At 40.7% G+C, this 139,192-nt stretch overlaps 1 protein-coding gene across 1 annotated transcript; it reads left to right on the top strand.

Moving 5' to 3' along the window:
• The first annotated feature begins 27,685 nt into the window (after positions 1–27,685).
• LOC127578364 (thyrotropin-releasing hormone-degrading ectoenzyme-like) lies at positions 27,686–115,405 on the top strand. Its single transcript, XM_052030306.1, is given in 24 exon segments — positions 27,686–27,819; positions 28,178–28,766; positions 28,768–28,942; positions 28,945–29,162; positions 29,164–29,215; positions 29,218–29,320; positions 47,608–47,881; positions 49,570–49,696; positions 77,779–77,933; positions 78,052–78,165; positions 78,991–79,128; positions 81,902–81,967; positions 90,409–90,474; positions 93,581–93,768; positions 94,923–95,011; positions 97,871–98,004; positions 98,113–98,168; positions 101,451–101,598; positions 102,337–102,434; positions 106,099–106,206; positions 110,874–111,041; positions 111,140–111,280; positions 111,421–111,502; positions 114,562–115,405. Coding segments are annotated over 23 exon segments (3,012 nt in total). The 5' UTR covers positions 27,686–27,819; positions 28,178–28,598; the 3' UTR covers positions 114,706–115,405.
• Positions 115,406–139,192: the final 23,787 nt, after the last annotated feature.

Below are 139,192 nucleotides of genomic sequence, written 5' to 3'. Positions count from 1 at the left end.
ATGGCACTTTTACCCAGTAAATAACTGTAACTGTACTTAGAAAGTCCTTAATTAGCTGCAAAGTGTTTTGAAATGATCTCAGGATATAAAAGTTGCCAGTGCAATGATTTTCACATGAGGAAAAACAGTTTTATATGCCTTCTGCATCTTCAGGATCACAAGCTACTTCTTAAAAGTACTTTTAAAGATGTACATTGAATGGTGGGAAGGATTTCCTAGAACAGGTGAGAGGTGTTGAACTGGAGAATGAGAACTGGAGATCTATCACTGGTAGTGTGAGATCCCTCTTAAATGTAAATCACCGAATACAGGTTCCTGACAAATTATTATACAGGCAGTGGTCCATGTATGTATTTTCTTTTTCTATGATTTCAGGAAAAAGAATAAGAAAGAGGTTGAAGTAAAGGTAGTTGCAAAAGTGATGTCCAGCTTCAAATGTGATCAAAATATATGAAACTCTCTCTTATATGTTCTGGGCAATTGATTTTTGTTTTGAAATTATCATAAATGCTGTTCTCCATTAATTGACCAAAGATATATTTAACAGAAATATTGATGAATTCCTTTTGCAATACTTGCTATCAAACCCACGTCCAATATCCTGCAAAGTTCTGGTATTGAACTAAAGGACGTAGAAAAATTTGAATGATGGCCAAAGTTGTAATTCAGCTTCAGACCCTCAGAATAGGAGGTGACTTCATTTGAACCATAAGGTTGCCCAATACATACGTAAACCTGATGAATTTGTTGAGCTGTGTATTCTCGCCACATCACTGAACAATATTAAACAATGGATGGGGTAGAAGGGGTTATATACAGTGAAACCATCATATTGAACCAAAAGTATTCCCACATTTATGATCAAATTAGGGAAGAAGTACGATGTGGGTTCTCGAATCGATATATTCTTTCTGATCATAGCATGGATAGATCACTTCACTGCCCACATAATTGTGTTGCACTGATGACACTGTCTGCTTCAAGCTATTTGCTCAATTGTGGCAAGCCACCGGCAGGATGTTCCTGTCTTTCTGTGATAATCAGCAGCTTTTTAAGCAACATGTTAGCATGTGGAGTATAACTTTAGCAGCTAAAAGTGCAAAATAAAACAAGCTATCATACCATGTTCATTTCCTTGTGGCAGTGGTCAATTTATTTTGCATTAAGAACTTTTCTCAGTGATGGTCTTTGCTAATTTACAGGGACACCATCGTCCATTAGTGATTATGGACTTTCTCCTTGTATTCCAGTGGAGATGCTCCTCAAAGGAGGAATGGGTCAAAGTACAAACAGGAGAAACTTATGGGCTTTTCTGTGCTGTTGCTTCACTTGGTCGGAATCGATCTGAGTCATTGAAACTTGCACAATGGTCGCTATCAGAATTAATGATACTCTTGGAAAATTGTGAAGGAGGAACCATGTTGGTAACTAATATGATGATTCTACATTCAAACATGATTATTGAGAAATCCAATATGCACAGGGAATACTATTGGAGGATTCTCTTGTATCTCTTCCATGTGATTTATTCCATTAGCAGTTTGGCCCGAAGAGGCAGCAGGGTCTGAGACAAGGTAATGACGTGATGTGCATGGAGCAAGCTTCACCCATCTTTGCTCTGTGGAATGGTTGGCAAAATCCAGGCCATCAATTATGCACATTACTGTGGGTCTGAGTCACATGTAAAACTCTAAAAGACTCTGGCAAAACATATGGGGTTTTAATGATATTTGCATAGTGTCAAGGTCACCATTATTATTAGTATATTGTTCCCAATATCCTTAAAGAATTCCATTTAAGTTCCCCATTTGAACCCAGTAATCAAGCCCCCGGGTTACTAATCTAATAACATCAGTACTGTGTATCGTGCCAGTGGTTTGGTGACTTAATACTAAAACAAACTAGGCATCATGTGCATGGCATATGCTGTGGTCAGGTGCAAGTCAAGTTCACAAAGTGAACTCCTAAAAGGTGTATGTTCCTCCCTGACCCCACTATACACCTATGAACAGGGACTCATGCTGGTTTCAGATATGAATGAACTCAGGGCAGTAAAGCTGGTGGGGAAGGGTGATAAATACTTGAAAGAGTACTGAGCTTTATTTTAAGGATATGGCCTGGTATGTCACAGGTATTGAAATTTTAACAAGTAACGTTGATCTACCTCATGAATACAGATGTCAAGATCAATTTGGCAGAATTGAAATATGGAGCAGTATTTCAGCCTAATGTTTGCTAAAAAGTCTAAAATAGTGGGAACTAAGGAGGTTAGAAGTATATAAAATTATGAGAGGCATAGATAGGGTAGATAATCAATCTTTTTCCCAGGGTCGAAATGTCAAATACTAGAGGGCACAGGTTTAAGTTAAGGGGGAAGGTTTAAAGGAGATTTACGAGGCAGTTTTTTTTTTAAAGACACACACACACACACACACACACACACACACACACACAGGAGTGGTAGGTGCCTGGAATGCACTGCCAGGGGAGCTGGTAGAAGCAGATATGATAGCAATGTTTAAAAGGCATTTAGACAGACACCTGAGCAGGCAGGCGATTGAGGGATGTAGGCCATGTGCAGCAGATGGGATTTGTTAGATTGGCATCATCGTTGGTGTAGACATGGTGGGTTGAAGGGCCTATTCCTGTTCTATCTTCTAAATAACTTTGCCATTCGCAGATACAGCTGAAATTGTGTGATCTGGACTCATAATTAACTCTCCGACTGGTGCTATTTTTATGCTAGAAAATTGGAACCAGGATATGCAACGTCATGGGAACTTGACACTGACTTGAACATCTCTGCTACAGATACTGAAATGACTGGCATGTATAAATAATCTTTATATGCTTCAACACAACTCACACTCAGCAACACCAATTTGCATTCAAAATTCTAACAGAAGTATGGCAAATGGAATGAAAGTTTGCATACATGGCTAACCAAAGAAGTCAGGAGAGTATTAGATTCAAAGATTAGTCAAATAACATTGCCAGAGAAAAATATTAAGCCCAAGTCTTGGGAGCCGTTTTGAATTCAGCAATAAAAAAAGTGATTGATTGAGAGAGAAAAGAGTGTGTGAAAAGGATTAGTGAAGACAAATGTATGTCACTTATAGTCAGAAATGAGAGAATTGATAATGGGAGACAAAATGGCAGATGCATTAAACAAATACTTTGGTTCTGTCATTGTGGAAGAGGGCACAAAGTCCCAGAAATACTAAGGAACCAAAATTTGAATGAAAAGGAAGAACTAAAGAAAATTTGTGCTAGTAAAATAAAATACTGGAGGAATTAATGGAACTGAAAGCTGACAGATCTAACATTTACCCTTCCCAGTGTTGGGCTATTCAGTCTGTAGTTTCCTGTTTCCTCTGTCTTTTTTTAAAGTAGCGGAATTACGTCTGCCACCTCCAGTCTGTAGGAACCATTGCATAAATATGGATCTTTAGAAAATGTAAAACGAGGAGAGACTGGATTGACCAAACCTATATTCAGAGTTTACAAAAATGAGAGATCTAATTGACACATACAATATTCTGACAGGGTGCAAAAGCCTGGATGCAAGGAGAGTATTTCCCCTGGCTAGTGGAGTCTAGAACCAGCGAACACAGTCTCAGGATATGGGGTAAAATACTAAGGACTGAGATGAGAAAAAATTTCTTCAGTCAGAAGATGGTGAACCTGTGGAATTCTCTACCACAGAGGACTGTCAAGGCCAAGTCATTGAATATATTTAACATGGTGATAGATTTCTAGACACAAAAGGCATCAAGGAGTGTGGAGAGAGAGTGGAAATATGGTATTGAGATAGAGATCAGCTATGACTGTACATTACAGGAATGGATTTGAGGGGCCCAGTTACCTACTCCTGCTTCTGTTTTTTCCATAAGTTTTCATGTTTCTAAGTGGAGTCTCCAAAACTTGACAGAATAGTGTGTTTAAGGGAGTTTGGTTAGAGGAGAGAGAGAGAGACAGAGAGATGAGAGGGTGGGAAATGCAGGGAGAAGGATCTGCTTTGCTGAGCTATTGCCATCAATGATCAGGATAAGTGTTATGTAGGGGGCAGGAAGGGCTAGTTGTCTCACAAGCAGTTGGAGTCAGAGAGATGGAGAATTAAAGGATGAGGCTACACAGGTGGGAGAGGATGAAGCAAAAATAGCTGGCAATGCTAAATTTGAGGCAGAACATATGGAGTCTTTATTGAGCAGCAGGATTGGATATGACAAATAAGTATAGGTGGGGATGAGACATAAGCAGCAGAGTTCTGGATGAGTTAATGGAATGCATGAAAAGCCAACCAGAACACCAATGGTCTATAAAACGGGCAATTTATAATGATAAATACCATTAGCTGAAATACCACTGAACAATTCCAAGATTCCTTGATCCCTAAGCACTGCCTAATAAATAGGAAGTGAGTGAGTGAGTTAGACTTGTATGAATTAGCATGTGGGCAGCAACATTTGCTGGATAAAGTCAACAGGGTTCAATGAGGAACACTAACCTGGAGTGTAATGGAATTGACAAGTGTATGGATAAATAAAAGACAGACATTGGAAGTTTAGTGGCAGATGAGCAGAGACATCAACAATGTTACTGAGGCAGGAACGGATGGATTAACAATTATGTGGCTTGTAGTCTGCAGCTCAGTTGGATCGAATTCAACACCAAATTGTAAAAAGCCTGGGGAATGGGGAGGGTGGCAACAATAGATTCTTGGGGACCCCAGCGGTAACAGTGCAAGCGAAGCAGGAGAAAGTATTGCAAGTGATTCTTTGGCAATGAACCACCCAGGAGACGGTAGAGAAGGGCTAAAGGATGATGTGGTCAGTTGTGTCAAGGTTAAAAAGAATAAAGAGAACAATCACGCAGGATGTCATCAGTGTCTCTGAAAAGATCTCACAATGTACAGATTTTAATCACAGTGACAAGTTAAAATGCCAGAGGTGTCATGGCTCAGCCACAAGGCCCAGGTAAGGCTGCACAAAGAGGCTCAGACACATTCAGTCACTTTCTGCTCCTGACAGAAGGCACAGAGGTGGCTCTCATTATTTAGCAAACTGGAATATCCTACTGAAGTATGGATGGCTGGTAGTGGGACCCACTGATACAGAGGGCAGCAGTTCCGGTTGGACATTGAGCTCCAAGGAAAGACCAGCTTTGCCGTGGAGGTGCCTGTTGGATGGAATCAAGGCTAGCCAGAAAGTGGGCATGTGGGCATCCAGATTGGTAAAATAAGCTGCCAGAAGTCACTACCATAATCGTCAGTGGTCTGCCACCCAATCATGCCTTTGTGTAAGATCAGCTCATTAACATAATAGATATCTTTATTAGTCACATATACATCGAAACACACAGTGAAATGCATCTTTTTGCGTAGTATTCTGCAGGCAGCCCACAAATGTCGCCATGCTTCTGGCTCCAACATAGCGTGCCCACAACTTCCTAACCCGTACGTCTTTGGAATGTGGGAGGAAACCGGAGCACCCGGAGGAAACCCACGCAGACATGGGGAGAACGTACAAACTCCTTACAGACAGTGGCCGGAATTGAACCTGGGTCGCTGGTGCTGTAAAGCGTTAGGCTAACTGCTACACTACCATTCCTCCTGGAAGAGGGTCCATTAATTGAGCAGTCTTGGTGACAAGTAAAGGCCTTGCAGCTGAAGGGGAAAACAGCTGGAGCAACTGCAGTATCAAAAAAAAAGTCATCGATTTGAGATGTACAGATGTCTCCCGCTGTTCTCTAGGTTTCCAAAGGGCTGGTAATTGAATTACGACCAGCTGTGCAGGGACGTCAAATGACAAAAAAAAAAAGAATTCTTTGTCCTCCAGGACACCAGAACATCCTTCGCTTTCTCTTTACCCCTCCTGCTATGAGCTGAACCCTGCACATACTCGGGACTGCTTCGGTAGGCAATCCATCAAGTATCCAGGTGAGCAATGACTTCTACTGAATGACCAGTTCACTCTTGCTGACTGCAGTAACTCTGGGCTGAGCAGGATTCATCTTTTGGTAAAACCTCATTGTAGAAACTGCAGCTTTCTCTTTGATCTGACACTAGGTTTTGCACCCCCTCTCCGCTCTTGCCTGAACAAACAATGCTTCAGCCCTCTTCCCTCTTTCCAACTGGTATCCAACTCAGTTGTTGGCTATAATTTTTAGTGTTATAAATCATAATGTTGAATTCCATTCCAGATGATTAGTAATTTACATTGGGGTTACCTCAATGATATTTCAGGTGTGACAACGTTTCAGTCGAGTTATGCTTTCACAGTTGGGTACAATTTAGATGAGGAAATTAAAACTTCTAGATTTCTCAGCACTTGCTTTCTACTGTTGAAGCAAGTCAAATTCTTGCCATATGTAAACAGGCATCTCCTATGTGCCAGTATTGTTAACAGCTTCTTAGGAAGAGACAGAAGAAGACCCTATTTTATGACAATATTGTGAATGTTACAACAGTGTGGCATATTAACCACAGGAGATCAGACCTATTCTTTCTCTCTCTCTCACTCTCTCCCACTCTGTCACACAGCTTCACAGCTTGTACTTCCACATAGTTTTTGCTTCTCTCAGATCACATTGGCACACTACACATTTAGCCGATTTCTGGGCACAACCTCTATTATTGTACATGCTGGCACAGCAGTTTAACTCCATTAATGTAGGTGCAGTGAGCCCTGCTTTCAGGACAGCATTTTCACAAGTGTGGTGAAAGATTTTTCTCTCAGATCATCATGAGCCTTGGAACTCTCTTTCTGAAAGGGCAGTGGAAGCAGAGGGTGAATATTTTTAAGACAGAGGTAAATAGATTCTTGATAGGTAAGGGGGTGAAAGGCATCTCTGGGTAGGTGGCAATGCTGATTTGAAATCAGATCAGCCATGATTTCATTGGATGGTAGACCAGGCTCATGGAGCCAAATGGTCTTCTCCTGCTTCTAATTCTTATGTTAGGAGTGTGTGGCACTAATCTCAAGGTACATTAATATGCTCCATTGTCTCTAAACATTGCTTTGCAGCTATTGAAACCAGATAAAAAGCAGCATCTACAGTATATTAATCTCCTGCTCGTTATCCAATCCTCTTTTACAAATCCTCATCCCTTCAAATAAGTTCCTCTTTACCCACATATCAGGCCAATGTGCTCACAGCTTACCTCTTCCTGTTTATTTTGTGCATTAATCTCTGTAATATTGATGCATACCTTGAAGTCATTCACCAGGGGGTCAAGAATGCAGCACTGTGCACCTGTTAGCTCTTCCTAGGGCAGGACTTGAATCTATACAGCAACGATTCCAAAATTGAGGTCTCGGAGGTTCTGAAGCACAGACAGTCCTTTCACCACAGACTATAACTCAACCACAAGTTCCTTGATGTGCAGATGTGCTGGTTCTTGAGCTGAAGTAGGCAGAGGACAAAAGAGACTTGCAGATACTGAGATCTGGGACAAAACAACAGAACGCTGGAAGAACACAGCTGGTCAATCAGCATCAGTGGAGACAAAGGTGTAAGTCAGCATTTCAAGTCAAGACCCTGAAATCAGGACTGAGAGGGAAGAGGAAAGTTTGCCAGTAGGGAACAGTATGAAGAGGGGTGGGATGGAGGCTGGTAGGTGATAGGTGGAACAAGATGAGTGGGGTTGATGGGCAGATGGAACCAGGTGGGGGAGAGGGAGGAAGGAGGAGATAGACCTAAATAAATGGATAGAATTGCACCATTAGTTGTTATTGCAAAGGGGTAGGAGTGCATTAGTAAGGTGCCTGCAAATTAGATCACACAGCACAACATTTATATGTGCTATGAAATTAACTTCAACGAAAAATAACACAATGGAAAATTGAGGACTTGCTGTAAGCTGCACGAAGTCCATGATTTTCCTTTGAGTTTCTCTGAGCATCTCACATACCGGTGTGTGGAGGAGGTGTTGTCCAACAGCATAGAACACAGACGTGGACATCACTTCCAGGACCTCAGTCCACACGTGTTTGGCCTGCGTTGTGCAAGGGCCACTCATACAGAAATAAGCACTCATGCTTCACTCTTACTTAATGGGGCCTTGCCCGAGCTGGTCCTAGCTTGGCATTAGGAACTTGCTTCAGAAAGGTACCTTTTATGTTATGAAGGTACCTCCTCTTTTGGACCCATATCCATAGTGACAGTGACTTCCACCAGCAAATCCAAGGTCACAAAACTCACCTGATCCTCTCTCACACACCAACCTGCCAACTCAGTCCGAGTGTTGTCTCGCCCACTGATTGGCTGACCTGACCTGATCCCTGACTGCTGACCAGCACTATTGACTATCAATGCCCCACTCCCAATTAACAACCCCACCGTTCTGATTACCCATCTCCCCTCCAACCCCAACAACCAATCACACCTTCTCAACCATCAATTTCTCTTGACTACCAACCATGCCCCTTCCAATCAGCAGTAGCTGTCTACTGTTTGACACTAGATTATCATACACAAGTATGTTCCTAATTTCAACAATCCAGTAGTTTGTGAAATAGAATCAAATGAAGTTGTCAACAAGTTCAGTTCAGAAAAAGGACCTACCAATCTTACCACGTCTGATCTACAGTCCCAGATGTCTGTTTGACTCTTAAAATGTCTTGAGGCAAGTTGGGAAGTGCTAAAACTACTGCATTGTCAGTTTTCTAACATCTCAAGGAAAATATAGAAATGACTGGCTGTGCAAAAAGATGTGACAAATCTTGTGATTTATATTAGCATTTTAATCTATAAATGACTGAGTGTTTGCTCATAATTTATGCCTCCCTCTGTTACTTTTACATTAATTTAGTTCCAGTACCAAAGATGAAAACAAAGAAATGTAATGAATATCAAGTGTGAAGTATTCTTGACCACATTGCCAATCTCATAATTCTTATTCAATGGGTAATATTTGCTTGTTAAGTCACTTCTTAATCAGTAAGTAGTATATGTATAAATGGTAGTATATACAAGTAGTATATGTATTATATAATGATCAGTCCTTCAGGGACAGGCACGGTAGTGCAGTGGTTAGCGTAACGCTATTACAGCGCCAGTGACGTGGGTTCAATTCACGCCGCTGTCTGTAAGGAGTTTGTATGTTCTCCCTGTGACTGTGTGGGTTTCCTGCGGGTGCTCTGGTTTCCTCCCACATTCCAAAGATGTACAGATTAGGAAGTTGTGGGCATGCTATGTTGGCGCCGGAAGCATGGCGATACTTGCTGGCTGCCCCCAGAACATTCTACGCAAAGAAGCATTTCGATGTACATGTGACTAATAAAGATCTTATCTTATAACTGTGCCACAGTTCAGTGACATGGAAGACTACTTTTTAAGCTGTCCCCTTGGATCAAGGATGAATTACTATGTCCAATTTTGTGGATTCTGAAACACAGAACTTGGAAAACACTTATTGTGGTAAGATGAAACGGGATTAGTGATTTCCCTGTTGCAATAGTTATTTAATGGCCAAATATGTCAACAAGTTGGCTGACTTAAGTTTCATTTTAGGCTGTGGTGACACAGATAGCGCTGTCTGAGAAATTTATTGGAAATCATGTGGTGGTTTCCAGTAAATGGCATACTGGTGGCCTTGCCTTTTATGAAGTTGTTATTCACTTGTAGGGGAGATAAAGGAGGCCCTGAACTGTATAATAATGTCTTTTCCAGGAATGTTTTGGAGCTTCTCCATGGGTAGGATCACAACCAGTGCCTGGCAACCTTGATGCCCCTTCATGTCTCAAATTGTTGGAGCTCCCCAGCGGCCAAAGACTGAGTGGTTAAGAATACACAAGCAGCGCTGCTCATTGTTCATTGCCGATAAGTATTACTATAAATTGCATGCAATATAGAACATTACAGCACAGTACAGGGCCGATGTTGTGTCGACATTTTATCCTACTCTAATATCTATCTAACCCTTCCCTCCTACGTGGCCCCCCATTTTTCTATCATCCATGTGGCTATCTAAGAGTCTCTTAAATGTCCCCAATGTATCTGTCTCCAGTGCGTTCCATGCACCCACCACTCTGTGTAAAAAAAAAACTTACCTCTGACATCCTCCCATACCTTCCTCCAATCACCTTAAAATTATGCCCCCTCACGTTAGCCATTTTCACCCTGGGAAAAAGTCTCTGATCTGTGCCTCTTATCATCTTGTACACCTCTATCAAGTCACCTCTCATCCTCCTTCTCTCCAAAGAGAAAAGCCCTAGCTCACTCAGCCTATCCTCATAAGACATGCTCTCCAATCTAGGCAACGTCCTGGTAAATCTCCTCAGCACTCTCTCCAAAGCTTCCACAGCCTTCCTATAATGAGGTGACCAGAACTGAACACAATACTCCAAGTGTGGTCTAACCAGAGTTCTACAGAGCTGCAACATTACCTGGCGGCTCTTAAACTCAGTACCCCGACTAATGAAGGCCAACACACCATATGCCTTCCTAACAACCCTATCAATCTGCATGGAAACCTTGCAGGATCTATGGATGTGGACCCTAAAATCGCCACACTGCAAAGAGTCCTGCCATTAACCTTGTATTCTGCCTTCAAATTTGATCTTCCAAAGTGCATCACTTCACACTTTTCCGGGTTGAACTCCATCTGCCACTTCTCAGCCCAGCTCCCAATCTCCTGCTGTAACCTACAGCAACCTTCTACACTATCCATAACACCACCAACCTCCATGTCATCTGCAAACTTACTAACCCACCCTTCCACATCTTCATCCAAGTCATTTATAAAAATGACAAAGAGCAGGAGTCCCAGAACAGATCCCTGCAGAATACCACTGGTCACAGATGGTAGATGGAGCATATTCTGCCTTACCTCCAGGCAGAATACGCTCCACCTACCACCACTCTGTCTTCTATGGGTGAGCCAATTCTGAATCCACACAGCCAGGTTACCCTGGATCCCATGCCTCCTGACTTTCTGAATGAGTCTTCCATGAGAAACCTTATCAAATGCCTTACTAAAATCCATGTACACCACATCCACTGCTCTACCTTCAATGTGCTTTGTCACATCCTTAAAGAATTCAATCAGGCTCGTAAGGCACAAACTGCCCCTCACAAAGCCATGCTGACTGTCCCTAATCAGCCAATGTTTCTCCAAATGCTCACAAATTCTGTCTCTAAGAATCTTCTCCAGTAATTTGCCCACCACTGAAGTAAGACTCACTGGTCTGTAATTCCCAGGGTTATCCCTACTCCCTTTCATGAACAAAGGAACAACATTTGCCATCCTCCAATCATCTGGCACTACTCCTGTGGCCAGTGAAGATACAATTATCATTGCCAAAGGTGCAGCAATCTCTTCCCTCACTTCCCATAATAACCTTGGATATATCCTGTCCGGCCCCAGTGACTTATCTATCCTAAAGTTTTTCAGAAGTTCCAGTACATCTTCTTTCTTCACATAGACATGCTCTAGCATATCAGCCTATTAAATGCTATCCTCACAAACGTCAAAGTCTCTCTCACTGGTGAATACTGAAGCAAAGTACTCATTAAGGATCTCCCCTACCTCTTCTGACTCCAGGTACATGTCTCCTCTTTAATCCCTGATCGGTTCTATCCTCACTCTAGACATCGTCCTATTCTTCACATATGTGTAGAACGCCTTGGGGTTTTCCTTAATCCTACTCGCTAAGGCCTTCTCATGCTCCCTTCTAGCTCTCCTAAGTCCACTCCTAAGCTCCCTCTTTGCTACAGAGTCCTGTTTGATTCTTGCTTTCTAAACCTTAGGTAAGCTTCTTTCTTCCTCTTGACAAGATATTCTCTGTCTCTTGTCAACCATGGTTCCTTCACTCTACCATCCTTACCCTGCCTCAATGGGACAAACCTATCCAGAACCCCATGCAAGTACTCCCTAAACAACCCCCACATTTCCATTGTGTACTTCCAAGAACATTTGTTCCCAATTTACGCTCCCAATTTCCTGCCTAATAACATCATAATTCCCCCTCCCGCAATTAAATACTTTCCCATATCGTCTGTTCCTATCTATCTCCAAAGCTATGGTAAAGGTCAAGGAGTTATGGTCACTGTCTCCAAAATGCTCTCCCACCGAGAGATCTGAAACCTGATCAGGCTCATTGCCTAGTACCTCTCCTCTAGTTGGCCTGTCCACATACTTTGTCAGGAATCCTTCCTGGACATTCCTAACAAACTCTGCCCCATCTATCCCCTTTACACTAAGGAGGTGTCAATCAATATTAGGGAAGTTGAAATCACCCATGACAACAACACTGTTAATTTTGCACCTTTCCAAAATCTGCCTCCCGATCTGCTCCTCAGTGTCTCTGTTGCTATTGGGAGGTCTGTAGAATACTCCCAATAGAGTGATCGCTCCCTTTCTGTTTCTGACTTACACCCACACTGACTCAGTAGATGATCCCTCCAGGACATCCTCCCTTTCTACAGCTGTGATACTGTCCCTGAACAGCAAAGCCACTCCCCCACCTCTTTTACCTCCGTCCCTGTCCCTTTTGAAACATCTAAACCCTGGAATATCCAGCAGCCATTCCTGCCCATGTGACAGCCAAGTCTCTGTAATGGCCACAATGTCATGGCTCCACGTATTTAAGTTCATCAGCCTTGTTCCAAGTTCATCAGCCTTGTTCCTGATACTGCTCGCATTAAAGTAGATACACTTCAGTCCATCCAACTGTCTGCAATCTTGCCCTTTCGAGTGCCTATCATTCCTCACAGTCTTTCTACATGCTGCATCTACTTGTACACTAAATGTACCAACCTCTAACCCATCGCTGGGGTTCCCATCCCACTGCCAAACTAGTTTAAATCCTCCCCAACAGCTCTAGCAAACTTGCCCACAAGAATATTGGTTCCCCTCCAGTTCAGGTATAACCCGTCCTTTTTGTACAGGTCATACCTTCCCCAGGAGAGATCCAAATGATCCACAAATCTGAAACTCTGCCCCCTGCACCAACTCCTCAGCCACACATTCATCTGTCAAATCAACCTATTCTTACCTTCACTGGCACATGGCACAGGCAGCAATCCAGAGATTACTACCCTTGCGGTCCTGCTTTTCAGCTTCCTACCTAGCTCCCTATATTCCCTCTTCAGGACCTCATGTCTTCTCCTACCTATGTCATCGGTACAAATATGTACCATGACTTCTGGCTGTTCACCCTCCCCCTTCAGAATGCTGTGGACCCGATCTGAGACGTCCCTGACCCTGGCACCCAGGAGGCATCATACCATCTGGGAGTCTCTTTCACATCCACAGAATCTCCCGTCTTCCCCCCCTTACTATGGAATCCCCTATCACTACCACCCTCCTCTTCTCCCCCCTTTCCTTCTGCACCACACAACCAGGCTCAGTGCCAGAGACCTGGCCACTGCAGCCTTCCCCTGCTAGGTCATCTCCCCAACGGTATCCAAAGCAGCATACCTGTTATTGAGGGGAACGGCCACAGGGGTACTCTGCATTACCAGCCTATTCTCTGTAGTTCTGACAGTCACCCAGCTAACTGCCTCCTGCAGCTTTGGAGTGACTGCCTCCCTGTAGATCTTATCTATGAACTCGTTCTCCCATAAGAGCCGAAGGCCATCCAGCTGCAGCTCCAGTTTCCTAACACAGTCTGTAAAGGGCTGCAGCTGGATGCATCTCATGCAGATGTAGCTATCAGAGAGACTGGAGGTCTCCCAGAACTCCCACATCTCACCAGATGAACACACCACTGACCCTGGAGCCATTCTCACTACACTGGTCTGGCACTAAAGGAAGAATCAAAGACAGAAACAAACTTACCAGAGACTTACCTTAGCATCTGCCTCCTCTCGCCGAAGCCTCCTGAGCCAAAGCCTTCGTCCCCCAACACTGGTCCACTCCAACAATGGCTGCTCCATTTGACCCTACCTTCGTCGTATTGGCTGCTGTTAATTAGCCAATCAACTATTAACAATTTTCAAATGTGCCTCTTTTAGACCCCTGCAAAGTGAAGCTCAGAAGCACAAGCACAGAGACTCGCCTCCATTCAAGACTCCCACTCCAAATCTCGCTCCAACTTCTGACCCTGCAAGGTGAAACTTTGAGCTTGATTTATCAGTGGAGAATCAAATAAAGAACTCTGATTTCTTTTGTTCTTTTAGTTGAGTTAGACTAGGTTTGCAGCTGTAGTTACAAGAAGTAAATTAGATCTGCAGTTAAGAATTAACCAAAATTACTTGAGTTACTAATTTCTTTGTTCTTTTAGTTAATAGCTGAATAAAGTTACTTAATCAATTTATTTGTGTAGTTGAGTCTTTCATTGCCTATTCGGTTGCTCGAGAGGAATCAAGAGAAACCGGAGCTCTGTTTCAAAACACTTATCAACTGGTATGGTGGTGATAAATGTACAGGCAGCATGAATTTGATCTACACAGTGGAATTCAAACCACACCCATGAGCTTTTCGAGACTGTATCCTTGAAACTACCGAGAAAATATCATTTCACTTTTTGTCAGCACAGCAAATAAAAAATGTGACTTTCATACAATGCCTAAATGTTCAATTGACTGAATTGTGCTGATATGTTAGAGCGAAGGTTCAAATGACACTCCTGTATTTTGGGAACTTTTCATGATGCCTTTCTCCCATTACATTAATCAGCTTAAGAGTATATTCTTCTGTATGAACTTATAGTTAACAAGTCATTTTTTATTTTAAACACAAACATTCTGAACATCAAGCAGGAGAAGCTCTTTCACCATTTTCTTCACCCTGTGGCCTCTCAGGCCTTCTCTACTATTCGATAAATTCAGAGCTGATCCTCTACTTCAGTCACTTTTCCACCTGATTCCCATATTCCCTGATTTCCTTAAATGTAAAAAAGGCCTTCCTCAGTGTTCAGTGTTTGACCATCCAGTCCTCTCTGAGAACCCAAAGATTTACAGTCCTCAGTGGAAAGAAATTTCCTCTTATGACCCTTTATCCTTAGACGACATCATCCTTGTTCTAAACTCTCTTTTCTGAGGCGCAGCCTCTCACTCCTACTCTATAGTGTGTCTTGTTCAATCTCTCCTCAAAGGATTGCTTCCTCATCCCAAGAATTAAAGTAGTGAATCAACTCTACACTGCTTCCTAGGCAGGTACAGAGACCAAATGCACATCACTGTAGTATAATTGCAGGGAGATTTCCTGATTTTTTTTTAACAATGCAGAGAAAGTCTTTTGTGTGTCCAGATACTAAATATTCGTGTAAAACAATTTCAAGATTTGTTAGAAAAATTAGGGCAAAATAATGCTGATGAAATTGAGTTTCATTCTCATAAATGTAATGTCATCAGCTGTACACGTCAATCATTCTTTAACTCTGAAACTTGGGTGGTGCCAAAGCCCTTGTATAGCACACCTTTATGAAACAATGAAGTGAAGTGTAGGGAAATCACTCCACTGCTGTTGTTACATCCAGCATAGAGGATGATGACAATATCCTCAGCCTTAGCACTTTGATCGACTACATCAGTGGTTTTACCTTCCATCAAAAGATCAGAAGTGAGGATGCTTGTTCATGCTTGCACAGTGTTCAGTTTCATTTTCCTCAAATAATGAAGCAGTCCTGCTTTGACTATTATAAGGCAAGGACATTCATGCCTTATACGGGCCAGGCAGTGACCATCTCCAGCAAAAGAAAATCCAATCACCTTCCTTCAGCATCCCATCAGCAAATTCTCCACCACTGACCAGAAACTTAATTGGATCAGCTGCATATATACATTACCTCCAAGAGCAGGGAGAAGTGATGGTGCTTCAGATAGTGCAGCTGTCTCACAGGTCCAGTAACAGTTCAATTCTGACATCTGGTACTGTATGTGTGGAGTTTTCATGTTCCCCCTGTGACCGTATGGGTTTCCCCTTGGAGCTCTGGTTTCCTCCCATGTTCCAAAGATGGGCTGGTTGGTAGATTAACTGGTCACTGTAAATTGTCCCTCTTGTAGGTGCATGGCAGAAGAATCCAGGGGAGTTGATGGGCATATGAGAGAGGATAGGTTATGGGGAAGTAAGTGAGGGAATGGGATTGATTGGATTGCTCAGAGCTAGCATAGATTCGACGGGCTGAATGGTCTCCTTTTGTGTCATGTGGAAATATGAAATAGATAGGCCAGAGGCTAGGTATGCCATGGCAAATGATATACCCTCTTAATTCCCCAAGTTGTTCCACCATCAACAGGGCACACTTTAGGAGTGCAATAGAATATCCTTCACTTACCTGCGGTTGTGCCACTCCAAGAACATTAAGTAAGCTTGTCACCATTCAGGACAAAGCTGTGCACCACCCACTGCCACACCATGGCTGGTGTGTTTACCATCTCCTGCTGAAACTCATTAATGGGTTCTTCAGTCCCGTGCCTTCTACTACTGAGAATGCCTGGGCCAGCAACCGTACAGAAACACCACCAGCTCAGGTCATACACTCTCCTAACTTGCAAATATATCTCTTAATCATTGCTGGGTCCACACTGTTGGAGTACCCTCAGCACTTGGACGCCAGTGGTTCAACATGACTGTCCATCACTTTCCCCACAAAGGCATTTATAATTAGGAAGCAGCCAAGAAAGGAAGAGATAAATCCTTCAATGGAGTTTTGTGTCTTAGAATCATATAATACAAAGGCGGCTTTGCTGCTACCTTAAAGAACCAGCTCAGACTTCAACCTGAAACTTTAACTCTGTTTCTCTTTCCACAGATGTCGCCTGACCTGCTGAGTGTTTCCAGCACTTTCTTTTTATATTTTAGAATTCCAACACCTATAGCTTTTCTCATATACATCCAATGGTGCTGATCATTCCCCAATGCCCAGCAGTTTTGCTTTTCAGGTTTGTATTCCATTGCTGATTTCTTCAGCTTACTAGCATGAAATATTTACCACTCTACATAATGCTGGAAAGTAACCTGAATCCCTTGGAGTGCCATTTTCTGAATGATATTTTATTTACCAACAGATAGGGTTGCCTATTTTAGTATTTAGTGTCCATTATATTGACGTTGCAACTCATCCCATGAACTACTTTGTTAGCTGAGAGGGATTTGGAACAGTAGAGGGGTGGGACGACTATGGTATTGGACATATTATTCTGTTTCTTATGCAAGTTGCAGGGTGGAAATCAGGGATTTACAGATGAGGAAAGCAAGAATTGTATGACAGCAAAAAAACATCAGCATTTGGCAACATTACATCATGGAACTGACAGCAATTCCCAGAAAATGTAGAAAGGTAATTAAATGGGAAATCCAGAAGCTGCAGTTGATGAGTTTTGATTCCTTCACAGCCAACGCTGCTTTGTATCCATCTCCAGAGTAAGCTTCAGAAATTATTGATGGACGGGATAGGCTTTTAAAAGTTGTTTGCCCTGTAAACCCAACCGTGCTCACCAAATTTGTTACTCGTTGTTGTATGGGACGTAATTGCGATTTTTGGGGAATGTCATGTCGTAGAAATCTCTCTCACCTGAAATACCAATAAATTGTCATTCCTTCAGCTAAAAATTTCAAACTGGAATGCCTGGAAATTGGTTGATAGCTCCAAAGGCACGATGCACAGTCGGTTCACAGGGAGCCCATGAGCGCTTTGTCTACGGACCTGCTGCTGAAACATTTACGAGACTCATGATGCTGCGATCTGCTGAATCATCCTTACACGAAGTCAGGCTTTTCCACCACACACTTCACCAATGTGGAGTGTACAAAGGCAATCAAGAAGTCTGTAGCCAGGGTGAGGTAGAGCTGGCTTTAGTCATTGGGGGGGTAGTCTTGATTGGATCACTCCGTTAGGGAAAAGCCTTGGTAATTGTGGGAAGAATAGACTTGGTGGTCATGGAAGGGGAAGGTTAGATAGTTATGATATAAGAGAAGGGGGGGAGCGGAGTGTCAGATGAGGAGACAGAGGGGGTGGGATTGTTTATTGGGATGGGGAAAACATAAGATAACATGAGATAGAAGTGGGAGTAGGCCATGTACCCCCTGATGTCTGCTCTGCATTATGACTGATATTTTATGCACATATCTCTTGATTCCCTTCATACTCAAGCATCTATCACTGTCTGTCTTAAACATAGTGACTGCGACCCCAAAGCTCTCTTGGGTGGAGAATGGCAAAGACTCACTGACCTTTGGATAGAGAAATTGCCTTTCATCTCAGAATGGCCAGCCTTGAATTTTGAGACTGTGAATGCAGTTGTAGACATCCAGCATCTACCCTTACAAACTGTGTGAGAATTTTATATGCTACCCCGAGATCACCTCTCATTTCTAAACTCCAGTAAGTATAAACTCAGACTGCTTAATCTCTCTTCGGTGGACAATCTGGTGAAGTTTCATTGCACTCCCTCAGTCACAGGTTTATCCTTCCGTAGTTGAGGAGACCAGACCTGTACACAATATTTTACATGTGGTCTCAGCAGAGGCATATCAGTTTCACTGGAACATTCTTGTTCTTGTACTCGGGTCCTCTTGCAATTAAGGCCAATATGATTTGCCTTCCCATTTGCTTGCTGCACGTTAGCTTTCAGAGATCCACATACAAGAACACCCAGGTCCTGCTGAACGCCAAGACTTTTCTGCCTCTAACTATTTTAAAAAATACTCAATTTTTTTCCATTTTATCAACTGAATGGATGATCACACTTTTCCACATTATATTTCATCTACTGTGTCCTTGCCCATTCACTTAACCTGTCTATTTCTCCTCTGCAACTTCCTCACAACTCACACTGCTACCCAACTATATTTCATCAGCAAACTTGGGTGTTGTACTTAGCCCCTTCCTCCAGATCTTTGTTACAGGTGTAAACAGCTGGGGCTTCTTCACTGATTCCTGCAACACCCCACTGGTCACAGCCTGGTACCTCAAGAAGGCAGAATCTATCATTAAGAACCCTCAGCGTCCGGGACATGCCATCTTCTCGTTACTACCACTGGGGAGGAGGTACAGGAGTTTGAAGACCCACACTCAACGATTCAGGAACAGCTTCTTCCCCTCTGCCATCAGATTTCTGAATGATCCATGAACCCATGAACACTACCTGATTATTCTTTTCTTTTGCTCTATTTATTTATTTTTGTAATTTATAGATGTTTATGTCTTTGTGCTGTACTGCTGCCGGAAAACAACAAATTTCATGTCATATGTCAGTGATAGTAAATCTGATTCTGAACCTGAAAATGACTTGTCTATTTCTACTTTCTGTTTTTCATTCATTAAGTAATCCTCTTCTTATGCCAGTACATTACCTGCAATCCCATGTGCTCTAATTTTATTTAATAACCTTTTGTGTGGGATCTTATTGATGACCTTCTGAAAATCCAAATACTGGTACGTCATTATCTGTTCTGTCAGCTGAAAACTCAAAGAGCTCAAGCAGGATTGTCCTACATGATTTCTCTTTCATACACCTATGTTGACTCTGCCCAATCCTGTCATTATTTTGTATGTACACTGTTACCACTTCCATTATAATAGATTCAAGGATTTCCCTTTTACCAATGTCTGAACTGTAGTTCCCTGTTTACCATTGCTCTCATTTCTTATAGTGGGAAACATTTGCTGTCTTCCAATCTGTGAGATCCGTTCTGGAATCTATGGAATTTTAGAAGGTGCCAACCAGCGCATCCATTATCTCTACTTCTTTCAAAACTTTGGGATGCTGATCATCAGGTCCTATGGAGTTATCTGCCCTCAGTCCCATGAACTTATCCAATTATTTTTTGCTAGTTAATTTCTAGGGTTCATGTTGTTGGTGGGAGGGTTGAGTTTGGTTGAGTTGGCTTGTCAGTTGCTGTCTGGAGGCATGGGACAGATAAGTGTAATGCATTTGGAAAAGGGACTAATAGGTCAATCTGCAGCAAACCTACCTTAAAGAGGATTTATGCGAGTCAGGTTTCCAGGGCCTTCCTGGGATCTGCTTGGTGAGGTTGCCTTTAAATCAATTAGAAACACGACACAGATGGCACAGACTAACATACACATTTGAAGTGATATTCAGCCATGTGCTGCATGTTTCCTTACACTCCAGTGCATGTGTGGGTCATGGTGCATCACTGCGTCAGATGCATGGAAGACCTGGAACAAAAATGATGCAATTCATGCAGCTTGCATGAATTCCTGAATTTTAGTAACATTTCATTATCATTGAAGTTGGAATGGTTTGCACACAAAATCACGGCACTGTACGATGCTGAGGATATTTGATAGAATGTTGTCAGGGTGAAAAACTTTAGCTGCAAGGAAAGATCAAATGGGCTTTGGTTGTTTTCTTTGGAACAGATGAAGCAGAGGGGAAACATTTGAGGTCAATGAGGGACCTAGATAGAGTAAGAAGGAAGGAACTATTTCCCTTAGCAGAGGGGTTTAAAGCAATGGGGCATAGATATAAAATAGAATGGTTAGATGGGAATTTTTTTCACCCAGAGGGTGGTGGGGGCCTGGAACTCACTGCCTGAAAGGGTGGTGGAGGGAGAAACCCCCTCATCACATTTAGGAAGTACTTGGATATGGATTTGGAGCCGTTGTCTGTCGGGGTAGAGGTCTAGTGCAAGAAGATGGGGTTAGGCTGGTGATCGCATTTTTGACTGGCATACGGATAAAACGGGCCAAATGGCATCCTTCATAATTTTTTTTATGATTCGATGATTTGATAGACAGAATATAAATTCTGTTTGTGTTTTCTCCTTGCCACTTCAGAATGACCTTTGAATATAAACAAAATAAATCATTTAAACTATGTTAAATATAATCTGATTGATCTGCTTGTAGAAGCTAGCTCCATGCTGATAGATAGAGTTCAGGGTCAGTTATAATTCCTCTGTCATCCAGTTCCAGCTGTGCATCCAGTTGTACCATCATTCAGAGTTCGGTACATTTATGCTACTTGACATATGTTGTCTAGCCAATAGAGCTGTTTATGTCCCTTGAGTGTATATAAAGAAGTTATTCTTGTGTTAACAATTATGTTCAGGGTCAGACCTCAATGTTTACTTACTCAGTCATGTGACAATTAAAGTCCGATACCTTAATGACCCCAACATCAACAGAATATGGCATGACATTAATTCTGTTCTAATTTATCTTAGCTCAGGTTACATAAATCAATTGGTGCACCTAATACACCTTTGCTCCAATGCCACTAAGTTATCTGTTCATTCACTGCCCCCGTTCCTGAGAAAGTAACATTGGCACCTCTGTTTGACATTAGGGAACGTATTAGGTAGTTGGGCTGTGATTAAGTGTATACATGTTTAGCATATAGCCATTTTGATATTTTCACCTTGAAATCGTATGGCGAAATCTACGAAGTGAGGTGAAAGCAGCCAAGTGAAGAAGTTAATCTATGCCACTTAATTAAGAGAAATTAATAGATCTGCCAGAATTATAAGAAATGTTACACATTAAAAACACTAAGAAAGAGAATGAGGCAATATTTGGTAATAAGGATAAGAAAGGAAAGCAGCAGCAGTTATTTTTAACAATTTTCAGTGTGCAGGCTATGATGCTGATCAAATTTTGATATTCCAGTTTACTGTGCAATTCCTTGCTTGGTTACATTCTGCCTTCACATTGTTAGCTCTGGAAATCTCTAAGGGTTGTTCCCTGGCTTTCCTGACTTTCCTCGTCCATATGTTGTCTGTGGAAACATCACTCTGAAGAAATATGTCTATTTCCATTGTGGGTTGTGAGACTACCAGTTCTTCCCCACCACCACCTTGCTTGACCACTATTCTCTCCATTTATATCCATACATTGTTGGACTATTGGTTTGACATCCTGTCTTGGATGAACCACATTTTCCTCCAGTTTAACACAGGAAAAATCAAAGCCTGTGTCTAGAGCAAAAAGCAAGCTGCTGGAGGAACTCAGTGGGTCAGGCAGCATCTGTGAGGGAGATGGACAGTTGATGTTTCAGGTCAAGATATCTGGCTGGTGTTTCTTTGCACTGTTATCTACTTGGTATGCATGCCATTGATTCCATTCACCTCTCCAGCCACTGTGTAGGATTGAACATTCAGCAACCTTCCTATCCTTTTCAAATATTACAAGAATAATTCACTTCAATACTCATAAAATCTGTTGTCAAAATCCTCAACCATCTCTCCGGATTCAATCATTCTAATACTCTGCTTTTTGGTCTACCACTTCCTCGCTCTGTGAACTTCAGCGGTCCAAAGGTTCAATGCGAAACGTGTCCTGTTCCACATCAACTCCCTTTCATGCTTCATTCCTGGTCTACATTGCCTCCAACTTAGAAGTTTCATCCTCACGTTTAAAACTCTTCACTTAGGATTTTCATCCTCATGTTTAAAACTCTTCACGGCCCCTCCTTCTGTCTGTAACTCCAATCTTTCAGAACATATCTTTTCCCAGATTCTTGTACTTCCCTCACCCATCTCCATCCTTTGCCTCAGCATTGGGGTCTTGGATTAATTTGCAAATCTCCATAACCTCAAATTCCTCCTTAAGCTTTTCCATTTTTATCGTCTTCTTAACATTCATCTCTTTGGCTAAATTTTATTCATCTCTCCATTACCACCTTATATGGCTAGATCTCATCTTTGGCCATAAGTCTACTAAGCACTTTTGGAACACTTTCTTTGTCATTGAATGTTCTGTATAAATAAATGTTGTTGTTAAACTAACAGAGCTCCTCATAGGGAACAGATTTATGATTGCAATTTAAATACAAACTGGTTCATTCAGAAAACTTCTGCTTGGTATCTTTTCTTTCCTATTTCCCTCTCCTAGTTTCATTGTTTTAACTTTGATTTTGTTTTATTTCTAATTGATGTATTTAATGTTTAATTTACATTTTCTGTAACATGGAAATTAGCCCCTGATCAGGCCAATTCTGCTGTAGAGATTTAGAAAACTGAAATGATTTCATATATGATATGACCACACCACCTGCTTAGACTTGATTTGTCAATAGAAAATAGTAATTGCCTTGTCTCTAGCTTTAACAAGATAGCTCATTGACAGCACCAAGGTTTAGTATTGTTCTCAGATTGCTTCACTTAGACTACATTGCTCATGTAAATGCATTCCTGGAAGCACACTTGCTTTATCGCTAACAACGTTTGAGTCAATAGAGAAGAAATAAAACTGCAGATGCTGGATTCGGAAACAAAACAGAAATGCTGGAAGAATTTGGTGAGTGAAATAGCATCTGTGGAAAGAGACACCAGTTAACATTTTGGGTCAGGGACTCTTCCACAGAACTGGGGGGGGAGAGTGAACGACTGTCAGTTTTCAAAGCAGAACTGAGGGCAGGAGGAGGTGTAAAACAAAAGAATAAATAGAGGGAGATTGGATGATCAGGAACACGACTACTGACTGTTAGTGAGGCAATATAAAGAAACAAGATGAGAAAGAGACACAAGCGTGATAAAGGGAAACGATGAAAGAGCATTGTCACTATAGCTGATTTAAAAACATACAAAATACTCTTGTAAAACACTATAAGCTGTGTTACCCTATTATAATGCAGAAAATGGGATGAGGTATAATGTGCTCATAAATCCAATTTCTGTTAAAAGTAAAAGAAAAATTTAAATTCGTATTGTGTTTAGACCTAACAGTGACAGTTCTGTGATTGTAAAATGCTAGATTTATCTTTAAGTAAGAGTTAAGCTAGTCATAGTTCATCATGGTTAATTCCTAAAACGATGTTCTTTTTGGCCAAATTGCAAGTGTTGCAAAATTTTAATATATATTTGGACAAGGTAAAGAGCCTTGATTCAAATACTACAATGACACACAAAATCTCTTCACGTCCACTCATCTGTTGAGGAATAGCTGACCATACCATGGTTAAATGCATATTTCTAATTTTGTCTAGTTTATTAAAAATATCCTGCATGACATACTCTGTACAAGCCTAATTTTCAATCTCTATTAAATTTAAAATAAAGATTCAATAAAATGCTTGAAAGCACCTCCTTCAAATTAGCTATTATGAACATACCATCAGTTCAATAGTAATGTAATTTAGCTTGTCTATTTTATTTTGATTGCAGAATGCAAAATAAAAATAGATAAGCTTTGCAAACTACTGCTGAATTAATAGGAAAATATTGGAAGTCACATTATATTTAGGAATTTTATCACAATTCAATACAAGGAATCAATCCTTGTCATCAAGAAAGCAAAGTATTATAATGTCCTCCCAAATAATATCCCTTCCTGATGAGGGCTTTACTGACAAGGCTGGCATTACATTATACAATATTGTACTAGACAATATTTTAAGAGTTGCTTATTGAAAGAGCTGTTTCCCAACATTTTATATATGTTTATTTTTTCTTCTAAGGGTGAGGACATCACCGACGAGCATTTTTACCATCCCTTATTACATTGTAAAGGTTAATATACAGTAACTGAGACACAGGCATTGGTACTTTAAAAAAAAGTAATTTACATGATGAGGGCATTGCTGGCACCGTGGGCATTAGTTGGTTGTCCTGAGGTGATGGACTTCTTTCAATCACTGCTGTCCATGTTCTAAAGCTTCTTCCATGGTGTTGTCAGGTAGGGTGTTCCAGAATTCTGATATTGGCAAGACTGGGAGTTATTTATAAGTTAGTTTGGTCCATGACTTGGACTTTGCAACTTGTTGTGTGCAACCAAGTATTGATATAACCATTAGAAATCTGTCCATGACCATTTCTGAACTAAACATGTTCCATAATTCAAAAGAATTTTGAAAGCAGAGAACAATGTGTTTCCATTGCCATTTTGCACGTTCAGGGCAAAAAATTAAGGATGAACTTTTACCCGGATAGTACTAAGCTTTTGCCGTACATGATTATTCTGCTTTTCCTCTGGTTGGAGATATGACTGCCTTCTCACCTTGTCTCAGTTCAACCTCTCTGCAGATGGTAAAAGAAAGCTCAATCTCCTCCCAGGCCTGTGGTCATACACATTTATAAAACGATTCATTCTGTTATGTCTCGAGCTTGTTTTTAACAAGAGCCTCAGAAATGAGATAGTTCCTGCTAAAGGCCTTGGTGAATTAGTGAATGCATCCTGTAATAGTACACAGTCCGGTCAGGGTATGTTGTTAGCAGATGTTTGGGGTGGTGGATGAAGTGCCAGTGAAGTGGATTAGTTTTTTAAGCTTCTTGAGAAATGTTCCAAACTGCATCGGTTCAGGCTTGTTGATCTAGAAGTTGAGAAGGTGACGACAACTTTACTAACACTATTTATGTGCCTAATCCAGTTGAGTTTTTGACCACCTTAGAATCTGATGGTGGGCGCTTGGGTGATGTAATGCTTAAAAGAGGAGATGAGAATGAAAATCTCATTACATTTGAAACATGTTTGTTTGTACTCTTCAAGTGTTGAAGCCTACAAACCTATGGACTCAGAAATGAGCGGGAAAAATAATTGAAATGTCTTTCTTGGCTGGCAAGGACACAATGGACCTCCTTTGTTTTACTGAGCCAAGGTAATGAGATTCCCTTTTGTGGGTGAAGATCAAAGTCTGCTTCTTGTATGGAGTGACTGCAATATAGTTCTGAGCAGATGTGAATATGGAAAATTTCTTGTAAAGAACTTTGAGTGCTGCCAACCAGTTTAGTAAACAACTCTGCTTCTCATCATTAATGCAGCAGCTGAAGTTTGTTACTGCCTTGAGAAACTCCCATATCCATGTCCTGGGGCATCAATAACCACCAAAAAGCCCTCTATTTTTCTATCATTAAGAGTCTCTTAAATGTCCCTAATGTATCTGCCCCCACAACATCTGCTGGCAGTGTGTTCCACGCACCCACCACTCTCTGTGTAAAAAAACTTACTCCTGACATCCCCCTTTTTCCTTCCTCCAATCACCTTAAAATTATGTCCACTTGTGTTAGCCATTGTCGCCCTGGGAAAAAGTCTCTGACTGTCCACTCGATCTATGCCTCTTATCATCTTGTACACCTCTATCAAGTCACCTCTCATCCTCCTTCTCTCCAAAGAGAAAAGCCCTAGCTCGCTCAACCTATCCTCATAAGACATGCTCTCCAGTCCAGGCAACATCCTGGTAAATCTCCTCTGCACCCTCTCTAAAGCTTCCACATCCATTCTATAATGAGGCGACCAGAACTGAACACAATCTCATGAGTTCAATGAGATCCAACCCATCATCTGAATGCTGGAAATGGCTACCTTTTTTACACAATGCAAAATAATAGGTGGGAGGAAGAAATATGTGAGATGCAAGCAACCAGTGTAGATTCTCACTTTCTTGCTTTGCTATTCAATTTAGAAATCTAAATTTAGTTCTATCTATAGTCAGTATTCTTGAGCAGATATGAACTCGAGGATGTAGCAATATCTTGTCAAATATCATTAACGTAGCAAGACAAAGCTAATTTCCCAGTTTGCTGATGCAGTCTCATAGATTGGTAGCCTTAATACAGTTTAGCATTCTGTGCATAGAGAAACAAAGGACTGCGGATGCTGGAATCTAGATGAAAATATTCCAGATGTTTTCATCTAGCACTCTGTGCATCATTGTACCTGAGCGGCTTTCATTTATCAGTGGACAGTTGGAACAAGGCTAGCTGGGGAGGGCCTCAGACCCCTGTAAGTGTCGCCAGGCGCCAGGACCATAGATCGGTGCAGAGCTCCCTCCCTGGGAGAACAGCGATCAGGAGCGCAGCAATGCTGCCCGTTGGCTCACACATAAGGTGCGCTATAATCCTACAGTCCCTGACTAAAACTTCACTCAATTGTCAACTCCAGTTTAAATGAGTCCCGGGCAGTGGTTCACTCACCGCTGTACATCTGCGCTTTTGAACGTTGCTGAAGAGGTTACACTGCGACAATCCCCCCCCCCCCCCCCCACCACCACCACCACCACCACCACCACCACCACCACAGATGCTGCTCGACTCGCCGAGTTCCTCCAGCAGATTTTTCTTTACATTTTGATTTGACATACTAGATCGAGTCATTTTGGATCCTTCTATCTCTCCAGCCGTCCACTTCTATAGATATAAACTGATATGCATGATTTTCTGATCTCGACAATTATGGGAGAAGTGCTAAGTAAACTACGAAGCGTTTGCAGCTTCATTTTGCAAGTTTTAAAACTCATTTAGGGGTTTATTAACGACACTAATTTCAGCGAGTGGGTGGCGTTTCTAACATCTAAAAATACTCAACTGCAGCAGAATTGTAATTGCTATAGGATTCCACGGGTGGCTAAGATTGGTGTGTGGGGTGGAGATGTCAGTTGCCCTCTACAGATGTTGATAGGGGTGGGTGGGGGTAGATCGCTGACGCAGAGACTGCGGGCGGATCAACAGAGCCGCTGCATCCACCTGTCAATCACCCCTGGTTTCCCCCCCCCCTCGAGCACAAGCGGTGCAGCGGGAACACGAAGCCAACTCCAGAGCAGGGCAGCGAGAGAGGGAGAGCACAACCTGTACCGCAAGCAATCAGGAACACACATCGCTTTTTATGTACCATCGATTTTGCAGAGCAACAATGGTGAACCGTTCCGTTTTAGACTTTTTAAAGTGCTTCTAATTATGTTCCCTGTGTGAATTGTGCGTATGTGCATGGAATTTGCTCATGCTTCTTTTAATGTTTTTTTAAAAGGTATTTGCAAAATGAATAGACAGTTAATGGGGGGATTTAATCTCCCATTGCTATGTTGCAAGAGAACCAGATGCATGTCAGTATCCAGACAGCGCAAACGCATTTATCCCTGGACAGTATCTCTTGCTTTGGTTTGATTGATTTCTCGTGACCCTTTCAAAAGGGTCAGCGGAACGAGCACCAGGTGCACTAGGGACCAAGGCCGGGAACAGCCGACGGGTCTTCGGTGATTTAATTGATATTATGATTAATTTTTATGCTGTGTTTTGATGGGCGTTGATGTTATTTTAGGAATGGTGTTACCTTTTGTGCACATTTGCAAGTCGTTGGTGTTGATGCAACTGTTTGTTCTTTTCCCCCCACAGTTTTTTCTTGAACGCTTGGGAATGGCGCTTTAACTTAAAATTGGAAATTAATGATTGACTATTACCTATTTTTTTTAAACCATAAATAGTGCAGATTTGAACCTGAAGCCAGATTGCATTCTGAAATAACAGTTATCCATACTGCTGCTGCGATCTCCACAGTCATTTGGGTCTTTCCCCAGATGTCTCAACTCAACTGAATCTCTTTTTCTATAACAGGTTGCAGACGGAAAGATGTGGCAGTTGTTACTTTGATGAATGGCACTGTTCTCTGGAGGGTTGTCCAGAAACATAGAGCACCGAGGAATCTTAATCGTTTAGCTCCGAATCTTTTTGGCAGTGGAAGCAGTGACTTGCCAATACAGCAGAAGTCTGATTTTCTTCTGAAAGAGTAAATAAAATGCAGAGCCGCAAATATCTGAAGTTTGCAGCGGAAACTGGCAAGTGAAATTTAACTCCCTTGGAACTGAGAGCACAGTCTCTAGTTATTGATTTGGAGGCCAGTGTTAAATGAATATAAACCAAATTAACATCAGAAGATTGGATTTACTTTCCCGACTGGAGCAAAGGTTCAGATCGTCTGAGTTAGACGGGCTCTCGTAACTTGCGCCGTTTGTAAAGAGTAGCACCAGGGAGTCTGATGGCTTCAGACGATAAGCGAGACAAAAGCATGTCTTTCACACAGATGGTAATAGAAGAGGACTCCATGAGGAATGGAAGAGGTCTGTCCGATCAGTGGGCCGATTCAGTGGTGGTTCGTCCCAGGACCACTGAAAAGCACATCACTGTGCACAAAAGACTCGTACTCGGTTTTTGCCATTTCCATCTTGGGTCTTATCATCGTCACAATCATAGCAGTGCTGCTGAGTGTTAAATTTGAGGAATGTGGCAATGAAAGCAGCAACAGAGTAGTGAAACACTACCATGTACAATGGGGCAAGTTTAATCAGACCAAGGAAAGTCCCAGTAAGCCCTATCGTACAGGCTACCCTGGGCACAGCTGAGGTTGCCCGCTTCTGTAAAACCCTCTCACTACAATCTGAACATAATTGTTTACATGGACAATTTTACCTTCTCTGGAGTAGTCCACATTCAGATGCACTGCGTGAACTCCACCAAGCACATAGTTCTGCATGCGGACAAACTGTCGGTTGAAGGGGTAGAGGTGACTGTTGCCAACAGCTTGGTCCCACTCGGATCAAAAGATATTCTTGTATAAGCAAACTCAAGTTTTAGTGATTATCCTGACCCAGGACCTAAGGCACATGAACACTACACCATAAAAATAAACTACAGTGCCAATATAGCAGATGAACTGCTTGGCTTCTTTCAGAGCTCGTTTGTGACAGCCGGGGTGAGGAGGTTAAGTTTCTAAAAGTTAAGTAGTTAACTACTACCTTGGCCTATTAGCAGACAGTAAGCGTGAAGAAAATGCAGAACAGTTTAGGTGTGATTTAGTTTGCATATACAAACAACCCCGCTGAGAGATGATTTACAAGATCACAGAAAACTACATAGCGCAGAATAACCATGTGAAATGTTGTATCATGGGAGTATAGATCTTTGGACTTGTGCAATCCACTAGTGAGGTTCTAGGTCGCTCAAGGATAGAAAGGAAATTATAGATTTATTGATTACCCTAAATAGCACTGAATAAGATTTCTAATCATTTTTAAACAATTTAAAAGTTATTTTAATTTTGAATTTCAATCGAAAATGTGATATAACTAGATGCTAGAGGTTTTCTGTTCCGTAGGTATCAAGGAACTATGTTAAAAACCTTCCAAAATCAATACTTCATTGTTGTTACACAAGGTATGTCATGTGTTGACTGTTGTGGACTAATTATAAAGATTGATTGCTTTTGGTTAACAGCTTCATTATTGTTGAATCACAATATTACCAGGCGAGTGGAAGGCAAACTATATATGTTGTTTTTCTCGTCTAGTGGTACCTACGTTTAGGCTGTTAGTATAGTGCCAGCAGGGGCTGCTGTTATCATAGCTGCTTATCTCGCAGTGGGAAAACCAAACTTCACAGACTCACATCTCTCTGACTACAAAGCTCACTGTCCTGGTAATATTTCTAAGAACAGAAAATAATTAAGTGGATAATCAAGTCTTCCAGGTATCAGAAAATAAATCAAAATATTTTTTACAAACAACTTCTACAAGTGATGAGATGTGTGTGCTCACACTGGACTGGACTGCTGCTTTTCCACCTGCTTGATACGATTTCTGAACAATAATCAGCAGTATTATTCTGCATGCTGGGCTTCACTGTAGGTGTGAAGGAACAGGTTACATTGGTGCAAAATAATTAGAAATTGCATAGTCACTTCTGGGACCCACTTACAACAGATCACTGAGTTAGAATGACATTGTCAGCAGAGAAAATGGTTAATTTCAGGGGATCAATTGCACAGATCTGCTCTTGCTGCATCGAAGAATTTATGCTGCAAACTGTAAGCACAGGGGATGTTATCAGGCTGCCTAAAAAGTGTTGAATTAACCATTCAAATGGTGTGAAAATTAATTGTTGTAAAGTTCCAACTTGTCACAGATACAAGTACAGAATAGCTACTCTGCAGATGTACGGGTTTCTGCAGCTAAATTAGCTGCCCATTTTGGAAAACATCATGTAATGGCATTCTGTCTAAGGGAAAGATAACTGGTGGAGTTTATATGGTGGTGCTAACTTCTTTCAGAATTGTCCTGTGTTTGATTCCTGCTCAGACTGACGCAGAGAGTCTCCTTATTCTGCTGGCAGAAAGGATTCTGTTTGAAATAAGCTTTGATTATCTCAATCCTCACGGGTGTGTAAATTGTCCAGAGTTTAAAGCTAATGAGTATTAAAAGTTTTGTGTTATACCACAACTGTTATGATATATTGAAGCATTTGTTTCAGTTTGGAAAAAGAAGTGATAACTGATAATTGCTTTCTCACTGATGCTAAAACACGGAAACTCACAGATTGATTTAATAAGCAGGCTGATCATAGCCTAGTGAATTGCTTTACAAGGTTTAATGCTTTTTATGAAGGAAATAGAATCAAGGGAGTTTTACTTAACATCTAATAATGGTTGATTTGATCTGGAGTGCACGTGGTATAATAGAATATGTCAAAACTTGAAGATGTTCCATGCCCTAATCATCAAGTTTCAGGTCCCGCTCTAATCCTGTAATGCATCTAAGGTAGTCATTTTCCTTTGGAGACAAAGTTTAAAGTTTCCTTCTGTGTTTGGGCCAAAATTAGTCCCTAATCCAATATTGCTAAAATAGATTAACCGGGCATTCATCTCCTTGTCTGCTTGTGTGATCTTACTGTGTGCTGTGAAATGCGTGGTTGCATTGCTTGTCATTACAGCAACCGTGAGTACAATGCTAAAAGAGAACCTTTAGACTGTGGAACACTTTTGCGATGCTCTGAAATTGCCCAAAGCTCTCTAGAATCAAGTGCAAAGGGTGGGGTCATTACTTGCTCCTTTTCACAAAATGAATATTGAGCCCTGTCATTTTAGCTGACAATTAAGAATTGTCCTAGTTTAGTGAAAACAAAACTCTCTTCTGATTTGTAGCATGTTTCCAAATTTGTAAGTGTTAAGAGAAGTGAGAAGCCAATGAGCGATGAACATTCATCTGCAATACTCTGGTGCTCATGCTCATAAAGCTGTTTAAAAGGTTAATTAGATAGCTTGGTGGTGTGGGTGTCTGAAATACATCAAATCTTGCTGAAGAATGTGTAAAATGCAAATTGAAGTTAGGACACCTATATGAGAAAGATTAAGTTATGAAGGATTTTTTTATTAAAAATTTTATTGTGCAGCTCAGAGTGACATAGAAGGGCTCTTTGTTCTGTCAAGTGCTTTTTTTATAGTGTGGTTACCGTTGGTGAAGTGGCAGCCAGTTTTACATATTGCTAGCTTGCATAATCAGCAATGTGATAATGACCTGATAATTTGTTTAGTGAATCTGATTGAGGGATAAGTATTGGGCCAGATGCCACAGATTGTTCCCCTGCTCTTTGTCAAGAGATATTTTAAATTCATGTGAGAATGCCATATTGAGCTTCTTGCACAGTTGAAGGAACACAGACGCAGACTGCACGTTATCCTGGGAGTGCTGAGCATCTTAGTCAGATCAAAGGGTTTGAGTTCTTGTGCTCAACAGTGAGGGCTAATGGCTGTTGCATTATCAGACCCACAGAAGCTGCCCATTGCATTAAACAAAAATTAGATCGACAGAAAGAACAAGCAGCACAGTAGTATTATATAACATTGACATATAAAGATATAGCAAGGAGCAGAAATTAAGATTTGCTATAAGAATACAAATATTGCAATGTTTACTAATGGGACTAACTGGGTTGCTGTACATAGAGTTCCATGAACGTAATGGGCCTAATTCCCTCTTTCTATACTCGAATAACTTTTATACTTGCACATGAATCAAAAAGTTAAATGGTGTACATTCTCAAATGAACCTTTCTCACAGGCTGCAAAAGCAGTGCATGCTGACATCCTTGCAATAACTTTGGAAGTTCAACCTTTGTGGATTTCAGCATTTCTCTTGCATGCCCTTTTAGAGGTCTGGGAGCAACATTTAATTTAGCTTTATTCATTTCACAACATTGCCTCATTTTGGGGAGCTTTGGAAGGAGGTACAGAAAGTAATTGACCTTAAAACTGCAGGGCAAGACATTTAGCTATTTTTTTATTGATGTTTCAATAGAACATCCAATGTTCTAATCAAAAGGAGGGGCAGGAAATAACTTTGTTAATCCTTTTTGTTAACAGATTTCAAATGTGTTGGGACATACAAACCAGATATTTGTTTCCCATTCCATGTTATATAATGTTCATTATACAGCAGCAGAACATTTTTTTATTCATATTACGATGTTAGACATCCCTGAAAAGCCATACACTTCATTATTCACAGAGGTGAAAACTAAATCCCGCAAGTCATACATTGTAAATGAAGTAGTATATTTGCTATTATAGAGAGCATTTTGAAACCCATTCGTAATCAAACCCAGAAGGAGAAGACATTTAGATCTTTTGTTTAATTTGGTTACTATTACCCAATGCAAAGGGAAAAGCACAATATCTGCATTATTTTGCATTATTGTGAAAGAGAAATTGTACAGGTTATAGCATGACAATATCCAGATATTAATTGGTTACGAAAAAAGATTCTTGTCTTATCATACCAAAAGGTTAAAGAAAAACATGTTCAAAAGATATGGATTTCCATACCATCAAGAGGCCTTTTGTTACATTATTGAGTCACACTTTTATTTAGGTAGATATTAGGTAGTGTAATTCACTCTAGTATGGGGTCTTTGTATAAGAGTGACAGATTCCACTAATCTAAAGAATATGTTTGCCACAATTCCCAATGTTGTAATAAATGCATATATGGATATTACTTGTATTTATAGCTCAAAGGAATAGATACAGGGTTCCATCAATACGTGCATAGAGTCAGTACAAATATGTGCACAAATGAAGTAAATAATTATTTGGTGCTATTGACAGTAAAGCAAAATAAAGGGACATGAGAAACATATTAGACCTCTCTAACTGGGTTGCCTATTGAGAAAACTAAATGCGCATTATTAACTCTATCAATAACAAAGTGACATTCACTTTAAGATTTCTCTAATCAACTGTCTGCATTCCTTTAGTTTAACAAGTGGAATAAAAAGGAATTAAGTTATTCTACTATTTTATCTACTTATTCTACACGTAAAACTAATTTCCATGTCCACATATTAGGGTTATAATACTTAATGTGTGGACATAGATTTTGCTTCTCATTGTTACTGATGGTGTAATTGGGTGCTGTGCTTGTGGTTCAATGGAGTGGTACAGAGATTCCATTAATATGTTCACAGGGTCAGAACTGTGTTGTGAAAGCAATGGCTGGATTTTTCTTGGATCCCTTGACAAAACTCTTGAATCCTTGGATTTCTTGGCACAACTTTCCCAGAAATGCAGCAATTGGCTTTTTTATGCACGTAAACACCGTTCCTGTTGAGCTCCTGGTGAAGGTCTGGCATTGAAGCTGAAGCCACTGAGGAAATTTCCCAGATTTACAATTGCCCAGCTTACTTTTCAAACTGTCTTCCCTGCTCTTTCATCTTGTAATATTATGATTGTTATGAGACAATTTTTAGTTCATAGCCAGAGCATAAAGCTGGCCAACTTAAATCAGCAGTTAGTATAATGGATCCCTTGACCATTATGCTGTTTTTATGCAGGCAGTCAAAATGCTGGTGGTAACTTGTAAATGAAGCAATATAACAAAAAAAATCTAAGTGTGGGAATCCTAAATGGTTAACATTACTGGAGCACAATGGGGACTGGTCATGAAAGAGGTTCATGTGTGTGAGGGGAGTTGCCTCAGAAATACAATGCAGCCTGCAATAGTAGTAAAAAAGTAAATGTAAAAAAATGTAAATGGATAAATATGAGAAAACTCATCATTTTTCCTCTTGATAAAGCAAAAACATTGCAGATTTTGAAATCTGTTGGATTATTTGGATCTCAGTATGAATTCTGTGCTAATGTACTTTATTGTAGCTGATAGTATGTCTCAGCTGGAAAATGATATGCAATTGGACAAGTTAGTTTTGCAACTGTTATAAGAATTATGGATGAGATGTGCTTTCTTTAATGGCTTGAAAGTAACCTCTGGGACTGAGAGCCATTGGTAGAACATTTGATATTGCTGCATTTTGTTATACAGTTGATGTTAACCAGTATTATAACAAGTATGGAGCAGTCCCTATAAGTTTTCAGATAAAATGTAATAAAAAACACAAGGGAAAAAAATAACTCTTATTGTAATGAGACACATATAAGCAATGAATACTTTACCATGTGCAATATAAATACTGAGAAAGGATAGAACTCGAGAATAAGGAAAATCATAAATTTGATAATTGAAAATTTCAGCACGTAAATTAGCAGTTTTCTTTATTAAGATTGAGAATTAAGTGAAAATACAAAGGAGTGCATTTAAATATTGTCACAGGATAGTTAATTATGTGAATCATTGAATAATATAATCTTATCATGAGCAGTTACAAAGGGAGTTTGTAAGTATCACTAGATGTCCCGTGAAGAGCATCAACAGCTGGTCTCATGGCATTGCTCAGAATCAGTTCGAAGCAATGTTGCTTTCCAGGAACCAGGCACACACGATACAAAACTTGATGCATTTGCTCCACTGCCGAAATGCAACTGTATGATCCTGGCATGAAGGCTGTGGGTTTCATGGGCTCAATTCAATTAGAACCTTATTGTTCGTAAGAGATAGGACATGGAAAGGTACAGAACAGGGCTGGTCGTGTCTGTGCCAACCCGTGATGCCAAATTAAACCAATCTCATCTGCCTGCACCTGGTCCATATCCCTCTATTCCATGACTGTTAGTATGTCTGTCGAAATGCCTCCTAAACATTGCTTTCCTATCTGCTTCTACCATCTCTCCTGGCAGTGCGATCCAGGAACCTTTCATTCTGTATGCAGGCACGGTAGCATAGTGGTTAGCATGATGCTGTTACAGCACCAGTGACTCAGGTCAATTCTGGCCACTGTCTGTAAGGAGTTTGTACGTTCTCCCCCTGTCTGTGTGGGTTTCCTCCAGGTGCTCTGGTTTCCTCCCACATTCTAAAGACTTACAGGTTAGGAAGTTGTGGGCACGCTATGTTGGCGCCAGAGCATGGCGACACTTCTGGGCTGCTCCCAGAACACTCTAAGCGAAAGATGCATTTCACTGTGTGTTTCGATGTACATGTGACTAATAAATATATCTACCTACATACCTATCTACCTAACTTGCCTTGCAAATCTCTTTTAGATATATGCCTCTCATCTTAAACCTATGCCATCTGGTATTTGATAATTCAATCTTGAGAAAAACACTCTGACCATCTACCCTATCAATGCCTCTCATAGTTTTATATATTTGTATCAGATCGCCAATCAACCTCTGCTCCAGCAAAAACAATCCAAGTTTGGCCAACCTCTCCTTATTGCTACTACTCTCCAATCCAGGCAACATCCTGGTGAACCTCTTCTGCACCCTCTCCAAAGCCTCCACAGCCTTCCTATTGTGTGACAATCGGAAGTGCAAACAATAATGATGTTCAAAGAGGGGTTGTTCTTGCTTTTTAATACACTTAAAGAGCATCAGAAAACATGCATGTGTGACAGCATGTTAGTTGGAAGGATGGGAGATAGACATATGCTAAGTTCTTGGATTCCCCATGTTGCTATTCACAATGAGCACAGATGAACACAAGAAAATAACAACAGGAGTAGGAGTAGGCCCCTCAAGTGGTGATCCGGCCATTCAAATGATCATGGCTGATCCACCCAGGCCTCAACTCCTCTTTGCCAGATCACCATAGCTTTCAATCCCCTGTTCTTGCAAAACTTTATCTACTTCCATTTAAAATACTTTCAATGAGCTACCCTCTGTGAGAAGAAATCCCTATGTTCTTTGGTTCTAAATGACCTGACCCTTGTCTTGAAACTATGCCCCCTAGTTTGAGACTTTTTCACTAGTGGCAAAATCTTTGACATCGACCCTCTTGCGTACCCACAGGATTTTCAATGTTTCAATAAGATCACCCCTCATTCTTGTAAACTCCAAAGAATACAGACCCAACATATTTAGCCTCTCCTGATTGGACAATCTTCCAAGCTAGTAATTAGCCTGGTGAATCTGCTTCCAATGCTACTATATCCTTTTTATTGGGAAGGGTCCAAAACTATGCACAATGCTTCAGCTGTTGCCTCATCAACATCCTGTAAAAATAAAACTAAACTTCCCTATTTCTAAAATTCAACCCTTTTGCAACAAAGGACAATATGCCAATTACGCTCCTAACCATGCCATACTTGTCTCCTAATGTTTTGTGATTCATGCACAAGAACATCTAGTTCCCTCTGTACTTCACTCATTTGCAGTCTTTTTTTTCCATTTAGGTAGTAATCTGTCTTTCCCCACATTAAACTCCATTTGTCAAGTTTTTGCCCACTCACTCAATCTATGTACATCACTTTACAGAGTCATAATATCTTCATTACAACTTGCCCTTTCATCTATTTTTTGCATCATCAAAAAATGAAGATATCTTACAGAGATACAAGAGACTGCAGATGCTGGGATCTGGAGCAAAATTCAAGCTGCTGGAGGCTAGGTATCTTGTGTTCTTCCCCCTCTTCCAGGTCACTAATATAAATAGTTATTAATTGAGGGCCAAGAACTGATCCCGGGGGAAACTCCACTAATTACATCAGTCTTTGTTATTTTCTACTACTAGATTGTTACACTGTGTGATGCAGTGAATATTATTTGGCCATTTTTGCTGTAGGAGGGCATTTAACAGATCACTTTGTTAGTTAACTTGATGACTAAGATGTTGGAAGTGCAATATGACACCAGGGCAGCAATGGAACCAGAGCATCTGGGATCGGAGCAAGCAGGGCAAACATTGAGATTGCTCCTTAACCATTTGGCTTGGAGGGGTGAGAAAAAAAGTGTGAATTGAAGTGAGTGAATTTAATGTCAAAGCAAGTTCAGAAAGACGAATAAAGAGGAAAAAGAAAGATTGGATCAAGAGAGAGAGATTCAGGAACAGAGAGTCATAGAGCTATACAACATGGAAACGGGCCCTTCTGCTTAGTCCTGTCATGTGGAGAAGCAGAAGGAATCCATAAAGCAGCAGAAAAATGAGGTTTGAAATTCAGCCTAGCCAGGTCAATGAATTGCCTAATATTTACCTAGCTCCTACACAGCTGATTCTGTTCATTGAAATGAATGGGCATGCTGTTTCTCTGCCAGGTCTAACCCGGTTGTAGGTGCCGGGGGCAGGTTCCCCCTCCCCCATAGTGCTGTAGATTTGGAGCTTCTCTATTTCCATGAGGAGTCCAACGTTGAAACGCAGTCATTGGAATCGCTGGCAAAGAGCAATCAAGAAGTTCAACACTTGTGCAGTCACACAGGAATCCCAAGGTTACATGGAGAAATGTCAGTAGTTTGGTGTGAACCTGCTGGCAATTTCCAGTAAATTCCATCTCAACGGCTCAGGTCAATAAGTTTTCACGCAAATATATTCTTTTTGATATGGCATGTGATATGTTTTCAACCCTGTAACTCGTGTCAGGTTTTAGTTGAGCTTTCCTTGTGGTTTCTGACTTTTCTTACCAAGATGTTTTCTGTGCAACTATTTCAGTCATGATTTAAAAAAAATATATTTTTGAGTGTTTTGCAGGCTGAACAGATTTGACCATCGTGAACTTCTAAACTGAGGTGCACCGCTCAAATCTGAATACAGTCTAACCAAGGCTCTGAGTGTCTGAAGCCTAACTTCTCGTCCATTGTATCCCAGTGCCCTATAGACAAAAGTCAATATTCCATTAGCTACTTTTCTTTCTTGTGTACCACTGCACCAGCCTCTGATGATTTGTATACTTTTATTTCCAATTCCTAACTCCTTGTAAGTAGACAACAATGCAGGAATGTTTTAATAACTCTTGGTCCAAAATTCCATTCTCATATGGAGAATGTACAGATAAACTTGTTATTTTGGAATCTCAACACACTTTCTGTCCTTAGAAATGTCCTCCTCCTTATTTCAGTCAATATTTATTTGCTTGTTTGTCTTTCTGTTTTTTATGTCCCTTTCTATCTCTGTTAAAATGGCAACATTGTGTTCTGAAACACTGTCAGAAAACAGGGATAACTTATGTCAAAATAGGACTTGTTAATGTTAGATCAGATTACTTGGTTATCTAAATCCAATGGGTGTGATTGATCATGTAATTTTTCTTCTTTCTTTCTTTGTTCGTTGGCTTGACCTGACCACTCATAACTGCTCTTGAGTCGAGAGGCAGTGAAATGTCAATCATGTGGGTCTGGTGTTCTATTTAGTCCAGAGTGGGTAAGGTTATCAGGTTTTCTTAATGAACCATATGGGCTTTTATCCACAGTCTGGTTTCATGTTCACTGTAACCAATGCTAGCTTTTCATTCCAAATTTATTGAAGTACTCAAATTAAAATTTCCCAGCTGTTGTGGTGGCATTTAAACTCGTGTCTCTGGATACCAGAAAGTTCATCATCACTCTGCAGTGTCCTTACATTCACCAATTTAAAAAATAATAGGGATAGATGTTTGTCAGGGAAATTACAGATTTCGCTCTTGAATGTCTTATTAATGAGAACTGCTAGGTGGTAATTCAGGAGTAACCCTGAGTGATTCAGCATCTTTCTTGATTTCCATTTCCATTGATTTCAGGCTATGCTTGGTGATAGTACCCTCATCTCCTGTGCTGCACTAGAGAGAATGTAGAGGAGGTTCACTAGGATGTTGCCTGAGATGAAGCGTTTCTGTTATAAGGAGAGACTGGAGAGGCTGGGTCTGTGTTCCTTGGAGCAGAGGAGGTTAAGAAGGGACATGATTGAGGTATATAAAATTGAGGGGTATAGATAGGGTAAGCTGCAGGAAACTAGTCTTTAAATCAGAAGTAGCTAAAACTAGAGGACATAGATTTGGGGTAAGTGGTAAGAGATTTGGAGGGGATCTGAGGGGGACCTTTTACACCCAGTGAGTAGTGAGTACCTGGAATACACTGCCTTAGAAGAGTGCTGGAAGCAGAGTTGTTGACAGCATTTAACAAGAGTCTAGATGAACACTTGAATCACCTGGGCACAGAAGGCGATGGGCTAAGTGTTGGAAGATGGGATTAATACAGATGGATGCCACTGTTCAGTGTGGACATGGTAGGCCAAATGACCTATTTCCATGATTGTATGACTCTGATACTATGACTCTATTCTGGGTTCATGTCCCACTTCAGAGACTTGCACATCTAATCTAGCCTGAAACCCCATTGTATTACTGAGGGAGCACTGCACTTATAGATAAGACATTAAACTAAGACTTTATCTACTCACCATATATTCCCATGGCATTATTGTTGTTAACTTTAATATTGTAACTCATTGGGGTGCGGTGTGAATTCTCCATCTTTAGTTTGCTAGTTTGATGTCACAGATATTGTACTCTAAACTAAACAAAGCTTGTCGATGCTTATTAAAATCTTGGTCTCTCTGCAACTGCTTTCCAAAGCGTTCCTTTAAAATATGAACAGTTCCAAGTTTACCTTTGATATCAGATTGTGTAAATTGCTAATCAGAGCCATCATGAGAGTGAAAAGTCAATTCTGTATGAAGTTAGAGACACAATTGGATGCACGACAGCTGTGGCAGGGTTTGCATGCCATTACTTCTGATAAGGCGAAACCTAACAGCATGAATAGCAGTGATGCTTCACTCCCTGATGAGCTCAATGCCTTTTATGCATGCTTTGAAGGGAGAATAACACTACACCTGTGCAAATCCCCACAGCATCTGGCGACCCTGTGATCTCTGTTTCGGAGGCCAACATCAGAACATCCTTCAAGAGGATGAACCCTCGCAAGGCATCAGGCCCCAACGGTGTACCTGGTAGGGTACTGAAAATCTGTTGCCCAACCAACTGGCTGGAGTGTTCAAGGACCATCTTCCACTTCTTGCTGTTGCGGTTGGAGGTTCCCACCTACTTCAAAAGGGCCAGCAATCATACTGGTGCCTAAGAAGAGGAGGATGAGCTGCCTCAACAACTATCGCCTGGTAGCACTCGCGTCTACTGTGATGAAGTGCTTTGAGAGGTTGGTCATGGCGAGAATTAACTCCTGCCTGAGCAAAGACCTAGACCCACTGCAATTTGCTTACCGCCACAACATGTCTACAGCGGATGCAATCTCACTAGCACTCCACTTAGCTTTGGAGCACCTAGGCCACAGCAAAACATATGTCAGGCCTCTGTTTATCGATTACAGCTCAGTGTTCAATACCATCATCTCCTCAGCACTATCAAAGGCTTCAAAACCTGAGCCTCTGTACCCCCCAATGCAACTGGATCCTTGACTTCCTTATTGGGAGACCACAGTCAGTGCAGATCGATAGTAACATCTCCTCCTCGCTGATAATCAACACAGGCCCACCTCAAGGATGCCTACTTAGCCCACTGCTCTACTCTCTCTACAGTCATGACTGTGTGGGTTGGCACAGCTCAAACACCATCTATAAATTCACTGATGACACCACTGTTGTTGGTAGAATCTCAAATGGTGATGAGGAGCTGTACAGGAACGAGATCAGCTGGTTGAGTAGTGCCGCAACAACAACCTTGGACTCAACGTCAGCAAGACCAAGGAATTAATTGTGGACTTCAGGAAGGGGAAGTTGGGAGAACACACACCAGTCTTCATTGGGGGAGTGGGGGGAGGTCAGCAGTAGAAAAAGTGAACAGCTTCAAGTTCCTGGGCATCAGCATCTCAGAGGATCTATCTTGGGCCCAACACATTGATGCAGTCATGAAGAAGGCACGCAAGCAGCTCTACTTTATTAGGAGTTTGAGGAGATTTGGTATGTAACCAAAGACTCTTGCAAATTTCTACAGATGTATGGTGGAGAGCATTCTGACTGGTTGCATCACTGCCTGGTATGGAGGCTCCAATGTACAGGATTGAAAGAGGCTGTAGAGGGTTGTAGACTCAGCCTGCTCCATCACGGGCACAACCCTCCCCGCCATCGAGGACATCTTTGAGAGGTGGTGCCTCAAGAAGGCAGCATCTATCATTAAGGACCCTCACCACCCGGGACATGCCCTCTTCTTGTTACTACGATCGGGGAGGAGGTACAGGAGCCTGAAGACCCACACTCAATGTTTCAGGAACAGCTTCTTCCCCTCTGCTATCAGATTTCTGAATGGTCCGTGAACCCATGAACACTACCTCATTATTCCTCTTTTGCACTATTTGTTTTTGTAACTTATAGTAATTTTTATGTCTTTTGTCTTGCACTGTATTGCTGCCGCAAAACAACAAATTTCACGACATATGTCAGTGATGATAAACCTGATTCTGATTCAGAGGTTTGACTGTAATACTTGATTCATACTGAGACACTTTGGGTGAAGGAGCTCTTGCAACCATTTTCAACGTGAAAGGTGAACAACATTTCAAATAAAAACATTGTTCATTGACTGTGGCATGGAAGTATAAGGAGTTTGTGAGTTGCCTCATTGTTGCTCAGAATCATCATTTATTTTGTGCAGAAATACTGAGGATGTCTTGGGCACGGGGATGGACATGTGCGAGGATCCAAATTTGCCAGCTTTTGGAGGGAAACATATGTAATCTTAAAGATATGGGGCAAATGTGTGCACATGCTCATTCGTAACCTCATGCTATGTTTAAATGATTGTTGTGGGGGGGTGGAGGAGGGAGGGAGGCGAGTCTTTATTTGCCTCCCAGCACCCTCCCCCCATCCCTACACCTCTTGTGCGGATGCAGAGACTGTAATGGCAGCATCAAGCATCCCATTGTAAAAGGTGGCAAAATCTTCAGTTATCTCAGTCCTGTTCTCTGGAAATCTAATCAATCCTGTAACTTTTCAACTCGTCATCAAGAAGTCTTCTTATGTTCCTTTAATTTTATTGCACCTTTCAGCTGTGCTCCTTTACATTTCTATGAACTCAAGAACATAAAAGTGCAAGCAGTAATGGCCATTTGGCCCCTCCAGCCTGCTGTGTTATCCCATAAGATCATGGCTGATCTTTTACCTCAGCACCACTTTCCAGCACCAACCCCATATTCTTTGGTTCCCTTAATAACTAAAAATGTATTAATATCTATCTTGAATACATTCAATACCTGGATGTCCACAGCCCTCTTAGGCAGTAAGTTCCAAAGATTCACTATGCTCTGGGTGAAGAAATTTCTTCTCAACTCTGACCAGAATGGCCAACCCTTAGGTTGAGGCAGACCACTAGTTCCAGGAACCTCAGGCTTAGGAATCATTATCCCTGCATCAATCTTGTCAAGCCCCTTAAGACATTCACTTCCCAGCAGCCAATCCCTTGCCGATTGCTATATTTCCTTCCTTTTGGCTCCCTTTGTAAAATACCACAAGATGTTAAGTACACTAGCTATTGACAGCATAGGCAGCTACGGTTGCCCTGAAATTCAAGCCTTGTTGTTAGCACCTACATATTCTGTTCAGTTTCCGAAATGCACTTTCATTGAACCCAGCATCAGAGCACCATGAATATCTTCTCCAACTCCCCAACTTGTCCTCCATTGGTAACGCTCCATCAGTTACAATATGGCCTACACAAGGGGATCACTGGCTTTGTGCATCCCTTACCTGCCTTTGACACATCCTAGGAGCTTGAGGACTACAGAGCTCTAACTGTGAATGAAACCCAGGTTTTAACACACAGTTCTCCAATTTAAACAGATGAGAAATGAATTGCATTAATAACATTATCATATAAATCTATAATCTAGTCAAGCTTAGCACTGCTGAAAAATAATTAAGTTTCAACATCTTGAAAAGGTGCATGCATACTCACACATTGGAAAAAGATGAAAGTTAAAGCTGTCGGTAAGTCAGAGTCCCTCTCCACTTTATAAAAATCTCTTTTCTAGCAATTATAGCTTTAAAATAGTACGCCATGTGTAACCATGCAGTTACTGGAGGACAAAAGACAGAGACCAAGGTAACACTTTTAGAGAACAGTGGCACTATCAGTCCAGAGAAAGTGCCCATTGATGCCACAGGAGTCCAGTGAGATTGAATTCACAAGTCTTTTCAAACTTCTAATGCCTAAACACTCAAATTCCCTGAAAACAGATCTTTTTTACATTAATTTTATGGGATGTGGGTATTGCTGGAAAGGCCAGAATTTATTCCCCATGCCAAATTGCCCTTGAAAAATAGTGGTGAGCTATCATCTTGAACCACCAGCACAAAACAAACTGCTGGGAAAAAAACTAGAGGGTTAGTCAGCATCTGTGGAGGCAAAAGGATGGTCAATGTTTCGGGTCCAGGGTCTCGACCCAGAGCTTCGACCACCCCTTTGCCTCCACAGATGCTGCTTGACCCGCTGAGTTTCCCCAGCAGTTTGTTATGTGCTCCAGTTTGTAGCATCTGCGGTCTCTTCATCTTGAACCACTGCAGTTCCTCTGGAGGAAATACTCCAATAGTACTGTTGGGAAGGGAGGATTTAGATCCAGTAACCCATGTTCTTAAAATGCAACCAAATATAATTCAGCAAAAGCCTTTGTCACGAACCAGCAACAAAAGAAACACACTGAGCATGATTCAGTGTTAAAAACTATTTTATTAATCACTACTTATGATAATATGTAAAATAAAAGTAAAAATGTTAGTATGTTAGAATTCAAAAATGTTAAACCTTGAACGTTAACCCCAAAACTAAACTCGTCGTGTGTGTGTGTGACAAAGTCCAAACTCCCAGTTCAGGAATGGTTCTTAAAGTTCAGTTCCGCAAGCCATAAGGTGAAACATGAGCAAGGGCTTCTTCAACACCACTGTTGTCTGAAGATAAGACGTAGACGTAGAGAACAGAGAGAGAGTACATACGAAATCCAAATGTTCCACGATGGAACCCAAATGACACTTCAGTGTTTACTCGGTAGTGACTTCCTCACCCCGAGAAGCATCCGAATCGTGGTCGTCCACACACAAATACCTGTTTCCTTCTACAGGTCAGCAACAAAGTGAACTCCACCGGATTACTTCCAACTTCCATACATGGATTTCAGTAGCAAACACAGTTATTGTTTCTCATCCATCGATAGAGAAAACTAGCAGCTCTCTCTCTCTCTCTCTCTCTCTCTCTCTCTCTCTCTCTCTCTCTCTCTCTCTCTCTCTCTCTCTCTCTCTCTCTCTCTCTCTCTCTCTCCCCCCCCCCCCCCCCGACCTCTTCAACAACGTCATTACGTCCTTTATCTTCTATCGACGTAAGCACACCCCACACACACACACTCTCTATCTTAAAGGGACTTTCACTGAGTCTGTAACACCTTACAAAGTTATCCTTAGTCCTTGTGAGTGTAGAGTCTTGTAGGTTGGTTAGGAGGTTGTCTAAATTGGCCCCCAAAATTTCCTTCGTAACCTGCTAATCAAAAGTTCTCAAAAAAGAACATGGATATCTTAGACATTTTTATTTAAATTGGAATAAATTTACATCTTGTCTGAGTACTACACATAAGATATGTTTGGTTAATGTTTTGCTTTCACGTGTTAATTAATGTGCAAATAAACCTAAGTAGATTTTGCTTACACCCATTGGTCTGATTGATTTTTTTTATTTTTCGATAGAACGGGAGAAGGCGCTGGCATTTTTTAGTAACCACGGTGATGTTGAGGGGAAGATTTGTTGAAGGAACTTGGTCTGGGTACACAAGCTGTTTTTCATTTGGGGAAACAACCGTGATTTCCAAATGGCATCATGGATGATAGAAGTGGAGGTTATAATGCAACATAATGAGGGCAATGGCTGAGATAAAAATGCCAGATTGATTTAGAATGGTTTGCTCTACACAGTGAAAGAGGGTGAAGCACTGCTTATACTCGTGAACAATTCGTTTGAAGTTCATAATTCCAGTAAACAGGTCTATAAAGTAAGATATAACTATTTTTCTGTTTGTAGACTGTGTTAGGAATCTGAGAATGATGAGGCCATGATCAGTTCCAAGGCTCTAGGGAGATCATTAGGCACTGTGGAATGTTACTGGTGTACTTTCAATTATATGATGAGAAACCTAGTCAGAACACAGTGGAAGTTATAGTAGAGGCGTTTGTGATAATTTACCAAAATTCTGTGGACTCTGGGCAGGTCCTGGTGGATTGGAAGACAGCAAATGTCACGCCACTGTTTAAAAAAGGATGTAGGCAAAAGGCAGGTAACTACAGGCCAGTTAGCTTAACGTCTGTAGTCTGAAAAACGCTTGAAGCTACCATTAGGGAAGAAATAGTGAGTCATCTGGATAGAAGTGGTTCCATCAGGCAGACACAGCATGGATTCAGGAAGGGCAGGTCCTGTTTGATGAACTTACTGGAGTTCTTTGAGGATATAACGAGCATAGTGGATAGAGGGGAACAGGTGGATGTTGTATACTTGGATTTCCAGAAGGCGCTTCATAAGGTGCCACATAAAAGACTTATCCATAAGATAAGGACGCACGGATTGGGGGTAATGTATTAGCATGGATAGAGGATTGGTTAAGCAATAGAAGACAGAGAGTTGAGATAAATGGGTGTTTCTCTGGTTGGCAATCAGTGGTGAGTGGGGTGCTGCTGGGGTCGGTGCTGGGCCCACAGATGTTCACGATATACATGAACGATTTGGAAGAGGGGACAGAGTGTAGCATATCTAAGTTTGCTGATGACACTAAATTGAGTGGAAAAGCAAATTGTGCAGAGGATGTGGAGAGTCTGCAGAGAGATATAGATAGGTTAAGTGAGTGGGCAAGGGTCTGGCAGATGGAGTACAATGCAGGTAAATGTGAGGTCATCCATTTTGGAAGGAAAACTAGAAGATGAGATTATCATTTAATTAGTGAGAGATTGCAGCATGCTGTTGTGCAGAGGGACTTGGGAGTGCTTGTGCATGAATCACAAAAGGTTGGTTTGCAGGTGCATCAGGTTATCAAGAAGGCAAATGGAACGTTGGCCTTCACTGCTGGAGGGATTGAATTTAAGAGCAGGGGGGTTATGCTACAACTGTACAGAGTACTGGTGAGGCCACACCTGGAGTACTGTGTGCAGTTCTGGTCTCCTTACTTAAGGAAGGATATACTGGCTTTAGAGGCAGTGCAGAGGAGGTTCACCAGGTTGATTCTGGAGATGAGGGAGTTAGCCTATGAGGAGGGATCGAGTCACCTGGGACTATGCTCGCTGGAATTCAGAAGAATGAGAGGGGATCTTATAGAAACATACAAAATTATGAAAGGGATAGATAAGAGAGGCAGGAAGGTTGTTTCCATTGGTAGGTGAGACTAGAACCAGGGGACAGAGCCTCAAGATTTGGGGGAATAGACTTAAGATGGAGATGAGGAGAAACTAATTTTTCCAGAGAGTAGTGAATATGGCCCGGGGAAGCAGTAGAGGCTACCTCATTAAATTTATTTAAGACACAGTTAGATAGATTTTTGTGTAGTAGGGGAATTAAGGGTTATGGGGGAAAAGGCAGGTAGGTGGATCTGAGTCCATGGCCAGATTGGCCATGGTCTCATTGAATGTTGGAGCAGGCTCGACGGGCCAGATTGCCTACTCCTGCTCCTATTCCTTATGTTCTTATGTTATAACAGGATTGAAAAGCAAACTGAATGTTCATTGAACTGTAGTTAAAGTAAATAGCACTGGGGAGAAAAAACTGACTTTCTTCAGCGAAAGTCAGGAAAATATATGATCCAGAAGTTCAAAGATTATTGAAATTTTCAGGTTTTGGAAACGATCCATTATTAATTACCTACTCAAAAAATATTGAGCTTTGGTGCACAATTAGCATTTTCAAACCTCTCTTCAAAGTTCTGCACAGAGTATTGTAGTGCACCTTTTGTTTCCTGACTTGTACATTGACCTTACCTCTGATTAAAATCAGAGCCTTTTGTTAGTCTCTGCAGTCGTTCTCCGACCTTATTGTTTTTCTCTGTGCAATAGTGTTTTTAAATGCCATGGAAGGTGCCTAATAAACTTTTTTCCATTTTCTTCCAGTTATCTTGCGGTGACACAGTTTTCTCCCGTGCATGCCCGTCGGACCTTTCCCTGTTTTGATGAGCCAGTCTACAAAGCAACGTTTAGAGTTGGCATTAAGCACCAAGACATTTACTTGGCGCTGTCAAACATGCCAGTTGCTACCACAATATACGAGGAAGGCGGGTGGGTCACTGAGCAGTTTGCAGAAACACCTCGAATGTCGACATACTATCTGGCCTGGGCAATCTGCAACTTCACCTATAAGGAGACAGTGACCGATCGTGGCATCACTGTAAGTTTGTGCTTGTATCTCAGCAGTGGTATTAAGATAGAATCAGTAACATTATAAAATGTCACAATATGTGATGGCATTTGGATATGTAAAGAAAAAAATGTCAATTGCTGAAAATATGCTATGATAAAAATATTCAGCATATCTGAGTGCATAGAGGGAAAAAAAAGCCAAGTTTCAATTTCAGGAGCTTCTTTCAAAGGCTTCTTCCAATTAGATTTATTTCTTGATCTGCTGCTGTAAAGTCTACCACATATTTCTATTTGTTCACCTTTCAGATAAGTTTATTACTCTTAATTAATTAACAGTTTTAGTTATTTTGGAAATAAAAATCCCCATTGCATTATAAACAAATAGACTGGCTTTTTTGTATTCCCTTACTCTTTTATATTGCTGGGCTGTAAGGAAATAAGGAGAGGGGAATGAGATTGATTTGCTGGGAGACAGCATGAATCTAAGGGGCAGAATGGCCTCCTTCTCTGTCATGAAGGCAGCATAGTGGCACAGCTTGCAGAGCTGCTGACTCACAGCACCAATGGCCCAGGTTCAATCCTGACCTCTGGTGCTGCCTGTGTGGAGTTTCTCCCTGTGACTGCCTGTGCATGTCCCCGCCCCCTCCTTCCCCCCCACCCCCCCCCCACCCCCTCCTCTCCTCCCGGTGCTCTGATTTCCTCCCACATCGAAAAGGTGTGCTGGTTTTTAAGTTAGTTGGCCACTGTAAATTGACAGTAGTGTATAGATGAGTGGTAGAATCTGGAAAGTTGGGAAGAGTAGGTTACAGGGAAAAAAAATCAGTGCAGGAATAAGATTGCTCAGTGAGCTGGCATAGGGTTGATAGGCCAAATGGCCTTCTATATTGGCATGGAATGATATAATAAGTAAGTAAATGGCAGGGCACCTTCACGTAAGGTGGTATTAGGGCAGATGACCAATGGCTTGCTAAAAGAACAGGTTCAGGAAATGTCTTAAAGGAGGAGAGAAAGTTGTGGATATGAAGAAATTTAGGGAAGAAACTCCACAACTTGGGCATTGGTAGTTGAAGGGCTGGCTTCCAAAGGTGGAGCAATCAAGAGGTCAGGTTTTGGGGAGTGCAGCTATCTTGGAGGGTTGTCGGGAAGGAGGAGATTATAGGCAGGAATCATGGATGGATGTGAATTTCGTTTGGGAGGCATTATAGATCAGTAAACTCAGGGTGATGGGTATATGGGACTTGGATAACCTCAGTTTTGTGGAAAGCAGAAAGAGGGAGGCCAGTCAGGACTGTGTTAGAGTAGTTATGGCTGGAATTATCAAAGATATGGATGGATGAGCTGCAGTAGGGTTAGAGGAAGGTGATGTCACAAAGATGGAGATGGGTGTTCTTAATAATGCTGTGAACTTGTGGTCAGGGGCCCATCACATAGCCAAGCATAGTATTAAGTTCATGAACAGTTGTTTCAGTTTTGTACGGTTAACAGGTATAGGAATGGAGTTGGGACCTGATGTTGATGGATTTGGGTAGAGTGTACCACATTGACAATATCGTTCACTTTTTCTCTGTAGTATTTACTTGCACCCATATTTGTCTATTTTTATCTGCATATATGCATGGGAAGATCAGAATTACACATGAATTGACATTCAGCTGGTTCAACTATTTGTGCTGCACTGTTCTGAATTGATTTACTGATGGATATTCTGTTGTCCAGGTGAGACTGTATGCTAGACCGGATGCTATTCAACAAGGATCTGGTGATTATGCTTTAAATATTGCAAAGAGGCTGCTGGAATTTTATGAAGATTACTTTAATATCAGCTATTCATTACCAAAATTAGGTAAGTTGCACAATTAAAGGTTTCTCATCTACGATGCTAGAATAATTGAAATATATTTGAAGGGCGGCGCAACATGGTGGGCCAAAGGGCCTGTATTGTGCTGTATTGTTCTATGGATCTATGGTTCTATATGTCATCAAGAATGCAAACAACCTTCAAGTAAAATCACTTGGGGAAATATTTTTCATCTCTTGTGCTGTTAATTTCATGACACAAATGCTACAACAACTCGTTTCTTCCCAAGTGCCCATGATGGTTTCTCTTTGATGGGAATTCAATCTATGAAAGAGTTTATGAATCTACAGATTGTTGACCTCGTTCTATAAATTTATCTTGGGAAATTCATTCATTTCTTTGTTGAAATTCTCTAATAATTTTATCTTATATGAAGTGTGAAATCTTTTTAACCAGTTTTTGTCTCTGGAAGTTAGGGGAAAATAGTTATGGCTTTTGGGTAATGCAGAATTATTCATTAATTCTTGGATGTTATGTTGCTACACTAATCCTTAGGCTGTCTACAAATACTACTGGGGAAAGGAAAGAGAGAACCCAAGGGCAGGAAAAGTTTAATTGAAGGAAAATGAGGGATGAAGAGGGAATACAAGAAATCAAAAGTGAAACACAAAATGAAGTAAGAGTGAGAATCAACAGAAGGCATTGTTTAGATAGAACATAAGATGAAGAGGCAGAATGAAGGTGTTCATTTGTAAGTCCTAATGGTTTAGAGAGAGAATAAAAGTGTTCAGATGAAGAGAGTTAGATGAAAATTTAAGCCTTTGAGTCTATAGCTGTGAACAATATATATGGAGCTGTTCCTCATTTATTGTTTCTTGTAAAGTCAGTAACAGTTCAGTTGTTCAGCTTAATTAATAGTTTGGGAAAGCTACACAGTCTAGAAGTGAATAAATCTAATATGCAGGCCATCCAACTATTGTCAGAGCATCGTTACTGAGTACCTATTTTGGACATACTACCTGTGGAACTGATAGGAACAAGTTGTTTCCCAGATGCCATCATATTGTCTGGGAATTTTGAACCTTTGGATGAAATGTATTTTGGAAATGTCTAACAGCACTTTGATATGTTGTGGCACAATTGCCTAAAAATGTAGTAGAAAATGAAATCATAAAATCAACAGGTAATGCCATCAACCTACATTAAGAAATGCCAGAATGCTGAATCGTCGTGTATCTGGGCCTATATTTTGAAATTCAGTCTATGATGCAAGTACGTAGCTTTTTTGCTGAAGTTTCACATCTCACAATTCATAAAATGCATTTTGAAGTTTCTTCTTGTCCACCACCTTATTTTGCTCAGTGGATAAAATTTTCTAATCCCCAGACAAAAAGAGCATAGAAGCTATATTTTGTATAAAACATTGAAAATGACTTATGAAATCATGAGTTCTTGAATCTTTTGCTACCATCTTTAAGAATTTGTCTTGAAGGTTTGAACCTTTTCTAAACGCTCGTGCTTGGTCTGAAAGAGATGTATATTTTTCCATTGTGCTGGACAGTAGAAGGGATTGCTGTATTTTTATAGGACTTTCCTAAAGACCCTGCCTAAAATGTGACTCTGGATCCTGCAATATCTGACCTTTACCACAACGGGCTGGATTGTCCGACCTTTCCTGCTTGCAGGGTCACTCTCTGCCCCCTCAGCCGTTCCAGAGGCTTGTTGACTTCCCACCAGATCCTAGAGCTGAGACTCTTCTGTTCCTGCAGCCAATCTCCAATTTGCACTGGGGGAGAAAAAGCAGTTACCAAGATAAAATGCTCCATAGTCACGATTTCACGGTATGCCTTAAACGTTTTTTTTAAGTAATTATTTAATTTAATAAGTTTCTCCTTGGAAACAAATATGGTGACTGATTTTGCAATCAAAACTAATGAAGGTAAATGTTATCAATGCAATTTTTCCTGCAATTCAGCTGGAATGTTTAAAGTTTATCCCACATTTTAGGTAGGATCTTGAGTGTGACTGATAGTTTATTGGATTGAATGCTGCAGGGAGTGAAGTGACAATGTGGTGGTCTTAGGATCCTGAGTTGTTGATGGACTGACTTCTGCGTCTCCACTAATGCTGCCTTAAGTTGTTCCAACGTTTTTTTGGTTTTCAGCTTCCATTATCTGGACCATTTTCCTCCTTGGGCTGGAAGAGGTGTAGGTTGGTTGTTGGATAGGGAAAGGAAGTAAAGATTAGTGAACAGGGTGGGAATGATTGAATGGATTAGCACAGGTTATTGAGGAGGGAAGATCTGAGAATGGAGCTGGCACATGCTTATAGCCCTACTCTCATTGCTGCATGGATGACTGTGTTTGCTGCATCAGTCCATTGAGCTCCTTACGAAATGAAATAAAAAGGCAGATTAACATAATAGAACAGAAGTACAAGGGAAGAGAAAAATGTGAGTCAGAGAGCTAAGCAACTATAGAAAAACCAGTAGCGATCTTTCTAAGAGGAACTATGTTCCCTGATTTACAATGTGCAACATCACAGGAGGCCAATAATTAAGCGACAATGTACTCCGAAATACATCTTCATTATTCTACAAATAAAATGAACCTTGATAAAAAGTGGTAGTTTTACCTCTAGTGGCAGCATGACACATTTTGTTTATTTTTAAAGCCCCATTTAGCACTAACAAAGCTTTGATCACTAATCTGCATTGCCTTGGTAACGAGAAGGATTTATCATTTGGTACTTATTTTCTTTATTCCTGGTGTTATGATTTGGGTAGAGCGCAGCTTTGATTATTACCCTCATGATGTAGATTAATGGGACCCTCATGTGCCTCAGGCACTTGTAAGCGACAGAGACTTGTTCCATTCTCAGTGCACTGTATGCTTCATGGGTTATTTTATGATGGCATGTTTACATTTTTAATAGCATTTTGGCTGTGGGTGAAACTACCATCTAGGGGAAAATGTACTTTCAAATTAAATTAATAAGCAAAAGCAAGGAGCATTATTACAGTGTTTGTGTTGCTGTTGCATTTCTATTAATTATTGAATATTTAGAACAGTAAGAAAATACAGGTTTGGAAAATAAAAGGATTATTATTGACTATATTAAGATGTAGGTTAAATCCATGTCAATATTTCTGCTCACAGTAATGATGAGAGAAAGCTATAGCTACCTGTAAATGAATGTGTGGTAAATTATATAATTGAAGACTTAACAGTAAGTGGCAAGTTATTAGAACATTTCTAATACACCTATTTGACTAAATATATTATAGTCTTACAGCATGGATACAGGCCCCTCGGCCCACCGAGTCTACACCAACCATCAAGCACCCATTTGCACTAATCTTACGCTAATCTTTTAATCTCCCTGCATGCTCATGATCTCTTCAGACACACCTGCACAATGGGAGCAATTTACAGTGGTCTATTAACCTATCAGTGTGCTTGGGATGTAGGAGGAAACTGGAGCACTGGGGGAATCGCATGCAAACACAGGGAGGACATGAAAACTCCACACAGACAGAACCCGAGTTCAGGTTTGAATCTGGGTCACTGGAGCTGTGAGATAGCAACACTATTAACTGAGCCACCCCGCTGCCCGTTATTGTGTCGGATCTCATCATGTCAACAATGAAACCACCAGTGTTTGCCATCATTTCTCTTTGAAACTGACAGCAACTTTGGGATTTCTGTACCTGCAATGTTTTATACGGAAATCCACAAGGTTCATTGATGCAGTCTGTGCTGTTTGTAACCTTCTCAAGTGCAACCAAAGCAAATCACTTGAATTGACATGAACTATTTATGACCTAGTCCTGCATATAAAAAGTTCTAATTTTTTTGCATAAGGTCCAAGTTAAATGGTGCACCTTCATAATTGCTGCTGAGCAAATTATCTGGCCCTAAAAACAACTAATTTTGCTAATGTGAATTGTAATTCCCATGGAAAAATATCTGAAAACAATGATGCATTTTAAAATAAAGGTTTGTTTGTGATATTTTTACTTTAAACATTTGTGTATGTTGCAATTGCTGTTCAATAATGTTCATAAGGGCATTAGAAATTTTGCTTCCAAGTTGGTAGCATTCTTTAATATGATTGGCTGCACAGCTTGATTATATTATAGCTGCTAAAATTATTCTAAAGTGTTTTGCTTGACATATTGGTTCATTTAAGGAGGCTTTAAGGAATAATGCCAATGATTCATTGTGTTCCATGCCCATGTAGTTCACTGAAACATTCGTCAAATAATTATTTCCAACAGTGGTTTCCCAGAAGCTGCTTTGGCTGCTGTCTGATTTTATTTTAAGATCATGATGTAAGTTGACATTTGGCCTTTAGTGGAAGTAACTCAACTCAAGGACACTGTAGAAATGTGAACAATGCCAGTTAAGCAATCAATTAGCAGTTGTTAAGTTAAATTCTTTTATACCAATGCTCATAGGAGTCAGAGTACAAATCTCCTGGGAGGTAATTTTACTGATCACTGGTTGTAAAATGTCACATTACTGCATCTTCCTTCAAAATGCCAGGAGTGCAGTTTGACCTTATGAAATCTGATACAGTTTCTGAACAGAATAATAAAGAATACACTTGCTTTTACACCTAGGTGCCTATGCTTGGTTTACGCTTAATTAATAATAAAACTGGGCAGAAAGATCTCTACTCTTTAGGACTGTGCAAGCAGTAATTGTTTTTCATTAAAAGCCCTGTAGCAAATGACCTGAATTGAAATACTAAAAGAGCATTTTCAACATCAGGACACCTAAGGCTATATCCCAATCTAGTGATTGAAACTTTCCACTTGACCTCTGCAGTGTTTGCTCTGTGGCAGGTTGCTCTCTTGTCTGAAAAGCAGGACTTCCATTCCTGCCTATTTCTACCCTTCCCTCCGCCTCTAGTCCATTCGCCAGGCTAGTTAGCTGTTTTTGGTCAGTTCTAGTGCCGAGTTTCAGTAATGTTTCTTTTCCCTGTTCCTCCTACAAGAGAAAGTAAGGGAATGAAGTTGTTCGGATTTATTGCAGCTTTGCACAGTATGGTGTAAATGGCCCAGTAATCATCCTGTTCCCTGAGACTCTGATAATTTCAATGACCTGGATTGGAAAGGGTCCAATTGGAGAAAAGTATTCAAAGCCCAGTTTGGTGCTTAGAGTATATTTTGTCCCTGAAGGATTAACAGTGAAGTGTTGCTCAAACACCAAGGGTACCACGCCTTCTTTGCCAGCCTAGAGAGGCTGTTTAATTTGTTGATTATTTCCCAAAGCAACCTCAGTCGACATATCACAGGAGTTATTTCGTAGGGTGGCAGTTCCACTGGGCTTACTTTGGGGCCTGAAATCAGTGCTGCTACGAACCATCTGCAGTCTCTTGTGTCTCCATTCTACTACTCCACTGAGAAAGATATGCCCCTCTTTGAAGAAGTTCTCCTCTCTTGGATGGGAGTTCTGTGAGTCCCTCTCTCACTATCCTCACTCTGTTTTGACTGCTCTTCTGCTTTTTGGACAGATGCAGGGTCTTGACCCAATACGTCAACAATCCCTTTGCCTCCACAGATGCTGCTTGACCCGCTGAGTTCTTCCAGCAGTTTTATTTTTTGCTCTGCTACAAACCTATTGGGCTGTGGCCTTATTAACATTGCCTGGGTGAAGTACTAACTCCTGGCCTAATCCAGAGATGGCTTATCCATTTTTTTTTAATGTATGGTACAGTAGAGCTGCCTCCTCATAGTGCCAATGACCTGGGTTCAGTTCTGACCTCCGGGTGCTGCCTATGGAATTTGAACCTTCTCCCTGTGACAATGTGGATTTCCTCCGGATGCTCCGGTTTCTTCCCACATCTCAAAGATGTGCAGGTTGGTTGGTTAAATGGCTATTGTAAGTTGCTCCTGGAATGCAGGTGAGTGCTGGAATCTGGGGGGACTTAATGGGGATATGGGTAGAATAGGTTACGGAGATGGGCTTGACAGGCTGAATGGCCTATCTCTATATCATAAAGAAATATGGGGATATGTAATGTCAGGCTGAAAAATTTAGAGGGCAGGTGCTCAAAAGGAATGGACAAGGAATGTTCGCCAATCAGTAATTGCTCTCGGGTAATATGGAGTCTGTTCTTCTTGACTCTAATCAAACAAATGAAATCTTCTCCCTCTGTGACAGCCAACTATCACACATGGAAAACATGAGGGGAAAATCTTGTTCCTCAGAGCAACCCAATTTCGATGAAGGATCCTAGACCCAGTGGTTCGGGACCTTGTTCTCAAATTTTAAGGGCCTGGATGTGTGTTTTAGGTGTTGAAGATGGACCCACTGTTGGCTTGGACACCTTTTCAGAATTGTTTGGATCATAGCATGCTAGTCACTGGAATTATCCATTTTGTAGCTCGTAGAGGTCCTTGAGACAATAAACACAGCAACCCCTTTTGCCAACTTATTCACAACCTTCACTTTATAACTGAGACCACTGGCTTCTTTTCCTCAAATTATCACCACTCAGCATTTGTCAAGAGCATCGTTGAAATGCCTGTGACTCTTCCAGCAATCCAAGTGCTCCTGTCCTTGGGTGACAAGCATCATCTTTGTTATGCAGAGGAGCTATGCTATGACTTTACTGCTTGGAGTGCACTCCATTGCTTCAAGCATTCTCTCTGGAAGTCGAACCATTAATTGTAAGACCTCCTGACACATCGAACAGAAAACTGTAGGACCAACCAATGTGAGAACCTGCTCCATGGGAAGCGGGTGTGTGATTTTTTCCAATCAGAAAAGAGGAATTTCCTTTTGAAGCATTGCCAGCATCTGAATCCAAAGGGGACAGTGATTTCCCCTCACTGAAGGCTGTTCCGTTTCACAGATGGAGTTGAGCTATCCTTACTGTAGCATCCTGCGGATTGTAACCAGGAGTGTAATATTTTCCCTGTAGTTCATTCATCAGCCTTGTACCCAGATGTGGCTGATGTGAAAGCCTTGTGAATGAGAGGACACCTTGCTGTGCTGTACAGGCTGAGCAGCATTTGTTTGAAGATATGCCATTGGTGCAACATTGCATTTTTTTAAAAATCATTTTATTAGGGTGTGTTGTGATTTTTCTGAGATGTTGCGGCAACTATGGAGGATTTATTTTACAGAAGTGTTTATTTGTTTCTAGAACATAGATCGACAAAGCACAGGAACAGGCCCTTCAGCCCACGATGTCTGTGCTGACCATGATGCCAAATTAAACTAATCCCATCTGCCTGCACATGATCTGTATCCTTCCATTCTCTGCATGTTCTGTATCTGTCTAAATGCCTCTTAAACTCCATTATCATTGTCTCCTTCCACCTCTGCCCCTGACATCGTGTTCCAGGCACCTACCACTCTCTGTGTAAAAAAAAACAACTTGCCCTGCACATCTCCTTTAAACTTTCCCTCTCTCACCTCAAAGCTATGCCCTCTAGTATTTGTTATTTCTATCCTGGGAAAAAAGTGACTGTCCATGCCTATCATAATTATATCTACCTGTATCAGATTTCTACCATATTTCCACTGGCATCTGTTTTTGAACATGTATGAAAAATTGGCTGAAAAAGAACTGAAAAGAAATATCCTAAAGTCACATTACCTGATGGAAATTGATTTTTTTTTGGTGCTCTGAGCCTCCAGAGAAAATCATGGAACATTACCAGCGTAGTTCTGGTCGCCTCATTATAGGAAGGATGTGGAAGCTTTAGAGAGGGTGCAGAGGAGATTTACCAGGATGCTGCCTGGATTGGAGAGCATGTCTTATGAGGATAGGTTGAGTGAGCTAGGGCTTTTCCCTTTGGAGGGAAGGAGGATGAGAGGTGACTTGATAGAGGTCTACGAGATGATAAGAGGCATAGATTGAGTGGACAGTCAGAGACTTTTTCCCAGGGTGTAATTGGCTAACATGAGGGGACGTCATTTTAAGGTGATTGGAGAAAGGTATAAGGGAGATGTCGGGTAAGTTATTTACACAGAGAGTGGTGGGTGCGTGGAACGCACTGCCTGCAGAGGCTGTGGGGGCAGATACATTAGGGACACTTAAGAGACTCTTAGACACATGAATGATAGAGAAATGGGGAGCTATGTAGGAGGTAAGGGTTAGATCAATCTTAGAGCAGGACAAAATGTCGGCACAACATTGTGGGCTGAAGGGCCTGTACTGTGCTGTAGTGTTCTATATTCTGTGTAAAAAGAGGAAATACTATATGTATTCAGCAGGTCAGACAGCATTTGTGAAAGAGTTAACATTTCAGATCAAAAACTTTTTGTCAAATCTTACATCATTATTGTTTAAAGTCATTATTGTTGTTTGCTGTTCCTGCCATTTACAGTGATGTCCACCCAGGCAAAGATGCTTAGTTCTTTGCATGTTATAAACACATAGTAAATAAGCTCGAGCCAGTCTAAACACCAGCATATTCAGCACATCGTATACATTCCAATGCACACAATTTACATCAGAATTCTCCAGGAATTCCCCAAAGACAGAAGGAGCACATCAACATATCAGCCTGCTAACTTATGTTTTTCCACTCACTGACTGATCATCAGGTGGGTATTTTCATCACAAAATAGATGTAAGGAAGGCAGGGTGATTTTGAGGGAGATCTGTTATTGGGCGCACCTTGCCTTGGTACAATGCACCTATTGATAAGTAATGCATCCACATTGCCAGCAGCCAACCCATTTGCTAGATCTGCAAGTAATGAACTGGAAGAAGAAGCAAATAGAGAAGTGTGGCTGGCAATTCTGCTGGGGGTTGTGTTGTGAGGAGGAAATGGAGAAGGCAGATTAGCTGTTTATCTGCAAGCTTCTTCCGTCATTGGGGAATTGATGGCCCATCCTGCTGAATTCTGATGCAAATGTTAGGGTTTTGGATATTAAGTAATGTGGGGTTAGAGCAGGAAAGTAGTGCTGAGCTAAAGCATCAGCCATGATCTTTTTGAACTGCGAAGAAAGCACAAGAAGCCAAATGGTCTTTTCTACTTCTGTTTCTTCTGTTCTCTGCCATTAGGAATAAGGAGTTCTGAGAAATATGCCCTCTATTCTACACATTATGTCCATGATGTTGTCATAAAGGTTAGTTGAACTCCATCTCTGAAATCTGACTTCAGTGAAATCAGCAGACCTGTATTTCACATGTAGAGGTGAACACACGTGCCTTACTGCATTCTGCAGTTAGTGCAACATGCAATGGACAAATTTCTACCCTTGCTAAGTTAGCCAACATTCATCCCCATCACCCCTTCATCTGATTTGTTTCTTTTGGGGGACTTATTTTTTTGTTTGCTCATTTTCTGGGATCTGGATGTTGGTACCTATTGCTCGTACCTATTTACCCTCAAAGGTGGTGGTGAGTCACATTGTTGAATTGCTGCAATCCTGCTAGTGGAGATACTTCCATCATGTTACTGGGGAGAGATTTAGACCCAGTAGTTTGAATGTCTGGCAGTATATTTTCAGATTGAGATGATGTGTGACTTGGAGGGGAACCTATGGGTGGTGGTGTTCCTGTGCATTTGGTGCTTCTGTTGGACTTGCTGATAGAGGTTGGGGGTTTGGAAGTTGCTGCTGGAGTAGCCTTGGTGAGTAACTGCAGTGCTTTTATTGTTTATACACACTACAGTTGCCATGTGCTGTTGGTGTAAAGGAGAATGTTCGGTGTATTGGATCTGGGACCAAGAAAAAATAGTGGCGTTGAGCATCCTGACAGTTGTTGGAGTATTCCAATATTGGAATATCGGAAAAAATTGACAGTGAAAATACTTGTGAAGTGTTGCCAGCACAAATCATCATTTGTATGTTTGGCACCAAAATTAAACTGACTACAAGTAACCTTTTCGAGAGGCTGGTCATGGCACGCATTAACTCCAGTCTCCCAGTCAACCTCAACCTACTGCAATTTGTCAATCGCTGAAACAGGTCTACAGTGGATGCTATCTCCCTGGCTTTACATTCATCTCTGGAGCATCTGGACAGTAAAGAAACCTACGTTAAAATTATTGTTTATTGACTACAGCTCCACCTTCAATACTATAATTCCAAGCAAACTCATCACCAAACTCAGAGACCTGGGACTGAACACCTCCCTTTGCAACTGGATCCTTGACTTCCTGACCAACAGACCACAATCAGTGAGGATAGGCAGCAACACCTCCAGCACAATTATTCTCAGCACTGGTACCCCACGAGGCTGCGTCCTCAGTCCCCTCCTCTACTCCCTATACACTCACGATTGCATGACCAGATTCTGCTCTAACTCCATCTACAAGTTTGCAGATGATACTACCATAGTGGGCCATGTCTCAAATAATTGTGAGTCGGAGCACAGAAAGGAGATACAGAGCTTAGTGACATGATGTCATGACAACAACTTTTCCCTCATTGTCAGTGAAACAAATAGAGCTGGTCATTGACTTTAGGAATGGGGGGTGGTGCACATGCTCCTGTGTACATCAACGGTGCTGAGGTCAAGAGGGTTGAGAGCTTCAAGTTCCTAGGAGTGAACATCACCAGAAGCCAGTTCTGGTCCAACCATGTAGACGCCACGGCCAAGAAAGCTCACTAGCACCTCTAATTTCTTAGGAGGCTGAAAAAATTTGATATGTCCCCATCGACCCTCACCAACTTTTTTTTCCAATCTTTTTATTAGTTTTCAAATTAATACAGATTAATATATCAATGTTTATACATGTAATACAAAGAGATCAGGAGAACAACCATGACGTGGATAATCATAACAATAGAGTATAAAAAAATCTGTAGATCCAATGATCTGTTAGTGAATGAATATAATATAAAAGAAAAAGATTTATTATAAAATATAAAAAAAAGAAAAAAAACCCAGAACAATAAGAAAAATTATAAACAATATATCAAACTGAACTAAGCTAAAGAAAAAAAAATTCAAAAAGAAAACGACTAAAATTTCTCAATAGAAACAGAACAATATTATGTCATCAACTCCGTTCCTCTAAATTGAAAGGTTATTATAAGGGGATCTATATCATGTGAAAATATTGAATAAATGGACTCCAAACTTCCTCAAATTTAAGCGAAGGATCAACAGTACCATTCCTAATTTTGTCCAAGTTTAAACATGATATAGTTTGAGATAACCATTGAAAAGTAGTAGGGGGTATTGGATCCTAACCCTCACCAACTTTTATCGATGCACCGTAGAAAGCATCCTATGTGGATGCATCATGGCTTGGTATGGCAACTGCTCTGCCCATGACCACAAGAAACTGCAGAGAGTTGTGGACACAGCTCAGTACATCACGGAAACCAGCCTCCCCTCCATAGACTCTGTCTATACTTCTCTCTGCCTTGGTAAAGCAGCCAGCATAATCAAAGACCCCACCCACCCCAGACATTCTTTCTTCTCCTCGCTCCCATCAGGTAGGAGATACAAAAGCCTGAAAGCACGTACCACCAGGCTCAAGGACAGCTTCTGTCCCGTTGTTATAAGACTATTGAATGGTTCCCTAGTATGATAAAATGGACTCTTGACCTCTCATTCTACCTCGTTATGACCTTGCACATTATTGTCTACCTGCACTGCACTTTTTCTGTAGCTGTTACATTTATTCTGCATTCTGTTACCGTTTTACCCTGTACTACCTCAAGGCACTGTGTAACGAATTGATCTGTATGAACAGTTATACAAGACAAATTTTTCACTGTACCTCATAACAAGTGACAATAACAAACCAATTCTTGATCTGTACTTGAAACCATTAGCATCTTATGGAAACCATTAGTATCTTATGGTAAGACAGTTTACTTTTATGCAGGCACAGGAGACTGCAGATGCTGGGATCTGGAGCAATAAACAATCTGCTGGAGGGTCTCACCGGGTGAAGCAGCATCTTTGGGAGGAAAGCAATTGTTGCGTTTTGGGTCGAACCCCTGCATCAGGACTGAGAGTGGAGAGGCGAGGTGGCCGGTATAATGATAAGGGGAGTGGCGAGAAAGGATTCTGAGGCGGTTGGTGGACTGGGGAGGGGTGGAAGATGATAGGCAGGTAGGGGAGGTGAGTGGGGGCAGAGTAGGAAGACTGTGGCAAGTGAATGGTAGATGGAGGCAGACAAAGAGAGAGAGGGGAAAAAAATCAACAGATGGAGCAAGGTGGGGAAAGGGGAGTGTGAAGATAGGAGACAACTGCTGGAGGGAGATAAGCAGGAACACACAGTGCTAGAACCTGCTAAGTAACGGAGGTGAGAATGGGAACCATTAGGGGAGAGGTGAACGGCAGTTGGAACCAGATTGGGGGAGGTGGGTGGGGAACCTTTGTGTGTGTGTGTGTGTGAAGTGGATGGATGGAGCCAGGAGGGAGAAGGGGTCAAAGATGGGTGTAGGGGGGCTGGGGGGAGGGTAGGAAAGGGGACCAAAATTGGAGGACTGGAGGAGAATCAGGAGGGGGGGGTGAGCAGGGTGGGGGAAATGCTTTTTTCCCCTTTGTCCTCTCTCTCTCTCTCTCTCTTTGTCTGCCTCCATCCATCGTTCACCTGCCACAGTCTTCCAACTCCACCCCCGCCCACCTCCTCTGCCTTGTCAAATCACACCCCTCCTCCGTAGGGTCCTCAATCACCTCGGAATCCTTTCTCACCGCTCCCCTTCTCATTATACCGGCCATCTCACCTCCCCACTCTCAGCCCTGACGCAGGGTTTCGAGCCGAAACGTCGACAATTCCTTTCCTCCCACAGATGCTGCTCGACCCACTGGGTTCTTCCAGCAGATTGTTTATTACTTTTATGCATATTTTTGCTGTGATCCATGTTGCTTCTAATCCGAATAACCTTCCATGTACAGCTTTAATTTGTCATACTCCACACGTGAAGGCTTTGAGAGTCTCAAGTCAATCTCTTCTAATGAACAGCATTTGCAGTAATTGAATGAGGTCACTTCAGATCTGGAAGGTTTGTGATGCTCCAACTAAGTAATAAACTTGCTTTTGATGTGGCACATCAGTGTAAAATAAGAATAGAATCTTATTCAATAAACATCATCAATACAAGCACAAGCAAAGGTCAGGCTTTAACTTTTCAGTTTTATCGCTGTTTTTATCTGACTACAGATGCACACGTAATCCGCTTGTGTTAATATTGATTACAGGGGTATAGAAGTTTGACATTTTATATCAGAGTGAGAAACAACTGATTCATCTGTAAGTAACATGATATTCATTAGAGTGATTTTATGTATTTTGTACTTAAAACATCAAGTTGGAATATTACTGGAGGATAGCAAAAGGGAGAAGGTAGAAAATCATAAACTAATAGTTGAAGTGAACATAATTGTGCTGTCGGTTCCAAGCTTAGAAAGGGAACATAGCAGGGTGTGGTGTTGATAACCAGGTACCAGGTTTAATTGTTTCTCTCTGGTGAGCTAACTGGGGGAGGTGGATTGGCAGGAGGGAGGGCAACACTACCTTTGGCATTTGTGACTCCTGTGCAAGTCCTGATTACTGCCATCAACCTCTGCTGAAAAATGTATGCTCGGACACTAAGCACAAAACTAGAAGCTTAATGCCCTCTCCCTGTATGCTGGCCACACTCACTGTCTATGGCTTGCATACTAGGAATAATCATTCAATTCTGGCTGCATATGTGAATCTGATTTTTGTTCCTTCTCCAATGGTGGCCATGCCTTCAGCTGCCAAGGTCTTAAGTTTTGGAAATCCATCCCTGTATCCCTTCACCTCTCTCCCCCTTTAGATTGTTCATACAGTACCTCATTGTCCAAGTTTTTGCTTATGTGTCTGCTTATGTGGCTCAAGATTGAATTTAGCTTAATAACTTCTGTGAAACTTGTGGGCTGTTTTATGGTGTAAATGATGCTATCTAAATCTAGTTTGTTGTTGATGTTCTCGAAAATAATTTTCCCTTTATATACGTGTACTGTGACTTAAGCCATTTAATTTTATGGGATGGGTGGAGGTAAAAGGAAAACGATGTGGATGACCATGTGAACCATTGGAAGAGAGCTGGATATGGAAATAAACAAATTTCAGGACCATGAGGAGAAAGCAGGGGATTGGGACTAATTGCATAGCAGGCACCATGGGCCAAATAGCCCCCTCCTGAAGTGGGAGATTTTATGATGGTCCTGCTTTCAATTTGATGGAAGTGGTTTCTGAGTTGCTGATTGTTCATATCTCAAAGTGTCAACGTCTCGGTGAAGTCATTAATGAAGTAGCTTTAGTTGCAATGGATGTGGACCTTTCTACAATGATTCAAAGAGAAGTGCAAGCAGTATGTGTATGTGGATAGTAACACGTTGTGCCTCTTGAATGGCTATGCAAACTGATGTACTGAACGTAATTGACAATGGCATTAGCAAAGACATCAGGAACACATTTTGCATCAGTTCCTGTGCACCCTTTGTGGATGGAAGCCTTATTATTAACAATAAACTCAATGCAAAATGCAGTTCAGCTTTACGGCCATTGGTAAACAAGGAACCCTACAAAAGCAAGGTAACATTGAAACTTCTATATCGCACACTAAGCCTTTCCAGTTTGTTACATGAGATTAAACTATTGGGAGGAACAGATTTTGAATCTGCTGCTTTGCAGTGGGAAATCAACAGCTGAATTAAAAGATCCATTAACACAATGAAAAACACTATGATGCTATCCAGATTTCCAACACCTGCAGCCCTTTGTTTCTCCATTAACCCAATGCCTGAATTCTTGATATTGTGAAAATAAACAGTGTACTACTTCAAAACAATAAAATTAATCTCATGGAAGTAGCAAATAGAATCAGAGCTGTGCTTCAGTCAAGGAGCCAGTGGCTGTTATGCATGAATGCTGTTACATTTGCTTTTCATAGTATACCTTCAGGCCATTTGCTTCAGTGACAAATCCTTGCCCTAACTTCACAGGCAAGCATTAGCACTTATACACATTGCAGCCACAGATTTCTACGCGGTTGCATTTTACTGGTAACTAATGACCTTTTCTGTTCATTTTCCAGTTGACATGGCAACTACTGCTTCATTCATTGATTCATCTATACTTAGCTGCCTGTTTATGAAAGGTTCTCTTGAAGCATTATGGATTTGTCACCCAAAGCACTGTTGTCAGAGATCAAAATCACAAACCAATTCATGTCTTCACACCATGGATATCCTCCATCATGTCGTGCAGCACTACAGTCAGGATAACCGAGGTAGATTCAGAACAGAGACACAGGAGACTGCAGATGCTGGAATCTGGAGCAAAAAACAAACTGCTAGAAGGACTCAGCAGGTCGTGCAGCATCTGTGGAGGCAAAGGGATGGTCAATATTTCAGGTCAAGGCCCCGCATCAGGACCTGGCAGTGGAGGAGGCCGAGGACAGACAGGTCATTGTGGCTCTGCCCAGGACCGCAAGAAACTGCAGAGAGTTGTGGACACAGCCCAGCATATCACGGAAACCAGCCTCCCGTCCATGGACTCTGTCTATACTTCTCGCTGCCTTGGTGAAGCAGCCAGCATAATCAAAGACCCCACCCACCTGCGTCATTCTCTCTTCTCCCTTCTCCCATCAGGCAGAAGATACAGGAGCTTGAGGGCACATACCACCAGGCTCAAGGACAGCTTCTATCCCACTGTTGAACAGTTCCCTTTTATGATGAGATGGACTCTTGACCTCACAATCTACCTTGTTATGACCTTGCACCTTATTGTCCAACTGCACTGCACTTCCCTGTAGCTGTGACACTTTACTCTGTATTCTGTTATTGCTTTTACCCTGTCCTACCTCAATGCATTGTGTAATGAATTGATCTGTACGAATGGTATGCAAGACAGGTTTTTCACTGTACCTCAGTACAAGTGACAATAATAAACTAATTCCAATACCAAATGCAAACTAGAAGACCAGCATCTCATATTCCGCCAGGGTAGTCTACAACCCGACAGCATGAACATTGAATTTTCCAATTTCAGGTAACCCATTCCCCCTCTGACTCTTTCTCTCTCCTTCTGATCTACCCAGGCCCTCTCACACACACCCTTCTTTCCAAACCAACCCTGCCCAGCCTCCCATCTCCCACTTTCCCCTCTCCCACACACGCCTCCCACTGGGTCCCCTCCCCCTACTGTTCCCACTATACCTCCTTCATTTGGTTCTTCTTCACTTTCCTTTCTTATCAGATTCTATAATCTGCTGCCCTCTGTTGCCTCCACCAATTACCTCCCAGCCTCTGTCGCTATCTCTGCCCTTCTCTCCCTCACCTGACTCCACCTACCAATCAACCCCTCCTCACCTGGATCCTCCTATCGCTTGACAGCTCTTGCTCCACCCCTCCCCCTCACATACTGGCTATCTCCCTGCTACTCTTTCAGACCTGATGAAGGGTCTCGACCTGAAATGTCGACTGTCCATTTCCTTCTACAGATACTGCCTGACCCACTGAGTTCCTACAGCAGCTCATTTTTTTGCTCCAGATTCTGGCATCTGCAGTCTCGTGTCATCATTTTCCATAGAACATAAGTGTTCTTACAGCACAGTACAGGCCCTTTGGCCCACAATGTTGTGCCAATATTTTATCCTGCTCTGAGATCTATCCAACCCTTCCCTCCCACATAACCCCCTATTTTTCTATCATTCATGTGTCTATCTAAGAGTCTCTTTAATGCCCCTAATGTATCTGCCTCCACAACCTCTGCAGGCAGTGCGTTCCATGCACCCACCACTCTCTGTGTAAAAAAAACTTACCCCTGACATCCCCTTTATACCTTCCTCCAATCACCTTAAAATTATGTCCCCTTGTGTTAGCCATTGTCACAGTGGGAAAAAGTCTCTGACTGTCCACTTGATCTATGCCTCTTATCATCTTGTACACCTCTATCAAGTCCCCTCTCATCCTCCTCCTCTCCAAAGAGAAAAGCCCTAGCTCGCTCAACCATGTTTCTATGTTCCTAATAACCTGATTACTGATGCTCAATTTGGAATTGCCAGGTCCATTCATCTCCAGTCCTCATCACAACCTGTTCCAAACATGGAGCAAAGAACTGAAATCCAGAAGTGAGTTGAGGGGGACATCGAGGAATCATTTGACTGTGACATCAAGGAGCCCCTGTAAATCTGAAGTCAGTGGGTTTCGAGGGAAAACACTGCGATGGTTGGAACCGTACTTCACACAAAGGAAAATGGGTGTGCCTGCTGGAAATCATTCATCCCGTCCCCAGGACATCACTGCAGCAGTTTCCTAGGGTCAGTCATCTTCAGCTGCTTCATTGGTGACTTGCTTTCTATCACAAGGCCAGAAGTGGGGATGTTTGCTGATGATTGCACAATATTCAATTCCATTTGCAACTCCACGGCAGCTGGAGTCCAAACCTGCATGCAGCATGATCCAGACAACATTCAGGCATGGGTTGATAATTGGCAAATCACATTCTTACCACATATGTGCCAGAAGGTGACCGTCTCCAACAAGAGAGAGTCCAACCATCTACCCTTGATAGTCTATGGGATTACTGTGCCTCAGATCCCATCATCAACATCATGGGGCTCACCACTGACCAAAAATTCAACTGGACCACCAAATAAATACCGTGACTGCAAGAGCAGATCAGAGGCAGTGCAGTGAGTTACTTACCTTCTGACTTAAAGCCTTTTCACCATCTGAGGCACAAGTCAGACTGAATACTCTGCCCTTGGCTGAATGAATGCATCTCCTACCAAACTCGAAGCTTGACACCATTCAGGACAAAGCAGCATTCTTGACTGGCACCCAGTCCACCACCATAAATATTCATTCCCTCCATCGCCACAAACAACGGCTGCAGTGTGTGCCATCTCCAAAATGCACAGTAGTTACTTGCCTAGCCTACTCTGAGAGCACCTCCCAAACCCTTGATCACTGCCGCCCAGAGGACTCTGCCATGGTGGGAGATTGTGGAGGCAAGCCCTTCATGCAATCTTCCCTGCACTGCACATGACATCCTGAGTTTCTGTGTGACAAAATATCATTGGCTGGGTGGCTCATGTAAAACCAACTACACAGTGCCTCTTTACATAAGATAAGATACCTTTATTAGTCACATGTACATCGAAACACACAGTGAAATGCATCTTTTGCGTTGAGTGTTCTGGGGCAGCCCGCAAGTGTCGTCACGCTTCCGGCGCCAATGTAGCATGACCACAGCTTCCTAACCCGTACGTCTTTGGAATGTGGGAGGAAACCGGAGCACCCAGAGGAAACCCACAAACACATGGGGAGAACATACAAGCTACAAACTCCTTACAGACAGTGGCCGGAATTGAACCTGGGTCGCTGGCGCTGTAATAACATTACACTAACCGCTACACTACGATACCACAAGGCTTAGAAATTGTAGTACACTTGAAGTACAATTTCTAGGTCTTGTGCTATATCCTACCATTATTTCTCACTAGTACTGATTGTTATACCACCATAAACGTGGCTAATTTCAGTCTGGAGTGTCTTGAGCCTTTATCTTGAACAGCAAAAGCAGTTGCCCTTTGTGCGACTGACCTTACTTTGGCTGCTAACCTTACTTGGAAGTCTGGTATGATGAAGTGGTGGGTGGCTGAGATGACGAAGCTGTCATATCGAGACCTGAACTTTCACTTGCCTTGGTGAAGCAACTGTCCGACTTTTTCAGTGCTAGTGAGTCCAGGCCCCTGTCTGATGTTTCATGACGCGTAGGCATGGGATACATTCCGCTGCAGAGATTTAGTGATACCTGTGCTGGGCAGAGGCTTGGGTGTCCTACCGGTCCCTTATAATTGAAGAGTGAATAGTCTCAATCGAGTAATAGAAGCTGGCACGTTAGCGTAGCAGTTAGCGTAATGCTATTACAGTGCCAGCGACCTGGGTTCAATTCCCGCTGCTGCTCGTAAGGAGTTTGTACGTTCTCCCCGTGTCTGCGTGGGTTTCCTCCGGGTGCTCTGGTTTCCTCCCACATTCCAAAGATGTACAGGTTAAGAGCTGTGGGTATGCTATGTTGGCGCCAGAAGAATGGCGACACTTGTGCGCTGCCCCCAGCACATTCTTAGCAACGCAAAAAGACGTATTTCACTGTGTGTTTCGATGTACGTGTGACTAAGAAATAAATATCTATCTATATCTGAAAGTATCTCTGCCAGCATTGGTAGCAATGTTTCCAGTTTCCTTGGATCTGTTTCTGCTGCCTTGATGCTATAGGAATCTACCAACCTATCAATATTTCCATGGTTTCTATGGATGATGGAAAATACTTCACAATGGATAGCAGAGGGGATTAGGGAATCAATCAGCCATTTGCACAGAAACATTTTCTAACACCTCTTCATTGGCTCCTGAGATTTGCTCCCTCACAGGTTCCTCATCTTCACTTTACCTGCCATCTCAGTCATAGATGTAGCATGGAAACCTGCCCTTTTGTGTAACACATCTGCGCTGAACAATAGCATTTGCATCTTGAAAAGCATTAAGGTGGATAAGTCCCCAGGGCCTGATGGGATCTATCCCAGGATACTGAGGGAAGCAAGGGAGGTGATTTCTCGGGCCTGAACACAGGTCTTCGTATTCTCTTCAGCCACAGGTGAAGTGCCAGAAGACGAGAACAACCAGTGTTGTTCCTTTGTTTAAGAAGGGCAACAGGGACAAACCTGGAAATTATAGGCTAGTGAGCCTTACGTGAGTGATGGGAAAATTATTGGAGAAGATTCTTAGGGACAGGATTTACTCACATTTGGAAAAGCACAGAATTATTAGGGATAGCATGGCTTTGTGAGGGGGAGATCCTGTCTCTCAAATTTGATTGAGTTTTTTTTTGAGGAAGTGACGAAGATGAAGCTAGGGCAGTGGAGTTGTCTACGTGGACTTTAGCAAAACATTTGGCCAAAGTCCATCAAGTTTATGAAGAGTAACTCACATGGGATCACAGTAAATTGGTAAATTGGATTGGTCATAGAAGACAGAGGGTAGTGGTGGAGGGGTGTTTATCTGACTGGAATTCTCCCTGTAAATGCATGGGTTTTCACCATGTGCTCTGGTTTCTTCTTGTATCCCAAAGGCATGTGGGTTGGTAGGTTAATTGGCCACTGTAAGTTGCCCCCAGTGTGTAGGTGGATGGTAGAATCTGGAGGAAACTCCACAGTGACAACACCTGAGGTCAGGATTGAACCCGGGCCTCTGGCACTGCAAGACAGCCACTCTACTAGCTACAACACTCTGCTGCCTGGCTTCTCCACTGACACCTGCCTGTACTGGTAAGATGCCATGATTAATTTAGTGGTGAATTGATTGTGGTGGAGCATATGTTCTTAGCAGCAGGTTCCTTGGTGATACAGACTGGACAGGCATTCTCCTGTGGAGATGCACAGTCAATGACATTCCTTGTCTTTTGAAGTCACAGCTGAATGTGAGTGCTTGGCAGTAATATAAAATGCACTACTATGATGTGCATTTACCCACCTCCTTTGCCAGACTGTGCTCTCCCATAGGTTCACCTGTATGCCAGCTGTCGTTTATGTCACTTCCTCTTCAAGTGACACTGGCTCTACTCCAATTTCTCCATTGGAAGAAATAATAGCATCCTCAGGATAAGCACGGTATCCCATGGTGATAAGAGCCAATAGTGCATTTCTATTCAGCAACACCCCCTCTGGCACGAGTTGAGTTGCAGGAGTAGTTTTAAGTAAAGAAGATGCCAATGTGCAGAAAAAGCATTTGGTCATCTGCCCATGTACCTCGTGTATGGCTTGGTAGCAGACTTCAATAACACTTCTGCGGAGCACTCTGGGATGTTTTGCTAGGTTAACTGTGCTGCATGTTAGTAGGTTGTTGTTGTTGTAGTTAAGAACTTACAGAGGTTGTCCTTTGCTGAAGTAATGCCCCTGACATCCAGATGTCATGAAAAGAAGAGTATGACAGCTCGGGATCTTTCTATAGTCCTGGCCAGTGTGGTACTGGGATGAGATTGTTGCTGTAGCATGGTGGCAAAGTACTTCACGATCGTCCTTATGAAATACCTTAGCATGTTTTGCTATTTGAATCCAAGCTTCTTCATTGTTATAGTGGCTGTGTTACTGGACAAATAATCCAAAGAACGTGTCCAAGGCCACCCATTTGACAAACTGCCTGAAGAACTCAGTGGGTCAGGCAGCATCTGTGGAGGGAAATGGACAGTCAATGTTTCAGGCCAAGACCCTTCAAATGCCGACTGTCCAATTCCCTCCACAGATGCTGCCTGACCTGCTGAGTTCCTCCAGCAGTTTGTTTTTTGCTCCAGGTTCCACCAGTCTCTTGTGTCTCTGCATGTCCATTTGACAACTTTAGATTAAAAAAGATCTGGAGTTAAAAGATATTCCCGAATTTCCAGGGTGTGGTAACCTGCTGAGAGCGTGATTTCATAAAATCAGCCCGTTACTATCCTTCAGTTGAGTCTTGTGTTAAAGCATTACTATGTTGATGATGCTTTTGATTTACATGACATCATTTATGAGAGCTAGTCTTCTGCATAATTAACTGATATGTTTTTTTAAATATATGCAGTGAGGCTGAGAATCTTTCTTAGTTCAGTCAGCAGAGTGGTTCATCTGTTTCCCCAAGCAATAAGCCCAGTGCACCTGGTATTAACCAGTGGTCTCCCAGCCAAGTACTGATCAGGCCTCAGTTTGTTTTTCTAGGTACTTAATGGGATCATATTAAGAACATGCAGCTTCTTTGAAGACCTCCTCATCCACTCAGCACCAGCCACTGTGAGGGAAAGGAATTTGCAAAGGCTTATTCCACATCACATCTCACCATCAATGAAAATAGAGAACATTATATTTATTTTGAAATCAAAGTAGGATAAAGAACATCCCACGCACAGCATTTCTCAGTACCTTGAAGGTTACATTTATGAGCAGGCCATTAAAGTAATGTGGGATCTCTCTCCCCTAAAGAAAACTGAGGCTGATATAACTATCAGGCAAGGGTATTAATGGTAATGGAGCCAAAGCAAGTTGATGGAGTTGAGATACAATCCAATCACGATCTAATAGAGCGTGGAGTGTGCTTGAGGGACTGAATGGCTCACTCCTGTTAACGTGTTTTAACAATTCCTCAACAACAGGTGAAATGGACAAATTAATTTTTATTTCTACTTAGCAATGTTTAAAAACGTTTTGATCACAGAATGCACAAACAGGAGGTCCCCGATGGAATTTGTGAGAAATTGCAGTATTAGTTGGTCTGTAGATGAGGAAAAGCTTATCTTTTCAAATGGTTTTCATGCATTATTTGGTGACATTTTAAGGATCTTAATGTAAACTGCATTTGAAAATTTATCTTTGACATCTACACTGAGGCATACAAGACCACTTTGGAGAGTGTGGGAGGATTAGTAAATTGATTACCCTCTACTTTAACAAATAGATCACTTACTGAAACAAAGTGCTTCTAGGAGACCACGCAACATATGCGTTTTAAATCCTTATTTTATATGTAAAAATATAGGCCTTGCCTGTATCCACATTACTCCCTGTTAATGAATTTAGAAGAGTATCTGGCTGTGAGGTTTATAATGTATAAGGTTTTATACCCATGAAATTATTAAAACAATGAATTGAGATTGCACAATATCAGTTTCTCATTATGCGCAAGGTATATTGCTATGTTGTTTTCAAATATCTGCAATATCTCTCCAGAGTGCTTTAGTGATATAAAATATAAGTTTATTGAAACTTCTGCAGTGCCTGGAATTCCTTTGCCATCAGTAAACGTTTATGTACAAGGATGTTTACAGATGTTTAAGCAATATACATTATCAAAACTTGCTCTAGGGCTGGATGGCAGTAGATGTTAGTGTACTGGCATTTATTCCCACATTTCATCACTAGTCAAGTTTCTTACCTCACTCATGCTGCTGTGAAGATGGAACATATCAGCACCAGTTTTCCCATGAAGGGGTTAAAACACTGGATCACGAAGAGACCTCCTCCCATAGAAACCCATGATACACCTTTCCTTTACCATCATACTCTCTGTTCCTTAAATGTCCAGTGTTTTCATAGTTTCCCCTGCTATAACCAAGAATCTAGTCCTGGCATTTATCATTTTCTCTGTGAGGAACTGTTTCCTGATCCTTCCTCTGCACTTGCCTGATACCAGTTTGTATCTCTGTCTATTTACAACATGGGGATAGGGAGACTCAGACTGATGCTGATAATTAGCTGTCTGTATTGAATTAGCGTCCCAAACACGTCCAAGAGGTCCATTCTTATTCAGCTCCCTCAAAGCTGAGAATATGTAAATGTGAGAAAATGAAGCAGGACTAGGTCTGTTGATTCCTCATGCCTGCTTGGATGTTCAATAAGGTTGTTACTTATGTTTAGTTCAGTGTCACTTTTCTGCACCTGACCTTAAAACCCTCTGTTCCCCTTATTATTCAAACATCTGTTGACCACTGTTTTGAATGTACTGTGACTGATTCTCCTCAACCCCCGGGAGCAGGGAATTTCAAAGACTCACTACCCTTCGGGTGAAGAAATTTCTTCTTATCTCTGTCCTAAAAGATTGACCTCTTATTTTGAGACTGTGACTCCTGGTTCTGGATGGCCAACAGGGAAATATCATCCCTACATCTATAAAGTCCTGTAAGAAATTTGTATGAGATCACCTGCCATTCTTCTGAACTCCATCTCAGTTAACTTAGTCTCTCCTCCGAAGAGAGAATAGTCAACAAAAGCATCAATCTGGTGAACATTTGTTGCAATCCCTCTATCACACATGATTGATAGAGAAATGGAGGGCTGTGTGGGAGGGAGGGGTTAGCTAGATCTTAGAGCAGGATAAAATGTCGGCTGTAATGTTCTATGTTCTATATCCTTCCCTGGCAGGGAGACCCGACCTGTACAATATTCCAGCTGCAGTCTCACAGGGCCCTATATAATTGCAGGAGTTGGAGGGAGATATTTTAACCAATCATGCTGGTATGCATAGTTACGGGATTGGTTGGATCACTGATTTTTAAACCAGCCCACTCACTTCCAGAGTGTACAATTAGTCTGAGCAAAGAACTTACATTGTACCCCATCCCATCAGCTTCCTGAGGGGTAGAATAGGTTAAAATTGCCTCTGATGTCCAAGAAATCAGAGTAACCCCCTAATAATGTTTGTGAACCTCCCAGTAAAATTTGTTCATTGTAAGGCCCAGAAGTGTGTAGACAATCTAGGGGTGAAGTTAAAAGGATAGGAAGCAAAGGGAACGCATGAATAAGTACTGGTGAATAAAATCAAAGAAAATCCAAAGGTATTTCATAATTTCAAAAAGAACATGAGAATAACCAAAAAAAGGGTAGGGCTGATTATGAACCATAAAAGTGGCCTGTGTGCAGTGGTGTAAGGTTCTTAATGACTACCTTGTGGCTCTCCTCACAAAGAAGGGGGTGTTATAGACTTTATAGTTGAGGAAGAGTGTGAAATATTGGATGAGGGAAATAATATGAGGAAATATTAAAAGGTTTAGCATTTTTCCCAGACCCTGATGGAATATAATCAAGGCTTTTAAAAGAAGCGGGGAAGGAAATTGTAAGAGCTCTGACCATCAGTTTTCATTTCTGCCCAGCCACCAGAGAATTGGAGGATTACTAATGTACCAAAGTTCAGTAAGGGAGGTGGGGATAAACCAAATAATTTCAAGTTAGTTGGTTTAACTTTGAGGAAATTTAGAATCTATCAACATGGATTTGTTAAGGGAAATTTCTGTCTGACTACCTGGATTAAATTTCAAAGGTAGCAAAGAGGGTCAATGAGGGCGGTGTGGTTGATGCAGCATACATGGTATTCAGCATGGCTCTTCACAAGGTCCCACATGACAGGCTGTCATGGGATCCAAGAAAGATTGCAAAATGGATCCAAGATTGGCTCATTGGCAGAAAGCAAAAGGATAATGTTTGACAGGGGTTTTTGCAACTAAATTCTGTCTCTAGTGAGGTTCACAAGGCTCAATACTCAGCCTCTCCCTGTCAAGATGTAGATTAATGATTTAGACAAAATAGGGGTGCAATACAGACATTTGCAGATGATATTAAAATTATTTGTGTGGTTTATGATGAGGAGGAACACTTGAAGTTGCAACGTTAGGTTCAGTTGTGCAAAGAAGTGGCAAGTGGTAATGAATCCAGAAAGATATCTTAAAAGATGTGGGAATCAAGAGGGTCCTTGAAATTTACATCCTCAGATCATTCAAAGTAGCAGGGAACAATGATAACCTGGTTAATAGGGCATATAGGATGCTTTCTAATATTAACAAGGATATAGAATATAAGACAAGGAATGTTATGCCAGAACTGTAGACAGCACTGGTTAAGCCACAGTTTGATGTTTGTGTACAGTTCTGGTTACCACATTACAGGAAAGATTGAATTTGAGAGGGTGTATTGGAGAGTTACTATAAAATTGAGTGGACCGAAAATTGTAGCTATGAGGATAGAATTATTTTTCTTGGAACAGAGAGGCTGAGCAGACAAAGAGTGTACAATATTGGGGTAATATACTGGCATGGATTGAAAACACAGAGTAGGAATAAACAGGACAGTTTTGGGTTGAGCAGCTGTAAGGTAGGGTCCTGCAGGGATTGGTGTTGGGGTCCCAGCTGTTCACTGTGTATAGCAGTGAGTTGATGAAAGGATCAAATAATATATCCAAGTTTACTGATGATACAAATCTAGGTGGCAATGTGGGCAGTGAGCAGAATGCAAAGACACTTCAGGTGTTTCTGGGCGGGTCAAGTAAATGGGTAAGAATGTGGTAGATGGAATATCATGTGAGGTTTTGTGAGGTCATCCACTTTGGTAGACAAAATAGAAAAAAAATAGTATTTTTAAATGGTGAGAGATGGAAAGATGCTAGTGTTCAGAGGGATCTGGGTACCTGTGTACACACATTACTGAAAGTTGATGTGCAGGCACAGTGAGCAGTTAGGAAGGCAAACAGTGTCTGGGCCTTTGTAGCAGGAGGATTTGAGTACAGGTGTAGAGATGCCTCCCCTCCTTGGACTCTGTCTTTACCTCTCACTGCTTTGGTGAAGCAGCCAGCATAATCAAAGACCCCCACCCACCTGGGTCATTCTCTCCTCTTCCATCAGGTAGAAGATACAGGAGCCTGAGGGCACATACCACCAGACTTAAGGACAGCTTCTGTCCCACTGTGATAAGACTATTGAACAGTTCCCTTATACGATGACATGAACTCTGATCTACCTTGTGACCTTGCATCTTATTGCCTACCTGCACTGCACTTTCTCTGTAGCTGTGACACTTTACTCTGTACTGTTATTGTTTTTACCTGTACTATGTCAATGCAGTCTGTACTAACCCAATGTAACTGCACTGTGTAATGAATTGATCTGTACGATCGGTATGCAAGACAAGTTTTTCACTGTACCTCAGTACAAGTGACAATAATAAACCAATACCAATTATATAGGGTCATGGTGAGATCCCATCTGGAAAATTGTATTCAGGGCTGGTCTCCCTATCACCTTGAGATGACTGTGGACTGAGTATATTCAAGATTTTTAGATATTGAGGGAATCAGGGAATATGGGGTTAGTGCAGAAAAGCAGAGCTGAGGTAAATGATCAGCCATGATCTTATTGAATGGTGGAGCTGCCATGAAGGGTCGAATTGCCATGTTTTTGTGTTCTTAACTGAGGTGCATAAAATTACGAGGGGCCTAGGAGGGAATGGGAAACACCTGGTTCCTTCTGCAGTGGTGAGGTGTTTTTTCATTCAGACAGGTAGGAGGTTGGAAGTCACTACCTGAAAAGGAGCTAAAAGCAAGGAGCAATATCACATTTAGAAACTGCCTGACTGTGTACACAGAGAGCCGTGCCCTGCAGAGCCACAGACCTACTGTCTGGAAGATGGAATTTGGCTTGGTGGCACTTTTTAAACTGGCATGAATGCCATGGTCTGCATGGCTTCCTTTTACTCTGAGTCTTTGAATAGTGTTGGTAAGTGCTTGGGAGTACTGTTACAGAGATGAGATGATTGAGTTGGACTTGCAAAGGAAAGAAAGAAATTGGAATACTCAAACCAAAACATTGTTGAGGACAGTGGGCACTGTTGTTTGAAAAGAAGGGTGAAAAATGACGATCAGGTCCCCCTTCTTAGCTCTCCTGATGTTGGCTGATGTGGATCACCCATTCTGACCACCTATCATGGTAGTTCCCAGGAGAAGCACTGATGTAAAGACTGATACTTTTGTTGTACACTTCTATGGTTCATATCAGTGCTAGATACCGGACATTGAAGTTGCTAAACTTGCTTAAGGTGCAAAGGTAGGTCGGAAAGTAGGTTGTGAAAAGGACATAGGCTACTCAGGGACAGCTTGAGTAAGTGAGTAGAGATCTGGCAAATAGAGTATAATGTGGGAAAATAATAGGGTCCATTTTAGCAGGAAAAATAGGAAGCACCATCTTATCTAAAAGGTGAGAATTTGCAGAACTTTAAGAAGGAGGGGACTCTGGGTGTCCTAGTGCATGATTCGCACAACACTTTTATTCAGGTACAGTAAGAAATTATAAAAGCCAAACAGAATGTTATTTATTGTGAGGAAAATTAAATACATAACTAGGGAGGTTATACTTCATTTATACAGGGCATTGGTGAGACCACATCAGGAATACTGTGTATAATTTAGTCTCCTTATTTGAGGAAGAAAGTTAATGCATTGGAAGCACTTCAGAGAAGGTTTACTGGACTAGCGCCTGGAATGGGTGGGTTGCCTTAAGAGAAAATGTTGGACAGGTTGGGTTTGTATCCACTGGAGTTTAGAAGGGGGATTTGTTTAAAACCTATAAGATCCTGAGGAGTCTTGACAAGATGGAAAAGATGGGATTCAAGAATCATCTTTGTCTTTCAGAGTGTCATGAGTCTTTGGAACTCTCTCAAATGGCAGTGGAGCAGAATCACTGAATCTTTTTAAGGCAGAGGTAGGTAGGTTTTTGATAGGCAAGGGGATGAAAGGTTATAGAGGGTAGGTGAGCATGGAGTGCTGAGATACAACCCGATCAGCCAACGCCTTATTGATGGCAGAGCAGGCTCGAGAGGCCAAGTGATTTTACTCCTGCTCCCAATTTATATGTTTATTTGTAATTTTTTTTGTTACAGATCTGTTAGCTGTGCCTAAATTCCCATATGCCGGTATGGAAAACTGGGGATTGAGTGTGTTTGTAGAAGAAAGGATTTTGCTGGATCCTGAAGTCTCGTCCATTTCCTATTTACTGGACATCACTATGGTTGTCGTACATGAAATCTGCCATCAGGTATAAAAACCAGAGGGGAATAAATACAGATCATCATTTGGTTATCACAACTTTTTAACTTTTAGAACATTTCTCGTTTTTCTGCTTTTGTATCTAAATGGCTTTTATTTATTCTCAGTGGTTTGGTGATCTCGTGACTCCTATTTGGTGGGAAGATGTATGGTTAAAGGAAGGATTTGCTCACTATTTTGAATATATTGGCACTGATTACCTTTACCCAAAATTTAATATGGTAAGTTTGTAGTATCTGCTTTTATGGACCATCTACTGTTCAGTAACAGCGAAATTTCCATCAAAATAGAAGGCATTCCCTTTATAACAATATTTCACATTATAATCCAGTATGCATGTAAGTGCTGGTGTCTGTTATACTATAATCAACTTCACCATCATGTGTTAGATTTGTTCGGAAAGACATCCCATTAACATGCTTCAGATAATGTTTAAAGGATACATGATCAAGTTTTTGATTCCCAAAGCAAAATGTCAGGATTACTCTTTATGAGGCCTATACTTATGGAATGCAGTTAAATATTTGATTGGATATGTTTAAAATTTCTGGCAGATCTTTCGATGTTGGCAATGTGGTCAATCTGTCCAGTATGGAAACTGCTTAATTTTCTTTTCCATTGAATTGGAGGTTCAGTCAATCGGCAATATATGTTGGCTTGTAGTAGCTTACATTTGAAATAAATTCACACACTTCTTTTAACATCACTGGAATATAATTTGGAATCCCCCCCCCCCATCAATGTTAAATAAGTGTTTCTGCTCATTAAAAGCATTTTTAAATTCCGCTTTTAGTATTCTAAGCAAACAGAAATCAGATTTTCATGTAAATCATGTTTATAAATGTTTTACTTTGTTGACATCAAGCTAACAAATTTATGTATTGGCGATTCATGATGAGCATTTGTCATCAGCATTTTAAACTCTGCTGTTTTTATTTCTGATTCTTTAAATAGTTTTGACAAGGACTTCAGTTTTAAATGCCAGTAAGGTCTATGTGATTGCAAAGCCAAGGAGAATTGATCCTAAATCTGTGTGAATATTTCAGGAGAAACAACAATTCCTGACTGACAACCTACATGAAGTGATGCTGCTTGATGGTCTGGCCAGTTCACATCCAATATCCCAGGAAGTCCTTCAAGCAACAGACATAGATACAGTTTTTGACTGGATTGCATACAAGAAGGTGCTGTGACTACTTGAGTGTGAGAAGAAGATTTCAATATCCCTCATATTGAGCTGAAATTGGTTAAACATATCCTTGCATTAACGTTACTCCTGAAACATATCCAGCAGCCCATAATAGAAATAGACAGGAAGCAGCCTTGAGAAAATATGTTCAGGAACAGAAGCAAACCTACTTCAAGCCCGCCTCACAGTTGAATAGTATCAGAAACAGAAAACGGGGTGCATCTGCAGCACTCGTTTAGCAAGAAAATAGAATGTTGTCCTTTATTGCAAGGGTGGGAGGAGGGAAGTATTAAAGTCTGGAAGTCTTGTTAGAACTGTACAGGGCTTCCTGGAATACTGTTTGGTCTTTATTTGAGGGATGATATACTTGGCTTGGAGACAATGCAGTGGAGGTTCACTTGATTGATTACTCAAATAAGGGTTTGTCCTATGAGGAAAGGCTGAGCAGAGTGGGCTGTTACTGTCTGGAGTCTAGAAGAATGAGAGATGATTGTGACATATAAGATTCCGAGGAGATTTGATGGGGTGGATGTTGTTTCCTTGGCTGAGGAGGTCTAAAACTGGGGGGCATAGTCTCAGAATATGAGATGGCTGAGATGGTGAGGAATTTCTTCTCTGAGGGGTTTGAATCTTTAAAGTCCTTTACTGTGGAAGGCTGGAGATTTTATGCCATTAAGTACTTACAAAGATTTTAGATTACAGAAGAATCAAGAGTATTGGGGATTGGGCAAGAAAGTAGAATAAAGGCCAAAGATCATATCAGCTTTGATTTATTTAATGTTGGAACAGGCTTGAGGGGCTACCCCTTCTGTTCCTCGTGTTATGGTCTTATAACATCATGGCTGATCTTCAGAGCATCCTCATCTCCATTTAGGTGGGTCTGAGGCTGATTTTATTTTGTCTTTATTGGTGCTTTATGGGCAGGTTTTTTTCTGTTTGGACTGTGAGATATTTTGGAAGAGAGAGTTTACTGAACTGTTTCTCGGTAGGTACACATTCCCTGTTGCTGAATGTTGCAGTGAGGCTGGGCTAATCCTCGACAGTCAGAAATCTAGAGCAAGTGTAGTTGCAAGGGAGCCAGCAGCAACAGAGGGTATACTACTGAGCAAAGGAGCTTTATAGCTGTGGGTCTTTAGAAAAGGAGCATTGCAGCTGAATTTCACTGTGCTCAAGGCTGCTGATCTTCAACAAGGCAATAGCCACTTACCCCCACTAACTGTAGGAGTGAGAATTGGAGTCTAGCATCAAGGCATGCACAGCAATATCTTTTTCAGTGCTTATCACCATGGCTCCAAAATTGTAAGCCTCTGACTCCTGCTCAGCTGCTTCTGTTGATATTAGGAGCATCGTGGTGTGGCAGATCACTGATGCATCATTTGTTGTGATGTCAGTAGCTCATGGAGGCCAATAAGCAAGAAGAAGGAGTACTGGAATTGAGGCCTTGTTGGATTCCCTCAGGGGTAGGATGATAAAAATTGTACTTGTATCTTAGAATTGTGGAAGCTGGCAGCACAGAAGAAGCCCATTCAACCCGGCCTGTCCATGCTACTGAATAAAGAGCGGTTCAGACCAATCCCACTTCCATATCTTTGTCTGGAGCGCATTAAGTGCTCATCCAGATAATTCTGAAATGTGATCTGCCTCACCATTCCCTTCAAGGAGTGAGTTCCAGACCACTGCTCTCTGGGTGAAAACATTTTTTCTCAATTTCCTGTACTCCTCCACCAATTACCTGCTATTGACTTCCCCATTAGGGAAATAACTCCTTTCTTTTCACCATGTCTTGGCTTTTGTAATTTATATCATTGATTAAATTTTCCCTCAGTCTCCTCTGGTCCAAGGGAAATGTGCCCAGCCCAGTTAATATCTCTTCATATCTAAACTTCTCTGGCAACACACTCATAACTCTCCAGTGCTATCACATCCTTTCTCCAGTATAGTGACCAGAACTCCACCCAGTGTTTATAACCTTGCACCATGACCTCTTCGCTCTTGTATTCTTCACTTTGGCCAATAAAGGAAGGTGCTCTGACTGCTTTCTTAACTGCCTTATCTATGTGTTTGGATAACTTCAGGGATCTGTGGATGTGCTCACTAAATCTCTCTGTTCCTCTGCACCTCTCAGTACCTTACCATTTACTGTGTAATCCCTTGCTTTGCCTTCCGTAAATGCACAATCTTGCATTTCGCCAGATTGAATTACATTTTGACCAGTTTCTGGAGTCCAGCTGTTTTTTGATGCACAGTCAACTCTAAGTATAAATCATTGATGGATGTCAGGGATCCAACACCCCGCCCATGGAGAACACACGAAGTGTGGCAACCTCATTCACCTTCCTTCTTACCTCCTCAAACAAATACAGTCAAGGTAGTCGGACATTGGTATTGGTTAACAAGTCCATGTAGAGCCTGTGCCTTTTTAAATTATAATTATGCTCTTCCGCGGAATTTTTACCAACGGTTTGTCCATCACTGATATTAGGCTGACTGCCCTGAAATTATTTGGTTTATGCTTGTATCTTGCTTTAAGAAAAGTACAACATTAGTGATCTTCTGGTCCATTGCACCTGTAGCCATGGTGGCTCAACACTTAGTCCTGAATCCGCAGAAGCCTCAGTGGGTGGTCCAAGAACAAATGCAACTCTGAACTAAAAGAAAAATATTAAATTGCATGAGACCAACTGCTGGTTTCTGTTAAGTGAGTTCAGGTGTATGAAAATACAATTGATAATATGTTCATAAAAATAATTTTTGATTTTAATTCCTAGGGTGCTGCATTGATTCGAATGGTGGCTAATTTTATGGGACAGAATGTATTTCAAAAGGGATTACAGGTGGGTGAATATTATGAAAAGGAACTAACTTTTACAGGGCTACATATGAACATTTTACAATGTTGTGCTCAGTTTTTAAACGTGGTTTTGCTCATTTTGACATGTTTCACAAGTACAGCAGGACCTCAAAATCCAAATACTTCAGTTTGGTGAGTATTTGCAATGAGCATAGTTTTAAGATTTTGTAATTTTTAAGGACTTGGTTTTAAAGAAGTGTATATTTTGGATGAAACTGACAGTATTTAGATTTGCTGCGCATAATTCAGTCCAATATGCTTTCAGTATTAGAGGGCAAATCCTGTCAAAAGATACATTTACTGACAGGAACAACAGCATGTTCCATCAAAGCACATGGATGCAGTTGACTTCCTGCTGTTCATGAACTTCATGTTGTATGATAAGATCTAACAGAACATGATGTGCTTTATATTCTAAACATGGAGATCTTTGTCTGGTTTCTCCTATCCTATGAAGATGTTGAAGCTTTGTACTTTTAGACTTCTGTCCTGTTGGACATTTCTTATGGAATCTTAATAATGCAGAAGGTAATGGGTGATTTTTTAAAAATGGTTATAATGCAGCACTCGGCAGCCACACTAACTGAACATTTATTCATTATTTTGGGAAAACAGCGAGAGTTTATAGAACTCGCAATGTGTGTTGGCATGCCAGTGTGTTCACACAGATCAAGGCGAACATTTGGGCATATTTTGACAACTTTTGGTTCTATTAGGAGTGGGAATATGTTACTTAAATTGTTAAATCCTTAGCTACTTACTGGATGTGGATCAGCGCTAATGATGGTTTGATGATATGGTGAAGCAGCATTTCCAGGTGTTTAGAATCTTGACTGATTGAATAAAATAACTTTAGGGTTGATCACAAGATATGTTGCCATATTCAATACAAAGGATAGCTGGGGAGGTGCTACATGTCTGGGTTTTCACGTCCTCCCGATGTTTGAACACAGTTCTCGCTGCCATCTTCTCCATTCGTCCTCCATTTTAAGTGGTCACAGCCCAGGAATTCCACAAGTCAGTGAGAATACCTTTTGAAGGAGCATCCTTCAAGCGTTTACTCTGCCCTCTTGATAATCTCTTCTTGTGACAGAGATAGGCATAGAGTGCCTGTTTCAGGAGTCTGATGCTGGCCGTGTGAAAAAAACATGATCTGCCAATTGGAGCCGGCTGAGTTTAGTTAGGAATTCAGTGCTGGGTATGTTGGCCAGGGAGAGGATGCTAACATTGGTTTGCATACCCTGCCAATGGATTTGAAGGATTTGTGCAGACATTGTTGGTGGCACTTCTCCACTCATTTGAAGGGCCTGCTGTATTGGGAGCATTGTACATCTGTTGAACTTGGTTCTGGGACCAGTGGGTTTGTGAGCCAGCCAGAAGGTTAATTTACTTCTAATCTCACATCACTTACAATTACTATATTTTCAGAGGCATTTGGACAGACACTTAAATAGGCAAGACAGAGAAAGGTACAGTCCTAATACAGGCAAATGGGATTATTGTAATGGGCAGAAAGGTCAGCATGGATGTGGTGGGCAGAAGGGCCCATTTCTGTACTGTATGACTGTATGACTATAACTTGATGTATGGAATCATCATAGGACAGCTCAACCATTAAGAAGAACCTCGATTATCAACCCATAAAATTTAGAATATCTGAGCAGGGTTTTGTAATGCATGATCTCCAGATAATGCCTTCTGGCATGAGTGGTTCTTACATGGTCATACCATTTCTTGATGATGTAATTCGTATTTTGAATTACATATTGAACCTAGATAGAAATGCAGGGCAGAACACTTTTATCTCCTCCACAGATTGTTTGAGCCCATTCCAGGATAATGAGATTCGAATAAGTCTTCAATCGTAAATCCTTGGCACAGAGTTTCACTAAACAAGCACGTTCCTTCAGGATAATTGGTGGGGGAAATTAATAAATTGTGCTTCAGAAAAGAGTTCTTTGGATGTTGGCAGTATTGTTTGTTGCTGATGTGAGGAAGGAAGGAATTTGTTTTGTGTTTAAATTCTAGCCCAAAAGATAATGGAAATGTAAAATGATCTTTCCCAATTTTTATTGCTCCTAATTTTGTGCTACCCACAGCCCACGTGGCAATTTTTCTCTATTATTTCGGTTTAATTAAGTTGGCCCTGCTTTATTTGATTTAGGTGATGATGAGCACCAAGATGGAAAAGCTGAGTATACTGCCGGTGTCTCAGATAAGGCAGTGTTGGACCACTTATTAAATGTGGCCTCGAAAGGTTAGACCAAGTATCACAGATCTGCGCTTTGAAATATTTTTCTTACTTAAATCAGTCTAGTGAGCTAAACCCATTTGTACTGTGCGCCAAGATCATTATTTCAAGTACATAAGTGTTATACAGATATTTGGGGTCAATAAATTACCTTACAATTGCAACTTAATGTTGCTTATAGTGCTGTATGTTTAATGTTACTCTGTCTAATTCGTTTTGAGCATAACTTGTGAATTGTTAATGTCTCCCTAATGTGCACTAATCAGCAGAACTAAATTTCTTTTCACCTGCAGTGTAATTATAATAAGGGAGAGCAATTTGTTTTTCTCCTGGCTCCACAGGGATTGTTTTAAGGTGTTTTTTTCAACACAATATGCATAAGTCAGCATAAGCCCAACACCCATGGAACAACTAAGTCGCTAATTAAAATGTATTAATGAATATATTATATACCTAATAGAGATAAGTGTCAACTAAAACGAAGAAATTGTGACAATGCATTGTTACAGCTTGGGCTTTCTCTGGACAGTTTTCTCGTGTTCAAGATAAACAGGAATTTCCACAAGCAGCCTGAGTCTTCTAGGAATGCGAATCTGTGTCCTTAAACCATCTGTGTCTAATGCAGCACAAGTTGGACCTTACACACGGTACCAGAGTTAGCTGGTGTTTTCTCTACTTAATTTAACAGTTGGGACCTCACACCTTCCCATATCCTTACGCCACATTATCAGACCAGAATATATAGGCTGAAACTTGGTGTTGGACTGAAGTACATATGGTACAATCAAGGAAGCATTTAGACCAAGATAATGAAAAAGCAGGTTATTAATCACTAAATGTAGATCCAGCCTAAAATATCTTTGTCAGATACACATAGAGATATGTAGACTAGATTTCTTACATAAAGACACAAACGACTGCAGATACTGGAATCTGGAGCAACACACAAAAAGCTGGAGGAACTCAGCAGGTCAGGCAGCATCTGTGGAAGGGAATGAACAGTCGATTGTTTACTTTTCTCCATTGATGCTGCCTGACCTGCTGAGTTCCTCCAACATTTTGTGTGTATATAAATTCAGGGTGGTTCTCTTTTTTTGTTCTTTACTTTTTTTTCCTTGGTCTCTTTAGTCAGGATTTACTAATGCTTCGGTTAATGCAACATAACTGACTGTGATTACATGACCTTTGCATCCTGATTAGCTCACAGATCAATTAAACCATTGTGGTCCTGTAGGCAATTCATTCCCAAGAAAATTAACTTCTATTTTGCATCTCTTTATTCCAGAACTGTAAGGCATATATACAAATCTTTCCATTGTTCAAATGCATCTTCAAGTCCTCCACCATCAATACGCTCGGTCAGAGACTGGTTGAGTGACTCACTTTCTGACAGCCTAAGGCGCTTCCAACATCTACAAGGCAGTAGTGTGATAGGTGAGCTTGACAAGTAGCCTAACTCCATCCTTGACACCAATGCAGCCTGCTTGATTGGCACCCCATCAAATACCCTAAACTTTTATTCCCTCCACTGGTACTCAGTGACTGCAGTGTGCATCATCTACACAACGATATACAGTTACTTGCCCAGGTTATTCTGACAGCACCTTCCAAGCCTGTGACTTCTACAAGGACAAAGACTGCAGACACATGGGAACACCACCATCTGCAGGTTCCTCTCTAAGTTGCACATGATAAATCGCTAGCCTTTCATGGTTGCTCAGTCTAAATCCTGAAACTTTCCACTCAACAGCACTTGGCATCCCTACACCAGCGGTTCAAGAAGGCAGCCATTCATCACCTTCTCAAGGGCAATTAGGCAGGGGCAATATATGCTGGGCTACCCAGTGAAGCTCAGATCTCAAAAATGAATAAATAAAAAAAACACAGCAGGAAAAGATGTCGTGGTCCATGTAGGGACCAATGATGTGGATAGGAAGGAGGAGGAGGTCCTGCAAAGAGAGTTTAGGGAATTAGGTTAGGTGCAAAGTTAAAGGACAGGACCTCCAAGGTTTCAAACTCAGGATTGCTACCAGTGCCACGTGCTAGTGAGGCTAGAAATAGGAGGATCGTGCAGCTAAATACATGGCTAAGGAGTTGGTGCAGGAGGGAGGGCTTCAGGTTTCTGGATAATTGGGCTTTGTTCCAGGGAAGGTGGGATCTGTTCTGAAGGGACGGTTTACACCTGAACTGGAAGGGGACTAACATACTTGCGGGTGGGTTTGCTAGTGCTGCTCCGGTGGGTTTAAACTAGATTTGCAGGGGGAGGGGAACCAGAGTGTTAGAGAAGAAAGTGAGGAGGAAAATGATCATGCGAGGTCTGCAGGTATGGACAGAAATCAAAGGTTTGTACATGATAGTAATGTTCTCAGGTTCATCTATTTCAATGCAAGGAGTATTGTAGGTAAGGCGGATGAGCTTAGGGCGTGGATTGGCACGTGGGATTACGATGTTGTTGCTATTAGTGAGACATGATTGCAGGAGGGGCAGGACTGACAGCTTAATGTTCCTGGCTTCTGTTTCAGACGTGATAGAGGGGGAAGGATGAAAGGGGGAGGAGTGGCATTACTGGTCAGGGAACAGATCACAGCTGTGCGTAGACAGGACAGCCCGGAGGGCTCATCTACAGAGGCCATATGGGTGGAGCTGAGGAACAGGACAGGTGTGGCCACACTAATAGGGTTGTATTATAGACCGCCCAATAGTCAGAGAGAATTGGAGGAACAAATCAGTAGTGAGATAGCAGACCGATGTAAGAAACAGAAAGTTGTAATAGTAGGGGATTTTAACTCTCCACATATTGACTGGGACTCCCACACTGCGAAAGGGTTGGATGGCTTGGAATTTGTCAAATGTGTTCAGGAAAGTTTTCTAAATCAATATATAGAGGTACCAACGAGAGAGAATGCAATACTTGATCTCCTATTAGGGAACCAGACAGGTCAGGTGACAGAAGTATGTGTAGGTGAGCATTTTGGGTCCAGTGACCATAATGCAATTAGTTTCAAGATAATTATGGATAAGGATAGGTCTGGTCCTCGAGTGGAGGTTCTAAATTGGGGAAAGGCCAATTTTGTGGAAATGAGAAAGGATCTAGGTAGGGTGGATTGGGATAAGTTATTTTCTGGCAAGGATGTGCTCAGTAAATGGAAAGCCTTCAAAGATGAAATTTTGAGAGTGCAGAGTTTGTATGTTCCTGTCAGGATTAAAGGCAAAGGTAACAAGCATAGGGAACCTTGGTTTTCAAGGGATATTGGTGAGCTGGTTAAGAAAAAGAGAGGTGTATAGCAGGTATAGGCAACTAGGAATGGATGAGGTACTTGAAGAGTATAGGAAATGTAAGAAAATACTAAAAAAGGAAATCAGGAAGGCAAAAAGAAGACATGAGGCTGCTTTGGCAGATAATGTGAAGGTAAACCCAAAGGGTTTCTACAGGTATATTAAGAGCAAAAGGATAGTAAGAGACAATTGGTCCCCTAGAAGATCTGAGTGGTCGTATATGCGTGGAGCCTCAGGAGATAGGGGAGGTCTTAAACAGTTTTTTTGCATTGGTATTTACTCAGGAAACTGGCATCGTGGATATGGAAGGAAGGGAAACAAGCACTAGTGTCATGGAACATATAGAGATTAAAAAGGAGGAGGTACTTGATGCTTTACAGCAAATAAAGGTAGATAAATCCCCAGGGCCTGACAAGATATTTCCTCGGACCTTGAGAGAGACTAGTGTAGAAATTGCAGGGGCCCTGGCAGATATATTTAAAATGTCCTTAGCCATGGGTGCAGTGCCAGAGGACTGGAGGATAACTCATGTTGTTCCATTGTTTAAGAAAGGCTCGAAGAGTAAACCAGGTAATTACAGGCCAGTGAGCCCGACATCAGTAGTGGGTAAATTATTGGAAGGTGTTCTGAGAGATAGGACATATAAGTATTTGGACAGCCAAGGGCTGATGAAGGATAGTCAGCATGCTTTGTACGTGGTAGATCGTGTTTAACGAATCCTGTGGAGTTTTTTGAGGAGGTCACTAAGAAAGTAGATGAAGGTAAGGCTGTGGATGTTGTCTACATGGACTTTAGTAAGGCCTTTGACAAGGTCCCACATGGGAGATTAGTTCAGAAGGTTCAGTCAATGGATATCCATGGAAAGGTTGTAAACTGGATTCAAAATTGGCTGAGTGGGAGAAGACAGAGAGTGGTTGTGGATGGTTGTTTCTTAGATTGGAGGCCTGTGACTAGTGGTGTGCCTCAGGGATCTGTGTTGGGGCCATTGTTGTTTGTTGTATATATCAATGATCTAGACGATAATGTGGTAAATTGGATTAGTAAGTTTGCGGATGACACTAAGATTGGAAGTGTAGTGGACAGTGAGGAAGGCTCTTAAAGCTTGCAGAGGGATCTGGACCAACTAGAAAAATGGTCCAGAAAATGGCAGATGGAATTTAATGCAGACAAATGTGAGGTGTTGCATTTTGGAAGGACAAATCAAGAGAGGACATACACAGTAAATGGTAGGGCACTGAGGGTTGCGGAAGAACAAAGGGATCTGGGAGTTCAGATACATAATTCCCTGAAAGTAGAGTCACAGGTAGACAGGGTTGTAAAAAAGGCTTTTGACATCATGGCATTTATAAATCAAAGTATTGAGTATAGGAGTTGGAATTTTGGTGAGGTTGTGTAAGTCATTGGTGAGACCAAATTTGGAATATTATGTGCAGTTCTGGTCGCCGAACTACAGGAAGGATGTCCGTAAGATTGAAAGAGTGCCGAGGAGATTTACTAGAATGTTGCCAGGTCTCCAGGAGTTGAGTTAGGGGAAAGCTTGAGCATGTTAGGTCTTTATTCCTTGGAGTGGAGAAGAATGAGGGGAGATTTGATAGCGGTTTACAAAATGATGAGGGGCATAGACAGAGTTAATGCAAGTAGGCTCTTTCCACCTAGATTAGGAGAGATAAGTACAAGAGGACATGGCTTTAGGGTGAAAGGGGAGAGGTTTAGGGGGAACATTAGAGGGAACTTCTTCACTCAAAGAGTGGTGGGAGTGTGGAATGGACTACTATCTGATGTGGTAAATGCGGGCTCACTCTTAACTTTTAAGAGTAAATTGGATAGACACATGGACGAGAGAGGTCTGGAGGGGTATGGGCTGGGGGCAGGGAAATGGGACTAGCAGAATAATGTTTCGGCACAGACTAGAAGGGCCGAATGTCCTGTTTTTCTGTGCTGTAGTTTTCTATGGTTCTATGGAAAAGAGAGCTTAAGAATCATGTTTGTGCTGGTTACACCATTATCATCTTTCCCCCACCTCTTCACCACTATCAAACCCCCACCTCTTTCTAGAATCAAGCCTTTTATCAAAATTAGCTGATGATATAATTTTACATTAATGGCAATCTGTTTAATATTGTTCACAAAGTAAACATCATGGCCATCAAGATGTTATTAGAGTTTGCAGCAATATCATCAACACCAATTATGAATTGATTTGCACTCTCTTGCATGTACTAGACAGAACAAAATAGATTTGCTGATTGCATTATTCCAATTTGCAGTTTGAGGTTGGTATATAAAGTCAGACCTATCTAATTAGGTGAAGTCCAGGTGATAAAATAGTTTAGGCCTGAGATTCATCCAGTTGTCCCCAAGTCCATCAGATCATCCAGTTAAAATTGGGGTTTGCTGGTCACTGGGCAAACTGGTGCCTTTCCTTTGTCCTGGTGACCACCATGGATATGGATATCACAATGGACTGCAGCATCAAATGAACCATGTAAAATCAAGCAAATCTTTCAGTGGAGCAAGTTATTTTCTTGGTTACATCAAATTTCCTCTTCAGAGTACTTTCTGTTTTTTGAAGTTGTTATCTGTTAATTAACCATGAAGATATGAGAGACATATGGTTGGCAGAGTTACAGATAAACCAGCACTGGACTGACCTTTAATATTAACTTTTGGGACAACATCGATAAATATTCCCCCCTGTGTGAGATTTTATGAGGAACAAGTATGGTCCTTCAGTGTCAAGAAGTATAATTAATTGAGTTAATTGACTTGATTTGTGGCCTTGAATAAAATCAAATGCCAGTGGTTTTGTGCTTATGCTAGTTTCATTGTGATGGAGTGAGTTACTTGCACAACTCTTGATTAGTTTTTTTCAATCCTGTTTTCTTCTACTAATCTAGGATTTTTTGACTGCTCACATGTATGGCAATGTGGGGAGAAATGACTTATGGAACAAACTTAAAGAGGTAAACATTTTTTTAAAAAGTTATGCTTTGTGTGACTAATCTGAGCTGTATTGTTACTATGCCAATGTTATAGTGAAATTTGAAGATGCTATAAATGCTACTTACATTAACATGGGAACAATGTTAATCACTAGAAGCTCCTGTGGCATCACTAATTTACTGGCAAACGTGCTACAGTGGAATAAATCAAAGGACTCAAGCACTTTGATCAACAGCATCTCAATTAGCCTTAGTATTGCCTGTAACTTTTATCATTCTGCACAGCTTGAGTTTGACAATTTAAAAATTTTTTTGTGGGTGATGGGGTTTGTGATGAGGAATGTTCTGCATTTGTAACACCTAATTTCAAATGTAGGACTGTCCGATCATAAAGGCACTTCCTTTTAAGGGAGAGTTGCATGTCAGAAAGAATTTAGATCTTAAGTGGTGAATATGGGTGGCATAATGTGCTGTATGTATATGTAAAGTTGATTGACATAATTTATTTTGCAAGAATCAGCACAATCCTAGGAGCAGCAGTAGTTTAGCCCTTCAAGCCCCCTCTCCTATTCAATGAGATCATATTGATAAGATCTCACTCCATCCACCTGTCTTTCTCCATAATACCTCTAACCAACAACAATCTACCAATTAGCCATCACTTGAATTAACCTCAACCTAATGTATTAACACATTAGTTCTGCTTTAAAATATCTTGAAAATGCCACAGTGTATTGCATGTGGTCTGTGAGTTTTTAATGGGATTTGAAGCCCTATTACTGCTTTGTAAACTAGCCCTAAAAAACTAATTTTATATGTGGGTGCTGAAATGAATTGAATTTTGAAATTAAAAAAAAATTAGGTTTCTTTATTATATTTCAGCTTCTACTTTAATCATGTTGATCAAAAAAATTAATTGAAGTGCTGTTTGCTCCTGATTTGTTGTCTGCAATTATTCATTGGTTGCTCCGCCTGTTTGATGACAGTTCAGCTGCTAAATGCCAGGGATCCATTTGAAATGATGTCTGACAGCCTCAGTTGTGAAGCAACACTTTTACCACAAAGGTTATTAGGGCTTTGAGAGGCAATTTTAAGCTTGATGGCAAATTGTGTTGCTTCACAAATTTTGAGTTATTGAACTAAAGACAATGTGGCTTGGTAAACATTATCTTTTCATTTAAAAAAAAGTGGGAATCTGAACTAAGGACAAAGAATGCTGGGAACACTCAGCATGTCAAGCAGCATCTGCAGAGAGAGTATACAGGTTAACCTTCCAGGTCAGTGACCTTCCAATGGAATAATGTTCATTGCCCCGAAATGGTAAACCTGCTTTTCTCTCCACAGATACTGCCTGACGTGCTGCTTATTTACAGCATTTTGTGTTTTATTTTTAAATCATTGCAATTTATGCCCTGTATTTTCCTAGCCGGTGATAAAGGTACAGCAATCACTGCGGTCCTTGAAGAAACTTGCCAACGAGGATTAAGCAGGCTCCAGGGTGTGATTTTCTCCATTTGTGATATGACTTGTAGCTGGGTGTTACCTTTAAGTTGCCCCTGTATCATTCATTAATGATGATTTCATCAAGCAGGCTGAGTAGCCAGTGAGACTGAAGAATTCTAATCCAGCAAATCAGGAGTTGAAAAACATCAGTTTTGTTTAACTTTTAACATATTTTACAGAAAGTGAGTTAGACATATCCATGGTATCAAGATAGAAGAAGAAGAAGAATCATAAACTTAACAAAACATTCCATTATAAGCAATACACAGATTTTAAATATAACTAGAGGGAACAACAGTTAGTAAATTATATTTTCAGGGCTGGCAGGGTTGACAACATAGCGCACATCTTAAAAATTCAGTTGCACCATAATAACAAAGTTTTAACATTTTAAGTGTTTTTTTATACGTTATGGCATAAAAAGTTGAAGTTTACATCAAATTACTGTTTCTGTGTTGATTGATTTTTGATGACCTCAATAATGTACTCACTGAAGGCGGAGGGTGTTGCTGAGAGCAGCCTCTGGATTTCATGTTTAACTGCGCACATGTGTATTCCAGAGCTTGTGGTTGGATTTAGATATGAGAAGCTAGCTTTGCCAACGTAACAACTGCAAATTCTGGGCCTACATTTTCTAATCTGATCTTTGATTAAGTTTACAATAAAGTTTCAAATTTAGGAATAATATGACATTTTAACAAATTACAATCTGGCCTTTCCTTGTGTTCCTTGTAATGGGATTTTACAGTAAAAATTGGAAGACCTTTTGGTAAAATATATTGAAACTTGAAAATAAATTTTGACCTTTCAAGGTTGAAAAATTATGGGACTTCAGATCTCAATTTTTCTACCTTTTTGGAAGTAAACTCAAATCATATGGGCATGTAGTTTCTTGGCCCACATCTGGGATGGCCCATTTGACAAATAACCCTTCAAGTTTATTTGCCAACAAGCATTGCAGTGAGATGTAAATAAAGCCAATCATTTAACTAGTCAATATTAATAATTTGCTTCCCATTGTACTGTGATCTTTCATCGTCTCATTTAGCATCTGCTGGTTAATCTTTGGATCTTCATAATTAATTACCACTTTTGCTTTCTCCTAACTTTCTTTAATTTTAATTTTCATTGAGCCTTGATCAAACGTATATGGGAAGGTTCATAGAATAATAAATATGAAGTCACACATATTGCACAGAGTTAACATTTGAACTTTATTTATGTAATTCATGCAACCAAAATCCACTGTAATATATTCAAATACAATCTAGTCACAATTTCTTAGCAATAATGGAAAATTTTCTGATTGAGCTTCAGTAACATTTGAGAGATACCTTATATCATAGTGAAAAATTTAGTGACTGCACAAACCAAACTATAGTGGGTATTGTTGATAATATTTTAAGGTGAAAGTTGGAGTACAGGAAATTGAATTTTACCAGTTTTGGAGGAGCACTTAAAACAAATGTATAGTATTCACATAGCCCCCTATATTTGTTCTTAATGAACTAATAATTAATGAAGGCCTTGAACCCCAGCCACCCTCAACCTCCATTTCCTTCCACTCTCTCCTGCTGAAGATATAAATGGTACTTCAGACTTTAATTTTGTTGCTTTTGCACAGACTTTGCAGAAAATTGGAGAAAATAGAAATATCAAAGAAGTCATGGACTGTTGGACATTACAGATGGGTTATCCTGTGGTCACCATTGTTAGGAATGAGAAGAGTGCTCATCTTTTAACAGTCAAGCAAGAACACTTCATCTATAGCCGGAACAGAAAATCAATGAATCTAACTTCATTAAATAACAGGTAATAAACAGCAATTTGTTTTATTTTGAGTATGTAGTGAATTGTAAAGTAAACAGGACATGCAAAATAGAAGCTGATACAGCTTATGCAAGACCCATTTGTTTTTGAAAGATGAGATAATGTGCATATTATGTAGCTGTTGCACTTAACACAAGTTGCGGGATGAATAAATATTTGTCAGTTCAATCACTAATTTGTCTTATTTTTGGATATTAGCTCTTCCACCATGTTGGAGATTTAGCTTTCTCGAAATTCATCTCCAGTCAGAACGTACTAGATAATAGCAACAGTCTATACTACTGGTTTCTGAAGTTCTGTTCCATATTTACTGTGGACCAAATTTTGGAAATAGGCATCAATGTATTTCTGCCACAATGTGTAGCACATCACCAGCCAGGATGACGTTCCAGTGAAGTGTTTTTAATTCACACCACAATGTGCAAAATCTTAACCTGTGGTAAAAGAAGTCATGAAGAAGAACCTTCATTAGCTTTGAACTCTATTTTATGTTTGGATAGAATTAAATAGTTCATGCAATCTACTTCAGCAAACTATTATCTGCACTCAAGATTCAGTTTTATGAGCTGATGGTACATTTTCAGTAATTGTGTTTTAGTACAGCTGTACAATCAACAGCAAGATTATAAATTACTTTGTGTTGTGACAGAATTGAAAATTTGATTGGAAATTTAAGACCTTTCACTATTTGAAATAGTGTTTAGATCCCCAGCAAGCAGCAAACACATGCTACCAACTGAACGCAAAAGCCAAGCATGCAAGCCATGTGTCTTGTTATTCCAAATTCATCCATGCTCCTGAAGGGAGTTTGTATTGGAAGGTAATATAAAGACACCAATACAAGGGCCACCAGAATTTTAAATATATGGGGATTTCCACCTGGGCTTATGTATTTTCAGTTGGCTTTGGATACCCAGATAACACTCAAGCACATTTGAAAGGTGTGATCACAATTTATCTGCTAGATATCTGAAAACGTCTCTCTGTTTGTTTCACACTCCATATTTATTTAACAAGTCTTGGGGTAGAAATTATTGCCTGTGATGGCACTGTGCAAACAAGATAATGACTCTTTATGTAGTGGAGAGATGATAGCGACTTATTTTTAACATTTACTTTGCTTTTGTGTATTCTAGCTATTTGTGGAAAATTCCTCTGACTGTCGCTGTAGGAAACTTAAGCCATATCTCAACAGAGCAGATGATATGGATTAACAATAAAACAGGTATTGTTGCATGTTATCAATATATTGTTTTAAGTATATAAATCTGGGTTTTGGCTCGCATTTTGGAGACAATATTTAAGGAATGTGTTTGCTGAAGTGATGTACTAATGTACAGTTCCTTTGGTGCAGATTTTGGTGTGGTTCTTTTTCTTATGAGGACACAAGGAACAGGAGCAAGAGTAGGTCAATTGGTCCCTTCAGCCAGCTCTGCCATTCAGTAGAAGTATGGTTAATCCACATTTGGTTTCAATGCTACTTTCCCCTCTTTTCCTATTCTGTTTGACTCTCTTGTGTTTCAAATGTATGTTAAACTCTACCTTGAATATGTTCAGTGATTCTGCCTCCACAGCTCTCTGAGGTGGAGAATTCCAGAAATTCACAGTCCACTGAGAGAAGAAATTTGTAATCATCTCCATCTTAAATCTGTGTCCTCTTATTCTGAAATTATTTCTAGATACCTTCACTAGGGGAAACAAGCTTTATAGCATCCATTCTGTTAATGCCCCTCAGAATTATCTACGTCTACTATTTTCTCTTTATCCACCCAGTTTGTTACAACTTCAAAAGTCTAGCGAATTTGTCAAACATGATTTCCCTGCCAGAAAACCCATGTTAACTTTGCTTGACTGTTTTGTGATTTTATCAGTATTCTGCTTTTACCTCCTTAATAATGGATTACAGCATTTTACCAATGACTGATGTTAAATTAACTGGCCCATATTTTCCTGCTTTCCGTCTCTCTTATTTCTGGAATAGCATCATTATTATTGTGATTTTCCAATCTTGGCGATCTCTCCAGAGTGCAGGATTTTGTTTTGTAGATCACAACTAATGCATCAGTTATTTGTGCAGCCACTTTCTGAGAGATCCTCCAACACAGACCATCAGATCCAAGGAATTTGTTGGTATTTAGTCCCAATAGTTTGCCCAGTACTCTCCCCTGGTGATGGAGATAGCTTTTAGTGCCTCCCTTGTTGTTTATTATTGGATAATGTTCGTGTCTTCTACTGTGAAGAACGATACAAAATAATTACTTAGAATCCCTTCTATTTCTCTTCACCCAACTCTGAGTGAGCTTCAAAGTTTTAAGTGGTTTATAACATGAATGTAACACTGGCAAAGAGTGACCTGTTTTGGTATTTTACACGTCTTTGAAATAGTTTCCAGGACACTTGTTAGCCAAACTGATTTACTTTATGTTGAAAGGTTCAAATAAAAATATTTGTTTAATACCACAAGTTAAGCTAACTACTGCTGATGAACTACTGTGGATAATTGTTAAATGTACTTGTTCCATAAATTACTTTGGGAAAGTCAGGATGAAGGAGGAGGTTTTAACCTTTCATTCACCGGAAATAGTGGGGTTTGGGTATTAAGATGTTGGAGGGAGTGGTGCAGCAATCTTGATCCATAGACAAGCCACCATTTTACCTGAGAGCAGGCAGGAGGACCTACTTTATATAAGATTCCCCCTCTTATCTCCATTATTGGGCTCCAAGGTCCATCACCAACTCTGACACGCTGGATAGTGTTCCATCAGGGGCTTATTCCTTGGGTTCCTAATCTGATTGTTGCCCCTCTCCCTCGACTCCTGACCTCATTGCTGATATTCAAGTAAGGCCCAGGAGTTACAATGACCAGCAGCTTCCCATTTTCACCCCAAACACCACCTTTATTAAAATCAACAATGTTGATTGCATGTAGTTGCAATTAATAACTACTTACAATAATAAGAAAAATAAAAGTAAAAATGTTAGAAGTGAAAAATGTTAAATCTTAAACATTAACCCCAAAAACTCTGAACTCGAAGTGTGTGTGTGGCAAATTCCCAAACTCCAAGTCCAAGAATGGTTCTTAAAGTTCAGTTCAGCAAGCCATAAGGTGAAACGTGAGCAAAGGCTTCTTCAACAACCACTGTTGACTGAAGACAAAACGTAAATGTAGAGAGTAATTATGAAATCCAAATGTTCCACGATGCTTTTCATCCATTGATAGAGACTAGCAGCTCTCCCCCATTATTACATCCTTTATCTTCTATTGTCATAACCATGCCACACACACCATGCTCTATCTTAAAGGGACATTCACCAATAGTAACCTAGTCCGTAACACACCTCCCACCTAAAAAGAATTTTTTTCAAAAAAAATTTATCCGCAGATACAGTTAGTAATGTGTTAATAACTATCGTTCTACACAATTACAGAATATCAGATTAGTAAAGATGCATGTCTCCCGTTTAACATTGGGAAAGTCATGGCTGATTGCCTTCCCTGTGACATATCACGTGTTCATACTTCCATTTTATCCCCTGTTTCCCTCTACAGGTTAACGACAAAGTGGACTCCATCGGATTACTCCAAAAATCGATACGTAGATTGTAGTGACAGGCACAGTTACTGTTTTTCATCCCTCGATAGAGACTAGCTGACTGCCCTCCCCTCTCTTCAAACGTGATTACGTCCTTTATCTTCTGTTGTCATAACAACGCCACACACACGCACACACACTATGCTCTATCTTAAAGGGACATTCACCAATAGTAACCTAGACCATAACAGTACCATATGATACTAACTCAACAAGGAGCTGAATTCTCCCTGGTGTTCTGGGCAGTACTTATCTCCCCACCAACATCAATAAAAGTAGATTATATGGTCATTGACATATTATTTGAAGGACTGTGATATTTTTGGAAATGAGCTGCACCATTGTCATGGTGAATAGACTTCAAGATCTTGTGCTTTCTTGCTTGCTTTTTCCTCATTGTGAGAAGTACCAGTGAAGCTGAAACCATTCCAAATCAACTAGGAGATATCCTAATGAATGAAGCAACATTCAGTTTCCTTTCTATCTTACAGAGCATCATCGAATCCGTACGTTGGATGAAAATAGTTGGTTTTTAGGAAACCTTAATCAGACTGGCTACTTTAGGGTTAACTATGATTTGAGGAACTGGCGGTTGTTAATCGAACAGCTCCTGACCAAACCGGAGGTAGGGAATGTGTTCTCTGGTGTAGGTCATACCACTTTGAAAACAAACATCTGTTGTATGTGTATGTTGTATCTTAGGTGCTAAATCATTTCCTTTTCTGGTTGACAGGTGATCTCAGTTGGGAACCGAGCAGGTCTGATCGATGATGCTTTTAACCTAGCCAGGTAAGTTTTGTGTTTAGTGTAAAATCAGCAATTCAATAAATCTCTGTAACTCTGGGCACCAGTTTAATACTACACTGCAGTAGGTAAAATTTGAGTCTGGTAATGGTGAAGGGTAAACAACCTTACCAATGTCACTTGCACTGATATACATGATGTGCTCCAGAACACAAGTAGCCAGGACTGTGATTTTAAAGAATTGTGTTAGAAGTCTTTGTTAAGAATTGTGTAATTCTTCCTATATTGTCTGTATATTAAATGCTGAGGTCACTTAAAGAGACAGACACCCTTGCTTTTCAGTCAGGGCAGCACAGCTGGTAGAGCTGCTGCCTCACAGTTCCAGCGATCTATGTTTGATCCTGACCTCTTGTGCTGTCCGTGGAGTTTGCATGTTCTCCCTGTGACTGTATGGATCTCCTCCAGTGCATCGGTTTCCTTTTACATCCCAAAAAAATGTGCATTGGTAGGTTAATTGGCCACTGAAAATTGCCCCAAATTGTAGCTGAATGATAGGACCTGTAGGGCATTAAGAGAAATGTGGGGAGAATAAGATGAGATTAGTGTAAATAGATGCTTGACAGTTGGAATGGATTCAGTGGGCTGAAGGCCCTGTTTGAATGCTGTATGATGCAATGATCCTATGACCATTTGACACACAATTTCAGATGTGTTTGTCCATCTTTGGGCTGATTATTCCACATTATAGACAATTGAACCTTAGCGACTAATTGGGTGAAAAATCCTAATTCTCTTCTTGGGGATAAGTCATTGCACTTGTGTAATGAAAGCTAACAAGAGTCAATTTCTGGAGTGCAACTTCTGCCCTAGGTTTATGTATTCCCTCATGAGAGTTGAATGCTTGGGCTGAAATTCATCCTTGGGATTGCAGCATATGGGGCATGTTGCTCCACTTCTGAATTTCGGCTCCATTTATATACGTGGTACTGAATTTGGTAAATGGAGTACGATGTGCGTGTGGCAGAGGTCACGTTGCCAAGTTTATCGTTTTAGATTTGCTGTTCTTCTCCATGCTAGGTAGGCAAAGGTTTGCCAGACTAATGTTTAGCTGGCTTTTAAGGCCCATCGAGTTTTTAGCAATTATCCTGGTCGCTGGAGACATGAGGCAGCAGCTTTACCAGCAGAGCCACTGTGCTGCCCACATAGGCAAGAGAAACAGTTAATACTGATGAAAGATTCAACCTGGAAGTTAACTCTGTTTTCCTCTCCCTGGCCATTGCGTAACAGTGGAGAATTGCCTGCATCTGCTGTTATTACATTGTATGAGGTAGTTGTTTCTGATCAGTTCCAAGTAGGTACAATATTGGCAGTGCTGGTACAAGTGCCTGCCACAATTTATGTTTCAGGGGGCTCTAAGCTGTTACAAGGTCCCCAGGTATTAGATAGAGACCACATCAGTATACTAGCTAGCCTCAATGTGCAGTGGTCTGTTAGGCAAAACATATAGAGAGAAAGTACATGCCAGTGGGGAAACTGGGCCAAGAGTTGCAGCTCCTGCTTCTGACCATTGGAAAATGTTATTATATAAGACCAGGTATGATGGAAAATTAAAAATAGACAAAAGAAGATGTTCACTACAAGCATCAGTGAACCCTGTTCTTGATAGTATACTAGAAGAGTTGCTCCAAGCAAACACAGACCTTTGAAATGCATTGTGCCTGGAACCATATAGATGTAACTGCTGCCAATAATCTGCTCTTGGACTCATGTCATCAGAAAGAAGTACACTGGGTACTACTTTTAACACTGGGTTCCTGGTGAGGAGCATTACCTACCCAGAGCAGGTCTCAAAAATCGCAGTGGCTTTGGTGAATTTCCTATTGCAACTTGTAGGAATATTGTGAACAAGAAATGACAACATTTCTAAACTGAACTCTTGATGGGAGACACTTCCTGTGGGGAAAATTCCTGCTTACATGGGTGCTATGAGGTAAAAAAAAGAGGGTGTACTGGAGAGCACAATGCACCATTTTCACTGAGAAGGATAAAGGTTTATTAGATTAAGTTTGGGCAGAGGCTTCTGTCCATCCTTTGCACAAAGGTAGTCATCAAAAACCTAGATTACTTGTCTGGTACTTGCTTGGTGTACACCAAGGCAATCAAGATTTTACAATCAAGGTCTACTTATCAGCTTGAGATAGTCACATTAAAGAAGAAAATCATGATGTGAAATGCACTGAGAGATCTCAACACGGTTGGCAATGTGGGTTAGAGACCCAGCTTTGATCCCGAGCATAGATGCTGACTGTGTGGAGTTTGCACGTTCTCCCACTGGGTGGTCCAGTTTTAACCTACCACCATCCCAAAGACATGGTGGTAGGTTAATTCCCCCTATAAATTTTCCCTAGTGCAGGTGTGGATGTTGTAGGGAGAGGGGGGGAGGAGGTAGTAGTTCATGGAGATGTGAGAAGTCAGATGGGATTTTCTATGACTGTATATAGTGCTGCTTTTTGGTTGCATTGCCTCCAGCCCCTTTCAGAACTTGAGCTGTTGGACGTTTCAAAGGGTCAAGCAACTGGGCATAGTTTGCACATTCTGTTGGTTCTTCAAGCCAACTGCAATCAGGATCTTAGAACAGGTGTAGGACCCCCACTTGCATATTTAAAGAGTCTCCTACCTGTTTTGGGCATGGTTGAAACTGCCTGCTTCAAGTCATAGAGTAACACTGCATGGAAACAGGCTCTTCTGTCCAACTCGTCCAGATGATCAGGATGCCCATCTAAGCTCGTCCATTTACAAGTCCTGTCTATTGATTTAGTTGGGAAATGAGGTTCTGACTAGACTTTTCTCTGCTGCCTTTTAGTTGAGAAACTAATTGTTAGATTTTTCTCTCTAATCATTGTTGCACCTTGTTCAGGCAGTAAAGATAAGCACAGAATCCAAGTATTAAACCATGAGAGGAGACTTTTCAGCTCATCAAGTCTTCAACAGCTGCTAGTGGATCAATTTTGTGTCCCATTCACCCACTCTTTTTCAATGATTGATCCTATTTGTAGCACCCTTGAAGGCAGCGAGTTCCAGATTATGATGGCCCATGGCGCAAAAAAAAACCTCATATCAGTATCTGATAGAAAAACTGAGATGGAATAAATGATAATACTGCAGTCTGAAATAATTATAGTCTAACAAACCCAATCACTTTTTTTTAGAATTTTGTTTCCCTACCCTTTCTGCATAGGAACTGTTTGAAACATAGTTATTTGATACAATCAGATTTTTACCATGCATGCATAATTGTCTTTAGCTCTCCTTCTCTCTGTGCTATAGAGTTGGCTATTTACCACAGAACATTCCTCTGGAGATTATAAAGTACCTTTATAAGGAGAAAGAGTTTCTTCCATGGCATGCTGCAAGTAACGTACTGCTTTACCTGGACCGGCTGGTGGATCGGAACAAGGAGTACAACATTTTTAGTGTAAGAGTTTAAATTTTAAGTAAGATTCATGTATTCAACAGAAAAATAATCACAACATAGTAGGAAATAATTGGGTAACAGATTGTCTTTGGTCACTGATACTGGAGTAATAGCTGTCCATTCCATTCCCCCTTCTGACAATTAATTCCATTGAAGTCAGGGGGATCAGTTGGTATTGGGAAGGTGAGTACAACAGGTGAACAATCCTCTTGCACCTCTTTAGTAACCAGCAATGAAATTTTACCTCTCAGAGTTTTGTGAGCACGAGTACTAAAATATGAAGCTACAGAGTGACAATAAGTGCTAGTTAGAATAAGTGCTAGTCAGACTGCATAATCAATTAACTAACTTAACTAAAGTTAACTTGAAGCTACACATATGATAGAATTTTTCTAAAGTAAAAAATGTGGAAAACGTTACCACAGATAGCAATTAAAGCTGCTAATCATGATATTAAAGAGAGAATGTTAAGTACTTGGAATAAAGGTCAGATGCTGGGGAGAAAGGAGATTAGTGCAGGTGGCTCTAATATGAACAATTTTAGTTTGTAGACATTGAATTTCTGATTGGTAGTTTTGTCAGGATATAGTCCAAAGAATAACTGAGCAATTATCAAATGTGATAAATGTGAAAAAACAGCATATGCATAGCTTAATACATGACTAACACCATTTTAATTGTGAAATTAGATTGATAAGAAAAATAACCTACCTTCTTATCCTTTCTCTCCTCCTTTAGCAATATATTCTGCAGCAAGTTGCACCAATGTACAACCTCCTGGGATGGCCAGAAGATGCAGCAAACAGTTCTGTTATTCAAGCATCATATCAGACTGAGTTAAAATCATTTACCTTTGTCAAGCTTTAGAAACTGTTTCTCAATAAATGCATGGGTATAAACTCATCCTTTGTTGTACAAACTGAATGTACAATGTAATGTTTCATTGAATGGAACTAAATTTCAGAAGTGGTGATCAAGATGCTTAAATCACTACATGTACACTTAACAGAGGATGAATTTCTAGCCCACTAGCTTTTCAACAGTTTAGCAAATATTGATCATGTTAACAAATGTGGGCTTATGGTGTCAAATCAGTAGCGCCACCCTGCAAAATCATTCTTCAGTGCTGTTGGTGGGAAATTTATTTACAAGGGTCACTGTTGATTCTTAACTGTTCCACATCTGAGGACTTTGGATTATCAGTGGTTGGAAAAGTGAAGTTAAATTACATAACTTAAATTTGATGTGTTGGCTGTTCATTGCTGATCACTTTCCAACTCTAGTTTTATCCTGGATTGAACCCAACAATGATGATCTTAGTATCAGTGTAAGTTTGTTAGTAAGATGCTACAGTGAACGTCTCCCTGGTATCACCACATATCAAGTTAAGTGACCCTTACCTAGAGCGATGAATCGTTAAGTTGTTTCACCACAGTAAGCCATTCAACCCATAAAGCCCATTATACAACGATATAATTGGTCTCAGCCCAGGCATTATGCCCATAGCCTTGCATATTATTTTCCCTCATATTATTCCAGTTCCCCTACTGAAGCTCTGAGTGACTGCTTCCACCACCCTTACAGGTCGTGAGTTCCAGATCATCATAATTCAGAGAGTGCTTTCCTCAATCCCGCTGTGACTTTTGTCTGGCATTTTGAATCTGTGTCCAATGGTCCCAGTGTTGATCCTTTGGGAACAATCCTGTCTATCATCTTCCAGTCTGAAAAGTAACCATATGTTATGACACTTTGCTTTCTGAACTTGAGCCAAATTTTATCCATACTGCCACTGACCCCTTTATTCCATGGCTCTCATTTTCACTAACAGGCCATTCATGTGGAATTTTGCTAAATGCCTTTTGAACGAGTATTCAAAGCAGTGGCACTTTCACATCCGTACCTTGCTGCTAGAAGGTGTGCATCACACTTGGTCTGAAATGAGTTTACTTGGACTAATTTCACTTTATCACTTGCTTTGGACACAGTTGTACTGCTAGACATGAACTCATTCCCACAACATTCCATGTTTCCTAACAGCTAAACTGCAAGTTGCATGAAGCGAAGGTAACTTTATCTCTCTGCTCCATAGTTATGACTTCACATGTGTAATACCTTAAAGAGGATGGAGAGAAAGATGTTATATGATTTCTGATAATTCTGTGTGATGAGCCATATCTACAAGGCTTGGGACCACGATTTGGAAGGGAGATCAATTTGGTGACCTTTGGGTTGAGTGGTCTCTTTCATTGCTGTACAAATCTATGATTCTGTGATTATCTGGGGACTTCAAACCCTGGGTTTCAAGATACAGATTATACAGTGTATCCAAAATGGACATCTTGATTGGTCAGGAAAATATAAAAATACAGGCTACTACTGGAGTATAGGGTGACTCCCTGAATCAGAGGCAGATTATCACTAGGCGCAAATCCCAATTTAAAGGAATATGTTTGTATTCTATGGTTGGCTGCCTTGTGGGGCCACATGACCTACCCCTGCTGCTGTTGCTTCCATGTACAATACTGCCACAGGTATGGAATGACTAAAGCAATGTCAGAGCTCTTTTCTAAGAGCGAAACCAGCTCTTGAATAAATGGTCACTCATCAATAACAATGTAATACATTTGCACTTAATAGTGTATTGGTATTGCACCATTATTAATATTTCCCAACAGTAACTTTTCTACCAGATAAGTACGTGAAAATTAAAATCAAGTACACATTGCAGCCACAGTGAACCACTGGTGGACTGATTGAATGTTATGGTGGTGGATGGGACGTTGATCAAACAGGCTGCTTTGTTTTGGATAATGTTGAGCTTCCTGAATGTTACTGGAGTGGCACTGATCCAGCAAGTGGAAAGTATTCCATCATACTTCTGGCTTGTGTTGTGTAGATGCTGGAAGGGCTTTGGGGAGTCGAGAGGTATATAAAAGTATGTTTGTAACAAAAAATGTATCTATATATGAGTCACTCAATGCCGTGTACTCAGCCTATGATCTGTTCTTGTCACCATTGTGTTTATAAAGCTGTTCCAATTGAAAGCTGGTCGATGATGATCCCAAGAATGATGATGGTGAGGGACTAGGGTATGGTAATGAAATTAAATGGCAAGAGAGTTGGCGGTTAGACTCTATCTAACTTGTTAACCTATAATAAAATACCTTGGTTAACTATTGATGGATACAACAGCATAGTTAACATTGGGGAGATTTTCAGTAGCACCTCACTAATGCTTCTTCAGGCCTCCAAGAGTCACTCCCTCTGACATCACACTTCCTTAAGTTAGCCGTTTGGTGCATGGGTGTGCTCTACAGTGAAGTTGCTGGATTGCTGGGATCTTTTGCTCTTTTGATCAGAGAATTGCCTCCCTTCCCTCTCTACACATCATTACGTGAAGCCCCACACTTGCATTCTCTTTAGCTTTTGTTAGCTGCTTGTTCTGAGTGCTCCGGAGTGTTGTACATGAGTGGAAGCAGTCAGTGGACGGTGGTGCATCACGACTCTCGCTCATTAGGCTGCCCGTTTTTAAAGAAAAACAGTAGAACGTGACATTGAAGCATGTGGCTCCAAAGTGAATCCAGCTTAGTCCAAAGATTATGCAGAATCTCATCCCTAGGAGAGTCAGTGTTGGGTTGCTTACAATGAGTTTGAGATGAGAAACCAGTTCATCCCATTTTTTGTGGTGAGGCACAAGTGTCTACTGCTCTCACTGCCACTGCTTGAAGGTGACGAGCTCATAAAGTGGTTGGTTTTGAATGGATTTCACTGGGTAATTGGGAGGTTGGGAGGAGGGTGTATGCAGGTTTGGTTAGGTTAGGAATTACCACATAAAACCTTGCTCATGGTCATTGGAACAGAGAGGAGAAGAAATGGGCCTTGGCTGATTTCACTTGATGAGTTGTGACATCAGCCACACCTTGTACTGCTTTCATATTTTACAATTCCATCAACTTCATTGAATATCAAGAGGGCAGATGATACCCAAATACTGTTAGGACTATTAACCAAAGGCAAGTTTCTACCTCAAAAGGTTCTGAGAGTCTATAGGTGCTACTGATTGAGTTGAACCAGAGGACTGTTAAGTTCTTAACTTGCAGCAAACTCAATATTGAAGGGTAATAAAAATTCTCTTAAAGTAGCATTATGACTTGCTTTTGCACATCTTGCATCATTGACTGTGTGATACCGAGCATTTCGTTCTTGGAAAGATACATTTCTGCATAGTTTGCAACTTGTTGAAAGGGAGCAAATGAGATTGCTGATACATTCATATTGCTTTTAAGCAGCCTTCTGATTTGGTAAGGTGATGACAGACAGAACTTGCATTAATAACATTGTTTGAATGTGGTTGGCAGCAGAAGTTGATGCCTCCATTTGTGAAACTTCAAGATCTGTTTGTAACATGAGACTCAGCTGTCATATGGCATCATCTTTCAAATCATCAGCACTTTACATCAGGTGGAAAACCTTTTCACCCACTGTTTTCTTTTCAAACAGGGAACTGCGCCGAAAAATTCTTATCCTGGCTTGTAAATTTGGAATTGTCCTCTGCCGTGAGAAGGCCATGTTGTTTCTTTCAGAATGGATGGAAACTGATCAAAACAGGTATATATATCTTAAAGATGAGATTAGAATTGTGCAGGAGGGGTTTCCAGACCATAGGTGTCCAATATGTCAGCTCTAGAACTAATAGAGAGTGTTTAAGTGAAAGTAAGATGATGGTGAGTCAATAAATATTCTCTTGTAAGGATTATAAAGAAATAACTGACGGGCTAGAAATTCTATCAAGCAATTCAATGTGTTACATAAGTGAATGTTATCTAAAATCCAATGGTGTGCATGCTATCCATGTATGTGATAACATATGCCTGAGGACTACTGAGCAAACACAGTGACAATGAATGATATGCAAGCATGTCTTGACATCGGTAGAACAAAATTCTTATGAGCACTCGGTCTGTGAACGGTATTCATTTAAGGCATGCCTTAAGGGAATCTGCTGCTCTGGAGTCCAAGGCTGCGTCAGTCAGCAGGTCAGTAGTTTTCATATTGTTCGACATGTTGCCAGTGTTCTTAGTGCCCCTGACTGTGTGTCCATCTGTCCCCAGCCCCATACCTCATGCAGCTCAGCTTTATCACCCATTTGCCTTTCTGTCTGACATCCCTTCTCTCCCTACCACCTTACTTGAGCAATGGACCACATATATCCAACCCAACTGCCATCCCCAATCCTTGATGCTCCCAACCACAATGGTTCTGACTCCTGATGCCACCAGGCTCAGTTCTCTCTATCTCACTTTGACTCTTTGGCTATCACCCTCCACCCCCCACCATCCCCCATCCCACTGATCTACAGTGATCTTCCTGCAACATCTCTTCAGTGGGATTAGCTACACTTATGAAGTCTGAGTATGCAGTAGCCATTATATTTATTTGTCTTGGTCCTTGAGCCTCATGGACAGCTGAAAATTGTTGTTGGGGTTATTTGCATACACTAGCACTGCAGCTGCACAGCATCAAGTTTTTTTTTCAATCTGTTGAATTTCTAGCTGCCCATGTTTATGCAGCATCTTAATCTGTGCTCAGGACCAGTGATTTGCTTTGTTATTGCACGGGTACATGGATAGGAAAGGCTTAGAGGGATATGTAGCTACTTGGTCAGTATGGACAGTTGGGCCGAAGGGCCTGTTTCCATGCTGTGTGACTCTAAGACTCAGGCAGAGATTAGATGGTTTTCTGGTGCATTGAAGATGTGACATTCTTTGCTTCAAATGTACGTTGTAAATCATTGCGAAGTTACAATATCAAAAAGCAGCAGCTGACGGCTGAGAACTCAACAGATTTCTGTCACCAAGTCTGTGTTTAATGTTGGAAGTTGTCAGCTGTGCCAGACCAAAGCTGGTGCCTTGATCTGCTCCTTAACTGAGAATGCCACAAGGGAAGGAAATAATTGGTGCTGAAAGCTCAATAAATGGTGATCACAGACGGCACATTCCTTTCAAAACTCAAACCTGACAAATAGTTACTCAGACATTTCTGAAGTACAGCAGAAAGCTTTGCATCTACAAATTGGCACATCAGCATCAAAGCCAACAGTTTTAGTTGGTAGAGTCAGATGAACCAACAAATAGAAAAAATAGATTTGGTTAAAGTAATTGATCTGCTACTTAAGTTTTGTTACCATTAAAAATGGTAATTTGTTCTCTTTTTGTATATTGCTAATAATTGTGCAACTTTGGAGGTAGTACATTGAAAATGTGAATTCCATGCAGAGTGAATTAATAGATATTTGACCAGTACAATTTCCAAAAGTATCGATATTTACTGTAAATATTTTGTCCTGCTGACCATCTTTATTCTAAATATGGTATGAGGTGTGCAGTGGTATAGGAGGGCTTGTACTTGATGAACTTGACCCTGCAAGCTCCCTGCATAGTGTGCCAACAGTTCTGACATATTTAAAAAAGACTCAGCTTTGGAAAGGGAAGTCGTTCCAAAAGTGATATAATACCACTAAGGCTGATCTCGCTATTGAGGTGTACATAGACAACATTATGCTACAACAAAAAAGATATGCTTTCCAGTTGTGTAAGTTAGAAAAACTGATGTGCACTGCAGATAAAGTTGCCACCATTAAAATAAATGGCTGTGAAATTATGGGCCGTGTGTGCCCTTATTTCTAATCGGGTGGCAGCTTCTCTATTGGCAGAGTGGATCTGCAACAATCTTAATCTCTTTACACTTTCAGAAATCAGCATGTTCACCTATGAATCTGAATGAGATGCAATGAAGAATGCACTAGCTGTATATGCCAGTTTTCAGTTCACTTTATATTAATTGTATTGAACTCTGTTGCTCTTGAGAGCTATTTGTTTTTTAATAAGTTTCTATTCTTTTCAACAGATCTGAATACATAAAAGCCTTCGGTTATAATCCTTTGGTAGGGTGTTTGCAGGCAGACTTTTGGCTCTGTTCAAAGTAGAAATACTTTTCCTACAAAGCAATGGGGAAGCAGTTCCTTATTGGGCTTTTATCTGTTTACTTTTGTCACCTGTGGTTCAGTTGATATTATTGTCACCTCTGGGTCAGAAGGCTTAGGGTTCAAGTTCCATTCTAGAGACTTGAGCACAAAAGTCTTGGGTGACTCTCCAATCCACTGCTGACAGGGTGCGACGCTGTCAGTGTTGCTTTTCAAATAAGACGCTAAATCAAGCTGACCGGGCTGCTATTTTGGATAGTATATGACATCTTTATTAGTCACATGTACATCGAAACACACAGTGAAGTACATCGAAACACACAGTGAAATACATCTTTTGCGTAGAGTGTTCTGGGGGCACCCTGCAAGTGTTGCCACACTTCTGGCGCCAATGTAGCATGCCCACAACTTCCTAACCCATATGTCTTTGGAATGTGGGAGGAAACTGGAGTACCTGAGGGAAACCCAAGCAGACACGGGGAGAATGTACAAACTCCTTACAGACAGTGGCCAGAATTGAACCTGGGTCACTAGCACTGTAATAGCGTTACACTAACTATTATAGCGTTACACTCTTAACTATTACTAAGCACAAATTAACTAGCATTGGTGTATGTGGGAGCTTACTGTGCATGTCACCTTTTTACATTGCAGTTGTGGCTAGACTTATAAAGTACTCCATTGGTTGCAAAGTGCTCTGTGATATTTGGAAAGGATTGTGGGAAATATATCAATGCATGTCTTTCTTGATTTCTGAGATTGTAGTGGTATGTTGTCTACTTTTTGCAATCTGTACAACTGCTGTCTGTTAGCTAGTATATACAGTCAGTAGCCATCAGCTATGCTGAATTTGTTCACAACCTGGTAAATCATAGAACAGTACAGCACAATACAGGCTCTTCGGCCCACAATGTTGTGCCGACCTTTAAACCTCGCCTAAGACTATCTAACCCCTTCCTCTCACACATCCCTATATTTTAAATTCCTCCATATGCCTATCTAGCAATCTCTTGAATTTGACCAATGTACCTGCCTCCACCACAGCCCCAGGCAGCGCATTCCATGCACTGACCACTCTCTAGGTAAAAAAAACCTTCCTCTGATATCTCCCTTGAACTTCCCACCCATTACTTTAAAGCCATGCCCTCTTCAATTGAGCACTGGTGCCCTGGGAAAGAGGCACTGGCTGTCTACTCTATCTATTCCTCTTAATATTTTGTACACCTCTATCATGTCTCCTCTCATCCTCCTCTCCAGAGTAAAGCCCTAGCTCCCTTAGTCTCTCCTCATAATGCATACTCTCTAAACCGCTCCCTAAAGTGGAAAATAAGCATGGACTGTAGATTTGTATTAAACAACTTTTGTTGGAAGTGTAGAGTGAGTAATCTTCAAGGGGCTGTGCCTCAAGAAGGTGCATCCATCACTAAGGACCCTCACCATCCGGGACATGCCCTCTTCTTGTTACTACCATTGAGGAGGAGGTACAGGAGCCTGAAAACCCACACTCAACAATTTAGGAACAGCTTCTTCCCCTCTGCTGTCAGATTTCTGTACAGTCCATGAACATTACTTTGTTATTCCTTTTTTGCACTTTTTATTTATTTTGTAATTTATAGTAATTTTTATGTCTTTGCACTGTACTGCTACCACAAAACAAGTTTCATGACATATAAGTCAGTAATAATAAACCTGAATCTGCTAAACAGAGCTATGTTGGGCTTGTGATGGACCTTGCCGTCAAATATACTGACACCATTCACATCCAGGCCAGGTGATTTGGAGGACAACAAGGAATCAGCGAAATCAGGAGAAGAACGGAGTTACTATCTTATAAAATAAAGTATTAATGCCAACTCTGGCAGCTAATAATTGGAGGCAGGGTGGGGAATACGTCTGTTCTCAGCAAATTATCAATTACAGAGCAAAAATCAATTGACTCAGGAAACGGGATTTATTTAAAGAGTGACAGCAATATTCTCTCAATAAAAGCAGGGTACTCTCTCAACAAAATATATGGTGAGTGGAAGATAGTTGCAAACAAATTATATGGATCAAGTTAACCTCAGTCTAATGACAGAAGAATTGCACAATCATCTCCCCTCTGCCTGTGAATAATGCTGTTGCTATCAAACCCTGTCCAGAAGAATAGTCACAGATCAAACAGCTTACAGACTGCAGCTTTCAACCCAGAACTAAAATCAAATTTGGTTTATTAAATGGATTAGATCTTAACACCAGCAGTGCATTGGACATGATTCTGTGCATGCTGATACTTTACATTGATATGTTTCAGGATACCACCAAATGTTCGAGACATTGTCTACTGCACTGGGATCTCACTCATGGATGACAATGTGTGGGAATTTATCTGGAGCAAATACCAATCCTCCACTGTGGTTCTGGAAAAGAAAATTCTACTGGAGTCTTTGGCATGCAGCAAGAATACCTTTTTGCTGAACAGGTTAATTGACTATTAAAGTATGCTAAACTGGAAAGTCTTTTATTTCTTTCCCAAAATGAAAATACTTAATGGACTGATACATCTGTTTTCTCTTTAAGGCTTCTTAACTTTTCATTAAGTTCCCAATTGGTTCCTGATCAGAATGTCATAGATGTTTTAATTCATGTGGCTAAACATCCAAATGGTCGAGATTTGGCCTGGAAATTTTTTCAGGATAAATGGGCCATACTTAATTCAAGGTAAAAAGAATTGGTATTATTCACTGGAATCATTCATTGGAATAAGATAAAATAGTTTTGTTTTGAAGACTCAGCCATATTAAAATGCATGGATTGGTACAGAACGTACTATGAATTAAATTTTATAATTTTTTCTACAGATTTGGAGAAGCTTTGTTTATTAACTCAAAGCTCATCAAAGGTGTGACAGAGTTTCGGAGTACAGAAATTGAACTTAATGAGGTAAATGTTTCTAACACATTAAGATTTTCTCTTAAAATGCTTCAAGTTAATACTATTGAGAATTATTGATCAGTTGTTGATCTCCACTGGGGAATGGTTATTAACTGAGCCACACAACAGCAGCTGTGTGATCTGCTCTGCATCTGGAACTTGATTGGAAGCAGCACAGAATTGCCAACTAGAAACTAATCTCCAGACACATTTTTAACAAGCTTTTATCAGATTAGCTCATAACAAAAACTCATTTATCTACTATTATTGATAATAAATTCTGTGCATGTTGCTTGTCTTGGAGTAATTGATATAAAACAACTGGAGGGGGAAAATCTCTAGACAAAGAAGGTGAGATTCAGATTCATTTAGGTCTATTTTGGGACCACCACAGGCAAGTTGATTTTTACTTTAAGCAAGTGAATATTGATGTAACTCAAGTGAAATATCAGGGTGCTTACATCATTGTGAGTGGTCTGAGGTAAATGTTGGCAATGGGGTAGACTGGTAATGGGAGCTGGAATTGGGGTACTAGGGAGATGGAGGAATGCTTTAGGTCCACAGCAGCAATATTAGAATTTAAAAAAAACCATTGAACTCTGGGGGATCCTTCGCAGAGCAAGTCAAGCGCCTTCTTTGTTCACTTCTGCCCATTTTCCTTAACGTGGTTGCTCAGCCCCTCATTTATCGATCTGTTGTTGATTGAGCCCTCAGCTGGCACTTCCACTCTCAAAGTCTTCACCCTTCTCCCAGAACACTGGCAGGGTTTCTCCCTGGGGTACCTTCCACCCACTGGCCTTTGCATTTGGGGACTTGGCTGCTTTCATTTCTGGCAACAACAGCATGAAGTCGCCAATAAACTCACATACTCCTTGCAAAATTCCCAACAAGACTTTTGTGACATCCTGGTTCACTCCTCGATCTCCAGCAACTCACTCTACCATTCCCTGACACCTCCTTGTGTAACCACAGGAGGTGCACCAGCTTTCTCTTTAAGCTTCTCTCTGTCCATCATCCTTGGTCCTAAACATTTCTTCCAAGCTAAACAACAATTTCTTGTTCTTCTTTCTATTTACTAAACTCTGTTCACTTCTCATGATGTGGTCTCATCTAGACAGGAGAAATCAAATGCAGAGTGGGTGACAACTTTGCAAAGCACCTCTGTGCAGTCTGTAAGTGTAACCCTGTGCTTCTGGTCGTCTATCACTTTAATTCTCCAGCTCCACACACTCCAATCTCTCAGTCCTTGGTCTCTTATGTTGCCCCAATGGGCTCAACATAAATAAGGAGTGGAATCTCATTTCTGGAATACACACATTACAGAGTCCTGGAATCAACATTGAATTCAGCAATTTTAGATAAATATTTTGCTGTTTTCATATACACCATCTGTAGATCTGTCTGTCTATCTATGCATCTATCTATCCATCCATCCATCTATCTATCCCATGACCACTTCCTTATTCCTTGCATTGTCACCTCTTTTGCCTTTTCCCTCCATAACAAGCCACCCTTTTATTCTGTTTCTCTCCCACCCTTCCCATCTTAACACTGTCCTGTTTTGAAGCAAGGTAATTGACCTGAAACTCTGTGTTTCCCTCTCCACAGATGCTACTTGACCTGCTGAATGTTTCAGCATCCTCTATTTTACTTTCAGACTTCCAGCAACTGCAGTTTTATGTTTATAGCATTTGTTGTTTTCAGGTTCAAGTAGTAAAGACTCACCTATGTGCACCATTTGTGTGAGGTGGTGAGTTGGCTACACGTTCTTTCATTAGTCATTAGATAAGTATTTATCCTGGGAGAGATGTTTTTTTACTCCTCCTGGTTCTACAAGAAATACAGCACTCTATTGTCAGAGTGTGTTCTGTCCTCTAAGAGAATGGTTGTCCCACACTGGTCTAAATTAGCATGGCTAAGTCCATAACCAACAAGCTAATGCCCACAATTGACCTACATTCAAACGTAACCAGAACCTGCTTTGAGATGCTTGGCAGTAGCTTCTGGTATGCAGCGGGGTTACTCCCGACAACTTCTCACCCAGTTCCTAACAATCCCCCCCAACACCTGTATATTTTATAGGCCATCATATTTCAGGTGGGTTCAGTTCAAACTAATTTCACAGAGGGATCTTGGGGTCCAAGTCCATAGCTCCCTGAAAGTGGCCACACAAATCAATAGGGCGATAAAGAAGATGTACGGCATGCTTGCTTTTATTAGTCAAGTCATTGAGTTCAAGAGCCAGGAAGTTATGTTGCCGCTTTATTAAACTCTGGTTAAGCCGCATCTGGAGTACTATGTTCAATTCTGGTTGCCCCATTATAGGAAGGATGTGGAGGCTATGGAGAGGGTGCAGAAGAGGTTTACCAGGATGCTGCATGGATTAGAGGGCATGTGCTACAAGGAGAGGTTGGGCAACCTTGGGTTGTTTTCTCTGGAGTGGCGGAGGCTGGGGGGAGACTTGACAGAACTTTTTCCCAGGGTTGCAATGTCTAAAGCTAGAGGGCATGCATTTAAGGTGAGGGGGGAAAATTCAAAAGAGATGGGCGGGGCAATTTTTTTACACAGAGAATGGTGGGTGCCTGGAATGCGCTGGCAGTGGTAGAGGCATTTAGGAGCGTCTTAGATAGGCGCATGAACATGCAGAAAATGGAGGGATATGGACCATGTGCAGACAGAAGGGACTAGGTGTCATTAGCTTAATTAGTTCGGCACAACATCATGGTCCAAAGGACCTTTACCTGTGCTTTAGTGTTCTATGTCATATGATAAATACTAAATGAAAGAATTGTAGGTACTTTTTATGTGATTATGTGAAAGACATTGAGGTCAAAATTTGTCCTTTGTTGTATGTGCCAAATGATCAATACAGTAATGTATGCACAATAAGCTTTGCTTCTGAAGTCCATGGAAGTGAATTTCAGAATGCAGTTCAATGCATATACATTTGTTACATCAGGTGTATAGCACATACAACAGAGTACAGGTTAGTACTTCAATATCTCAAGCTAGGCTTGTTTACCTCAGCAAATTTTTTGCAATTCAATGACAGGCTTCCAATTTTGCAGCTTAAGGGCTTTGTAAAGAACCTCAGAAAGGAAGATGATGTCTCATTCGCACAAGCCATTGAAATTGTGGAAGCAAACGCTCGATGGCACGACCAGTTAGAAGATGAGCTGTTCCAGTGGCTCAGGAAATCCCTGAACAGCTAATTTGTAACACTTCTAAATATTTATAGCATGAAGTGCTTTGATGCATTTGTACTATTTAAAATTCCTCTACTTTTGAGAGAAGGGGGATAAAGGACGTGCGACAGATTTTTCACTGATTATTTTTTTCTGCAGATTACAACTTTCCTTATGGTGAGAGAGGATAAAGCAAAGTCTGCATTAAAAATTAGTCACAGCTTCATGGGACAGAATGTTTTTACAGCTAGTGCATGTTATTAACGGTCAGTAGAGAAAGATATGAATTGAGATGTAATTTATGCATGATTGTTTTGTCCCATCTGTATTCCAGCATGCTAAGTTTCAAAATTATCAATTTTGTGTTCTTGCAATGTTCTTGTACCAAACCATGGTAATATTATGCAAATATTTAAAAGCACAATGACTGTTAAGGACAATCAGTATGGGGAAACTTGACAATGTGATCAATTAATGCACCCTATAGAAATAATGTGCTTCATACCCTGATAATTGGAAGTCAGACACAGTTTTTAAACACAAACTGTAGTGGAATTTGAGAAGCATTTTGTGGAATACAGGCAAAAATAAAAAGTAAACTTTAATTTAGCTCATTTCATGTTATTAATATTGGGGATTTTGCTAAATGAAAACCTATAGCATATGTATTTTAAACTGAAAACTATGAACTTTTAACTCTGTAATAAAATTTTGTACAGTAATCTATAATGTGTTGCTGTCTTAGTTTATTCACCCATCTGTTCAATGTGAATTTTTTAAAAAAATCCTTTAGCACCTGACTACCTTAAGAAGTTCTCCATGTTCCTAATTGCTTGAGATATGATTGAACCAATACTAGCCCAGCTTAATTGTGTTCTTGTCCCATGTGCAGAGTTATAAACTATCATCCACAATTATGTGATGGTAACAAGGGATGAGAAGGAAACAAAAACCCAAAGCTGCTGGAGATCTGAAGTGAAATGTCAATTAACATCTATAAAGGGAAAACACGGCATCCCTGAGTCCTCTCCCTGAACCCACTTGCAGCAGGCTGATCCCTGGGTGAAATCAGTTAACGCAGTAAATCCTATCAGAAGAGATCTGATGTAAAATGTGTGCAATGCTGGTAGATGTATTTGTAGTGACAACTCACTCGGACCTGTTCCCCATGTTCATTGTTAAATGTGTTATCCTGATATTTAGAGAATCAGCTCCACTTAGGAAGCTAAGATTTCTCTTAAAATTTATTTTGTTATATATTCAGCCACAGATTGTGGATGTAGCTGGCAATGTCAGCATTTGTTGTCCTTGTGCAGTTAGGAGGCAACCATATTGGTTGGGGCATGGAGTTACAAACAGACCAGGTCAGGTAAAGGTGGTGGATTTACTTCCCTGAAGGATGTTAGTAAAGCTGTAACAATTCAGTACGTTCATGGTTACCAAAGCAAATTTTGTTTATAAACTCCATATTATTTAAGTTCTCCAGATGCCATACTGGGATTTGAACTTTGTCCCTGAAATCCTGAGAGGATGCAGAGGAGATTTACCAGGATGTTGCCTGGATTGGAGAGCATGTCTTATGAGGATAGGTTGAGTGAGCTAGGGCTTTTCTCTTTGGAGCAAAGAAGGATGAGAGGTGACTTGATAGAGGTGTACAAGATGGTAAGAGGCAGATTGAGTGGACAGACTTTTTCCTAGGGCAAAAGTGGCTCACATAAGGGGGCATAATTTTAAGGTAATTGGAGGAAGGTACAGGGGGGATGTAAGAGCCGAGTTTTTTTACACAGTGGTGGGTGTGTGGAATGCACTGCTGGCAGAGGTGGTGGAGGCAGATACATTAGGGACATTTAAGAGACTTTCAGATAGCCCTTCATTTTTCTATCATTCATGTGGCTATGTGGGAGTGAAGGGTTAGATGGATCTTAGAGCAGGATAAAATGTTGGCACAACATTGTGGGCCAAAGGGCCTATACTGTGCTGTTCTAAGTCTCTGGATACTGGTCCATGAACTTAACCACTGTGTTATCATATCCACTCACTGTAACCACCTCCATTTCTGCAAGTTACCTGTTGCAGCTTCACTATGAGGTCTCACCTGCTACTGCTGGTGAAGGAAATGGCCCAAAGTTCAGCACTTTCAGTGTGTATATGGATGAACTAGGCCCTAGAAGATCAGGGTGAGGAAGATTATTCAATGTAATTTCAGCAGCTCACTAACAAAACCTCAGGGCCAAGTTCAAGGCAGCCGTGGGCTTTTCACTTGTCTGTGTAATACTGAGTCTGGGTCCCTATTAGAGACAAGCCAACTTGTATCCTTCACAAGTTCTGTGAAGGACATAATAAATATTGGAACAGTAAAGCACTGATTGGATTAGCTTGCAAATTAAGAAGCAATGCAATATTGTCAAATTTGATGTGTTTTCTGGCAGCAGGGAGCAGTAGAAAATAAGGAAGCTGTATTTCATTTGTAGTTATTGACATTATTCCAGTTCCACTCACTGATTTGAATGTGAGAAGATAAAATAATTAAACACCTGCTAGATAATTTAGCATGGAGTGGGAGTTATGTCAATTTATTTTGCTGCTATGCTTAAAGCAACTCTTCCCTGAGCTGAAGTAATGTGTTTCAGCTTCTTAGTATACAGAACAATCTGCATTTTCCTGTGTTTTATTCACTGATGTATATAATACATAAAATTAACTATAGTAATCCAGAAAAACAGACACTGGAAATTTTAAATAAAAACTGAAAATACTGAAAATAATGAAATCTTTGGACAAAGCAATGGAATGAATGTTCCACGTCGATGAAATTTGTGTTTCTCACTCCATAGATTCTGTTTGAACTGCTCAGTACTTTCAATAATTTCTGCTTTCATTAGCTACCTTAAAATCCATACTAATGTTAACTTAAGTAGCTTATTTGACGAAAGCTCTTCTGCCATTCAGTAGATAATGGCTACTCGTCATCAATGTAAGATTTGCTGCCACATGTTGAAATCTTGATTGATATCATACAAGGAATGGAATCAAAGTGCTGATTAATAACACGATCTAATTGTTGTCAAATGATTTTAATGGGTGTGTTGTGAATTCTCAGTATCATATCAATCTTCATCTATAATGTCACAGTTAACATTATGAATTGAAAGGTATTTTAATCAGTTACAAGTGTACAAATACAATTGAATACCAAATGTCTTATGAGAGTACTGACCCCTATGTAGCCTTCAGACTTACCTTGAAACATTTGCTAATAGCAGTAGAAAAACTTGTGTCTTGAAATATCTGTGTGTTGACACCAACTGAAAGGAAAATCAGGTGGGGTTTATAACAGCAGTGTGATCTGTTACTTTTACTTTGTGTCCAACAAGTGAATGTCACTATTTAAAGGTCAGAATGGGGAAATAAGAACTTACTGATGTACAGGTTTAAGAATTTTCAATGTAATTGCAGTGTAGGTGGTTCGGACACCGCACATATCATTGGCTCATACAGCACAGAAACAGGCCCTTTGGCCCACTGAGTCCGTGTTGACTATCAAGCACCCATTTACATGGATCCCATTGTATTATCCATACATTCCCACCAACTCCTCCCAGATTTTACCACTCACCTACACACTGCGGTAATTTACAGTGGGCAATTAACCTCCAACCCACATTCTTTTGGGATGTGGGAGGAAACTGGAGTACCCCGAGGAAACCCATGTGGTCACAGGGAGAATTGAACACCAGTCCCTGTGGAGCTGTGAGGCAGCAGTTCTACCAGCTGTGCACTGAGCTGCTCAAACAAGGACATGCAATCTCTTGTGGTGGTTACCCAGTGTGATGATAGGCTTTGGGGGGAGAGGTGGATAGAACTGAGACAAATTAAGCCATCGGATGAAGTGAAGTCAAAGGGGTGAACGCCACTCAGACCAGGGTTGATCATTGTATTTAGTCCCCATTCTTGTGTCATGTACTGAGCTTTAATATAATGCCCTATCTAGAATTGATCTGAAAGATGTGAAACAAGTTTGTTGTGATTGAAATTAACTTAGAAAGTAGAGCGGGCTGAATCTTTGGAATTTCTCAAACTTCAACCAAGCTTCCATTGTTGGAATACTTGAGAATGAGAGGAAACAGATTTAAGGTAGTTGGAAAAAAATTTACGTAGGGCATGAAAAAACCTTTCCACCCAGTGAGTGGTCATGACATGGAAGTGACTTGCCTGAAAGAATGGAGGAAGCTGATTCAATCCCTGCTGTCAAAAGGAAACTGGTGAGATAATTGAGAAGAAAAACTGCAGAGCTGAGGGGAAGGAGTGAGGGAGTGGGACAAAGTGGATTGTAGAGAGATAGCACGGGCTCAATGGTTCAAACTGTCTCCCTTCTGCTGTGATGAAGTCATAATTCTCTGAACTAATAGTGACGGAGCAGAAGACACAGAATTTAGGCAAAATTACTATCAGAGAAATTTGCAGTCAGCAACCATTATAAATGTTTGCGTAACAACTTACAATGGGAAAAGTTGTTATGGGAGTTCTTGCACAATTAGATATTCATTCTCAGTTAGTTGTGCTAAATATGTAATAAGTAACAGTATTGCATTGTGTCTTGCTACTAAAATTCAAAACAAATGTTGGAGGCAGAGTACAATGTGCAGCCATCATTATTTTATGTGTTTAATAAATTTCTAGATTGGTAAATTGGTTTATTATTGTCACATGTACTGAGGTACAGTGAAAAATTTGTCTTGCATGTCATCCATACAGAACAATTCATTACAAAAATACATTGAGGTAGTACAAGGTAAAGATAATAACAGAATGCAGAATAAAATGTAACAGCTATATAGAAGATGCAGTGCAGGTAGACAGTGAGGTGCAAGGTCACAGTGAGGTAGATTGTGAGAAGAGGCCATCTTATCGTACAAGGCAACCATTCAATAGTCCTATGTGTCCATGGTGGGGAGGCTGGTTTCTATGATGTTCTGAGCTGTGTCCACAACCCTCTACAGTTTTTCGCGGTTCTAGGCAGAGCAGTTGCCATACCAAGCCGTGATGCATCCAGATAGGATGCTTTCTATGGTGCTCGATAAAAGTTGGTGAGCGTCAAAGGGGACATGCCAAATTTCTTTAGGAAGTAGAGGCGCTGGTGAGCTTTCTTGATCGTGGCATCTACGTGGTTGGACCAGGACAGGCTACTGGTGATGTTCCATTGAACCATCAAATGAAGAGAGGTAGAAGGGAAGAGGGATAATTGGACCAAGATCCATTATTTAATTCAGTCCTCATTCTTGCATCTAGCACTGAGGGACCTAAAGATTGCAGCAATTCAAGAAGAGAGTTCACCAATATTTTCTCAAGGGATGCTTCCAAGTAAACTTCTGCAATTTCTGTTTTTAATAATTTTGGTAAAAATATCTGCGAACGCAGATGGAATTTCTGTTTTTATACTTGAAATAACTTTTACATTATGATAAATATTGTTGAATTTGGTTGCTATTTTTAAAGGATTTTCTCTGAATCCTGCCTCTGCACTGTTTAAAATTAGAACTGGTTTAAGGTAAGAAAGATCAAGGATTTATTTGAAGTTTGAAGAGTTTCTCTATAGCAAATATATGTCACTTTTGCTAGAGAATAACAAGCTTGACTATATATTCAAGAAAGAGACAGGAATTTATCAGACAACCATATTACTATTAAGCTTGCAAGGCTTTCATAAATTGCAGGGAAGTCACAAATTTACTTCATTCTAAAATGTCTCTGTTTTTCTAAAAGTGTTGCAACTATTGGCATTGCACTGATACATCCATCCTTATGTAGTAAGGAGCATAAGTATGGTGGTCAGACATGGTTTTAGATAATTGCCAATATGGATTACAATACAGGAATTTTTGGTTTCATGAAAAATATCAGCACTGTGTATGAATATTAAGTCCTTCCGGCACCATATAACATATTGACTTACAATATATTCTTTTACATTCTATTTTTATGTAGAGATAAATCTAATAAAATACTGAAAAGTAGAACACATGCCTTTGCTAGTGTGAAAGTATACTCTTAAAGCAGACCAAATGGCAATTGCCTTTGGATCCCAATGCTTTAACCCAAATTGTTTGAAACTCTGGGCATAAAATGAAAGCAAAAAAATATGTAATTGATGAAACATCATAAATAATGTAATATCTCTGTTTCTGAGCATGTAGTAGCATCAGTGGTAATCATTTAACAGTGTGATATTGATGAAATTGTGGAAATCCAGTCTGTGAGTGAGTGAGTGAGTAGGGAGATTATGCATGGGCCCATTTAGTTTCTGCCTTGGGACTCATCATGCCCAATGCCAGACCTGACTAACTGTCCCACATTAGTATAGTGTTTTCTATTTCCATATTCTGATGCCATCTTTGAGAGTACCTATTTGGAGAGCATTAGTGGTAATTTTGTGCTGTGGGCCTAGTAGAAAATAATAGTCAGACTGAATTAAACTTACTGGGTTTGCTAATTGCCAACAAGCACAAAAGCCTTTCACATTTGGGCAGAATACAAATCCAAGTACCAGAAATAAAGTATCACACCACAAGATCCAGAAGTGAAGTGTGCTTATATTGAGGCGACATACTGGTTTGTCACAGAATGTGGCCTTGTTTTTCACAGTAAAGCTGTATCTTTACGCCCACATATACAAACTTGCTATGTAATGTCCACTTAATACCACTGGGATAGTTCCAAATAGAACAGAAATGTTGGCAGACCACCTGAGATGGTATGGTTCACTAAGTGAACTCCATCTGTTTCAAGCTGGAACAAGCTTACAGTGACAGATTTTGTTTTATATTTTTAACCAGCCTCTTGGCAAAGTAGGTCTGTTTTTGGCCTTTGAATAAATTGAAATCAGTAGGCATAGGAATGTAAAATAGAAGAAAATAAAATATGAGGCACTTCAACAAAAACATTTAATTGTGACTGCTAACACCATTGGGGAAAAAGTCATTTTCATTGGTAGGAAGAATTGCTAGAGGTTTGATCATGTGATCTGACCACATGATCCCTGGCAATGTTACAGCTGGTAATATGCGCTCTTCAATATTTTCTTTATTAGCCTATAAAAGTTTGTTGATCTTTGTTGGATCATCATTGATCATAGCTATATGCCCATACCTGTTGTAGACATCCTGAGAAACAGATCACCTTTGTAAACCGGTGAGCAGGGGGAAACAAGGGCCAGAAAAGATTCACAGAGGGAATATCTCAGAATGCACAAGTGACTAATAACTCCATGAAATTGCACCTGTTCTTCCCTCATAACCAATGGTGAGTGACAAAATGACTCACTGATAATTGACAGTAATAGATTCTGCACCTTGATGTGTTGTCTGTCATTGCTGAAACTCAGTCTGAAACCACAGAAAGAATATCCCTATGCCAGACATTGTGTGGGCAGGCTCCCTGCCCTACCACTATTTTAACAGATCCTCATCTGTCCCCCATTTTCATTTAGACTCTGATTTGGGCTTCAGTTCTGTATGAAGATGTCAACTGGAATGGGATTCTCAGATCTCATGCAATGTGTGCCTTGATGGGGTATAATCAGAGGCAGGAAAGGACTCTACACAGCAGAGCTGCTGCAATTGACAACTGGCTTTATCTGGAGTGAAAAGGGAAGACTACCATTTCTGGATAGTTTCACATAACTTTGGAAATTTGGAGTGATTCACTCTTCTGTGACTGAGACAACTTCTGTGTCCTGAATGTTGCTTCTAGACTTGACTATTCCAATGCACCCCTGGTCAGTCTCCTGCCCTCTGCTGTTTGTAAACTCTGCTGTTCATGTTCTAACATGCACTAAATATTGAGAACACATCATACTTGTCCTTGCTGACTGGCACAGGCAGTCTTTTAAGCAGCACATTATTTTTAAAAAAATTAACTCTCCTTTCCAAATTCCTCCATGGTCTCTCCCCTTCCTACCTCCCTCATCCCTCTAACTTTTCAATGATCCTGCACTCTTCTAATGGAATACAGCATAGCGTGCCCATTTGACTATCAGAAAACTTTGTTGTTACACACTCTAATTATTAAAACACTGGTTCAATTTAATTTCTCCATTCTTGATGGCTATGTCTTTAGCTGCCAAGATCTTACACTTTGCAGTTCTCTCCCAGAACCACTCTGGCTCTGTACTCTTTCCTCCTTTAAGGCGTTTATTAAAGCCCCCCTCTATACTTAGAGAAGAAACATGAACTTATTGCAGGTAACCACATTGTACTTATTAGAAAAAGAGTTACTTAAAGAGAAAGGTGAGGAGGGATAATGTAATAATTTGTACAAATATTATAGATTGTAAATTTCAAAGTAGAAGCAATTTCCTGAGAACACAGAATTCCTTTCTTATTTCTGTATATAATTTTATTCTTGTTTTAATGATCGCTGTGTGTAATGGCGTAAACTTTTCTGATTGTCAAATGGGCACCCTACGCTACAATTACTGTTAGAGATAAGGCAGATTAAGGCTTCAAGTAAAGGCACCATGACATCTTCTCTATTTTAACTTGTTTATTTTTAGTGAATTAACAGCATCTTTAAAAGAGGATTTCATTCACTTGAAAAGAAAATATACATTCAAAGACACAAAATTCTATTGATGGAAAGATGGGTGTTGAGTTTCAACAATAAAATTCCATAACAATGTGAGCACTTATAGATAAAGCCATAAAGATGGAAGTGCTTGTCCAAAACAAGCAGAAACATCAAGTACAAGAGCATAAATAAACCTGAACAGTTGTTAGGCTACTGTTAGAGCAATGTGTGTAGTTTTGGGTGCTCTCCTATATCTAATGCAGTTGGGTATTGTCTTAAATCAAAATAGATTTGTAACTGAATGCTTTGATGTGTTTTACTTTAAAAACCACCTTGATTTGCATGCCTTGCCAGCTTTTGGTCAGATTTTGCTAATGCTTTAGATTATCTTTCCTAAATATTATAATATTACCAATCTATTGAGACCATTGCAAATGTTGTACAGCATATAACTAATTAAACCTCTTTTCAGTGTTGATCATTCCTGCTGAATAATTTATCATACTTTTATTCCAATGTGGTTAACCATCTCTTTTGATGTAATAATCAGAATTAAGTTAATTGTGAGTAGTTGACTAAGCAATGCAAATATACTGGCACACAGCCAGCCCTATCAAAGAGAATTCTTTCATCAAATGTGATAGTTTTGAAATTTTGTTATAATAGAATTGGCTTCAAGAAGGAATATAAATTTTGCCGTGAAGTACCTAAATGTTTTGGATAAGGTTCTTCTCATCAGCAATGGATAAATTGCCTTCAGTTCAGCTAATTAATTTGTTTTAATCTGTTTTTTTTTCCATTGCCTCAATGTTGAAATCTCACTTAGATTTCCTTGCAGCATATCAAGAGAAATTGTGTAAATCTGCTTTGGATTTCAAACATGGCAATGTTATTAGAAAAATCAAGGCAATTATTAGTGTTTGGCTTTCTTACAATTAAAATTCATGTGGGCATTTACAAAGTGCAAATTAAAAATTCTATCAACCAAAGACATAAATGTTAAGTGAATCAACTTATTTGTGTCCATGTAGGATTACGTTTATTTGATATTTCTGGCTGTAAAAAATCTTCCACATCCTACGAATATCTAAAAGCATCTCACAGCTGATTAAGTGTTTTCATGTGTATCACCTTAACAATATGGGAATCTTTTATAAACAGGCCAACGGACCACACTTTACCTTCTCTCTTCTCCCCTCTCCCATCGGGCAGAAGATACAAAAGCCTGAAAGCACGTAATACCAGGTTCAAGGACAGCTTCCATCCCACTGTTATGAGAATATTGAACTATTCCCTAGTATGATAAGATGGACTCTTGCCCTCACAATCTACCTTGTTATGACTTTGCACCCTATTGTCTACCTGCACTGCATTTTCTCTGTGGCCGTTACACTTTATTCTGCATTCTGTATTGTTTTATCTTGTACTACTTCAATGCACTGTGCAATGAATTAATCTGTATGAACCGGTATGCAAGACATGCTTTTCACTGTATCTCGGCAAAAGTGACAATAATAAACCAATTCCAAATTCCAGTGCTTAATCTAATTGTCTATTTCAACACCTTCTTGTGAGTCTTTGTGATGTTTATCAAAAAAATCTGTTTGTACTGAAAATAATGCCAGAGTTTTTTCTTAGTGAGCCGAGTGCTGTAAGTTCAGATGGGGGTTGGTTTGAGTGAGTGAAAGGACTGGAAAAATAAAGGAAGTCAATGTCCTGTCAGCCGTTAGCAATGAACAAGTCAAAAGGAGCATGTCCCAGTAGGCCAGATCATACAATATTCCACAATTTATATTAATAACATAAGCAAGGAAGCTTAATCTAATGTTAACTGTCTCTTGAAGACAAAAGAGAGTGCAGATGCTGGAATCTGGAACAGTAAACAGAACGCTGGAAGAACTCAGTGGGTCAAGCAGCATCTGTGGAGGCAAAAGATGTAAGCCGACATTTTGGGTTGAGAACCTGCATCAGGACTGAGAGAGAAGAGGGAAGATTGCCAGTATTTATCAGTTTGAGGGGGGTGGGATAGAGGTTGGTAGCTGATAACTGGAACCAGATGGGGAGGGGTTGATGGGCAGATGAAACCTGGTGGGGAAAGGGGCAAGGGAGAGGTGAACAAAGGGAGAAGTAGATGGAGGGGTAAGTGTGTGCGGGAGGAGAACATTAGAAATGTGGGTCACCTGAAATTGGAAAATTCAAATTTCACACCAATAGCTTGTAAGCTACCCAAATGGAATATAGGATGTTATTCTTTCAATTTACGTTTGTCATCACCACAACAATGGAGAAGGCTGAGGACAGACATGTCGGTGTGGGAGTGGGAAGGAGAATTAAAGTGACATGCAACTGGAAGCTCAAGATGGCCGTTGTGGACAGATCACAGGTACTCCACAGAACAGTTGGTTAGTCTGCACTTGGTTTCACCAATGTAGGGGAGGCTACATCATGAGCACTGAATGCAGTAGACCAGTTGGAAGAGGTACAGGTGAACTTCAGCCTCACCTGGAAGGGCCAGGATGGCGGTGAGGGAGGAGGTGAGAGGACAGGTGTGACACCTGCTACGGTTGAAGGGAAGTGCCAGGGGATGGAGAGGGGTGGGTGTGGAGGGATGTGTTGCTTAGGGAGTCCTTAGGTGAGTGGTTTCTTCAGCAAGCAGAACAGAGAGGAGGGAAAGATGTGACTGTTGGTGGGATCACTTTGGAGCTGGCTGAAATGGTGGAGGATGATGTGTTGGATGCAGTGGCTGGTGAGGTGAAAGGTGAGGACCAAGGGAACCATGTTGCTGTTATGTCTGGGGAGGGGGTGAGAGCAGACATGTGGGAAATGGAGGAAATGCATGAGGGTTCCATCAACTACAGCAGAGGGGAAGCCACGCTTTTGGAAGAAGGAAGATATTTCAGAAGCTCTAGAGCAGAAGGACCCATCTTGAGAACAGATGTGTCAGAGAAGGAGAAATTTAAAAAAAGCATGCATCCTTGTAGGAGGCAGGATGGGAAGAGGTATAGTCAAGGTAGCTGTGGGAGTTGGTGCATTTATAAAAGTCAGTGGCAAGTGTCAGAGATAGTCTGGGTGAATTTGAGGGCAGGGTGAAAGTTAGTGGCAAAGGTGATGAAATCAAGAGTTCTGCATGAGTGCAGGAAGCAGCACTGATGCAGTCACTGATGTAGCAGAGAGAGAGCTGGGAGAGGTTGTGCTGGAATAGGCTTGGAACAAGGACTATTTCACGAAGCCAATGTAAAGGCAGGTGTATCAGGTGCCCATGGCTACCTCTTTGATCTGCAGAAAGTGGGAGGAATTGAAAGGGATGTTGCTGAGGGTAAGGTCAAGTTCTGCCAAATGGGTGAGAGTGTCGGAGGAGGGAAACTGGTTGGGTATTCGTTTGGGAAAGAAACAAAGGGCCGTAACACCTTCCTGATGAGGAATGGAACTGTAGAGAGACTGGATGTCCATGGTAAAGGTGAGCTGCTTGGGACCAGGGAATTGGAAGTTGTTGCAATATTGGAGAGCATGAGAGGTGTCCCAGATATAAGTGGGAAGGCACTAGACAAGGGGAGACAGGATAGAGTCTAGGTATAAAGAAATGAGTTCAGTGGGCAAGACTAAACTAACTGTCTCTTAGCTGACACATTATTTCACCCTATCAGAGGAATTCCTTCCATTCATCCCCTTTCCCTGTCTTCTCTGCGACCTGGACTAATACATTTCTCTATTTCTCAGTCCTGATGAAGGGTCCTGGATTTGAAACCTTAATTGTTTCTCTTTCCATAGATGCTGCCTGACCTGCTGAGTGTTTCCAGCATTTCCTGTTTTTATTTCAGATTTTCAGCATCTGCAGTTTTTTTAAAATCATTAATAGACTGTGGTGTGTGCAAGACTTTCAATTAGCTTGGTTTGGGAGTGTTACACATGCATGTTCTTAATGTTATGGGATGAATGTGTGCACATTGGATACATTTTCTTGGGTGATTATCGATGAATGGTCTGTGTCCCTGTGTTCCTGCTTGCCTCCTCTCTCTACCCTGTAGATCCCTCTGTTCACAAAGGAAAAGATGTTTCAATTAAGTAAAAAAAGGTATGATAACACTTTGGTATCTCCAACCCTTTGCACATTTTTCCAGATAGGAAGCAAAATAATTGATCCAATATTTCATAGCTTATATCCACATGAAAATGACAAAATTTAAGTTATTCTTAGCAAGTTAAAAGCAATATTAAAAGGCAGAAAGAAAAGTATTAAAATCTCTGCAGTTTTTAGACCCTGCAAGCTGCAGTTAAATTCTGATTTTCTTATGCAGGATGTAGACATAGCCATTGGCATTTGTAGTTGTACAAGTACAGAGACCCATAATTGTAAGTGAGTACATTTTACTTTACAAGCATAATACTTGCTTTTTATATAACAGTATAAGCCATCATTACAAAATGCAAAATACAGCATTTGGCCCCTATTATCTCATTATTGATGAGCAAACAATGGGCCTCCTGAAACTGTAGTTTGGATGCTTGAATAGGACCGGGGGGGTCTCACTCTGATGCATCCCACTGAAGGTATCACATATCGTGGTTGCATATTGCACAACTTCACAAGACAAAAAAGCACATCATCATCTTATGGTGAAAGAAAGATAGGAGCAGGGTGTCAATGATCATCCAGCAATTGTTGGCAAAGTAACAATGCAGACTTGTATGGTGCAGTGAGTTCATACTGCAGACAGAAGTGTCAAAACTGAAGAGTCTAATCTTTGAATGTAACTTCGATACATTCAAAGGGAGGCTACACGAACAGAGGAAGGAGACTGTAATTGAGGCTGATGGTAATAATTTAAATGACAAAAGATGGGAAGGGATTCAAGTGGAATATAAACAACGGCAAGGGCTGGTTAGGCCAATGGTGTGTTTTCATGTGCCACGTCCTTTGTAATAAGATGACTGCACTGAACTAATTTGAAGTGATAACATTAAGTGCTGTATCTTCAGCACAAGGTGCTCCCTAATTGTGGCAGACTCCTGTTGCTCAAGTGAGGACCATTGAATTGCTGCTTTTGCTGGCAGGTGACATCTGGGAGCTGGACCCTGCTTGGAGCAACAGCAGACTGGAGCACACTCTCTGTTGTCACCAAACTCAACTGGTTGACTTTCTGATGGTGATCTATTTGATGAGATCAGTGACACCATTACAGTCTCCATCAATATGGACCACCAGTCTCTTCAAGGTTGAAAACAGATTGAAACCAAAGGTCTAGCTGGCAGCATTTTGAACAGTGAAAAGCTGGTGATGCTGACTCCATCCATGGAGGGTCTCACACAAGTTACAGAGGACTGTAGTGCATCAATGGTCTGTGAAAGGCTCTCACACAAATCAGGTCCCCAGATATGGTTCAGCAACTCCTTGTCAAAGTACTCAATACATCATACATTGGGCTGAAAGGAGATTTCTTGAGAAGGTTGTGGCCACTTCTCCTGTAGCAGAGCTCCAAGCCCAGCTTTCCCTTAAGTGAGCCCATTACTAGGCCCTGCTATGGCTCACTTGAACTGTGCATAGCATGCAGTAGAGACTCTATCAACTCACAACTTCTGTGCTGGTGTATGAGAGAGTTGGATTGCATGACAATGAACCTTCCAGGTGATCGCTCTCCTCCCATTCCTCCCCAACAGGACCTTAGTACTGAGGAAAAACCCAGAGAAAGAAAGAAGTGTTAGCCTGGTACTACTAAGTGAGACAGTAACAGAAGTCAGATTTCATTGCATGGCTGATTCTCTGGCTGGTTGAATGTTTGATTGCTTGTGGTTAATGAAAGGAGACAAGTAAAAGGCAGACACCCTGCTTCATTATGCTTCCAGCCCCATTTTTTCTGGAGCTTTGCACTATCCTCAGACCAACGATGTCCAAATCCGCCCTGTCCATTTTGATCATATCCTAATTCCTATGTGATTTCCCCTCTGATCTTACTTGTGCATCCTGTTTCCTTCTATAGGTAGAGTGGAAGAAAGAGAAAACTCGTAAGTGGTCATTGAAAAAGATTATGCCCACCTACCATGTCTTTACAAACTGAAAGTGAAAAGGGACAAGCTGTAAACACGTTTGGAAGATATCACCCTCAAAATAAACAGTTAGACCCATGTACACTAATCGTCATACTGTATGTTCCCAGCTATATTTTACAAGATTGAATACTTATCCACAAGGTTGTCAAATACTTGTCCACAAAATTAATGTATGCATAATTAAAATAGCTATATTCTTTCTACAGCAACTATTTGAGAGTGCACTTATTGCACAAACCTATTTTGTTTCACACCATTATTGTAGTTATAGGATAACAGAAACCTAAATCCAACACAAGGGTGAAAGTGATTGAAATAAAAAAAAGCAGGTACTAGAAATCTGAAATAAAAACAGAAAATGCTGGAAACATTCAACAGTTCAGGCCGAACCTGTGGAAAGAGAAACTAAATTAACGTTTCAGGCCAATTACCTTTCACTAGAACTAGAAAAGGTTAGAAAGTGATCTCATTTTAATTTGTAGAGAACATAGAATGGAAAACATGTTTGGTTTCAAAGAAGCAACCATTTTAGTCTGGTATACTGCATGTGGTGCTCACAGTGAAGTCTCCTCCACACTGGAGAATCCAAACATATACAGGGTGACCTTTTTTTTCACTCTGCAAGTTGCCTGTCACTTTAATTCTCCATCCCATTCTAACCTCTCTATCTTTGCCCTCATACACTTTTCCAACAAAACCCACCATGAGCTCAAGGAACATTAACACATCTTCCACAGGCATGTTTTTCCCTGAATCAAGATGTCTAATACTAGAGGGCATGCATTCAAGGTGAGGTGGGGGGGGGAGGAAGTTCAAAGGAGTTGTGCAGGGCAGGTTTTTTATACAGAGAATGGTAGGTGCCTGGAATGCACTGCCAGGGGCAGTGGTGGAGGCAGAACGAAAGAGGTGCCTAAGAGGCTCTTTGACTGGCAAATGAATATGCAAAGAATGAAGGGATATAAACCATGTGCAGGCAGAAGGGATTAGGCGTCATTAGTTTAATTAGTTCAGCACAACATTGTGGGCTGAAGGGCCTGTTCCTGTGCTGTACTGTTCTATGTTCTATATAGGCATATTAAAGCCCTTGAGACACAACAATGAATTCAACAGTTTTAGCCTTTCCAGTTTGTTTTGGAACTGATCATCAATCTGCAACATTAACTCAGTTTTTCTTTCTCCACAGATGCTGCTGGATTTGGGGGCATTTCCAGCATTTTCATTCATTTCAAATTTCTAACAACTGCAATGTTTATATATTTTCCTGTTTCACATGAATCAGAAGGAGGCTGTTCAGCCTGTCAAGTCTATGCCAGCTCCCATCATCAATCCCATTCCGATTATTGCCCACTAACCTGTTCTCTCTAATCTGCCCATCAATACCTGCCTGACTCGCCTGCCATCCATGTACATTAGGGATAGTTTACAGTAGCCAATCAAGCTACCAAGCATCACATCTTTTGGATGTGGGAGAAAACCAGAGTACCTGGGAGGGGTGGGGGGAACACATGCAAACACAGGGAGAATGTGCAAATTCTACACAGAAAACATTTAAGGTCAGGATTAAACCCAGGTCACTGTGAGGCAGCAGCACTACCTACTGCAGCACCATGCCATGTTCTATATCTCACAGTTCCACCACTGTTTTTTTTGTCTCCTCTGCTCCATTTCATCTTCTATTTGCATTTTCTCCAGACAGTTCACAGGCAATTAACAAGCCTTTGTCACACTCTTTCAGCTGATACCACCCCCGTATGCATCATTCTCTTAATGTCTACCTTATTACATACATTCCCTTTCTTCTATTCACCGCTCATCCTCTTTGCAACTTAAACCCTGCTTGTTTTCTAATTTTTTTCCTAATTCTAACAAAAGGTCATTGACTTGAAATATGCAGGCATGGATATTGCTTTTTCTTTTGAATATTTCCAGCAGTTTCTGTTTTAAATTCAGAGTGGAAGTGTTTCACTTGCCTGCATCCTGCGCTCCCTGCATAATGAAATAAAAACAGAAAATGCTGGAAACGCTTAACAGGTCAGGTGGCATCTGTGGAAGGAGAAATAGTTAATGTTTCAGGTCAAAGACCCTTCATCAGAGCTCCCTGCATCATGTTCATTTTAAACAAACAAGCCTTTTTGGTGTCAATCAATAGATTCCTAGGTCCATGGTAAATCTCAAAATACATTTAGGGATCAAAATGAATGAACTTTAATGAATAAGGAAATATAGCAGAAATCTAATCTAACAAAAATGGGAACATAGAAATTGAAGTGCTGTTTGCATTCTGACTTCATTTCTGTATTATTATGACAAACATCCAGAAAAATACTAAATACATAATTACAGTAAAATGTATTTTTTAATTTACTCATTTTTAAATATACAAATGACTTCCTCATCCTTTCCTTCATTTCTGTTGAACCAGATCAAACAATCAGAATGTTGAATGTTGTTTGATTCTGTTAGGCTTTTATAGATGTCAGGATGATTTAAAGATTACTGCAGATGTATGCATGTAGGATATGGTTGTCTGATTTACTTGAGACCTAATTTTAGATGAACTGCTGTAGGCAAATATTGAATGAAATGTTCAAATATGAAATCAGGACAAAAAGAAATCATTTAGTTTTTGGTGATCAAGGTCCTTATATTTGATCATGCTTGAAACAAAATAGCCTTTATTAACGGCAAATGTAAAATGCGTTTCATTTTACTATTTGCTTAAGGCATTTTGTGTATTTTTTATACATGAAAACCCTTCTTCATAATATGCATGGTATACAAAAGGCTGTTAGTTCATTACAAGCTTTGCCAAAAGCTGTTCACTCTTCATCACTGAATTTTTAAACATTATTTAATGTTGAACCTTGTGACGAGACACATTCCTGATTGATTTTAAAACAGTTTTGGAAGAGTACATTCACTTGTCTAGCTTAGTTAAATGTCATGTTACAGTCTACATATACTGTATGTAAAAAAATCAGGGTCAAAGGGAGGTATCACTTTCTTACAGATGTACCCATTAGACAATTCAGGGAATTGCAAACTCCAGTTGAGTTCTCCAATCCTTATAGCAATAATGCTGTACAGCTTCTGTAGGGGCTTTTTAATTAGGAATAGAAGAAGATGGGACAGTGGTCAAACCCACCTGATATCATCAGTGTGAAGTCCAGTTGTTATTGACACCCAGGGTATCATTTGCTTCTGATCTGTAGCTGGAGGGGGCACAACACTGACTTGCAGGGTGGAGTTTTGAGTGGGCTTCAAGCAGAGTGACGCATGAATGCAGCTAATAATGGAAGGTTGTATTGTTTCCGGCACAGTTGTTTTATATATTGTGGCAACGAAGGAAATGGGAGGTTGTTGCTATTTTTCTCCAAATCCCCCTCTCAAGGTGCTAATGGAAGAGGTGAGAGCACGAGGAACATTCCCTCTCACATGAAAGAGAAGGAACTTCCAACAGGGAACGTACTGCAGACCCAGCAAAGGTGGCCAGCCTCAGGAATATCATATTCGGGATCTGGACTTTGCAAGTAAAGGTTCAGTGACCTGAGTGAGAAGCAAGGGTGAAAACAGCTCTTCTTTTCCTTCTCCCAGAACTCTGTGCCCTTCCCCCTGCGTCCATTAAACACAAGAGCACATTGTAACACCACTCATTTCTTACTCCAAGCACATGCTTGCCTTCTGCATGTTTCTTTACAAAAGCCAAGAACAGCAATTCTGTTCTCACAAGGCAGCAAATGTAAATCAAAAAGCCTTTTTAATGATTCCTTCCTCACTTCACACCACAGCCACTTACTTTAACTTGAACATGGTTCCATCCTGTTTACTCTTCATTTATTTTCACTCTTGATTGATGCATTACAGAGACTCCAGGAAGGAAGCTCTTCTCAAAAACTGCTTTTAACTTTGCATCTTGCTTTCTGTACGCAGGAGAAAGCAGCTCGAGGCAGAGGAGAAAGAGTAGAAGTTCTCCTGCTCCGGTCCTTGGTCAAAGTGGACTAGACAGGGTTGGATACCATCGACAGAGCAAAGTCTAAAGTTCCAGAAATAGTGAGGCTGGGGATTTAATGGAAGTGAGTATCTCCTCTTACTTGTATTTCATTGACTTCAGTCATTTAAGAATAAGATGTTGCCCATTTAAGACAACATTTTTTTCCTCTCTGAGGTGCCTTTGGAACTCATCCTCAAAGGGCAGTGGAAGCAAGGTCTATGAATATTTTTAAAGCAGAGAAGATAGATTCGTTGCAAGCAATGGAGTACAAGATTGCTCTGGGTAGAAGGGAATGTGGAGTCAAGGGTACCATCAGATCAGCCATGATCTTATTAAATGGCAGAGCAGGCTGGAGTGGTGTGTGGTCTACTCTTGCTTCTAATCTGTATGTTCATGCATACAACCAGCTAGTGAATCAGTAACATACACTGAAATCTGACATCTAGCCTATTGGTTGCAGGCAAAGCCTTTTCCTAGAATTTCTCAATACAGAACTTCTGCCATTCTCTAAGTTTCTTATTGGTGATAGAATATAACAGCAACCATGTCAATCATACATTGCACTCTGATGCTGTGTGCCCAGCTTCCTCTGTAGGTGAATGTATCCTGTACACAGAGGACTGTGTCCAACTTTACCAATACAATAAAGGGGTGAGGTAGCTTAGTGGTAAGATGCTGGTCTAGCAGCCTGAATTCTGCATAATTGATACAGAGACATGAGTTTGAATTTAAGTAATTAATTAGAAGAGAGGTTCACTTCAGTGGCAGTAATCTTGGAAATGGATGTTGGACAAATCCAACTGGGTTGCTAATAGCCTTCTGGGAAGTTAATCTTCCATGTTTAACTGGGCTGGGATAGACAATAAGTGCTGGCATTGCCAGTAATATTCACACTCCCATGAATACGTAAAAATGCATGATCGTTTTCAACAATTGAGTTTTGGCTACATGTCTTTTTCTGGTGCATAAGTAGATTTTGCTGTGTCATAGAATTTATGACCTCTGACTGTTGTCGCTTATGCTGTTTTATATGAAGTAGATTGTATTATTCCATTATGATGGTGGATCTATATGGCTTTAAGACTACAAAGATAAATTGCTCTGATTGAAGACATCATTATGAAAATCATAGCTGCTGTTTCCAGTAAAATTTCTAAATTGAGGAAGGATTTGCTGCCTTTTGTGCTTTTTACTACTTACTATACATTTTCTCTTTCTCTTATTCACCACGTATGCTTCAAGAGGATAAAGAATTGCAATATTTTGAGCAAGCCCGTCAGCTATTTAGAATTCATTTCTGTTAACACTTGCCACACAACATGGAATAAAGAGATAGCTTTCAACATTTATAGGTATAAAGAGTAAATGCATTGTTTTGTTTTAATTGCAGACAGCAGTGCGAATGCCTGATCACAAAATACATCTGGAATAGATTAATAATTTTCCCTTTTATAAGTATTTCTGGGGGACGATATTTGCTCTGGAATATAATGTGTACAATTTATCTGTTATACAAAGTTTGTATATTCTGTCATTTATATCAATTTTCTGAGCTCTGAAGCCCAAAGGCCATTCAGTTAATCCTCAGACAGAGAAAATAGATGGATGTTGAAATCTACTTCAAATCTGTTATGGATTGACATAATCTAAGTACAATGATTAAAGAAAACGTAAGCCGCATTTTCATGTGTTTCTTTTTATGGTTTCTCAAAATCTGGAAAGAAAACAACATTTTATAGTATTCTGAATCTCCAATTGCAAGCAAAGTTATAATTACCCATGAAATTCAACTTTTTTTTTAATGCTTTTGTGTTTACACATGTTGATTTTTCATCAATTATAATGAGGATACCAAGTGATTAAAAACACAAATCAAATTTGTAATTTAAAAGAATTTAATTTGTATTATTGAGTTCTTGAATCACCCTTTTTTACCCCCCAGAGTGAATCCTAAGTCACTTAATGTCCACCATGGATAAACAAATTGTCTTTATTTCTGTTGGATATGATTCCTTTGCCTTGGGATATTCTAAATTCTTTACAAACGTGAAATAAATAATAAGTGTGTTATTATAGTAATGTGGGAAGTTTACTTACCAGTTTACACACGGCAAGGTCTCATAAAGAGCAATGAAATAAATGGACAGATTATCTTTGTTTCCCTGATTATCTCTCTGCACAGCCAGACCTGCGGAGAATTTTCAGTGTTACTGTTTTTTATTTCATACTTTCAGAATCTACGGTTCTCTGCTTTAGTTGTTGATAAAATGCTGAAGTATGGCCTATTTATCTGTTTGAAACTGACCATTTATCTAATTTTTTTGTCAGATTTTCCCATGTAGAAAGACACTATTAACTTTAACAGCAAGAAATTGAGGCTGCGGATATGCTGTCTCCTTTCCATGACAATAACATTGCTACACTTGCACTGCAGCGCAAATTTACATGATTCTTATTAGCATATTTCAAGGAAGTTATGATTTCTCATCGATCCATTTTCAGTGTCATTCAGAACATTGAATTGGAACAGATGAAATATTTGAATTTAAAAGTGATTTGTCCTTTGTTGATAAGAGGGCCCTCATCCAAAGCATTTAGCCGCTCTTTGACAATTCTTTCTTTGTGAATGCTTCATTCTCAGGGGCAGTCCATTACTGCAAAATTTCACAACTATTACAATTGTTGAAGAGTTTCTCTGTAGTAAGTGGTGAATCACAGCATCACAGAAAGATTGCCTCACAGGAGGAGATATTTGACCCACTGAGTCTAAGCAAGAACAATTTAGCCGGAACCTCTGCTCAGTCTCATCCCTCTGACTGTTCTCTTGAATGCCACGAATCTGCCTTCACTTCTCTTCTGATAGTGCCCTCCAGGGCCCAACCACCTACTGTGTAAAAACATTCTTCCTTGTGTTGGTTTGGTTCTGCAGTTAGTTATCATCATTCTAGGTTCTCTGATTCTTGACCGTTGATTAGGGAAACAGTTTCACTCAGCCTAATTCTTTGAAATTCCTGATTTTAAATACCTCTATCGGATACCCGCTCATAAACAATGAAGAAAATGCTGAAAGCGCTCAGCAGGTCAAACAGCATCCAACAGTAGAGAAACGGGGTCAACGTTTCAGGTCAAGCGATTATCTATGCATGTGTAACCCGAAAGTCTCTCAATCCTGGAACAAGTTTAGTAAATCTCAGTTGCACCCTCTCTACAGCCTTTATAGTACCATAGAACACTACAGCACAGAAAACAGGCCATTCAGCCCTTCTAGTCTGTGCCGAAACTTTATTCTGCTAGTCCCATTGACCTGCACTCGGTCCAGACCTCTCCCCTCCATATATCTATCCAATTTATTCCAAAAACTTAAGACTGAGTCGGCATTTACCACGCCAGATGACAGCTCGTTCCACACTCCCACCACTCTCTGAGTGAAGAAGTTCCCCCTAATGTTCCCCCTAATCCTTTCCACTTTCACCCTAAAGCCATGTCCTCTCGTACTTAGCTCTCCTAATCTAGGTGGAAGGAGCCTACTCACATTTACTCTGTCTATACCCCTCATAATTTTGTAAACCTCTATCAAATCTCCCCTCATTCTTCTATGATCCAAGGAATAAAGTCCTAACCTGTTCAATCTTTCCCTGTAACTTAACTCCTGAAGACCCGGCAACATTCTAGCAAATCTTCTCTGCACTCTTTCAATCTTACTGATATCCTTCCTATAGTTAGGTGACCAGAACTGCACACAATGCTCCAAATTTGGCCTCACCAATGTCTCATACAACCTTACCATAACATCCCAAATCCTATACTCAATACTTTGATTTATGAATGCCAGGATGCCAAAAGCCTTCTTTATAACCCTGTCTACCTGTGACACCACTTTCAGGGAATTATGTATCTGAACTCCCAGATCCCTTTGTTCCTCCGCACTCCTCAGTGTCCTACCGTTTACTGTGTATGTCCTACCTTGATTTGTCCTTTACATCCTCCTTGGAGCCCAGAACTGGATACAATGCTCCAGTTGCAGCCGAGGCACTTTTTTTAAATAAAGATTCTTTCAATATCAGCATATTTTCATTGCATAGTCAGTGGCTAATAATTAAATAGATTCTGGTTCCTTCTTTAAACATATTGGCAGCATTGAGACATACAAATCGCTGAAAGTATCAATGCAGGTTAATAAGGCACAGAAAAAGAAAGCAAACAAAGCATCAGAGTCCATTTCCATCGGGAGAAAATTGAAAGCGGATAAGTGCCGTATCATTTCAACAAATTTAAGGCAAGAGTGAACTCATTAAACCTGCTCTATAATAAGCATGTAATGGCAATGGAAAAGCTCCAATGATGACTATTTGGCAAATACATCTAGAATGAACACTTTCAGAGTTGGGTTCCAAGAAGGTCACCAGAGGGCTATCAATGAATCTCTTAAAGGGATAATTTCTGGTGGATCTCTTTCCAATATTATAAGATAAGATATCTTTATTAGTCACATGTACATCGAAACACATAGTGAAGTACCTCTTTTGCATAGAGCATTCTGGGGGGGGACCCCGCAAGTGTCACCACACTTCCAGCCCCAACATAGCATGCCCACAACTTCCTAACCTGTACGTCTTTGGAATGTGGGAGGAAACCAGAGCACCTGGAGGAAATCCATGCAGACACGGCGAGAACGTATAAAGTCCTTACAGACAGTGGTCGGAATTGAACCCGGGTCACTGGCACTGTAATAGCATTACATTAACCGCTACACTATTGTGCCTGCCCCTTGCCCCCCCCGCCCCCACCTACCCCTATCCCCAGCCCATCTCAGTTTTCGCTATTTACCAGATTCCATTTAACCACCTTAAAGACCTCCATTAGATCATTACTCATTCCTCTAAGCGTAAGGAGCATAAAAACTGTGGGGAGAAACAACTTTAATCTAGTGAGAACAATTGTTGTTTGTGGAGAAATGTGAGGATCGGTCTATAGGAGTATAATTGATTGAAAATCCCAAACTAGGAAAGGAGATGTGTGGGACAAGTTCTTTACACAGAGAGTGGTGAGTGCCTGGTATGTGCTGCCAGGGGTGGTAGTGGAGGTAAATACGAAAGAGATGTTTAAGAGGTTCTTAGATAGGCACATGAATATGCAGAGAATGGAGGGATATGGGCGTGTAGGAAGAAGGGACTAATTTAGTAGACTTTTAATTACTAGTTTAATTATTTTGGCACAACATCGTGAGCCAAAGGGCCTGTTGCTGCACTGTACTGCTTTATGTTCTAGAATCAGGTTTCTGAGAATATGAAATTCCGCCACCTTTGTTGGTTTCCATAAATCATTTTATTCTTCTTTTAATAATTGCAGTATGTAATGATGTAAACATTTCTAACAGTCAAGTGGGTTCTGTAGGATGCAATTACTTTTGGGGCAAATTCATGCTTGAAGGAAATACTTTGTGACATCATTGTTTTAGCAGAAGCTGAATTAACAATGCCTCTATGATAAGATAAGATAAGATATTTATTTATTAGTCACATGTACATCGAAAACACAGCGAAATGCCTCTTTTTGTGTTACTGAGAATGTGCTGGGGGCAGCCCGCAAGTGTCGCCACTCTTCCGGCGCCAACATAGCATGCCCACAACTTCCTAACCTGTATGTCTTTGGAATGTGGGAGGAAACCGAAGCACCTGGAGGAAACCCACGCAGACACGGGGAGAACATACAAGCTGCTTACAGACAGCAGCGAGAATTGAACCCGGGTCGCTGGCACTGTAATAGCGTTAAGCTAATGGCTACACTACCATGCCGCCTGTTCACATCACTCAAGTCAATAGAAAGGCTTCCCTCAAAGAAAAGGCAAAAGAATGCACGAATAGAAACAGAGGCATCAGTTTAACAACTTAATTTCACGCAGAAGTCATAGCA

The sequence above is a fragment of the Pristis pectinata genome, chromosome 15 (genome assembly GCF_009764475.1).
Source record: "Pristis pectinata isolate sPriPec2 chromosome 15, sPriPec2.1.pri, whole genome shotgun sequence".
In the NCBI taxonomy this organism is placed as follows: domain Eukaryota; kingdom Metazoa; phylum Chordata; class Chondrichthyes; order Rhinopristiformes; family Pristidae; genus Pristis; species Pristis pectinata.
This window is presented reverse-complemented; position numbering and strand designations above follow the sequence as displayed.